The 121,896-nt window shown below is 32.2% G+C and overlaps 5 protein-coding genes across 10 annotated transcripts; 1 reads left to right on the top strand and 4 right to left on the bottom strand.

Moving 5' to 3' along the window:
* Positions 1-977: 977 nt before the first annotated feature.
* Positions 978-23,254, bottom strand: LOC124834730 (phosphatidylinositol-3-phosphatase myotubularin-1-like). 4 transcript variants are annotated; one of them, XM_047309503.2, is made up of 20 exons: positions 23,113-23,254; positions 22,908-23,006; positions 22,742-22,810; positions 17,886-17,960; positions 16,377-16,448; positions 15,581-15,650; positions 14,590-14,639; positions 12,974-13,263; positions 12,786-12,859; positions 12,580-12,643; positions 10,990-11,049; positions 7,130-7,229; positions 6,908-7,021; positions 5,929-6,098; positions 5,722-5,806; positions 5,291-5,518; positions 4,479-4,538; positions 4,315-4,379; positions 2,085-2,364; positions 978-1,873 (listed from the first exon to the last, which is right to left on the bottom strand). In XM_047309503.2, exons 2-20 carry the CDS (start codon positions 22,953-22,955, stop codon positions 1,367-1,369), a joined length of 2,481 nt encoding a protein of 826 aa, XP_047165459.1. In that variant the 5' UTR covers positions 22,956-23,006; positions 23,113-23,254; the 3' UTR covers positions 978-1,366. The 4 variants fall into 4 exon arrangements, with proteins under 4 accessions (XP_047165459.1, XP_047165458.1, XP_087952326.1 ...); XM_047309502.2 differs by having other exon boundaries at positions 22,908-23,247; XM_088096200.1 differs by lacking the exons at positions 22,742-22,810; positions 22,908-23,006; positions 23,113-23,254 and adding an exon at positions 21,353-21,464.
* Positions 23,255-25,584: 2,330 nt separating this feature from the next.
* Positions 25,585-29,276, bottom strand: LOC124834729 (uncharacterized). 3 transcript variants are annotated; one of them, XM_047309499.2, is made up of 2 exons: positions 29,119-29,276; positions 25,585-27,786 (listed from the first exon to the last, which is right to left on the bottom strand). In XM_047309499.2, the coding sequence occupies exon 2, from the start codon at positions 27,728-27,730 to the stop codon at positions 25,928-25,930; it is 1,803 nt and encodes a 600-aa protein (XP_047165455.1). In that variant the 5' UTR covers positions 27,731-27,786; positions 29,119-29,276; the 3' UTR covers positions 25,585-25,927. The 3 variants fall into 3 exon arrangements, with proteins under 3 accessions (XP_047165455.1, XP_047165456.1, XP_087952977.1); XM_047309500.2 differs by having other exon boundaries at positions 25,585-27,737; positions 29,119-29,270; XM_088096851.1 differs by having other exon boundaries at positions 25,585-27,796; positions 29,119-29,248.
* An 11,708-nt stretch (positions 29,277-40,984) lies between these two features.
* Positions 40,985-47,527, top strand: LOC124825782 (pyruvate kinase 2, cytosolic-like). Its single transcript, XM_088096814.1, has 16 exons — positions 40,985-41,279; positions 42,161-42,257; positions 42,643-42,740; positions 42,869-43,024; positions 43,571-43,648; positions 43,905-44,036; positions 44,397-44,474; positions 44,679-44,750; positions 44,870-44,959; positions 45,138-45,282; positions 45,437-45,525; positions 45,833-45,928; positions 46,064-46,131; positions 46,368-46,467; positions 46,674-46,733; positions 47,078-47,527. The coding sequence occupies exons 1-16, from the start codon at positions 41,211-41,213 to the stop codon at positions 47,228-47,230; spliced, it is 1,581 nt and encodes a 526-aa protein (XP_087952940.1). The 5' UTR covers positions 40,985-41,210; the 3' UTR covers positions 47,231-47,527.
* A 5,588-nt stretch (positions 47,528-53,115) lies between these two features.
* On the bottom strand, positions 53,116-80,681 carry LTA3 (Dihydrolipoamide acetyltransferase, long form protein). Its single transcript, XM_088096831.1, has 23 exons — positions 80,398-80,681; positions 80,252-80,299; positions 79,564-79,618; positions 79,459-79,489; positions 76,674-76,720; positions 76,536-76,580; positions 76,330-76,403; positions 75,494-75,563; positions 74,748-74,930; positions 74,597-74,641; positions 74,383-74,456; positions 73,797-73,866; positions 73,172-73,561; positions 67,595-67,655; positions 67,462-67,506; positions 67,218-67,301; positions 58,503-58,579; positions 58,366-58,428; positions 57,886-57,956; positions 57,718-57,778; positions 56,249-56,309; positions 56,086-56,166; positions 53,116-53,680 (listed from the first exon to the last, which is right to left on the bottom strand). The coding sequence occupies exons 1-23, from the start codon at positions 80,475-80,477 to the stop codon at positions 53,622-53,624; spliced, it is 1,875 nt and encodes a 624-aa protein (XP_087952957.1). The 5' UTR covers positions 80,478-80,681; the 3' UTR covers positions 53,116-53,621.
* Positions 80,682-106,381: 25,700 nt separating this feature from the next.
* LOC124844724 (geraniol 8-hydroxylase-like) lies at positions 106,382-108,713 on the bottom strand. The gene is made up of 3 exons (XM_047321719.2): positions 108,651-108,713; positions 107,365-108,257; positions 106,382-107,137 (listed from the first exon to the last, which is right to left on the bottom strand). Exons 2-3 carry the CDS (start codon positions 108,253-108,255, stop codon positions 106,562-106,564), a joined length of 1,467 nt encoding a protein of 488 aa, XP_047177675.1. The 5' UTR covers positions 108,256-108,257; positions 108,651-108,713; the 3' UTR covers positions 106,382-106,561.
* Between the last annotated feature and the right edge of the window lie 13,183 nt (positions 108,714-121,896).

Here is a 121,896-nt window from a genome sequence, read left to right as displayed (position 1 = left end):
AAAACTATTTTTTTTTGTTGAAAAAAATAGTGTAACAATTTTAAAAAAGTATATAATGGTATGAATAATAATTAGTGAAATTTTTATATATTGATAAATATGGATAATAATTGCTGAAAACTTAGACGTATAACACGTTTGTGTATCCGCATCTACGTTATAAAAAAATGTTATCTCAACAAACTAACAATTAGCACGATAAAGAATAGTTATCCAAACTAACATCTAGCATGACAATAAATAGTTATCAAAACTATAAGAGTAAAATTACGAAAAAAAGTCTACATAAAAATTAATTATGAAAATTGTTAATTACCTACTCTATTTCTTTTTAGTAAAATGAAACCAAAAGAATAATTGAAAAGAACTATATTATTTTAATATTTTCAAAAAAAAAATTCTGTAAAAAAAAACTATAGAGAAAAAAAAATGCTGTGTATATACAATGATAAATTACAAATAAAAACATAAATGATATATTAAAAATATAAACAAGCGTAATATAAACACATTTATGACAAACTTAATAAAATAGAGAATATTTTGACAAATGAATTCTTTACAGATAAAAAAAGAGTTTGTGATTGCTATGAGTGTTTTGGATTACCTTTTTCATTGCAACTTCGTTCTGGTTTATCTGTTAAAACAAAACCGGAGTCAAATCTGAAATGGCAGAGGGTTCTGTTTAAAAACATTGACAGCTAGGTGACAGTTTGGTTTTTGGTTCTGTTAAACATTCGTCGGATATTGGTTGTTGAGGATATTTGAATGAATAGATTGCGCACTGTGATTAAATTCAACTGCTTCCTTCTTCAGAAACCACTAGCGTGAGTAACTATTATAGGTGTTGGTTAGTACGTATTCTTGTCTTTTTTCACAATCTTTAGTATTCGTGTCTTGGAACTTCAACGTACATATCATGTCATAACCTATAAAACCTCTAAAACCTATTCCTGTCTTATTTTAGTGAAATATAATAAGTACCAACCAAGTCAGCGTATTCTGCATTAATGAGGCACGAATTATACTTGCTATATACATTGATCCCTCTAGATATAAAATTCAATAGCTTGATGATCATCTGTACAAAATTGATCTTATTGAAGAACAATTATGATTCAGTGACTATTCTAGATATGAATGTGGAGCACCATGATGCGCATAAACCGGATACATGTACCGAGCATTCTCAAATAGAGATGACTGCAGCTTGATGACCCATAACCTGTACAATTTCCGAGACCCTATAAAAATGACAGGGTCTTCTACTTCTCCCCTTTTTTTCGTCACGAGGAGTGGAAAAAAGAATCAACGACCATTCTCATTGTTTAAAGAAACCAAAATTGGTTACGCAACTGTTCACTGCTCACTCAGACTTGAAATAACTATCATTAATTGACAGTTGGTCAAATGCATCAAAGTTTGCCTTGAGGCCAACATACTGGCTACCTAATTGAGCACAACCACCATTTGGCCACCTGCAGCCTCCACCTCCAGAGCCAAATGGGCATAGAGTTTCACATACCCTAACAATCCCATTGTTTCCATCATCATCATCATCTGCTGTGACTAGTACTGAAACAGGTGGGTCCGTTTTGTCATCACGCACATTACTATTTGATTCTTTTCTTGAGGAACAACACAGAATGTCTGGGTTGCTTTCAATGTCAACAGTGCATTCACCACTACCAGAGACATGAACCTTGCACCCCATTGACTGAATTGCACGCTTTATAGCCATATTTTCTTTGCTCACACTCTTTGCCATGTTCATAGCTGAGCTGTTTATCTGCTTCTCACGTCGTAATTCAGCATTCAGTGACTCCATGGAATTTGTAACTTCTTTAACTTTTCTTTCTGCCATTTCTTTAGCCTGTTATTACCATCCGAACAGATCAATAGTTCCACAGAGGGCATTGTAAGGAAATAAATAATTGTTTTGACAACTGACAGGAAAAAAGTAGATGGCAGCCACCAAAACTAAGGAGCTACAACCATGTAGTAATCAATAGTGACTTTCCGAAAAGATTGAAGAAAATTAAATGGGTCATAGCCAAAATCAGAAAACAGAGGAAAATAACTACCTTCTGCGTCTCAGAGCATTTCATAACTATCTTCCTGCATTGCGCTTCAATCTCCCCAGCTTGTGCTTCTTCTGGGCATGCCCAACGAAGGTGGAATTGGGGCCATAACGTAGGCGCCAATGCTGCTGCTGGGGGTAGAAGAGGACCATTATGCTTGAGTGGATCATAGAAGGGATTGTAATGCACATGCGAACCTCCTTCTGATGTCCGTAAATCAGCTAAATAAACCCACAGACATCCACATGCCTCAAAAACATTGCATTTCTGCCTCTCCTTCTCACTAAAAGAATTTTAATCAGAACAAACACAATAACTAGAATCAGGACAACTGCAATTTGTCAGATACTTATTTCAGATTTTCAATACTTTAATCCCCAGGTACATTTATCATTGTTACCTCTATTGAGGTCATGTTAAATGACATTTACGGCCTCTAGATTTAAAATAAACATACAACTACTTAGGTTCTTAACAAAATAAACATACATCCACCTACCTTATAGTTTTAATAAATAAAATGACATTCATCACCCTTATGTTTTTTAATAAAGTGACACTTGCCTTATTTTATTTAAATATAACATTTACTAAAACATAAATAAAAAGTAGAAAAATTACAAATTAAAATTTTAAAATATAAAGATCAAAGGATTTTATAAATTTAAAATTAGAGAGGCGAGTGTTACTTTAGTAAAATATAAGATATGTAAATGTCATTATTTATTAAAAACATAAGGAATGTGAATGTCTATTTAAAAACTATAGGGGATATACGTGTCTTTTTATCAAAAACATTAACAAGATAAGTTTTAATTTTAAAATTAGAGGGGAAGCGATTGTCAATTAACACGATTTCAGGAGAGGTAGGTGTAATTTCCTCTTTATCATTTAAAAGAGACACAAAGATGGGGCTTCTTTATTCCCAATCTCAATACAAAGAAGTGAAATATTCCTTTACTATAGGAAATAATAAAGGAATAACCATTTCTAATAATGAAAAGCATTTCATGTTTTAAAAGGAAATAATCAAACCAGTATGATGTGCTACTATAGGTTATACTACTGAGTAGGGTAATGGCTTTGAATGAAAATTAAAAGGGTTGGCAGTTACAGAGCTCACAAAGAAAAGGAGGATAGCAGAAACTAAGTATCTCTGAGAATAACGACAGAAAGTGCTGACTAAGTGAAAAAACAGAATATCATATCATGTAAATATAACAAGATGCAGTCTGATATAATGGATAGAGAAAAACTATGATTTGAGATTCTCTCACAAACTTATATTTGTCAAGTAATGATGGTAGCTATAGCAAATTAGCAACAATATACCCAGAGGGATCCGAACCTGCAAGTCAACGCAGCCTATTATGGGTTTCAGACGAGACAGGATTGGAATGAAAATCTTTAGAATTGAGGAAAAAATTAGACTCAACCCACCTTCCACCTAGGTTGAACCATGGTGTCAACCTATCTAAAAAAAGAAAAAAATTAAATCACCTAAAGTCAAAGATATTGTTAAATGAAAATTTTAATTTTTTTAATTCACTATGTATTACGTAAAAACTTGGAATAGATAGATAGATAAAACGAACCTGGAAAACATGAAGTTTACGAGGACTGACTAGTGAGTTGCTATGACATTTTTAATTATGTATTATATGCAATCTTCAATTCTTAATTACGGAGTCTTCATTTTCTTGCAGTATATTTTGTTAAATATATTAAAAGTTTAAATAAAATATAACTTTTTATTTTTAAAATAAGCATTTTAAATTTTAGGTGGATTAACTTGTTTAATCCACCAACTTATGGTAGTCCGCTCTAAACTAATATTTTTGAATCACAGTGAGTTGGGCTAAGCCGACACATTTATAAGGTTGGTAAAGGTGAACCAACTCAGTACACTGGATAGCCCATTTTTACAGCTATAAATATTCTATGGGAATACTTTTGTCGCAGTAAAATAACAAAATTTGAGGGATAAGTGAAACATAACTGCTGCAAAAAATGAAGCGTAACTTTTCACAATTGTTAACTATATGTCAGCCTATGAGCAAAAAGCCCATATTGCTACGAAATTATCATTCTTAAATCCTAAACTACGTGTTGCTTGTGAAACCTACTCACACTACGTTGTTATCTATCACTGCATTCATAGTGACAAGAGTTAGAAAAAGGGTGTCAATGACCACAACCATTCCATGGAGAAGACAAGTATCAAACAAAGTACCTGTTACATAAGAAGTTTCCAAAACGACAAGAAAGCATGCAGTCTATGAAGTCCACCAGGAAAGCCTGGGTCATAGAAAAATAAAATAGAAGTTACTAAAAGAAAAGATATTAGAAAGAAAACTATGCAACGAAACAAATACATATATATTCAAGGGTGCATACCGCAGAGAATTGAAAAGCAAAAGGATACATCCGCAATAATTGTGAAACACAATCAACCCACTGAAACAATAAAAGAGAGTAAGCTCATAATAGAAAAACACTGAAGATAACTGTTAAAACATAGATTCAAATCGAAGTAAAGCACCAATTATAGAAGGCAAAAAAAAAAAACAAAATAGCCATCCAAACTCCAAATCTAAACATGCAACTTTGCACATAATTAAAGCCAAGCTGAAATTGGTAGAAAAATATATTTTATGCCAGTATAACAATAATGGCATTAAATGAATTTGAGTACAAGCTAACTCACAGTGTAATACTATAAGCAAATTAACCAACCATCATTTCAAGTGAATAATACAAAATCATCCTTAAAAATGATTTAAAAATGAAGAGCGTCCTTGTTAGATACAATTTTAAAAGCATGGAAAACCAAAATGAAGTTTAGTAAAGATTGTCCAGCACGTGTCATACAGATACAGGAATAGGTGTAGGACACATGTCCCACAATTTGATTCTTGAAGCAAGGCAAATGTATGTACTTCGTAGCTTACAACAATACGATCATATTTGTAGTGGTATGAACCTTGAAAGAATTAGCTTAAGCCATTACAAAAGAAAATGAAGCATTTACTGCAGCCTCTATTTGAATGAGATTTCAAAGAAGGAAAAATCGAGAAAACATAACCCAGTTAATTTTTATAAACTAAATAGTTGATTAAATGAAGCCCATAAACAGAACCCTTCTTCCCACTGGGTGCAGTGGGCTAATGCCTAAACCATTTAATCCATATCTAAAATAAGAAACCAACCTGCAAAAAAATAGGAGAATAGTTGTTGGAGTTATGGGAGTGAGATGAAGCTGGAGGTTGTGATGAAAATGTTCCTGTTGACTGGTGTATGGGTGATGGTGCAAAATTTCCAGTTGAAGGCTGCCTAGATAACTCAAAAGGCATGTTGCCAGTTCCAGAGACAGATGGCATTCCCACCCGATCAGAAAATGGATGACCAAAAGCAAGCCAGTCTTTTTCAACAAGTGCCTGCATAAGGAAGAAAAATCTGAAGCAAAATTAAATAGAACATGTAGTTTTGAAAAGAAAAATTCATTTTCCAAAATGTTAAAAAAATGTGATAGTTTGACTACGGAATGTCAAATAGTTAAACTTGCTAATCTTCATATGGTGACATTGAAATAGAAGTATATTCAACAGTTGAGCGATGCCAAGTGATGCCAATCCCTCACCTGAAACCCTGTGAATGTCCGATAGTATGGATCAAGCAACAAATTAGCAAGTGAAACCAACTGGCTTGTTCTATCCCATCCATCACTGCATTAAACAAAAGGGAGTTGAGGGGGTGAAAGGCTGCTAGATAACAAACAAACTTTAATATCATCAGAAGGAATAGATTGATAATTCTCAATCTAGATTCCACAGTTTCAGACTACCACCTGCAATGCACAAGAACAGAAGAGTTTTCAATTGCAACACGAGCAGCAATCCAAGCTGCTCCAGCCAACACATTCTGAACATGCAGTAACCATCCAATGTCCCCAAGGGTTGATACCGAAGCAGACATACTACTTAGATTGCCACCACCCCACGTTGACCCACCTTGTCTCTAAATAAACTCGTAAACATTGAGAATAAAATTCGGAAAAAATTAGAAACAGACTATGTTAATTGATCCCCAGCAAAATTAACCTAGCCAATCATAAACTGAGGATATCTAATATTAGATTAAATCAGTTTGGATAAGAAAAATCATCAGACCCAATCAATCATTAATTCACCATGAAAATAGTTTGGTTTAAAATTTCAACCGAATTCAATTGACTCGAATTAAAAGCATTTGGGATTGGATCAATTTTCAATTTCAGTCTTACTAAGATATGTAATTAATATAAAAAAAATTAAAAACATGAAGCATCTAATCTACAAGCATTATAGAGCTAATAGTTGTATAACTTTTCAAATCTATACTATTAAATTCACAACTTGAAAAATGATAATTATGTTTATATACTTTTATAAAATAAAAGTAAATATAAGTGATCTCATAAATTTATAAATAAAAATATCAGCATACTTATAAGATTGGTTTGGATTAGATTGATTTTTAAATCAAATCCAAACTCCAATACAAAAAATAGTTTTTTTTTTCAGTTTTTTGCACTGATTTTTATGAACAACCATACATAAAACAGTTCAGTAGAAAAGTATGAGAAATGCCACCAGTATGAATTCTTAAATTATTTAACCATACTGGATGATTTGTAGAGGATAAGAGAAATACTTTTGTGCATATATCATGATTCACGTCTAAACTTGTCTAAACTTTTCATCAACGCAACAATTTTAAAAACAGTTTACTCTAACAGCTCCAAAGCCTCCGCAACAGGTAAAATGTTCAAACATTTACAGACTAACCAAGAAAGAGGACATTCCATCTGATGACGCTCTGCCATGAGTGTCCATGTATTCTCGGAGCCGAACAAAGCTGTCTCTCATCGCATGGATGTTGTCTATCCCCAAGAAGACTACCTGGTAATATAAAACAAGAATTCAGGTACTTTGGAAGTAAAGTCAAATGTATAATTATAAGTGGACAAAGCAAAAAATCACAACTGGTCAGTTCAAGCCTATCAAAACCTCAGATTGAAAATAGTTTGACGATGATTCTGAACCACCTCCCATGGCTCCATTAGCCAATGCATTTTTTCTTGGCCGTGCATCAACAATATATAACTTTCTGAAATATAATTTGGAAAGCAGTTTCAAAAAATGCAGAAAATTGGACCAAATCACACCACAACCAGCACACTCCCTCACAAACACAAAGAAGAAACAACTACCTGAAGATATAATCACATATTCTGTCAGTAGAATAGTTAAATGTCAGTAAAATTACTTATGGAAATGCTTTACTTAAGGCCAAAATATTCAGGTGGTTTTTACCAGGAAGGATAGGGAAGGAAATTGATAGAACTCTTGACAAAGATAGAAGGAAATGTAATATTTAATTGGCTAATAGGGAATATCTCCCTATGAGAATGACACAAGCTCCAGATATTTCCAGAGGTCTAAGCAACTCTTCCCAAGTTTCTAATTCACGGATGTCCCCCTACAGTATCCCATTAAACCCCTTTTATAGCAAGTGTTAAACTGTAGGGAAGAGAAAAACACTAAGATGAAACCGTGTGTTTCTAAGTCAGGGCGGATACCTTCTTTATATGGAGAAAAATAAATCAATGCAATAAATAGAGGGATTTGATATCCTCTAATAGCAAAGATGTGATACGGGAAGAAATAAAAAATATTCCTAATAATACATGTATAATTTAGATATTCTTCATTATACAGGATCAGCTCCTTGTTTATTACCCTGATTAGATAAGATACTCCTAATTTCTATAACTACGGCACTTCCCCTCAAGCTAGATCATATAGGTTGGATGTACCTAGTTTGATGCAAATATAATCAACCATCAGTCCTCATAGAGATTAGTGAATGTGTCAATCAATTGTTCATTAAAGTTGACAACTCTAATGGTGATGTCTCCATGCTCCAATTTTTCTCTTATCAAATGACAATCCATATCAATATGTTTGATCCTCTATTGAAAGACAGGATTAGAGGTAATGAATAACACTGCCTAGTTGTCAGATAAGATGCATTTGAGAAGTTTCTCCCAATTTAAGTTCTTTGAGGAGTTTTCTGCCATATGAACTCATGAGTAACTAGTGTATTGCCCTATATTTTGCTTCTGCCACAACATTTTGTTTCTTACTTTTACATGATATTAAATTACCTCCAACAAGAATACAATACCCTAAAGTGGAGCGTCTATAGCCTACTGACCTAGGGGTGCCAAAGCATGTCCCAGCTCGTTGTTGGCCTGCAAAAAACGGCAGAGCAGGCTGGCCAGCCAGAGCAAAGTGGGTCAAAAATCTTGACCTGCCCCTCCAAAGGGAGGGCTAGTGGGCTGGCCCACCAACTTTTCTTTTTAATTTCTATTTAAAAAAAAAAATATATATATATATATTAAAATCATCTATAATCATGTAAATGTTTTTTAAGTTTTTAATTGGATAAATTAAAATAAACATTACTTTTATATGTTATCCATTATAATTAATAATTAGAATTTAATTTATAGGTGTTAATGATTTAAGTTACAAGATTACTTATTTTAATCTTTACTTATTTTAATCTTTACTTATTTTAATCTTGATACATACAATTTGTATGCTCAACTTCAATGGGGACAGTTAGAATACATATTAAATATGTATTTAATGTAGGTGGTTAGCAGTTGTAGTACCTATGAATTGTTAGCGTTAATTACCTAGATATTCCTAATGTAATTTTCTTCTAGAGATAATCAATCTCTTAAGCTCTGTTTCTCATATTTTCAGTCTTAAACTAACAATAAATAGATTTGATATCTTTTAGGCTTAATTAGTTGTTTGGCCTCTGTACTCTTTTTTAGTTCAATTTAATCCCAATATTTGTTAAATGAATTTGAGCCTTTTTAAATTGAGCTTAATGTTATTTAAAAGAGTCACATATCAAAATCAACTTCATCTTATACCTTGGAACCATTATTTTTCTTTTTTTCCTTTTTTGTTTTCCTCCGCCTTCCCACCCGCTCTGCTGTGCTATGGTGAGAACTTTGTGTTTTGGAATTGCATAAATATGGTTAACCTTTTGAAGCAATAGTGTTTTATTTGAAAATGGTGCAAAATGAATATTCAATAGGAGGTGGAAGGAGGTGATGGGAGGTAGTAGGAGGTAAAGGAAGGTGGAAGGAGAAAAATAAAACGAAGACGAAGAAATAATACACAGGTTCTAAAGTAGAAAATGAATCAAATTTTGACACACAACACTTCCAAACAAGGACTAAATTGACTCTCTATTTAAAAAATATTGAGACTCAATTTAGTTAAAAAAAAACATAGGGACAAAGTAAATCATAGTCCTAAGTATAGGGATACCAAATTACTAATTAAGTCTATCTTTTAATAATGATAGCACAAGTGTTGGGAATATAAGGTTCAAGTATAACAACAATTAAACTTCCCTTGTTGCCCACTTTACATGATCCTCAATATATTATTATAACTTTTTTAAAATCCAAATTAAAATTGCAAATTATTATTAAATATTATATACATGTATTTATAAATGATGAGTGAGAATTATTTCTATCTACATTTGTTGTCATAGTTTTTTTTTAATTGTGGTACTCAAATATCAAATCCTGAAATTGGTTTCATGGATTAAATCATAAAAAATATACATTTTATGTCTGTTTAATGTTTGGAATAATATAAAAAATAAAAATAAGGATAGTTAAATACTAAAAAGAAATTAATGACTACAAGAAAAAATTGTGTCCGTTATATATATATATATATATATATATTAGTTGAATTGTCCGAGGCCACTTTAGGAAAATCGGGTAATAAAGTCTAACCCAAAGGACAATACAAATTCATAAAACAGGATTATTGTGGTACACCAACAATAGTGTTAGCTTCGCAAAACTTTTTTGAAGCACTTCTTATCATTTTTAACTGCTAACTGACACTTTATTGATACGTATTTGAAACGTATCCAAATGTATTTGTGTCAGATATATCCTGGACATGGATACGTAAGCCTGATCCATGTATCGGTGCATTTACATAAACTGTAGGAGCTTTGTAAACTCATAGTAAACTTGTAAGAGTTTATTTCATATCATTATTAGTTTATCATATTATATATTTTAAATATCTTTTTCTAATAATATTATTCTTTTATCATTATTCTAATTGATTACATGATATATTATACTTTACATAAAAAAATATTGTTGAACTTAAATGTTGGTCCAACAGTTCAACATAGTAAGAAAGGAGGCCCAATGGTCCAGCATTGTAAGGGCGGATTAAAAATGAAAGAGATAAAACCCTAATATGTTGTGCCTCCAACCCTAAAACTGAGGTGGAGAAAAGAAATGGGAGTAGTAAGATGGCAAAGTGTGGTGGAGAATCAAAACAAAAACAGAGCGGAGCAGAAAAGACACCAAGAGAGATCTATTGGTGTAATAGGAGATTGCAACATCAACACCCAAAATAGCCAGATTATTGCAAGAGAACCAATGAACCATGAAATCATTCCCTTGGTGCATTTTGCATATATCTTGACCTGGAACAAACAAAGCTAGTGGCATTTTTGGCTAATTTCTAGTGTCCAACTCAACTCACTAAATTGCCTCTAAACTAGCAATTTCACAGTTTAACCAAGTTTGCTCGAGTTTTCATGAGCCTACTTAAAAACGATTCTAAGAACGAGTTAACAGGTATAAATGAGTGAGAAATAAAGTCAAGTTTACTAGTTGAATCGTGATTTTGATAATCATGCTTACTGTTATTCGTTATAATGAAGATTCAACAAGGTAAAATGGGGATGTACATTGCCTGCATAACACAATGCAAGAGTATAATATTAATATACATCTTACCTCCTTGAGCCATTATCTAGCTTGCTACAGAGTCCGGCCACAAGTTTTTCATCCATGTTGCTGAAGGAAAAAACATGAAAAAGCTTGTCAGTGTTCTGTTCATTTCATTTATGATAAAAGAACTTATTTAAAGAAAGCATCATCCAGAAAAAAAGAAAGAAAAGAAAAGATCTAAACAGTCGCCTCTCCCCCATAAAACAAATAAATGAAGAAATCACTACACCATATCTAAAGAAATCACATTTCACTCCATTCACAATATACCACACTAAACGAACACAATACTACATGGACTTGTAATCCATCCATCGACAGAGAACAAATACTCACTGTTTATGCAGTAAAAAAGAAGTAAATCAGATTCTAATATCTATAATTATATAAATATGATTCTTATTTTTATAATTGTAACAGTCCTCCTTAAATTGGAGCATATAAGTCATATTTTCTCAGCTTGCTGCATGTGAATGATCCTTGGTTCTCTAGAGATTTAGTGAATATGTTTGTATATCAGTTAATGACTGGAGTTGACAAATCTAGTGATGTTTGGAAGGGAAATATTGAGAGAGAGAGAGAGAGAGAGAGAGAGAGAGGAATGTGTATTATAGAAATGAACTTAGAAATAAAAGGGGTTATGTGGTTAGTTTTTTTGGGGGAAGAGACTCTCAGAAAGTCTATAAAAATACTTTCCCTTTGGAAGGTGTTAAGGATCAATCTTTTTGGCATTGAAAGTCTTTGACTTCGGTGACAGGGAATACCCTGTGTGAAAGGAAGTTCTTCCTTTGTAAACATTGGTTTTTTTAGCTAATAGTGAATAAGCAGGGTTTATCTTTGCTTCTTTTCTTGTTCTTTCATCACATTGTTCTTTCAACAATGCCTTTGTTGAAAGAGAAATAGAAAGAACAAAATTTCAAAACAATTTTATAAATAAAAAGCAAAATTATCAAAACTAAATAGTGGAAAAGAGTATGATTAGAACAGAACAAGGAAGCAGAGAGTAGAGTATGTGTTTTGTTATAAAAATAGTATGTGAATGTTGTTAACAAACAAGTGTGATTGATGGGAAGAACAGAAAGGAGAGGACGACAGAGAATAGAAAAGGAAAAAGAGGGAAATGATGGAAAGTAAAAAATAGACAGAAAAAACATAGCAAGACCCCTATTGACTGGAAACTTGCATAAATGTCTGAAAGAGGGCATGAGAGTAGGAATATGGAGCAGAGAGGGCCATGGGCTGACAGTTTAGAGGAATGTTTGTGTGAAAATGGCAGTGAGTTTAACTATTCGAAACATGGGTCATGTAGGTTGTGACATTTTCAAGTTTTTCAATAAAAACACAAAATTATGTTTGCAGCGAATTTGCAAGATAGTTCACCCTTTGAAATTTACAAGATAGTGCACCCAGCGAGTTATGTCCACCATGGACGCCACACTGTGCCCACCAAAATCTGCAACACATGCACTTATCATGGTGTTTACACAAAATTTACAACAGTATTACACCAGAGTGCCATTTGACAATGCACCTAGAACAAAACAATACATTTCTTTTGCCTTTAAGAGGGCATATTTGATAAACAGAAAGCATTACCTCCTCATGTTCATCATAATACCAACTAAGGGTTGAGAAGATCGTGCAACAACTGCTCCAGTCACTGTGATCAGTACTTCCATAGAGTTAGAAGACCATCCTCAAATTATAATAACGAATGGCAAAAGTACAGAAAAGAAAAGAATGGAAAATAAGAAACATAGAACTGTGTCAACTATTAAATGAAACCTAGATTCTGCACATACATGGATGGCACCATGAAACTACAGGCAGTCGACATCTTGCACGGAAGCTGGATGCCTGGAGCACTTCTTCATCACTAGCATTGAGACAATTCGTGGTAAACATATAGTGGTTCAGTGGTCTCAAGCTTGTCAATATAGAGAAAAATCATAACTAGTGCAAAAGTAGAAAGTTTGCCCTCAATAATTACCTAATGATCTTTGGAACAATCAAAGCAAATGGATAACTCTGGCACATTGTATAACTGGAATTCACGCTACTTATTCTCCATAGTTCATTTGACCAGATGAACGACCCATTTTCAATTATATCGATTGATGCATGATAAGAACCTAGGCAAAGAAGCCGACAATATTCATCTAGTAAACGGACCAGTGGAGTAGTGTTCTTAAACCTAGAAGGTCCTGATGCAAAAGCATAAAGATCCCATAATCTTGTTGGCTTTGTACACCTCAGTAGCGCATCAAACACCAAACGTCTCTGTAAAATTTTCATAATTAACATTAGATCCCAAACATGTTATAAGAAAATAAAAAGCATCCACTGACATCCTCACAGGCCTACAACACTCTTAAAGTGAAGTGTACCAACTACTTCAGATATTTTCTGTCATAAAATACAATAAAATTATTAATAGAGCACCAATAATTCAAACTAGCACATGACATAATTAAATTTCCGTATTTTCTTATTTTTTGTTTTTTCCTGCCAATGAAAGTTGGCTCAATTGGGACAGTCATGATTTAAGCTGAACAAATGTATAGGACTTGGATCTGATTCTTGCTGATGATCCACTATCAGTAGGTATCCCCTAATTGTTGTGCACTTTACCTAGGTTGTGAAACAACTCATGCACCGCCACAACTTTTGTATTAAAAAAAACTCAATGAGAGGTTAATAGAAACCTGAATATAGTCAGTAAGAAGATAAACTTGCTCTATATTTGTCAAAACCATGCTGCTCATTATGTATTTTAGGAAGTTTTTATTTGATAATGTCTATATTTTTTATCTTTATTACAGGTGTATCTTGCTATTAAAACTAGGATATGTATTTAAAAAACAACCCCATAATTACAAGGATTTGTTTCCTAAGAATTAGCTTACTAGGACTATGTATTTAAAAACAATCCATAATTACAAGGATTTGTTTCCTAAGAATAAAGCCCCTATATTTCCTAAAATAAATAGCAGGCTCATATATCTATAGGTCCAATGACTTCATTATTGTAATATAGAAAAAATATATTATTATTTCTAAATTCTGAGAACATTTAAACTAGGCTCTAGGGCATGTTAACCAGGCTCTCCACGTACGTAAACCAAAAACTAACCTTAAATGTTGAGGCCCCTAAAATTTATAAGGTCAAAAGCATATCAATGAAAAAATCAATTAATTCTTTAGTAGAAGCATATATCTTGAAGAGAACTTGCTAAAGAAAATTAAGCCATCTATCCTGTCCATGGATCATCTACAAAGACCTACTGAAAAGAAAACAGAGGTTTATATTTCATTCTACCCATGTTCGCTGAAATTACATGTGTCTCAGAGTCGTTTATGATGATCACATAGGATCCATGTGAAGAACTTTTCTGTGTTTGGTTGCAGTTCCTGATGAAGGAATGAAGGGAAAAAGGGAAACTAAATCGATACATTATAAGTATTCACAACAGCCATTTGAAAGAGATGTCAATGAAATTTTTACCATTTATAAAGATTAACTTCAAAAGTGTAAATAAAATCACGCTAAGAGTGAAATGTGCACCATTTTACAAGGTCACACAACTACTGTCAAGGTAGAATTACCTGTTTTGTACGTGGTCTGAAACTGAAGACTAAAATTCTCATATCTTTTCCTGCAGAAGCAAATCAAGAATATTATTATTCTTCAATAAAAAAATAAAGTTAAAATAAAAAAAGAAAAAAAAAAGCTATTTAGATTTAAAATTCTACAAATGTGGAGTATAAAGAATCCCCTCCCTAATAAAAAAAGGAAAAAAGTATAGCAAAAAATATTATTGCAGAAAGCTGCTCAATTTATATATATCATAAAGTAAATCCTTAAGCCATGCACTTTACACCCAACAGAAGCAGCACACAATGTACACTAGTATTAATTAAAAAATAAATACACAAACAGAAAGAACTAACTAGCTAGCCATTAAGGCATCAAAATTTAATGTTATACCCAGTTTTAGCCCAAACTCAAAACAACATTGTTCCAAATAAAAGTTGTCATCACAGATTACATTAGAACATTTCAAACCATAATACATGTAATGCATATACCAAAAGAGCAAGCAATTTATGGTGCTCGTAAATTTGCAACATATCAATAGTTCTCAGAAATATAAAACCGATTTTGTGTGCCTTCCCTAACAACTAAAATTTCTAGGAAAATTGGTGCTTGACATGGTATCAAAGCATATATGATTAAGTGGGGCACGATTGCAATCTTTGTCAACCTCATTCTTCTAAAATATGTTCAATTTAAGCAAAAAGTAGAACAAGCATGTATACTGTCCATGCTTTAAGGCTGAAGGAATCTTGAGTAACAGGGTATGATAGAGGTCTATAACCAAGATTATAAATGTGTTTTAGGCTACTTTAACACATTGTTTCATTTGAGCCTATTGTTGAATGTAAAGAGACAACCGTGAAGGGAACTTAGGTTTCCAATCAATTGCAAGATTAATCTTCTATTTAATAGTTAATAGTTTATGTACAAATCTTGTACAGTTATTTCATTAATTACATATTCAAAAGAAAATATTGATTTAGATGAGCTTTTGCATACCAATCACCTGGAGCAGTCTCTGAGCTGGTGTCTTGTCTACAGAACGATTATTTGACTGAACCTTTACAACCTAGATTTATAAGAGAGCGGTGTATGAGATTCCAGATAATTGCAACAAAAGAAGGTACCAGAATCAAGCCACAAAAAATACACTCATGTTCATAAGTCATAACACCAGATAAATATAATTATTTTCACAACATTAATAGAAAGTGAAAGAGTACAGATAATAATTCCTGTTGCTGAGCTCATATGAGCATATCACCTAATGACGCAAATCCATCTCATTGAAAAGTCAATCAAATAAAAAAATCCAGAATCATTCAAAAAAATTGTTTTTATAGAACTAACCATTTAAAATATCAAAGTTCTATTTCCCATTCATGAATCAGTCTAAGTATACTTTGGGTATTTGTGGTAAATACAACAATTAGTAATGAATTCAAGACTTCATATATATTCTACGACCAATTGCTAAATTATAATGTAAAATAATATGAAAGTGTGTCCACACGTGAACATTTGTGCATTGAAAGGGGAAGCAAAGAATAAAACAAAAATAAGTGAAGAAATACATGGGATTAAAATGGAGGCTGAAAAAATGCATGCAAAAGGGTTATGCAAGGTCACTCCAAATTATTATTCAAATTTCATTTCCCATAGGTCTGATTGTAGTCAACATATATGTGAAGCAAGCAAAGAGAAAGTTTGGATCAGTCTAATGCAGCATAACTAAAGTAGATAACAATATACACACAAAAGAAAATACTTTGCAGAAAATATTGCATGAACTTACTATCTTGTTAAACTTCTCAATGGTTGCTAGTGGAATCGTTCCAAGGGAAATAACTTTTCTAGTTCCTTCACTCTAGAAAATACAAGGAAATCAAAGAATAAAGTCAATACAGGTTATTTACAAATAACTAGGCAGGTAACAAAAAAGGCACACCAATCCGCAACAGAACTCAGGAGCTTAATAAGCCTGATATTGGATGAAGGTGAGGCAACTAATTGCCACCAACTGTATCCAATAAAAGAAACAGAATTTGGCACCAGAAAATAATGTTCCATAAACTAATTATATAATTCACATTCCATACTTTAGATTCTGCAAGTGCTATACATAAGTGACTTACAAAAGAAGATAAACAACTAAGCAGTCAGATTTTAAATGACTAATCAAGGGACATCAACCAGCACACAATAAAAAATAAACTCTTCCTCTTTCAGTCAGTGACTTTATTTTTTTCTCTCCTCTCTCCATTAAATGCAACACTGCAAACCAGTTTCTTTTAGGTAGAGCAGTTTTTTAGTGGCAGTTTTCAGTCTTCTTTTTCTAATCATTTTACATATTTTCATACAATTGATATTGTATTTTATAGTTCTTCTGTGGAAAAAGTATTTTTGGTCCCTGTACTTTTGGTCAAATTTAATTGGATACAAAATCATATTTGACAAAAAGTTCAGGGACTCACCATATTTTTTCCTTTTTAAATTGAGTTAGCAGGCACTGACCTTGTCAGAACATATCCAAGCCTAACACCAGTAAAAATTGAAGTTGGTGTACTTAAGATTGGAATCGACCATGGCTAGAAAGGTAATCACGAATTATGCCTAGGCTCACACACATGCATTAGCTACAGTTTCAAGCTTGATGGTCAGGCAGGTGCTATGAACAGTACCAACAGCATAGATATTTCAGGCTTGAAAGATTTGGAAAAGGAAGAATTGAACAACAAAAAACCATGGTAAGGAGAATGTTTAATGACAACAAAACAACAGGTTCAGTGACGTGGAAATTAAAATGCCACTTTTTCTAATATATCTAAAGATTTAATCATTAGCTATAGTTTCAGGCTTGATAGTCGGGTCAGGTGCTATGAACAGTACCAACAACATACATATTTGAAGGTCAAAAGATTGGGAAGAAAGAAGAAAAAATCAACAAAAAACTATGGTAAGGTGAATTTTTTATGACAGCAAAGCAATAGGTTTGGGTAACATGGAAATTAAAATGCAACTTTTTTCTGAAGAGTTAATACTGTCTCCAAAACTTCCTCTTTATCAATTGGTCAGGCCGAATAAAAATTCAACAATTCTTCAGCCAGCAGCATACCATGATCTTGTCAACCAAAATTCTTAATTATCACACAAATATATTAATATTATCTTTCCTATGAGTATTAATTGCATTTCTAGGTCGCAGTCATTCCCAAATCATAAATTCAAGACTTCTATGGCATCATACTACCTCGTAAAGAATTATCCAGGACTTATGTAGAAAGTACTACAAAACTGAACTTACCAGAAAAATAAGACGGAAATTTGTTACCATCAATGTGCCAGCATCATCTGTATTAACAAGAACAACACCATGTCCCTGAAAATAAACACCAACACCAACTTAGTTTCATTCAATATATTTAATCATGATAAGTGTGAATTTAAAATATTAAAGCCTTGTATTAAAAGTTAGCAAAAGGTCCACACCAAAGACAAATTTCTAAGAACATTTGCTTTCCAGGTATATTATCATCCTGTTTCATTGCTGAAGGTCCACATTGAAGAGAAATCAGTTGCTTTCTTCCGTATACTTTGTTCTAGTACATGCAAGTCAGGATTTCTAAAACCAATTCCAGATCATATTTTAATTATCAGTACACAAATGCTTAGATTCTCTATCCCTCTTTTTCCTTTCCAAGTCTTGCACCATTTTCTATGCATCAAATATTTTCAAAAATCCTTTGTAATTCTAGTTAATATGTCAAGCATTACTTTTGCATCTCAAGCTCAACATGATTTCAAAGAAAAAACAATTGCCTGTAAATTAAACCAAGAGAGATGAACTCAAAATAAAGGCAAGGGAAATTAACAGGAAAATGCATATACTGAACTAAATATTTAACTTTTATTATATCACTGCAAAAATCATAATTAAGACAGACATCTATCATCGCTCCGCTGCCAGACTAGAATACATGGCTAGTCAATCTTCCATCTATTGACAAAAAGGAAGTGGTTTCCATAAGCTGATTTTTCCTATTTAAGTAACAGTGAAATAACCACCATCCAATTTGTTTCAAAATATTTTCCACTTCAGCAAATCAATAGTGTTCATTTTCCTTTAAATAAGGGTATTTTGGTCAAAGTTTTCAGTGTAGTGCATTTTATTTTTACGTATAAGTGTGATCTTCAATTTATTATTACATAGAAGTGTGATTTGCATTAAATTTTGGTAATGGAGCGAGTATATAAGAAACCTAACAGTTGAGAAAAAATATTAGCTCTTTAGCAACCCAATTGCACTAAAGATATGAGCAGTATCAAATAAAGTAATGTATAAGAGGCATTGGTTAGTCAACATCTTATTTTCCCAATAACTGGAGACCATTTATCAGATGTTTATGTATATTAGTTCATTTTTACATAAAAAAATTCAACCCACTAGTCCATTGCTTAACATGTCATATCTAGGTCAAATGTCTTCAACTCTGTATGTTTGTTTTCGGAAGCAATGTCATCTACCAAATTGAGCTTGCAGTAAGATAATGTGAAGAGAGGAACAGAACGCTGACCCACACTTTGCACACAAAGTCCTATCCACCAGTCCCCACTCCCCCGAGAACTATCCTACATCCTGTTTGGCTCCATAATTACTTCAAATATTGAGAAGAAAAGGCCGAGTTGCTCGCGTTGGTGCTCAGCTGTATATTATATGTTTGTGTGTATTATATGTGCAAGTATGTGTCGAAAAAGCAGCAATGAGTAAATAGACAAAAAAGAAGGCTACAATTTGGAATAGGAGAGGAACCTTGGAATCATTTGCTCAATTAATTAGATGGGGAAATTTTGGAAGATATTGAGATGTATAAGGAGCCATTACTAAATATATGATCAAAAGCACCTAAATCAATTAGTCATGGAGCTTGGCTATTGGATTTAAGTCCAAGATATTCCTGATACTCATCTTCAGAAAGCTTATGCTCAATTTTTTGACTTGGATACACTGGTTGTTTTCACAGGAAAACCACGCAAGGATTAACATGTTTCTTGCCCCATCTTCTTACAATAAGAACACTGACTGAGGTAAACCATTTTTAACTCCACATGCAATTTTTCATTCTTTTTTAAGAGTAGACACATGGAGAAGACATAATTAAATTTCCATCGAAGGGATCTCATGACCAGACACAGAGAAGTCTGGATTCATAGCCCATAGAATAAAATTAACATTCAACTGATCGTGCTTTTACTTCATTCCTTCCAATGAATAGCTTCAAGAAACATCTTCAACTACTGCATCATATAAACGTTAAACAGTAATGGCCAAAATACTCGTGACCATCTTTTTAAAAGAACAAGGCTTTAAGTTCTAATAGAACCCACAATATTGGGTTCTATAGACTGCCACAACACAGCACATACTTGAAAATCAAGTTTCAATCACTAAATTTTATTTTCTGATAATAAAAGTTGTAGCAGAAGCTAAGGAAGCTTCACTGAAGAAAAGGTTGAGTATAACTAATGAAGACCGTGAAAAAAGTAAGGAGGTTGAAGAAAGACAAAGTATAGTTTCTTTTGGAGGAAAAGAAAGAGTTGGTAGTAGTAAGGGGGAAGTTAAAGTAACTATAAAATGAAATGATCAAAAAAGACAATAAAGAAGAAGTTGATGCTCAAGTTGCTGAAATTTTTTACACAAGTGTCATTCCATTCAATGTAATTAAAATTCCAGCTTTTGAAAAAATGAGAGATGATTGGGAAATATGGAGTTGACTATAAGACCCCATCTCTTATCATGATGTTAGAAAGAAGCTCTAGAAGCAGCCATGAACAACATGGACTTAATCCTTCAAGAATATAGGGATGACTGGAAGAGAATAGGTTGTACAATTACATCTAAACGATGGACAGATAAAAAAGGCTTTCTATTTGTAACTTCTTGGTGAATAATAGTCTTAAAGGGACTATTTTTCTTTATTCAATGAACACTTCAGACACCTCAAAAATGGCTGAAAAATATTTAAGATGCAGAATGGCGTTGTGGAATATGTTAAAGAAGAAAATGTAGTGCAAGTGGTTACTGATAATGCTGCAAATTACAAGACAGTTGGAGAATTTTAATGCACAAGAGGGAAAATTCGTATTTGACCCCATTTGTTGCCCATTGCATGAAGGTCCATCAAATTACTTTCAAGAGAAGAAATATCATCACCTACTCTGTGATAGATTAATGTTAATTACCATGTCAAAGAAGTTCAAAAAGAAAGAGAATTGATAAGGCCGGGTATGACTAAATTTTTCACAACTTATTTGACTATAGTTTGTCTTTATGAATTAAAAGCATCATTATTGGCCATGTTTAGCTCTAAAGAGTTTAAATAAGCAAGTTCGGAACTTCTATGTGGTATTAGATATTTGGAAGAATGTCTCCACATGCCTCAATCTTATGGTGGTCCTAAGATTAGTAGAGTTAGATATAAAACCTGCAACGGGTTTCATGTATAAGGAGGATGAACTGAACAAAAGAGAAGATTAAGTGTAATTTTAATAATATTAAGAAAAGGTAAAAATTCTAAACCTCTTTTTTAAAATTTAATTGTGAAATTATTTCTAATATAGCGTAATTGGTATTGAATGTAGCCATGAAGGTGTTTAAAAAATAATTAATGCAAGATTAGATAATCAGCTTCATTGCTCTTTGCATGCAGCAGCCTATTATATGGTAGCAAGTGATATCACCATTTCACGCATCATTATTAATCTCCCTCTCACCTACTACTCCATTGTCAGCCAACACACTCAGTCATCATAGGTCCACCCTGATGAGTGATGACATGAAACCCTCCTCCCACAGGCCTCCAATACACATAGTTCAATGTTCTTTGTATCCTGAAACATAAGCTGAAAATTTGGCAATTAAGCAGTGTGGCCTGACACAGGACAGATTTAGTTAAATCAGCCTTTAAATGCTAGGTACAAAATTCCCTAGAAGACAAGAGGGACACCCCAAAAGAGCTGAGGGAAAAGGGATCAGCATCACTAGAAAAAGAAGAAACCTAAGAGTGAGAGACATGCTTGAAACCCTAACCCTGTAAGGAAGTTTCGACATCCTAGTCATTTACCCCACATCCCTGTTACCCTATCATCTAGAGAGCAATGAGGGTCAAAAGGGGTAGATCCTTGCCACTTCCATGGATACCAGCGGTGTTGGTACTGGTGCTAAATTGAGTGCTCTTAATAAGGCCTGGCTCTGAGTACATGCCCACTTGGATGATTTATTGCTTCCCTTTATTTTCCTTGCAATATGTGTTACATCTGTTCTCTAATAACACGTGATCACAAATCAAAGAGTAATAAGCCAAGATCATTGTGTATTATCATTACATATTTCCAGAGCAATCTCAACCAAATATCTATGAACAAGTTTCCATGTAAACACGAAATTACAATGCACATTTTCCAATCAAAACAGAAACCAGATGTATCACACAACATAACAATCAATATCTGCACCATCATATTTGAGTTCATGACAGTAATGATTCAGAGCCAATCAGTTGCAGGAAAGAATTTTCATATAGATATTAAATTGGAAGATTGTTTGCAGGTCACAAGCATCAAACTCAGCATGCAGTGATTCCACAATGTATTGCACATTCACACGGAGGTGATAAAAACAACAAGACTACTAACCCTGATAAAATTTTCAAGAAATTCTGTAAGCTATTTCGTTGGTATTCATACAGAGGTAACCAAGACAACAGAGCCACTAAGCCCAATAAAATTTTCAAGAAATTCAAGAACCTGTCTAGTTGGGTAAGGAACGTGATGAGTTCGATACAACTTAAGTTTCTCAAACGAATCTTTGATGAGCTAGTACTAAACCCTACATGTACTTCTGGAAAATACCCAATCATCCTTACCATTCTCAGTCCTATCTTCATTCCCCACATTCCACACACTTTCGCAGACTCAACACACGATCAAAACCAGGCTAATTCGTTCCAAAACAAAACTTTTAAACAACAAAACCACAACCTCTCCACAAATAACACTAGAAACAACCAAGATTACCAATACAAAAAAGACAAACGGTGAATTCTCAAAAATCTTGGAAACAAATGAAACAACAGAGAGAGAGTTTAAGAAATTATTGCGTACTTCGGCGACAACTTGCTCCGCCTCGATCAAGAAATCGAAATTCGCATTCGAGACGAAGGGCGTAATTGGCTGCATATAAATTACGTAGAGAGGTGAATAACAGATTGAATCGAGAAATGAACAAGGTTAAATGAAAGAAAAGAAAAGAAAAAGAAAAAAAAGGAACCTCAATTTTGGTCCATTCGAGGGCGTCCCAGCTTCCGGTTACTTCCATCTTGGAGAAGTCGGAGACGTCCCGTAGAGAGGTTGTTCGAGTGGCACGGTGCTTCGGCACATCCATGCCAGAAATGGCGGAGGAGGTTAGACTCCGGCGAGTGATGTAAGAGGAAAAGAGAGAGAAAGAGAAAGGGTTGCGTCAAATCGAAGAGTACCAAACGTTCAAGCGGGTTATGGTGTTGTGTAGTATGGTGAGTTTCGTGCTCCCGCGTCACATTATTAAGTTGCGTTGTGCCAAACAAAACGTGTTGGTGTTTGTTAGTAGTGATGCTTCTACCGCCCCAGTGTTCCAAGCCAAGCTATCGTTATCTTTCTCTTTATAAACATCCTTTAATATTTCCATCTCCACTATTATTCAAACAACCCTGTTTTTCTAATTTTTTATCAAATAATTCTCTTTAATTTTTTTCTTTTCTTTTCTATGCATTTTTTACGACTTTTCAAAATAACTAAAATCTAATTATATGTTGGGTTTATTCAGAACAGTTTCTCTTCAAATCAATTACTTTTAACAAAAATATATTGTAAATAAACCTGAATCAACTTCTACTTTTAAAAAAGTAATTACTCTTTCTTTATATAAAAAATAATAATCTATTTTCATTTTAAACAAAATTATTCGTTTTCTAACTGTCCGCGATTTTTTTAAACGAATCTGTAAATTAATTTAAGATAATTATTTGTGCTAGAAACTAGTTTATGCATATTTTTAAAATAAATAAATAATTTACTTTTGATGGACTCAAATAAAAACTTTAGTGCATTAGATAATGGTACCATACTTTAGTACGTACATTACATAAATATTTTTATCCTCTTATTAGTTTCTATAGTATCTAAATTCTTAAAATTTAGATTCTCATTCCAAATTTCATTCGTTTTCTTTCCTTTTGTCGGAAAAAAAAATTCGACAATTAATAGAAATTTAACGTATGAATAAGGCAACATTGCTTTCAATGTATTGGCAATGAATGACGTGTAAGATGGTTGAATGAAAATAAGACTTAATAATGTTTTATTTCTATTTTTTTTATAAATATCTTATACATTTTCCTCGATATCAATCCATATAATCAATGTCATGACACGCATTTGATATACTCTCATTAATTGTAGAATAAAGTTTATGATGAGAGATTTAGTCTTAAATGTTGAAAAAAATAAAAATTAAGTGCTAATATAAAATGTCATCGTCATTATAATAAAATAAAATAAAACGTTACTTAAAAGTATAGAAAACGTATAATATTTTTTATTAGATCAGTGCTGAAATAATATAATCTGTTTTGTATTATGTTGTCCTTTCAAAAGGGGAATATGAAGTATTTAAACCAAGTCATGCACTATCAACGTATGATGTACGTTTAGAAATACATTACTCACGGCATAAATCTCCCTTTGGTGTTCTAAGTTTCAACAAAGTCCTTGAGTGATTAAATATATGATTTATACATTCTTATCTTAGAAATGCTACGTGGTTATCAATGTTTGGTTGTAAAGTACAGTAAGAGAAAAAATAACTTTGCCGTTGTTTCTCGCATTTATATTTATCTGCAAAATTTTGTATATGTTTCTAAGCTTGGTTCTTTTAGTGTTCCTAATATAGTGTTAACTTATTTTACACACAGAAATTAACATAATAAATGTAGTGTTATATTTTGCATTGCAAAGGAGCCTCTGAAATGTGCTGTAAAAGGCTTGGTCTTCATCACTCAACCAAGTCATTTTCTGTACTTGAGCTAAAACGGATGTTTGAGCCAGTGAAAGTTTACTTAATTAATGCTCTTAGAATATGCTCACTGCGAAAAAGTCTTGTATGCTGTTAGACCAGTTATAATTTAGTTTGAACAGGTCAAATGATATTTTTTTGTTTTTAAGGTAGTTTCTTATTTTTCTTGTCCATCAACAACTACTATCAAGGAACAAAATCTTTCATCTGTCGGTAGTATTCTGTTTAAAGATACTGATAGACTCAACAGAATAAATGGTTCGATATTTCTTAAGAAAAATTTTTACACTGAATCTTTCTCTTTAAGTTTTATTCCTGAAGGAACTGTGAAATGGATATTGAACAAGTTTCTAGCAATTCACTCCTACTGAGTTTGTTGGGAAGAACTATGAGTTTCGTAATATTAGATTTGTGGAATGATATGGCAGAAGATTATGACTTAAATAATGCATCACAAGGAGAGAAAAAATATGAAGAAGGCAAAATATAAGGTCTGGGAGTGATTGTTTTAAACCAAAGAATAGAATCAGTATGATACTTCGATCATTTTCTCCGCATAAATAATCAAATAGTAAGTTCAAAATCTATCTTTCATGTAATCGCAATATTACTAACAATTTAATGTTGATTGAACTATAGCGGGAGCAGGGGCCCTCCTTGTCCCCTGGATCTGTCACTGGTCATAAAAATATCATTTTAATTACTGTCTGTAACAGTCTAAAAGCAAGAAATGAAATGAAAACATTATAAAATTGTTTAAATACTAATAAAAATAAAATTTAGAAAATATCTTTACATATCATAAATATAATTTGAAATCTTTGTGTCTCACCATTCAAAAGATATCGACGTAGAAATTTATAGAATTCAACAGATATCAACATAGAAATATCCCGGCTGATAAAAACTATACATTTAATACATATAAAGCTCATAAATATGCACCCATAGGACAACTATTCAAAGATGAGATATGCGATCCAAGTTAAATCAGCAAGATCTCCTCAAAGAAAAATAATACTGAATATTTAAAATGAACATTTCTCACCAAGAATGCATTTCTGACACAATAAACCAGCGTATGTGGGTATTTCTCTCGAGCTCCAGGGCACCTGTTTCACATTCACTGAGATCTAAGAAGCCAGAAGATTTGTCTCCCTGAAAAGATTCATCCAAATCAATTGCAGGGACTGCACTTTTGTTGAAAAATGAATCCTGCGACGAACTTGACTTAAAAGTGCTTATAGATTCAGTTGGGAATATCCATTATCTACCCCACCATGGCCACAGTCTAGCAGAGCTTTTTTATTGAGCTCCCTAGCATATCTCCACACATAGTTCAGACCCACAAGAAGCTCAGTTATTATTGATTCCGTTTTTTCTTGATTTGCAAAGTAAAGGGTTTGTACCAGCAGCACATTTGTCCGGGAAACAAAGCAATGTTGCTCATAACTTCTCTCAGATTGCCATCTTAGCATGTTGTGAGCAAGCGGGGCTAACCATTCTAATATACCGGTCATTGCTTCGTTCCATTCTTCCGCTAGACCTGCATCATACACTGCTGAAGCCATGGCCTTGGAATATGGCTTCAGTTTGCTGCTAATAGCAACTCTTACACGTCTCGGTAACATGTTGTACAGATCATCTCTTGCATCAAGACCAATCAAGTAAGGAGATGTTGCCAGTTTCTCAATCATGATGATTACATTTGCATAGTGCAGGGCTAAAGAAGCAGCACCAAGGGATTCAGATGGAGGCTTTAACCTGCATAGGTAATGGAAAGTTGATTGAGGGCTATGACCCTCTTTTCTAGGAGTAACAAGGTTTGCCTTAGGGTCATTGGGATTTTGTGATGCTAAAAGAACATCATTTGGGCTTGAGTGGCTATCAGTGACCAAAGAACTGTCGGCCAGTATAGATCCTTTGAAAGGTTCTACTTGAGTCAGTCGACTATGTCTTGCATTAATTTCCTTCCCACTAACAGCAGTTGAGTGCCCATTTAAGTTCCAAATCTTGCTGCTTTTATTTGTTCCATTATCTGGGACAGGCTTTTTTGAATTTCTTCCAAGAGGACCTGAGAAAAATCTGACACTTCTATTCTTTACTGAACTTAGCCCTGGCTTTGTGGACGAGTCTCCAGCATCTAAAGGAAACATGGTAGCTTTATTTGTTCGACCATTTGGACGAGATGTAGCAGCAAACGCGCCAAGAGGTCCCGAAGCAAATGTGGGCCGAGCTTTGCTGGAGGGTTGGACTGAAGGTTGCAATAATTCAGAAACTGAACGACTACCATCAGCGTGATCAGAATTCAAAGCACTTCGATTCTTGATTTTACCAACATCTATTATCTCTTGAATGCCAAATACATTGTTGATCCTTCTGAATATTGTAAATAGAGATCTTGCTAAAATATTCACCGTGTAATCATATGTTCTGTTCCACAGAGAACTAGCCTTTAAGTTCTTCACCTCCAGCCTCTTCCAGGCAACCTTCTTTTGATAGTCAATTAAATTTGGTCCATCTGACTCGGTGTAAGCCTTCATTCTTCCAAGAGTTTGCTCGAGATCAGCTAGCAGTTCCATCTCTTGGTACAAAGTTGCATTAGTTGATATGAACTTTTCCATCCTTCTTACCTTTTTTTCCATTTTTCTGGAAGTGAACTCCCAACGATTTGGATCTAAACCAAAAGTGATAAATACATCAAAGGCATTCTCAAAATCTTTCAAACTTTGATCACTGCACTTTTTCCCTAGCCTAGCCACAGATTCAGCCACGTGTGCCATATTCTCAAGCATCTCCAGACTGATTAAACGTACAATGAAATTCTCATCTTCCGAAACAAGCTTTCTGATACCCACTGAATTTGTTATCTCTTCTCTCAACTTAGCAACCTGTTTATCACTCAAAGACTGCCACAAGTTAACAAGCTTGGACATTAAGCTTGCGACTTCAAATGCTAATACTCCAAGCACTGCCTTCTCAGAATGAGCATCGTCCTTCCGTTGATTCTTCCATAGAGTTCGAAACCACGATGCACCAACCATTGCTTACCTATGAATTGTAAAAAAATGCTCTTTAAGACAAGTCCTTGGTCATAGCTCTGTAGTAATCTCCAGAAATAACACAAAAATAAGATTGTCAAAATGGGCTTTAAGTATCCAGATAAATTTCAATCTGAATTAAATGCTTTATGGTGCTCAGCATAATATAACAAAATATGAACAAGGCTCTTTTTGCTACTCTGGCCCCTGGCAGGGTAAGGAAGGGGCACGGAAGATTGAGCTTGAGGTTATTAAATTTGGCCAAATGCAAAATGGTTTTTTCCTATTACTTACTGCATGCGGCATGCAGTGGACTACCTAACATCTTTCAACCATAGCAAACTATTCCAAGTGCTTAGATTTTATAGTTTATTATATCATCTTCTACAACTGTGAAAATTCTACATGTTTCAAATACAACAATTGATTATTTGTGAATTAAAAGGCATATTTTTCCCTTGGAAACCAAGCTATCTTTGCCGTTCGACTGCTTTATTAGAAGTTTACCTAACTCATGAAAGCCTATTGGATGATCCTCTTTAGCTTTATCCGGTCATATTTAGTATTTTGATGCAAATAGATGGGCCTAAGATAAATAAATTCATCATATTATAGCTTCATGGTATAATTACCAATTTTCCCATGTCTTGGAATATTTGGCAAAATCAAGCAGATGCAAATGGATATCTATATCTTGTGCAGATTAAATTGATGTATAACAATAGCAATTATACTGTGGTTTAAACAAAATGGATATAATTCTCAGCAAGTTCTTAATTTTGACTTCAAATAGTAGTAAAAAATGTTCAAGTTGACCAAGTATCAGTCGCAACAGAATCTTGTGTAGATATCAACCTTAGTGTAACCCACAGCGATAGAAAAAAACAAAGCGAGATTGCATGAATTTTCAACAAAAAAAGGAAAATAAAATAAAAAGAGGAAATAGGCCCCAACCAAAGAGAAAAAGAAGATTCTTTCCTTTTACATGATTTTGCCCAAGCGTATAATTATGAGGAGGAAATAAGCTCTAAAATCAAATCCATAGTTTCATTCTAGCACTTACAGCTCAAGAATATTTACTGTTTTTTTTTAAAAAAAAAAAGGAGAATATAAACCAAAATCTGGAGATTCTATTGCTTCTCTATCCCCATCCCTCCTTTTATGTTTACTTCCTTTTTATTAACAAACAGTACTCTGGAATCACAAGCTGAAAAGAATATACTTTGGGGTGGAAATGGTTCCACGCCAATTATCACTGCAACTACAAAGGAAAACGGCAGAAACCATGAAAAAAAGTAGATAAAACCACAATTAATAATGAGCTCGCAAGTTCTAAAGCATCTAATATACACAAAAAATTAAAAGTGTCAGTGGGAGACCCAGAGACTCACCGATCAAAAGAAAAAAAAGGAAGACTTGGGCTTGGAGAAAAATCGTTGAGCTGTGAGAGAGAGAAAGAGAGAGAAAGAAAGAGAGAGAAATGGAAGTATAGGGAAGTTGTGCAGTGAAAGGACAAGAAGACGAAATTGCAGAGAAAGCGAGTGTATGTATGTGTATGAATGAATGAATTAAAGACACATTTTCTCGGTTATTTTTCTATTCCCCCTTCACACCCTCCACAGTTATTATTTACCCAAACTCATACAGAAAGTAGTTTAAACTTTTTCTCTTGGTTGAATTCTTTTAAAAATGAAGCATAACTAAAATGCCACTTGATCTTAAAATGGATTAGGAAGATTACTTGTGAAATTTAAATAATTAAATATTTTTTTATATAATTTTTTTTTTATAGTTTTTGTATTTTATTTATAATTTTGGTTTTTAACTATTTATTATACACATTTGTTTATATTTATTTTTTGCAAAAAAATGGTAAATTGTATTTATTGGATTTATCTTCTTAAGCACTCTTTTTCTACTTGTAAATTACAATTTTATACTTTAGGATACCGAGTCCTGAGTTTTGCAATTTTGACTTTGACTAGTAAACTTTGGTCTACTATTTGTTAATTCAATTGATTGGAATCTAGTGCACAGGGTTGTTCCTGCATTTACTTTTATACTCTTATGAATCTAAAATTTTAGCGTTATTCTTATTTAAATATTACAGCAGTAACGTTTAACACACTGTATTCATACATATACTGCTTTAAGTAATTTGTTGTGTAATTCCTTTTATTTTTAAAATTACATTTTTTTAGTTGTTTATTTATTTAATGTTATAAAATATTCATTATATTGTTTTACTCAGTCTTTTTATGAATTTTTCAAATTAAAAATATGTAGAAAATGGTATTTATATAAAAAATTGTAATTTCAATAATGAATTATAATACGTTAATAATGTTTGTATTATTATTCTATTACTTTTACTGATTTTTGTAAAACTGTCTTAAATGATGTATTCGTAGAAGTTAAACGTTTTCTCTGTATAGTGTATTCAGTGAAAACTTTGAGTTATAGTAAAAAATAAAAGCATATAATTATAATTTTTAAATTAAAACCAACTATACAAAATGTCTAATTAATTTTAAACTTCGTGTTAATTATAAATAGAAATAAAAATTATAATTAAACATATGATATATGAATAATTAATTTTAGTTTAATAGTTATGTTAAATATATTAATTTCTCTTGTCGTTGCGTCTACTTTTTAATTTGCATTTGGAAATAGTTAATGTTTTTGTTTTTATAAGAAATGTTTACAGTTTTAATGTGTTATTTATAGTTTTACTACTAATAACTATTAAAGCAGATTGTTGATAAAAAAAAATAGTTAATCTTAAAGAGTGAAAAATAAAAAGACCAGAAGACGTATTGCACGAGTCAATAAATTAACTTTAGTTGATCAATAATATATCAATTATATCTCTATCTGGAGATTGGAATGGCCACATATATACAAGTTCAATTTACAAGCAAAGTATAATGTATATAAAAAAAATCACACATAAATATAAATTAACTTAATTCATATAAAAATATTTAATTGATCATATAAACAAAAGAAAAGATAGTATAAGGGTCTGAAAGGTAGACAAGTTAATTTAATTAATCAGACAAATATTTAATATTAAGATGAAGATAGACAAATTAACTTAATCAATTAATATCCCATTATCACCCAATCTAACTCAGCGAGTAAATTGAGCGTGAGTTGTTATAAATTATTTAGACTTTAGATTATTTTTTAATGAATAAAAAAGTAATTAAAATCTCATTATATCACGTCAATTTAATTCAAAATACATGTTATATTTTTTTTAAATGCAAATATTATTACACTCTTAAAAGAATAAGCTTAAATTTATTAAATAAAAGTAAAGTAACTTAAAAGGTATTTTAATAATTAATACAAATTGTAGAACTTCCTAAATTTATGTAATTATTAGGTTGAAAAATAAAAATAACTGTTTAGTGTTTTTTCTATAATACAACTTCTCATTTAAAAAGACAAATAAAAACTCAAAACAAATCAGCGCAAATATCATTTTCTTAGAGAGATAGTTTCAACTTGCTGCTAGCCAAATACGAGTGAAAGCCGACATCAATTTAGATTATTTTTTTTACCATAATTTTTTTCTTTTATGAATAAATATAAATGGATATCCAACATAATCTAAAAACCATCCACCACCTACTAAAAAAATAAATAATAATACATATTGTTAAAATGTTTTATTATATATATATATATATATATATATATATATATATATATATATATATATATATATATATATATATATATAATATGCCTAACCTGAAAAATTACTTTTATGCAATAATACACATCTTTTATGTGTAAAAAAAATAATGATTGCCTATATATTTATGCAGTCACTGGCCATTTTCATCCTGGGATGTGTTTTTTTTTATATTAGATTAATTCAATGTATTTTGTCTTTAATTATTTATTTAATTAAATAGTTTTAAATTTGAATAGTTTTAAATTTTGTAAATAAATATTGGACATGAATATAATTATTGCTAAAACGATATTTCATTGGTGAAACTAATGTTAAGATTTTTAAAAGCAGAGGTTGCAACATATAGAACTCTTTATCTTTTAGTTTACATCACTAATAAGTAATACTTTTACATTAAACTTGACATTTTATGAAATATTTTGAGAATTTTATTTTTCATATTTATAGGGAGTACGTATTAGATAAGTTAAAAAAAAAAAGTGTTATTAAAGTTGAACACGGAAGCACGTAATTTAAGGGGAGTAGAAGTGATAAAATTGAAAGGATATTTTACCAAATAGGTTAATTTATTTTGAAAATTATGTATATGAATATGTTTAAGGAAAAAAAATTACAAAATGAGTTAAGTCGTGTTGTATAATTGTGACATTTTTTCAATAAGTAATTAAAAGAACGACTTTATCATTCTATATAATTAAACATGTGATCATGTTTTTTATGTAAGTTCAAGTCAATTTCATTCTATATAATTTGATTAAAAATGTAACTAAATTAAATGGAATCAAAAGAAATTGTAGTAATTCTAGTTAAAACTTTTGCAATAGTTAAAACTTTTGCACAATAAAACTCGTGCAAGTCGTTAGGAATTTTATATTTTACTTGAAGTTATGTTCACTTCTAACAATTTTAATATAAAATATTTTGAACTGAAATGATTATAGGTTTTGGCGATTTCAAAGTTAATTAGCTTTAAACTGAATTCGAACACCTTTTGACAAGTTTAGTGCAATAATAGGTTTTGAATTAAAGTTATTGACGAGTTAAGTGTTATTTATTTATTTTTTATTAAAATTGATAAAAAATATATAATATTATTATTAATGTTATAAAATATGTCAATTTAATAGTGATTTACTATCAATGTTTTTTTAATATATGTAATTTATATATATTTTTATGAATATTATTTCACAATAAAAATTACAAGTATATTTTTGTAAATTGTTTTTTAAGAAATTTTGGAAAAGAAAATTATGCAAGTAATAGATAATTTACAAGTAATAGATGTTTTTCTAATAACATATAGTAATACGAACTAATTATTAATTTTATTTAAAATAAATTAATATGTAAAAAATAATATTAGAGATGATAAATAGTTAAAAATATTGATTAATAATTTAATTTTAAATATAAATAATAATAAAAATTTAATTATATTAAAGTTATTTGATACGACGAATTCAAATCAAAATCAAATTTCACTAAAGTGTTAAAAGAAAACATTAACTTTAATTTAAAACTAAATTACACCAAAATTACAATAATAATAATTTTAATTCAAAACTAAATTAAACTAAAACCATTAAAAGGATTATTACTACAGTTTAAATTTTATTACATTGAATTTAGTTAAAAAATTCAATCACGCAGTCACTAAAAAGTGACAACTTTGTTATCAAATATAAAACACAATTTCACTTAAAATACAAATTTCATGAAATTCATCACTAAACTAACCTGAGTTTTCTTATAAAAAATCTTAACTAAAATCAAAAAATCCTTAATACGATTTCTTTTTATTAATTATCATTTAAAATAATTATATTTTTAATCAAATTATAAAAAAGGAACCAACTTGAATTTACAGAAAAAAAAGAAGTCACAATCACTTTCTGTAACTTCAGGATAGGTTAAAACTCATACATCCCCTATATAGTCATTACACAAGATAACTTAATCCTTTCGTAATTTTTTTTTAAACAATACACATATGCTTAATTTTCAATTAATCCAGTTTCTAAAAACCACCGTAAGAGTGATGAAATCGAAAGATCACAATCAGCCATGAGTGGCAATTACGCGGAATTGTGACCTTTTACCAATGTGGCCTCCACGTACTCCTCAAGGGGCCCACATATTAAAAAATGGTCCCATAAATTATTTTTAATCAACTGTGCCTTGATTTTTCTTTTTCTGCTTACTTTGTCTTTGATTTATCCACCCCACAAAATTTTATATTATCCGTTCGATTTTTTTATCTCATTCCAAAACATCGACTTCCATTTTCTTCAACAATTTATAATCAGTCTTCTTTTCAAGTCAAGGTGTAAATGACCCGCTATAATTTTATATTTCTTAACAATTATCATAGAATTTAAATGTTATTAAATCTCTGTTTAAGTATGACTTATGTTATTGTGTTTTTCAATCAATTAAATGTGTTTGAATTCTAGTTCTAATAAATATAATGATTTATCATTTTTAATTAAAATATATATTTCAATAAACTAAAACTCCAAAATATAAATAGACTAATGAAATCTTCAACAAACCATACTCGAAAAATCTATAATGGGTTAGTTCAAACATTTAAAGTTTAGTTTAGGATTGTACCTCAGATTTTATATACACCCACGTATCTTATTTAATGACTAAAGTGTCTTTAAGGAATATTTAGAAAACAAGTTTTATTCACAGTAATCTTAAATGGTTTTAAGGATAGGTTTAAGTTTTAAAATATGAATGAGTAATTTCTATTGGGTAAAAATAAAGATGAAAGGTTATGCATAAAACAATTCAAAAATGTCTAACAAATTTGGTCATTCATTTTAAAGTAGCTTTTTTCGAAGTTAATTATTTTTTGTTGGTAGTTTTGCGAATTAGGTAATATAAAATGCATTTTCAAATTGGTTTATTTGATATAATATTCAATAACAAAAAAAAACTTTCAGAGGTATATTTTAGACTTTTCACATTTGTTAAAGGTTGAACATTATAATAGAAGACGTCGTATTAGTGTTTGTTGTTTTTTAACAAATGTCAATAAGCGTCAAATTGTAGATATTTTTTTAAAAAAAATCACCCATATTTTTCTTTATTGAAACTATGAAAAACTAAAATACAATACAATAATAAAAATTTCCATAATTTAAGAAGTAATATAGGTATTTAAAATAAAAATGTAAAGTATAAAAAAATGGATGAAAAATACTAAAAAAGAAATACCTTAAACTATGAATACTTGAAAATTTAAAAAAAAAATTGCCACTTAAAATAAGTTTTTGTTAAAGTTAAATTAGACGTTTGGTCCAAATTTTGTGACATCCCAAATATATAGCAGATATATATGCAAAGACATCACCAATTTATAATATTAGAAAGCAGTTAAGAGATGTACTTAAAGTATTATAGGATTACAGTCTTCCAGAATTTACTAAAAAATTAAAACCTCAAGCACTAGAGTATTCCAAAATATGTCCAGAATTTGAAACTTAAAACATAACAAGGTTCTTCAAAATGACATAAGAGAATTAAGAATTTCTAGTGAGACTAAGCTGCAACATCATCTTCATTTCTCTCCAATGTTGCCTCCAAAGAAACCTCATCTTCCTCTGCTCACATCCAAGTGGATGATCATTGCAAAAGAAACACATACAACAAGCACACAAACAAGTAAGGGTGAGCTAATTATATAAAAGCATGCATCATATCAAGCACATAACATACAAGAGTTAACTTAAATCAAAGCAGTTTAAGGCATACATCCTAGCATGTTATCTTCTAGACTTGACTCGTCCGGACTTTAGAATGATAGTCGAGCTATGACGGGTTATGCACTCGTGGTGGCCTCTACTGCTTTGCAAAGCCGTTGCCAATGGGTTCCACCCTACCACACTCACGAGGTTAGTCCGTTCCTCGCCCTGGAGCATACTGGAAGCCTCCAAGACTAGGACCTCCCGCTACTCCTCACCACATGGATTAATCCCTCTACTTGAGTATGATTAGCCATTGGAGTTTCAGAATGACCCCCAAGACTGAGCTCCTACTTTCATTCTAAAACACTAAGGATCTCACCAAGAGATCCTACACAGATGGAACTTGATTTACAACTTGGATCATACTTTCATCACTTTGTAATCATATACTTTCTGCCACAATCAACATATACACAATCTCAACAATATACATTACTCACCACTCACAAATTATAAAAATAACATCTCCACAATTGAATCTAAGTTAATCAATACCAAGAACCAAACAACTCCAACTAACCTATAAAAGCTCATAAAATGCATCAATTTATACATACCTACAAGTAATATAATTATTGATTAACACTCATGTTTCAATATAAGAAACAATTATCCTTACTTTATTTTATATATATATATATATATATATATATATATGATACATACAATATCCTGTAAATATACATATTTATATTATATTAGAAGCATATCAAACTCTCTTTTCAGACACCTGTTTTGCTGCAATCAAGGCTACTCTGGATTCTAAATTAATCATAACTAACTGCCCACCCTATAAATCATAAAGTGTAAAATGGATATTGGAGTTATTGTTTAGAAATACCAATGCACCATTAAACTATATATATATATATATATATATATATATATATATATATATATATATTTATTTATATATGGATTCTTACTTTAAATTCCAAACACACAGTGACTGATTTCCTAAAATTATAATTGACTAGAAATTAACACATGATAATTTTATGCATCTACAATCAACTTGTTTTATTTTATTTTCATCCTAGTAGAGATCTTTCTTTACCCCAATTGGTCACCGGAGAGGACCCAGATGTCTGAACGCATCAAACTCACCTTCGACGCCAGCACATATGACTAGTCACAACTGACTGGACCAGGCCAGGGTTGCTCTATGATCAGGGATGTGTCAACTCAGGTTTTTAAGGTTCCTCTATCCTACCAACAAAGAAAGGCTCTCAATAATTAACAATTTAAATTATCTACCATGTTCTCTTATGCTCTAAATCTGAAATGTCTAATTTTAATATTTTCACTTCTTCTCACAGCAACCTCAAACAGTACCTGTACATCTATTTAATACCCATATGCATGCTATTACAGAACCATTACTCCAGACCTTCCAACAAGATCAATTTCAGCCAACAAACTCATTCAAAACGGATTAAATTCATCACATCACAACATGCACAATTTCACAGTTTCAGTTATAACACCCAATACAATAAAAGTCATAAAACAGTTTCACAAGAGCACACTAGTTCAACATTCATATGCATATATTTTTATAAAATAAATTCATACAAAAATAATTACCTCCCCTTACTTGGAAAGCTTAACAGTACCACTCCTAGGAACGCTCTAGTAGTACCTTCTCACAGAGGCGAGTTTGACAGTACCTATAAGCCACCAAAAATTGGTGCAGAGCACATTTCTTAGAGTTGGAAGGGACAGAGAAACTAAAGGAAAAGCTACCAGTAATAGGCAACCAGCAAGTTGCATGGCTTAGGTTCAAGAACGGTTGAAGAAAAAGGAAAAAAACACTTACCGGTCGGAATGGAAAAACATTCAGTTCAAACTGAAGCCCTTGGTGCAGCAAGCGCGGAAACACCTTCAAATCAAAATGTGATCGGTTCAGTGAAGAGAAAATCTAGAGAGAAGGCAGAGAGAATTTTAGGGCAAAGATTTTAGAGAGAGAAAGAAAGCTGGCAAAATGAAGGAATTCTGATTTTTAAAAAACCCCTTCCTAAGATCATGGGTCCTTAGCTTATGGGCTGACTGCCTCAACATGAGGCCCAATAGCCTTATTATTTTCAGGCTCTTACAAATTTGGTTGAATTTGTTCAAGTATATAAAAACTATTAAATTTATTAATATAGATAAAAGATTTAGATATGTAATTATTAACTAAACAATTTAGATATATAAAATTTTATTTTAATTAATAAAAATATCTGTAAATATGATTTATAAATATGATTTTATTTATTAAATACATTTAAGTTTCATTTTAAAAAGAGTGTAAGTATTTAAAACTACCATATTATTACATTGAAATGGAATCCAATTATATGTTAAAAAATTGGTTTGAAAATAATTCTTACAATATTTAATAAAAATGTAAATTTTAATAAAAATATCAATATAATATTTATAAAAAATAAATTTAGTTATAATTTGGAGAGATAATTTTTTTTAAAATTTTTAAAAGCATGAGACTGAATTGAATAAAAAAAATATAAGGATAGACTGAATATAAAAAAATGACACTTGAAGGTGACATTAACACGCGACATCATTACATCATATTGATAGTATTACATGACACTGTCACGTCATACTTATTTATCTCATTAATAAAACTTACAATACAAGGTTAAGACGTTGTTTAATGTGTACTTTTTTGTAAGAATGCTTGCATTATTTGATCAGTGTAAAATGATCATTAAGATTTAACTTTCTTTTAGTATAATATGTAGAATATAAAATATCCATAGTTGATATCAAACAACCATTTTTTAAGAAAACTTGCACAATTAAATAGAAATATTTTAAAAGTCGTTAAAAGACTGAACATGTAAATCTTTATAACTTAAAGGAAGGGGTGTAAAACTTATATACAAAAGAGGTTGATTTCATTTTTTATGTGAAAAAAAATATGAGAATAATATTATATCAACTTGTAATAACACACTTCTATCTATAGATGTTAAAATGAATTTTAGTTTGTGAGTCAATTCAACTCTTCATGGATTTGAGTGGGGTTGGATTGAAAAAAATTTAGTTTTTGTTTTAACGTGGATTGAAGTGAGTCAGATTCCCTTAACCTAAAGGTTAAATGGTTCAAGATGGATTAAAGGTGGATTGACTCGTAATCCACCGAAAACAACATTTTATTAGTATTTTACTATTTTTTATAAGTTTTTTTATTGAATTTTTTTACTACCGATAAATATATAGGTTCACAATTTAATTTTTTTAAGTACTAGAATATTTTTCAATAATATTTAAATTAGAAATGATAAATAAATTCCGTCCTCATAATATTGTTCAAATTCATTCTTTTGACCAGAAATCATCACATTGATTAGATATGGATATAAGTATGAGTAATATTGAGCGTTTTCAATTAGATATAGAAATAATGATCAATATGTATATATCCGTCTCATCTCTGTTCTAATCCCCACTCCTCATCTCGTTCCCATTTAATTTACTAAAATATTATGTAATATATATATATATATATATATATATATATATATATATATATATATATATTATTAGTTATTAATTTTATAACTTATTAAAAATGAAAAAGAAGTGAATGATGAAAAAACTATGTCTAAACATTTATAGGTTGGATCAAATTCGGCAAATTTAATATAATTCGAATTTAACACTTCAAAATTTATATCCTATCATTTAATTTACCAAATTAGTCGGATATTGACTTTACAAATTGATTCGCATGGATTATTCAAATGTAAATTTATATTAAGTCAATTTTTTAACATTTTAAAATAAATAAATAAATAAAATAAAATAAATTTCTAATCCAAAAATGTACACTTATGATTTTAATAATAATTGTTATAATAACTATAATTTTTACTATTAAATTTTAATAAAAATATATCTTGAAATAAAAATAAAAATATAAATATAATTTATAAATATTAAAATATACATTTAAATTAAAGCAAACCTGTAAAATTCTAATTCATCCAACTATAATATTAATTTTATTTACCTAATATAATCTATTTCTATGACTCGATCCATACCTTGAAATTCTGTTGAATTGGGTCGGATGTAGTTGCTGTTTTTCTCTGGTCTGGCCTAACAAAAAGTATGCCAAAAGTTACATTAAAAAAAAAAGGAGTTTTAGCAGCCTTTTCCTGTGTAAGAAAAAAGTGGCTACTGGTTTTCAGAGACAGCCGTTGTTTAATGGAATGAGTCAACAAGTCAACGCTCACTCTCGCCACCTGTAACTGACCACTAAACTGTCTCATTTCTTTACATGTATTGTATAAACTACTACTACTAGAATATTATATTTAATATTTTTATTTATATAAATTACTTTAAGTTTATTCGTTGAGAATTTTTTTAAAGTAAAAATATTTTTAAAATAATGACATTAAATAGGATTGAGGTGATTGAAATTTATTTACATCCAATTTAAGTAAAAATAACTGTTGTATGCAGAAATTATATCCAACATGCTTCTCAGTATTCTTTTAGTAGTAAAGTTCAATTTCTGATTTAGAAGGGAGTGTGGGAGAAATTGTGAATTTAAATTCTTCCATAAAAAAAATACTATCAACTAAAAATATTATTTTATATTATATCACTAAAATAAGGTATTAATTAAATATACTTTGAAACAAGCTCATTCATTATTAAAATGTTTTAATCAGAAACTCTAACAATCATACATATACTGCTATACTTTAAATTAGAACAGTTGCTATCCATTATCATTTTTATTAATCTTTATTCAAAAGTATCTGAGAAATACAATTGGCAATGCAGCCATTGTTTTGAAATCAACTGCATACTTTATAATTTTTTAATATTTTATTAATATATTATAATAAATAAATAATAAAATTATTAAATTAATAAAATAATTTAATTTTGGTAATTTTGTGAAATGATTTTATTTTTATTGCAAAATATATATTTTTATGAAAAGTTTATAGTAACTATTTTTTATTTTTAATTTATATCTATAACATTTTTGTATGTTAAAATATTCTACAAAATTAAAAATTATAATATGAATGACATAATCAAAGATTATTTTATAAATAAATATCTATTAATAATAAGACAGACTTTTAAGTTGAATAAATAACGTTTTTAATTTTTAATTATATCTCATTTTTAATCTAAACTTACTTTAATTATTTTCTAAATATATTATTTTTTTATTTTTTTATAATGTAATCTAACTTGATTTTGGAGTCTTTTTCTATTGCTCCAGGTAACCACCGTTTTTCTTTCTATACCATTCATAAGTAACCTAAAAAAAAAGTACAATACCACTCAGATATTAATTTGATGGCTTCAACCTTCAACCCTTGATTTTTACGCAATATGATACAACTCCATTTGTAATATGTTTAACGTTTTTAATTTTTTAATCTAGAATTTCCTACACCATATGTATTGGTAATAGAAAACAATTCTATAAGAGTACAATTTTTTTTATTAAACTTTCTCTGTCCATGTTTAATGTAATAAGGGGTTTTAAACTTAAAAGTATAATTACTTTAATTTAATAAAATCATTATGCACCTTAGATTTCATGAATTGACCTCAAAATCATCAAGTCGAAACAATCTAATTACAGTAAACAATTAAACTGAAATCCACCACAAGTTTCTGCAAAACAGTTGTAAGTTGAAACAATGGTAAATCACTATTCTTAGTCTTCAACTTAGAATACCATTTAACATTTGTCTGTTTGATAATTGATAGTAGCTGTTCTGTTCTTTTACCTGTGGCTTTCTGTCCCCACGTGAAGACTTTGGTAAATGCAATTGAAGGACGCGTGTTGCATGATTGCTGCAGCTGGCGTTTTAATCGCTTTCTTTTAGATTTGAAGAACAGACATACATACTACACACACTTTCTATATTTCTTCTTTATTCTTTCTCTATTCCACAGTTGCTTTCTGCTTTGATCGATTTGATTCAGTGATCAGTGGTAAGGTGTTGTTTGCTCATCAAAAATGCATTCAAGTCCTTTGCTTCTCGAAGAACCAATTCGGATGGTATCCGTGCTTGAGCCATCCAAGCCGGTTAGCATTTCCTTTTCTCCCTCTCTCATTTTGATTTCCATTTTCAAGTGAGGTGTTCTGTTCTTTATGGTAATAACCGTGCCGTTGTTGTAACTTCCAAGAACTGTGATAGAAAGTTATACACTTTTGGTGGCCCATTTGTGGTGTTGGTATTTGGAAGGAATATGTGTGTGACTTTGGTGATGATGCTTTTGATATGTGTGGAATTGGTGATGTTGCTTTTGACTGCTAAATGCTGAGGATTTGGCGGATCAAGTTGAATAATTGACGAAATGAAGATATTTCTACTCTGGCTATGTTGCTGTTGATAAGGGCTGTGCTGGTTTTTCTGAAGTCATCCTCTTTTAACCACTGTGATTATCAGAAACTAATAAACTTTTAGATTGTTGCTAAGAAATTTAACAGATCGATATGCAAAATGACTGTCATTGATGAATTGAAAGTCATTTTGACAATTACATTGAGTTTGAACTTGCTAGCCATATTGGTTTATAGTTAAAGCGATTCTGTGGTTTGAAATATTAATTGTGCTTGTTTCTGTGGCAAGGATACGGTGTTGGTTTTTCAACCTTTGAGAAAAGGAACTTGAAAAATCATGCTAAATGGATAACTAATTTATTTATTTATGGAATGTGGGATCGTTTTAATTTTGGAGGGGTTGTGGGGTATCCTACTATCATCGTCTACCAAATTCATTCCATGAAAACAAAAGAAAAATATGCTAGTCTTTTAAGCTATGGATTTTAAGCACAAAGTTTTCAGATCTTAAAAGGGCATGAATCGTATGCAATTTCCAGAAAAAAGTTTTAGTCATATTCAATGAGGAATTTGTATTGTCAATTTGGATTTTGATTGAAGTTTTTTTTAATGGCATCATGCAGTCTTTCTTTCCAGCGATGACAAAAATTGTTGGCACCCTTGGCCCAAAGTCACGATCAGTTGATATAATTTCCCGTTGCCTTGATGCAGGAATGTCTGGTATTCTCCTATTACAGCTTTTATTACTTGTGGTCCTTGTTTTAAAATTGAATGCGTTACATTTTTGTCCATATGGATCTCATCTTTTGTCCTCTTTCAGCAGTGGATTATAAGATGTGACATATTTGATTTTTTTTTCTTGCTATATTGTCAGAAAAACAGAACAGCTCAGTCAAGAATTATCTGTGTTGGATGGCCTTGTAGTTTCCCAAAAGCGCAAGAAATACCAAAAACCTATTGCAATCTAGCTTGTAGCAGTTTTCCTTTTCGCCTTTGGGAAAATACACATTACGAATAAATGAAAAAATTATATTTTGTTCGTGTCTACAATCTTCTTGAGTTATGTGTTTTGTTATCTCATTCTTTTTTTCTTCGCATGTGCTAGTGGCGAGGTTAGACTTCTCATGGGGTGATCCAGAATACCATCAGGAGACATTGGAAAATTTGAGAGCTGCTATCAAAAGAACCAAGAAACTCTGTGCGGTATGCCTGTCATATGTTTACTGTTTATTTATTGTGCATACATGTGGCTTATAACAGATTCATATCAAATATCTTCTTGAGGGTTATTGATGTGAAAAATTTACTTGTGCATTTTGGTTCAATGCCAGGTTATGCTAGATACTATGGGTCCAGAATTACAGATTGTGAATAAGACTGAGCAGCCAATCACCCTTGAAGAAGACACATTGGTTGTCTTAACTCCAGATCAAAACAAAGAAGCTAGTTCAAAACTCTTGCCACTAAATTTTAGTGGGTTATCGAAGGTCAGTGTGACATTTCCATGTACTTTGTAGTTTTCCGGGTTTGCACTTTGCAATATTGTTGTGTTGAATAATCATGTTGGTTCTGCCATTTTTTTCGTATAATCTTCTGATATTTCTACATGCACGTAATCATCTTGCACTTCTGAGATTGTTCCTGTCAGTTGTTTTCTTGTTGCATCTTGGTGTATGAAGTCGATAGGTTCTGTGATTCTTAACAGTGGTTTGCGGAATGATTGGTTTGGTCTCTTTTCTGGGATATTTTTTCATTCATGTGTTCTATTTCAGTCCACATTTAATATCTCTCCAGAATGGATGATGATTTTTTATGCCGTATTTGATAATTCTGAATTTTCATCATGGCACTTTGAAATTGTTCAAACGCTCAAGTTCCTGCGTTTCTTGACTCGTGATGGCTTTCTTCTACATTACTTTCATAAACCACTTTGCATTGATTGACAAGGATCATGCCCATTATACTCTGTAAGGATTCGCAAATATTGTCTGGTGTCTCCTTAACTAATAACTAATATGTTCATAATTTCGCAGGCTATTAAGAAGGGTGATACTATTTTTATCGGAAAATACCTCTTCACTGGAAGTGAAACAGCTTCAGTATGGCTGGAGGTAAAGCAATCTAGGTTTGATTATTACATTCTTAATATATGTAAAAGCATTTGGCATATATTTTGAAATGATTTATCATTTCTAGCAGGCGTATATTTCTTTCCACGTTCCTCATTTCTTGCATAACCTCTTTTTTTAGTTTTTCTATCTTTATATGTTCTATTAGTCTCTAATAATGCAGTAAAATAGAAGGTTTTTTCATCATCCATTAACAACAGACTTGCCATATGTATATGCTGCTGGTTTCAAAATGCAGGTCAGTGAGGTGAATGGTGATGATATCTCCTGCCTCGTAAAAAACACTGCCACACTCTCGGGACCATTGTTTACTGTCCATGTCTCTCAGATTCATATTGATCTTCCTAGTCTCACTGATAAGGATAAGGAGGTACGTAACTAGAATCATGAGCAAAAATTACTGAGGCTGATATAATTTAGTTGAGTACCAAATATACTTTGGATTTTTGAGACTGAATGCTTCAATTTTTATCTTGTTTATGGAGAGGACTAAACTGTGTTTTGTTGTTGAAATATTAGCTTTAGTTGATCAATGGCAGAAACTACTTAATGCTGTTGCACAATGGCTTATGTTTCTGTTAGTCTGTCAATCTAGAAAATGCATAATTTATATGTACTAACAACAAAGAGTTTAACTGGTTTGATTTCCCCCTACATTCATAAAGCAAATACCTTTGTTGTTATTATCTTTGTTAATATAAATGTTCTCTTTTCATTTTACGAAATTCAGGTGATACGTACATGGGGTGTTCGAAACAATATAGACATCCTTTCATTATATACCAGGCACGCTCAAGATATTTGCCATGTAAGGAACATTCCTGATAAATTTTATCCTTTCAATTTTATCATATGTCTTTCTATTTTCTCTAACATTCTTCTTGACTCTATTTTCAGCTTCTGAATTTTCTTTGTTTTTGTAGCGTCTGTGATTGAATGATTAATTTTCGTTTAGTTTTCCTTAGTATTTTGAAAAAAAAAAGGCCAAACGCCAACATTTTTCATTTTGCAGGCGCGTGAATTTCTCTCTAATTTGGGTGACATTAAGCAGACGCATATTTTTGCGAAGATTGAAAACATAGAAGTAAGAAACTTCAAAATCTTTTGAATAGCTGACTCTCTTCTTCTGACAGAAAAATGCTATGCTGTAGAGTTCTTAATTGTGATTCTAACATGCATCTTTCTTCCGTGAAATTATAACAGGGACTGACAAATTTTGATGGGATATTGAAAGAAGCAGATGGCATCATCCTCGCCCGTGGAAATTTAGGGATAGAACTCCCACCTGAGAAGGTCAGTGTTTATTCTGGACAGAAAAATCCAATGTTATATATGAAATATTTCCATTTTTTGTGTTAGTATTTTTCAGCATGAAGGAAGATCTGTGTCTACTTGGGATTTTTACGGCATTACTTGCTCTCTCCAGAATAAAACTATGCTAATTTTCCATATTCATCTTTGGACATGACAGGTTTTCTTATTCCAAAAAGCTGCTATTTACAAGTGTAACATGGCTGGAAAGCCAGTTGTTGTTACACGTGTTGTGGACTCTATGACTGATAATCTAAGACCTACTCGTGCTGAAGCAACCGATGTTGCCAATGCAGTGTTGGATGGTAAATTCCTTTTGTCATAACCGGTGAATCCTGCTTCATTTTTCTATAAAGATTGCAACAGAAAATTATATGAACTCCCGCATTTAGTTTAAGATGTTCATCACATTATGCACAAGTATTGTCTAATTTTGTTTTCTGGTTTCTTTATGATCAGGAAGCGATGCAATTCTCCTTGGAGCTGAGACCCTTCGGGGACAATACCCTGTAGAGACCATTTCAACAGTTGGAAAAATATGTGCTGAGGTAAGTTTGCGTTTTTCGCTTAAACAAATTCCTGTAACGTTTTTACCTTAAAGGAACTATTCCTGTGAGATATTTATGGTGACGTTCTCTTCCAAAACTTTGCAATTCAAATTCTTTCCAGTGTCCACCATCTCATCCTCTTATGCTTTTGAATTGATTTCTTGTTATTCTTTGAAAGTTTCCCTGTGTATATACAATTATTTTTTCAACATGTCGGTTAAATGATATTATGATTTTCTCATTATGGTAAATTTAATCACATTCCTTATATAATTACTTCCTCGTTTTTTATATCTGCTGTGTGCAGGCAGAGAAAGTTCATAATCAAGATTTGTATTTTAAGAAGGCTGTAAAACATGTGGGAGAGCCAATGAGCCACTTGGAAGCAATTGCTTCCTCAGCGGTACGCTTCTTGGTTGAACCATCAAACTTTTTTTATTGGTTTTATGATTCTTTTTCCACCAACATTCTTCTGTTAGCTTGTAGTGTAGTAGTAATACATATTGGGAAGTAAATTTCTTTTTGCTGAAACATTCAGGTTCGAGCAGCTATCAAGGTTAGGGCATCTGTTATTATTTGCTTCACTTCATCTGGAAGAGCTGCAAGGTTTCACTTTATCTCCTTTTATAATTTCCCTTTATTAAAACGACATCTCATTTCTGAGATTGTTGACTTGTATTCACATTTGTCAAATTCTCTCTGAGTACTTTAGTTCTAAGGTGATTTTTCATTTTTATATGTTAGATTAAGTTATTAGCATTTACTACTCAGCCATGTTCTGTATTTTCCATTTGATGTCTTGCTGACATAATTAATTATTTGTTTGTTGTGTATCTATGTAGATTGATTGCTAAGTACAGACCAACCATGCCTGTAATATCTGTTGTAGTTCCCCAGTTGAGGACAAATCAACTCAAATGGACTTTCACCGGTGCTTTTGAGGTATATAACTAATAGGATAATGGTATTTTGACATTTAAAATTTTCTTACTCTCATTTGACATTACCTTCCACTATTTTTCACATATCTTCTTTTTTTTTCTTTACAAATACAAAAGTTTACTCTCTTTTTTATGACTATTTTATTAGCTTTTTGGATTGAGACTAATTACTTTTTGCTAACTGTTTCTTTTGTGATCCTATGGCAGGCTAGGCAATCACTTATTGTGAGAGGTCTATTCCCTATGCTGGCAGATCCTAGCCACCCGGTAAGAATTGTTCAAAGTTCATCAAGATAATGATGTAACTAAAGAACTATTCAAAACCACTTAATTTTTTTTTCTTATTGTACAAATTCAATATTTCAAAAAGCTCAGAAGATATAACAAAGTACTCTTATAGACAAATCATATAAATTGAAATAGGAAATACAATAATGCTAATCCAACCAGAAATAAGATATTCCAAGGCCAATTATGACCCTATGAACTCTGCATTAAAGATGCTCTACGACGCCTATTATAAAATCAAATCAATTTCTTTCTAATTTTATGTTCCATTTCTTTCTAATTTATAGTTTTAAAAGTGATTAAGGTTAGTGATTTGTGTGCAGGCTGAGACTAAAAGTGGGACAAATGAATCAATTTTGAAGGTTGCTTTAGACCATGGGAAGGCTTTTGGCATAGTAAAACCACATGACCGAGTTGTTGTTTGCCAGAAACTGGGTGACTCTTCAGTTGTGAAGATTATTGAGCTGGAAGATTGATTACAACTTATGCATAATTTGATCACACAGATGCACAATAAAACTTCTTCTGAACCTCTTCATTTTAGCATTTATTTTTAGTTAAAGAAAAATAATAGACAAATGAGATGATATTGTAGAGGTTGCTCCACTCATTTTGTTGCTGAACTGAGTCCTGTAATCCAGTTCATTGCTGAGTGATATAGAGTGGAAAGGATATTTTGTTGAGCGGTTGTTTTAATAGGCAAGCACAGTTTTGAGTTATTAATGGCGTGAACATCGAAAAACCTTACATAATTATTTTCCAAATTTCTTTCATTTATTTGCTGATAATTGGAGTGATATCTACTGCGAAGTGTGTTGATTGATATCTCGGTTAGTTGTAGGGGATTTCTTTTTGCACCCTCATATTCTCCTTCCGCTGAAAGTTATCATTTTATCTCTGAAAATGACTTTTTAATTCTATTATTTTTAGATGGTGTAATTCATAAATCATTTTTTGTTTTTGGTAAATTTGTTTTCGCAAGAACAAAGCTTTTTGTGTTATACAGCTTAAGAATTAATTTTTTATGAAAAATAATTTTCTGATGTGCAATTCGGAACATTTTCTTCATTGAATCCGCCGTGAGTGACAGTGACAGAAGGTGACAACGAACAAGGAGCAGTTTGATCTTTTAACCACCCATGGAGGTGCACATAAAGGGTATGGGGGTGTAGAAAGAACTGGTTTTAGTTGTTTTGTTTCAAATTTGGAATTTTTGCTAGCTTTTTCTTCCTGCACCCCATGATTACTAGTTGCATCCCCAGAGTAAAAGCAAAAATATTAAAGCGTTGCTCCCTCCACCACCACGGCATGCTTCCTGTACCTTCTTAAATTTTTTCATTTCCAAAACTATCCTTAGGTCAAAGGTTAAAACTTTTTTACTTTTACTACGAATTTTTAATTTATTTTCAAAATCCTTATTTTACCTCATTCATATTCCCTGAACGCAGCAGCTACACCTCCATCCCATGTCAACTCAATCTTCTTCTACCGAATTGTGATGGTGGTGGAGTAAGCAATGCTCCTTCAATAGTCGTAACATTTTAAGAGTCTTCCTACAATCATGAAAAATTGTAACACTTTGCAAGAGTCGTAACATTTTAAGAGTCTTACTAATTTACCCTTTCTTTTAGATAGTTTTGTTCATAAGTATTTACCGAGTTAGCAAGAAGACTAAAATAAAATATTCTTCCTCGCGGCAGAATCTTACACAAGGACACCATATGCAAAAATTATTTTCAGAATAGTTATTCCAAATTGTTTTTTATATTCTGAATTAATTGTTACAAAATATATTTCCAAGTTTGAAAGGTGTATGTAGAGGTGTAGAAATTTTTATTATAATTTTAATAAGGGGTAATATGGGTTACAACTTTTTGGATGTACACGAATAAAAAAAGGGGTGCAGGAAGAAAATGCCACCTGTTTGTTTGTGTGTGTGTGTGAGAAAGGAGAATATCAAAATGGAACTGCTTTCGATTCATCGCAAAGTAATAGGTGACAATGCTTTTCTTCATACCACACATGAACTTTTAAATTTTTTTGTTAAATTAAGATGATATATATGTGTTAGTGTGTGTGTGTATATATATATATATATAGTTTGGGTAGACATATATAATTCAATGTCTCAAAAAGAGCAGCAGATACTGGTCTAGTTTATGATGCCTCCTACATGGACTACCTTCTTTACACTTGTAAACTAGTAAATTTCTTGTATTTGGCTTTGACATATTGAAATAATTGCATTTCTAGTATTTGGATTTGAAATATTGAAATATTGAAATATTGAGTTGTTGTTTACCTTCACTAAAATGGTTATGCTCTTTTGATCATGTAAAGAAGGTAGTCCAAATTTATTTTTGTCACATTGTATTTTACAAGAATTGAACAAGATAGATGAATATGATTTCAACTTTCACTATCGGAATCTTCTTATTAATAGTATTATACAAGTCTCGGTCTTTTCAGTGTCTATTTATTTTTCATGAATCATTCAGGTTGCAGGGTTCTTTAATAACCACTTCAAAATCATAATCAGATGTAAGAAGTCCTATAAATATGAATACCTCAGACTCATTTTTTCTTCACATAGACATGAAACCAAACACACTTTGATAAACTTAACGACTTACCTCAATGATTGTGCCACTGGTGAGCTTAACAGGAGCAAGAAAAGACCGATCCACAGTGTTGGCGCCAACAGTGATGATCCATGATGCAGGATTTGACAAAGTTTGAGGCGAAGGGCCAGAGTTACCTACACTGCACACTTCAAAATATTTTCCTTTAAATATTTCATTTGAATATACAAAATTTATATTATAATTCATGGGATCAAACAGAAAGAAAAACAATTTATATGTTAATTCAAATGAATATTTAAAGAAAATTATACTAAATGAAATATTTATTAAATTTTGTCTAAATTTTATTTTAAAGTCTAAATTTTATTTTAAATTAAAATTTAATAAAAATTTCAATTAGAAAATTTGTGAGAGGTTAAATTTTATTATAAAATCTTATTATATAAAAATACATTTTTTATGTAATTGTTATAATATTTGTAATTTCAAAATTATAAATAATTTAATTGAATAAATTAATTAATATTGATTTACAATCTGGATAAGTATAAATATAATGTAAATAAAATACAATCAAAACAAAAACAAATTTTAAAAACCGAGTTAAGGAAATGAATTTAATTGTGAAAATCCGGTTAAAGAAAAAGTATAAATTAATTGTATATGAATGCAGCATATCAACAATAGTATTTTCTCAGCATAAATGCATCATATCAAGAATAGTATTTCCTTCTAGGAGAATGATAAAGACATCCAAAAATACTTGAACGCGTTTTCTGCTTGAATAATATTTGCTACTTCAACCTCTTAATATATTTGATGGAGAGACGCATGAATCTCTGAGATATTTGATGCAGAGGCGCATGAACTTCGTGATATTTGATGGAGAGGCGCACGAACCTCGTGATATTTGATGGAGAGGCGCACAAATCTCGTGATATTTGATGGAGAGGCGCACAAATCTCGTGATTAGAGATGTCAAAAACATTCGCAGGCACGAGTATCTGTGGGTAAAATCTGCGACGGGTAGTTACTATCGACGAATATTTACCACCCGTGGGTAACAGGTAGTGAGTATTTTAATACATGCTTCTAAACGGGTCGGGTACGGGTAGTATACTACTCGACTCGTAGTACCCGTTACTCCCAAAAAATAATAATAAAATTTAATTTATATAGTTTTTAATTAAATTTAATTAAAAATAAAATTAACTATATTTTATTAGGTTAAATTTAATTAAAATTAGATTTTAATTATATATATATATATATATATATATATTATTTATTTATTTATTTATTTTTTTTTTTTTTGCGGGTATGTGCGGATACCTGCGAGTTTTAAAATACTCGCGGGTAATTTCTAAACGGGTACCCGCACGGGTAGCGGGTACAGTTTTATTGGACGGGTCGGGTTGCGGGTAGTAAAAAAACTTCAACGTACAATAAAAAGAGAAAAAGAAGGGTGCATAAATGACACACCTTTTCAGCTTTTAATAGTCCCCTAGTTTTTCCTTGGTAGTTTCTATTGGCGGAGTCCCTACAACTTACTTTTTTCTATACTCTCACGTGCTCTCTTTATGTCTATTATTTCAGAGTATATCTCTCTATTTTGTTTCCTCCCCTCTTCTATGACAGGGTACGAATTTATCTACACACATTGTAATATTATGGTAATCTTGTCCTTAATTGTAAATTAATTGAGAACGAACAAAATAGGAAAAGAAAAATTCTTGGTTCCAGGAAAAACAAATCAAATAATATTGAAGACATTGATTATAATTATTGTCATAAAATTGACGCAACAAATTATATTTTTTTAACTATTGCTTATAATTATTGACATAATATTAATTCCAATTATTACCATATTAAACTAATATTTCAAAAATATTTTCTAGTGACGTGTCATGTATTAAAGTTTGAAAATTATACATTATTTTATTATTTTCTTCTTCTATTTTTCTTTACCCACCATTATTATTCTCTTATTTTTAATTTTATTTATTTATTTATCCAGACGAAATTGGGTGTTGAAATTGGGTGTTGAAATTGCACAAAAAACTTGTTCCGAAAAATTCATTTAAAGAAGTATCTCATGTTCCGGAAAGCTTGTTTTGAAAATTCTGGTGTAGAAAGCTCTTTACAAAATGTATTTCATATATTTCAGAAATTCTATTTCAAAAATCTTGTTCAGAAATCCTATTATGGAAATCATGTCCTTATAATTTCATAAAACTTGTTCCAAAAATCTTGTTGAATAAGTAATCTTGAAGTCCATTTATGCATGGTTGTTTTAAAAGATAGGGGTGCAGATAGAAATTATAGGAGTGCAAGAAGAAATATTTCTACCCATATTTAGAAAATAAACCTCTCTATCTTTTGATACTTTTTTTAGGTTTTTCTTACTACACCTTCCAGATTACTAACTAAACCTCCATGTTAACAAATGAAAAATTAAAAAATTAAATATATTTTTAGTCTTTCAATTTTGATACAAAATTAAATTTAGTCACTGAAACTTTGATATATTTTAGTCTCTAAACCTTAAAAATAAATAAATATAATTTTTTTAATCAAATTAAATTAAAAAATTTTAATGTATAAAACATTTTTTAACTAACATTATTGAAACGAAATAACCATATAAATATATGTTAACATTTTTAACACGTCAAATTTTTGACGTAATTAAATTGAAAGATTCGTATTTATTATTTTTTAAATTTGAAGACTAAAATATATTAAAATTTTATACAAACTCGTTTTAATTTCGTGTTGATAGATTTGAAAACATGTGTAGCCTAAAACTAAAATATATCCTTGTTTGCTGTGCCACAATAGTCATCATTGCCACCGAGTCTTATTATTCTAGGTTGTACCTGAGCCGTGACTATAGTGATGCTACTGAATCTCATGATACTGTGACATTAGGAAGCCTGGAGCCTCCGCCAGGTAGACACTAGAAACAATGGAAACCAAGAGAGGGAGGGAGGGAGTAATACATTGAGTTTGGTGGAGATCATACAACAAAACATTGTTTTTTTCCTTTCAGGTTGCTTAATCTAAAGTCTTCAAGATTGGTTAATTTGTAATGCTTGCAAATTGTTCGACCCGAAGAGGAAAATTCGATGTTTTTATTCAAGACATTGTATATTTTCTAGAAACCTTGTTATGAAAATATTGTTCCAGAAATTTTATGGAATAAATAATCAGAAAGTCATCATTAAAATATAGAATAAAGGGCAGAATAATCATTTTAAAAATCATGGGAGTTCAAGAATAAGAAAATATTTTCTTATTCAATATTAGGGATTTGAATAAATACAACGTACTTTCCTTAAAATAAGAAAAGTGCAAAGTCTAATTCATATAAATGGCGTATAAAACTCATCTATATCGTCTCCATTTTTAAAGATAAGGAATTTGAATCTAAAGTGTAAAGATTATAATTTAAAAAGTAAAGTGGAATAATAACGATTTGAAAAGTAACTTATGGTTGTAATTAGTAATTTAAATTTGAAATAATCCAATTTTTTTAGAATAACTAAAAATTTAGAGTCCGTCTATTCTATCCTTACGGCATCGGATGAGCTAAGTTCAAATCAAATCTAAGGCCACAAGATCTGCAAAGTTCAAGCAGCAGCAGCAGCAATTGATAATGAATCAAATTTCAAAGATTTCAGCTTTGCTAGTGGCTATTCAACGATAAAACTTAAGGTGTTACCTTAAATTGCATAACCACAATCATCAACATATATAATACAAATATTAAGTTAGACGGGGAGATTTAGCCGAATTTCCCATTATTGAACCAACCACTAGGCCAAATCCTGGCACAAAGATGAAAAAGGCTGAGGAGGAATCAGCAGTGTGCCATTGTGCCAAATCATGCCATCACTTAAGTCGGATGACAGATGCAGCACACGAAAAGAATATTTATTCATCCAAATGACTGTCTATACAGAGATCTTCATACAAAATTTCACATAAAAGAGCAGCAAAGTGCCTAATGAGCAAAATATCCAACGTCATGAATCTCGATTGTTGGAAACCTAATGTTAGATGATACCTTGGTGGGTCGTTTCTCAGGGTATTAATTAGACCCCAGATATTATTATACAAAAACTAATGAGGCGCAACAATCCAAAACTGTTTCAGATGAAGGAATAAATGAGAAAAGGACAAAAATGGAGATGGTATGATAGTTTGAACCAGGTTGTGGTGAATCCACATCATTGGTAGTAAGTTCAATAAGTAACATGAAAATTGGTTTGCGTCATTATAAAAGAAGTCGTCTTATATCACTGAAGTTTGATTGCAACGCAGAGAGAAATGCACCTGTGAAAGAGTTAAAACATCAACGTTAGCCAACTCGGTGGATTGATGCAAAAATGGTTCTTAGGTGCATAGGTTTCATACCTAGGATCTAAGTCAATTATTAATAATTGATGGCAAAATGACATTTCAGTTTGTGTATATTAATTAATAACATAAAAAGTAGATTTAACCGATAACTTACCTACAATTAACCATGAAGCATGTGAATGTAAGCATATTATTGGTTAGCTTCAAAGTAAAATAATTTGATACTTGGTTAGTCAGTACATGAATTGAAATGGAAACTTCTTTATCAGTAGTTAACTGTATTTTTTGAGTTAAATTATGTAAGTGTTTAAATTAATTTGATATGAATTGAAAATGAAAACATCTTATTGAGTTATATTTTCATTATCAATCCAAGACACGATTTAACCATACACGAAAATCCATAGAGGGGATTTACTATCACACACCAACAAACATGCATGATGCAATCATATATGCGAAAACTCTGTTCTTGGTATGGAATACACAAGGCAATTTGTCTTTTCATACTTTTAGCTGCTTTATACCTGTTAGATATATTATATCTTTTATCTTTTAGTTAGTTTGTTATTATTTCTCATTTGTATTTTGGGCTTAGCCCATATTTCTTTTATTATAAATAGAGAACCCTATGTGTGTATTTTACACAAGGGAGATTAATTTAAATATAGTTTTTCACTATATTCAACATGGTATCAGAGCAGGTTCTCTGATCTTCTTCTGGTGTCTCTGCTGTCTGCCGGCGGCTGGCCGCCATGGCCGCCGGCAGCCCCTAAAATTTCAGTGGACAACCCTTCTCTCTTTCTTTTTTCTCTTAAATCTGTGCCACAGTCAGCACCGTGCAGTCAGATCTCTCCACCGTCGCCGCCGCTTCTTTCCGGCCAGTCCGTCGCCACCTCCGGCCACCGCCGCCGCCGCCTCCGGCCACCGCCGCCGCCGCCGCCGGAGTTCCAGAATCGACCGGCGACCACACCATCAGAATCGTCTCGACCGGGCGACCACCGTGGTATGAAGATCGCGGCGAACGGACCTCTCACGCGCCTTCACGCGCCGCCGCAAGAGTCACCGCTGCCGTCGCTGCCGGCGCGCGTGCCGGCGCGTCGCCGGAGCTTTCCGCCGCCGATCAGCACTGCCGTGATCGCCTCTTCGCCCTCTTTCTGGATCTGTGGTCGTTACATCAATCGGAGTACTTTGAATTTTTTAGGGTTTCTCCCTCTCCATGGATGCCCAACTTGATGATCGGAGTCGGTCTCGCCAACCAGACCATCGCCGCTGTCCCCGCGCCGTTTGCTGCTGTCCACGCGCCGTTTCCCGCTGTCCGCGCCGTTTGACCACTGTCCAGCCACTATTGATCGCTGTCCAGGTGCCGTTTCCGCTGTCCGGCGCCGTTTAGTTTGCCGCTGTTCGGCCCTGTTTGCCACTTTTCGGTGCTAGAGTTAGCCCGATGTTTGGCCCTGTTTGCCGCTGTTCAGTGCTAGAGTTAGCACTGTTTGCTGCTGTTTGGTGCTAGAGTTAGCACTGTTTGCCGTTGTTCGATGCTAGAGTTTAGCCCGATCTTCTTGTGATACACGGCTGAGTATCACCACTTGGGAGTTGTCCAGCAAAGAATCTTGGACCTCCAACATATCTTGATGTCTTTGTTTCAGCATTGTAGCTTAATATTTTGTTTTGTTTTAGTGGTTCAGCAACTGTGATCTTTCACATTTCCACCTTCACACTAAGGGGGAGTACGTTTCCAAGACACTGCAAGTCACATAAATATGGGTGTAGTCCCTGCAGTTTTGTAGATTTCAGCTACTACTGTTGATCCCGTCACCCATCCATCATTGATGAGGATTTAGTGTAGTCCCTGCAGTTTTGTAGCTCTTAGCTTTCAGCTACTACTGTTGATCCCGTCACTCATCCATCATCGATTGGGAATCAGTCCTTGCAGTTTATCATTGTCCACACGGCTCTCCTTCATCCACTTTTGAAGTTGAAGTTTCACAAGCTGCTGTTAGTCCATCTATGTTTGCCTCACACTCTTGAAGACAAATCATCTAGTTCAACACTGAGTTCATCTATTTCAAGCTTAGTTCATACAATTTGTATGCTCCAGCTTGAGGGGGAGTGTTAGATATATTATATCTTTTATCTTTTAGTTAGTTTGTTATTATTTCTCATTTGTATTTTGGGCTTAGCCCATATTTCTTTTATTATAAATAGAGAACCCTATGTGTGTATTTTACACAAGGGAGATTAATTTAAATATAGTTTTTCACTATATTCAACAATACCTAATTTGCATTGCAACTAGTAAACTAGAAGGCATGAAGGTAACAGTAATCAAATCTCTTCCTAGTTTCCATCAGGTAATTAAGTGTTCCAGTAACACGTACCTCCAACCTTGCCATCAAAAACACGATGATCAGCAGACAACGTTAAGTTCAACTTAGTGGCAACCGATGGCTTCTCAACTCCTATAGAAAACAAATATCAATGTTAACAAAACTTAAAAGTTTAGCATTTCGGGCCCAGAGAAAACAATCCTAAAATTTATACCATCATCTCCAAGTACTGGTTCCACAACTTTGTTGCCTCTCCCAACAGCAAGAATGCAGGCCTGCAGCAAATGATAATATAAATACATATATAGGCAAAAAAAAACAAAATCTTTCAATGCTACAGTCCTTCCCTTAAGTCTGTCTATTCAGACTAATAAACCAGGCAATCCTAAAACTCTTTCAAAATAGAATGTTCTCATAAAATGTATGTTCTGAAATTTAGGCTTGCTCAACCTTAAATTTACTTCATTGTGATGGTTTGATTTTTCATTGCCACAGCGTAAACTATAAAGGATATAAAATATATTTTGCTTTGTCTTTTACCAAACGAGAAAAAATATGGGATTCAAAGAATAGGAATAATTCTATGAAGGGTCTGCTGCTATCAGTATGTCTGGATTGGATGTAGAGAATGAAATGAAATGGACAAGAATAAAAATGTCATTCCATTATTTGTATATTTAATAATGAAATTTTGTTTCATTGATCCAAAAAAGGATAGAATCCAAAAAAGGATAGAATGAAACAAGTTGTAACTTTTAATTCCCATATTATCCTTAAGACATTAATTTATAAATATAAAACAACCATTTTATGATCTAAAAGCTTTGTTCCATTAAGAGCGCCCTAAATTGGAGGAGAAAAAATTGAAAATAAACAATAGAATGGAACATAATCCATTCTTACATTTTCAGTTCTTATTTTGAAAAAAAAAAACAAATATTGGAACAACTTTTCCTTCCAGCCCATTCCATCCTGTACCTCCTACTCAGACATAGTCTAAAGGGACATTTAAGAATATGACTTGTATTGTTCAATATAGTGAAAAATAGGTATAGGAAAAATTTTCATGTAAAAAATTACTGTATTTATAATAAAGAGAATATGAGTTAAACTCAAATTACAAATAATGATAAAGAGAAATAACAACAAATAAACAGAAGATAAAAGATAAGATATAAGATATCTAATATATCTAACATGTATAAACCTGAAATATCCAGTTCTCATCTACTTTTCTCTTTCTTCTAAAGAAAATCAAATTAGGGAAAAATCATGTTTGGTTCACCATGTAGTTTGCTTCTTCGTTGATATAGTAATAGCATACTAGAAAAATTAGACGTTGGTCTTTTCATTCTTACAAAGAAATAACATATTAGGAGTAAGTTAAGGAACATTAGTAATTAATTGTGATCACAAGTCACATGCAAAAACAAAATAAAATTACTGATATCAAGAAAAGTTACATATCTTTATCAATCTATTTACAGGTAACTGGGATTGGATCTGCACAAGGTAGATTCATTATCCACTTGGCTACATCCAAACCCACCCCTATACTAAGTTAAATTTAAATAGATTTGGCAAGCAATTTGGCAATTACACAAGACTCGTAAATTAGATATTGTGAGTGCACGTGTGCATGTCACACACACACACAGAAAGAGAAAGAGAGAGAGAGAGAACCTGAGGGGGATTTATAATTGCACAAAATTTATCCACCGGAAACATTCCTAAGTTTGAAATGCTGCATAAGGCATTGTGCAAAGCTCAGAATTATTACATTTGGCGCAGTAAATATTGCTTAAGAAATGGGGAATCTCCAAGGTTGTATGATAATATTAGTAAAATCACCTAAACGTCCCCCCTTGGAATTCCTGTGGCTTCAACTTGCCATCACGTGCCTTTGCAGCTAGTTCCTTGACCTAAAATGTCAATAAACTATCAAAGTTGATTGAGATGGAAACAAAAACCTTACTTTCCTGACTTTCCATAATTTAAATTTACTTGGGAAAAATGTGAATGCCTAAATTTAATGCAAACATATATAAGAAGTACTTTTGAAGTTGCAGAAATTTATATATGAGAAGGAGGACGAAAACTATTGGTGAAGGTCTTGGAGGGTTGGCTACCACACCAGCAATAGTCATCTTTTCTCTTCTTATCTTTTTCTTTTTCTTTTTATTATTGTTATTGTTGTTGAGTATTTAGTTATTGGAGGAATCTTGCTCAGCCATGAGTGTTGCTCCTTACTTTGTCAGTAAAGCATTCCATATGTTCTAGTTTCTATGTAAAGTCATAACCCAAAAACCTACACATATAAGACCGAATTACCTCTGAGGAGATAGCAGAGATAGTCTTCTGATCAGCGTTTTTTATTATTGGAGTCATCAAGCCCTGCAGTCCAACAAAAGATTCGAGTACTTCATATAATTATACTATCACATCGACAATTAAAAACCGTCAATTACCTTATCCGTGGCAACTGCAATTGATATATCAACAGAATCATTTAAAACGACCTCGCCCTTCTCAACATTCCAGTATGCTGTCATAATGAATATTGGATTTCAGTACTAGAAACTCCCATGAGAATAATTCAATGTTAATATAGAGTAAGAAAATGAGAAAAAACGTAATGAGAAAGATATCACATACCAAGAATGTAACATAAAATTAGTATTGTATTTAAGCATTTCATAGTAGTTACTGATTTAGATTCATGCCACTCCAAATTGACATGGTGTGTTTGGTATAAAATCCAAGAGATGGACAAAAATTAAAGAGGAATGGCAGGAATGTTGACACTGATCAATGCACCAGGAATTTAAGGGAGTCCAAATATAGAACGATACTCCCTCCATCCTTATATATACGGTATTGATACCTGAATCAAACACTTACTAAAAAAGTTTGTTAATGTAGCATTAAGTTTGTCTGAGATTATATTTTTCCATAATTATTATTAAATAACTTATGTATGATGAGAGAATAGTAGGAGCGAAGTTTTAATTTTTAAAACTAAACTCTTCAAATCTCCAATCTTCATAAGAGAGAGAAAGATAATTCGTAGCTTTTATTATCTACAAATTAATTAAGGGTATTTTGGTCAAAATATAATTAATGCAAGGAACAATTAGGAAAGAGTCTTATAAAAGGCACAAAGAAATTTCAAAACAATGTCATATAATTACGGATGGCGGGAGTATATCATAAGCAAGGAATGTAACTTAATACTCAAAAATTAGTGTATCCATGCACTTCATATCAGGTCAATTAGCCTCTCCATGTACTACTACAAGCCACCTCTCTCCACAACCCTTTGGGCACATGATGAGATGTCCAACTGTCTATTCCTTTTCTTTTCCAAGGCAGGTCTACTCACTCATTTTGGGCAAGGTCAAGGCTCCCCGCCTCCTTTCTTCAAGTCAAGGATTGATATTTAAAAATCCAGAATAGTTTTTTATGTTTGCTAACTATAATCATAAAAAGTGTCATGGTCTAGAATCTTTTTACTATCCGTTTTTATTTTTACTTCATCTTACATGAAAATGTTGATTGCACAAAAAATTCAAAAACTCCAAAAATACTTGAAGAGATTTGATAAAAAGGGAAATATAATTGTAAAATAAAGCAAACAAATCAAAGTACAGCTTCATATGAGTAATCAAGCAAAACATAAGCTTAAACTTGACTCGTTTAAATAAAAGCGTGAAGTTTGTGCATCATATATTTTTTATAAGCCAAGCGTATGTTTCTCGTATTGGGTTTGACTCAAGTCAGACTATTTACACCCCTATATGATTTGACACTTGTTTTGTTTCTTGGGCACTCTATGTTAGTTTACATTAATTGACTTAGCTTCAAACAGCCTTTGTAAGCATGGTTTGGGAGGTTCAACATGGTTACTTCAGCAGTTGGGTTGGTCAGTTGCTTTTCCAATGCCATTATTCACATAATGAGAGCTTCTATCCAATTGTAAGTCTCTATGATATTATCATAGCAGAACTAGAAAACCGAAGAGTCGTTCTGTAACTAGAACCCTAAGTACATTCCCCTAAAGCAAATTTTAAGCTATTATTGGTAAGAATTTTCTATTATTTTCTATACTGCAAAAACAAAATAATATCATTACTTAAGAATTGATGAACAATAAACAGGGAAGGAAATTCAAAGCTATTCAATAAATATTTTGTGATTGGAATCCCCACTACCCCTAGAAAATTATACGCAATGAAAAATGGACTGAGTAATACACTTGAGATTAAAAACTGATTAAAATATATTCTTGAGGGCTTAACAGATCCCTCTCATTATATTCTATATATATTGAAAAAGCAAGAGTACATGGAACACCAAGAGTCTGCACTAGACCTCTAGGTACAGAACTAGGTACTGCTCATTACTGGTCTAGCAGACTAGCCTTAATGATGATATGTAACAGTAATTATTCTAACACTCCCCCTCAAGCTGGAGCATACAGATTGTATGTACCAAGCTTGGAACAAATAAACTCAATCCGAGGTCCCCTTAATGACTTGGTCAACACATTTGCAAGTTGGTCATTTGATCGAACAAACTCGGTACATATTTTTTTGACAATAACTTTTCCCGAACAAAATGACAATCAATTTCTATATGTTTAGTTCTCTCGTGAAACACTGGATTTGATGCAATGTGAAGAGCAGCTTGGTTATCACAATACATCTTCATACTCTAGATGTCACAGAAGCTAAGCTCTTGAACGAACTGCTTCACCCATATAAGTTCACATGTTACTGACGCCATTGCCCTATATTCAGCTTCAGCTGTTGATCGAGCCACTACCATTCGTCTTTTCTTCGCAATGGCAGCCATTCGTCATTGGCCACTTCATCAATTGGATATTGTGTTTTCCTTGGAGGAAACACTTTTGATGAATCTTCTTTTTACTTTACACATCTATCTTCTAGTTCTGTACCTCTCCCTGTTATGGTTGATATTCCTCTTATCTGTGATCCTCCTGGTGATGAGTGTCGGAGACCGTGGAGTTGACTGGAACTATTCCTGTGCTCTAGATACCATATGAGAAATAGAGAAGATTGGGAGAAAATATCCCTTGTGTGTTTAGCATACACATAGGGTAGTTTATTTATATTGTAAGATATGGGCCAATGCCCTTAATACATAATAGACTAAGCCCAAATAACAGAAACACACATCTTAACATCTAACACAAACCACACTAGACTCCCCCTGAGCAACAAACCCAGGAGGTTGCTCCATATAAACTTCTTCCTCAAGATCACCATGGAGAAAGGCATTTTTGATATCCAATTGATGAAGTGGTCAATGACGAATGGCTGCCATTGCGAAGAAAAGACGAATGGTAGTCATCTTGGCCATGGGAGAAAAGGTGTCACAATAATCAAGGCCATAAACCTGAGTGTACCCTTTGGCAACTAGCCGGGCTTTTAGCCTATCAATGTCACCATTAGGGCCGACTTTAACTGCATATACCCATCGACAACCAACAGCCTTTTTGTCCGGGGGAAGTGACACAAGCTCCCAAGTATTACTGTGGTCAAGAGCCTTCATTTTTGCAATCATGGCTTGTCGCCATCCAGGATGATCAAGTGCTTCTTTCACATTTTTGGGTATAACCACAGAAGACAATGAGGATAAAAGGGAATAAAAGGAGGGCGACAGTCTGTGATAGCTAAGAAAATTATAAATGGGATGAGGGTTTCGAGTGGAACGAGTACCTTTTCTGAGAGAAATGGGCCAACCAGAATCATTTTCACCAGGAGGTGTGGCAGGAGGCGGTGAGGGAGAAGAATCTGAAGGAGGAGATCCACCATTTTCTGGAAGAGGACTACTGATAGGATATAATATGATAGGTTGTAATGGGTAATAGGTGTGCAGGAGAGAGAAAACAGTTGAAGAATTAATTGTTCAGTTTAGGAATTAATTGTTGTTGGGTAGTTAGAAGTGGGTTGCCTTTATAAGAAGGCTAGGGGGGTCTGGTAGAAGGGAGAGTTTTTGATATCAATTGTATAGACAGGAACCTTGATCCTGTGGAGGGGGATTATGCTCCCAATTACTGGTTGTACATGACATTGGTTGATGTGAATACATATTTTCATTCTTTTCTTACCATTTGGGTGCTATTGTGTGAGTGTGTGCTGTGAGACAGTTAGGTTTCATACCCAGAAACCTAACAATTTGGTCCGACCTGCCGGATCAAGAAGCTGCCGGATCCTTTAGAGAGGAGAACATGATGGAAGGAAGAATCGATAATGTGGAAAGGTGGGCCAGCAGACAGAAAATAGTGCTAGCAGAATGGAGAAGAAATATCCAAGAAATAAAAGAAATGATGCAGAATATCAAGATTCAGATAAAGGGCACAACAAGAAGTGATGAATCTGCCATGAAAGGAAAGAAAGATGGTTCAGAGGAAGAGCTGGAGGAAGACAAGGGCAAAGGGCAGCAGAAGTGGAGGAAGCAGATAGAATTGCCTACTTTTGAGGGGATTGACCCAGAGGGATGGATATCCAGAGCAGAGAAAGTTTTTGAGATCCAAAACGTGGTAGCGGGGGAAAAATTAAGATTGGCCTATGCTAGCATGGAGGGAGGTGCAATCTATTGGTTCAGGGCCTGGGAAAATAAAACCAAGAACCATTCTTGGAAAGGGCTGAAAGAGGCATTGATAAGGGGGTTCGGAGGAAGAGTTAGAGGTTCTGTTTTTGAGAAGACAAGAGAAACGGAAGCTGCAGTTTTGAGTGTTGATGGTTTTGCAAGAATTAGAGGACAGAATAGGAGAGAAGAAAATATGTGGAGAGGAAGGCAATGATGAAAACTGTGATGGAAACATTGGTGTGACTGCTGCTGGAAAAGTTGCAAAAGCTGTTGTTTTTACTGCTATTGGGAAAGTAGCAAAAGTTGTTGGTGTTGCTGCCCAGGAAGTGGCAAAAGCTGCTGTTTCTGGGAAGGAAAGAGAAAGAGATATCAGTGCAGAAGACAAAAAATGTGATGGAGGCATTGTTTGTGTTGCTGCCCAGGAAGTGGCAGAAGCTGCTTTTTCTAGGAGAGATAGTGGGGTAGGTTGTGATGTGTATGATAAAACAGTGAAGAAGGGTGAAGACAGAGGAAAGAAAGCAGAATATGGTGGGAACAGGGTGACTATGATGGCTGGAAATAAAGTAGAAGATGCAGCTGTCTTGAGTGGGGAAAAAATATGGTTGTCACAAACATACAAAACACTAGAAGACCAATGGCAGAGATATTTCTTTGCAGGGCTGCAATTTAACATTCAGAGGAAACAGTTAGCTCAACATGATGATGATGAAGGAATTGGATGGTCAGATCAACAAGTTCTTTCCTTTTTAGCTTCTAGGATGAACAAATTTGGGCAAGGAGAGGGCTTCGCCAGTACTGTTGCTATAAAAATACAAAAAAGGTTTTGGGGGTGGAAGAAGAGAAAAGAATTCTTGATCATTCATCCGAAAAGAGTTAAAATCCAGGCCCATGTAAGTGGTCACCAGGTCAGAAGGCAATATAGAACAATCATAGGGTCCATGGGAATTCTGGAAAAAAAACAACTCTTATAGGAGTCAACAATTTTTTCATATAGACCACCACCCAAACCTCCAGACCTGAATTGGAGGCAGCAGCCAGTGGGTTCCCTTCCTATGATGATTAGCCATGGGAACAAGCACTACTGTACCAACCTTGAGGACAAGGTTGTTTTGCAGCAGGGTGTAATGATAGGATATAATATGATAGGTTGTAATGGGTAATAGGTGTGCAGGAGAGAGAAAACAATTGAAGAATTAATTGTTCAGTTTAGGAATTAATTGTTGTTGGGTAGTTAGAAGTGGGTTGCCTTTATAAGAAGGCAAGGGGGGTCTGGTAGAAGGGAGAGTTTTTGATATCAATTGTATAGACAGGAACCTTGATCCTGTGTAGGGGGATTATGCTCCCAGTTACTGGTTGTACAAGACATTGGTTGATGTGAATACATATTTTCATTCTTTTCTTACCATTTGGGTGCTATTGTGTGAGTGTGTGCTGTGAGACAGTTAGGTTTCATACCCAGAAACCTAACAACTACCCATCAGGGTACTGTGGCGGAAGATATCAATATGTGGAGAGGAAGGTTCGGGAGGACCTTGAGCATGACTTGGATTGACTGAGACATTGGAGATATTGGACTCAACCACTGGAAGAGGAAGGACCTGTTGGAGGATATGAACATCTTGAACAGATGGAGAGAAGAAAGGTGTTTGTTCAAAGAATGTAACATTGGCAGACATGTAGTACTTCTTGGTATCAGGGGAATAACACCGGTACCCCTTTTGAAGCCGAGAATAGCCTAAAAAGACACATTTGATCGCACGAGCGGAGAGCTTGTCTAGCCCCGGAGACATGTCGTGAACAAAACAGACACAACCAAAAACTCGAGGAGGGGTGTGAAAGAGAGGATCATTGGGAAAGAGAATGGAGAAAGGGACTTTATTATTGAGAGAGGAGGAGGGCATCCTATTAATAAGAAAACATGCAGTTAAGATGACATCCCCCAGTGATGAACAGGAATATGGACACCAAGCAAAAAGGTACAAGCAGTTTCAATCAAGTGTCTATTTTTTCTTTCGGCTATACCATTTTGCTGGGGTGTATGAGGACAAGTGGACAGATGCAAAATACCATGGGAGCTAAGGATTGCAGAAAAAGTGGAGGAGAAATACTCTTTAGCATTATCAATTCTTAATATTTTAATTACTTGACCAAATTGGTTTTTGATTTCATTCAAAAAGATGTGAAGATGGGTAACAATTCAGAGCGATCTTTCATTAGATAAACCCAAGTACATCTAGAATACTCATCAATAAATGTAACAAAATACCTAAAACCAAAAGAAGAGATGCGACTAGGTCCCTAGACATCAGAATGAATAATAGAAAAACTAGAATTACACATTGATTGAGACCTTTTAGGAAAGATAGATCTAACATGTTTTCCTAGTTGACAAGACTCACATTCTAAAGTCTGAAGACCACTAAGTTCAGGACACATCTTTTTTAACTTTGACAAGTGAGGATGGCCAAATCGGTCATGTAACACTTTAGGGGAAAGAGCTGCAACACAGGATACACGTGGACGAGATCCAAAATGGTAAAACCTCCAGCTTCATATCCTTCTCCAATCTGTCTCCCCGAGCCACACTCCTGTATAACAAAAGATTTTGAATCAAAAGTTATTGAACAATGTAACATTTTGGTTAACTGACTTAAGGAAAGTAAATTGAATGGATAGTTAGGGACAAAAAGAACAGATTTCAAAGTGAGAGAGGGAGACAGGGAGACTTGACCGACTCCCTTTGAACAAGTTTTAGAACCATTTGCAAGGGTAATGAAATGGGGTTTTTCTTGGAGGGAAAGGGTTGAGAACAATGAGGTATTACCAGAGATGTGATCAAAAGCACCTGAGTCAATTACCCATGAATTTTGACCTTCCATGGATTGAGAAATGCAAGCTGTGGATGTACTTGGGGATTGAGATGATTGGGCCAAGCTGTTAGACTTTAATCGCAGATACTCTTGATACTCTTCCTCAGTGAACTTGGAGTCAGAAGTGGTTGTTTCAGCCTTAGAGATATTGGCGGTTTTTTAAGGAAAACCATGCAAGGAGTAGCAATTTTCTTGAGTGTGACCCACCCTCTTACAGTAAGTGCACTGTGGACGTCCCCGACCTCCACGTCCTCCTCCTCTACTGCCACGTCCTCCTCTTCCTCGCGTGGCAACCATGACAGATGGTTCCATTGTTTCATGAGCTTCCTGAGATTGAGGCACTGGAACACGAAGAAGACGTGTGGTCAAGGCTTCCAAGGAAGGGACCTCATGACTTGTCAGAAGTTGATCTTTGATATGATTCAAATATGGATGTAAAGCACGGAGGATCATCACCATATAATACTTGTCAAGCTTCTTCTTGATGTCTTCCGAATATTCCACTTCCAAGAACATTCTCAACTCTTCCATAGCTGCTTGGGCTTCAGTCATGAAGGAGACCATATCATGGTCTGTCATTTTGAGACATGCAAGTTTGTTTGCTGTATCATAAAGACGTTGAATATCATTAGCATAAATGCTTTGAGCTTTCTTCCAAAAAGAGTGACATGTTTTGAAGGCTCTAAGAGATATCAAAAGTCAGGGTTCCACAGATTGCCACAATAGGGCACACAATTGGAAATCTGCTTGTTTCCATTGTTCAGCCTTTTCAGAAGGTACTTGGCTTCCATCCTGCTCAAGGTGGTCATAATGTCCTTGACCGAGGAACCACATTTCCACGGCAGCAGACCAAGACAGATAATTCTTTCCGTTTAGCTTTTCGGAAGTAATGGAGGGACTTCCAGAGAAAGAAAGAACACTTCTAGACGCCATTCTTGATAAAAATAGGAGAAAGAAAAAACGCGGCAGTGAGGAACCAAAAAACCAAGGGGGTTTCTTAGGGTTTTCTTCAAGGGAAGCTTCTGGACATCACTGAAGTAGGGTTTTGAGGGTCAGAACAGAGAGAGGAGGCTCAGGCGACAGCTATGGAGGTGTCGCAGTGACCTTCCGACGGGCAGAGGGCGGCGCGTGAACAGTACGCGCCTGTTCGCAGCGCACAAAGAAGCGGCGCGTGGCAGAGCGTGGAGGAGAATCGGACTCCGGCATCGGTGGGGTTGGTCGTCGCGTGAAGAGACGAACCAGATCCAGTGGTCGCTAGACGGAACAGTGACGGCAGACGGCGGACGGCGGCGGACAACGGCGGACAGATGTGAGATGGTAGAGAACCAAGTTGAAGAGCTTTAAACTGCAGTTGACAGCTGCAGGTAGTGACAAGACAACCGTGAACAACAGCAAAGGGCACCGGACAAATGCGAACGGCAATGACAATGCTGGTAGACAACCCAGGACAGAAACCAGAGCAGGATGAACCTGCTCTGATACCAACTTGAGATTAAAAACTGATAAAAATATATTCTTGAGGGCATAACAAATCCCTCTCATTATCTTCTATATATATTGAAAAAGCAAGAGTACATGGAACACCAAGAGTCTGCACTAGACCTCTAGGTACAGAACTAGGTACTACTCATTACTAGTCTAGCCTTAATGATGATATGTAACAATAATTATTATAACAAATACAATAAAAATATTTACCATTTGCTTCAGGTACATTTCTAAGAGCAGCAGCTACAACTTTGATAATAATGTCATTCACAGAAACTTTAACATCATACTGCTCTGCAATCAAGGAACAAACAAAGAATATATCACATTGAAAAAACAAACATGATCAAGTCTGTATCATTTGACACATCAATAACAACCACAACAAAAGCTTTATCTCACTTTGTGAGGATAATATCTCACATGCCCACTAAAATTTATTAGTGGTAAATACCTTTAAGATCCTTCCGAAGGGAAAGAAGAGGATCCAGTATAACATCTGACACATGGCAATCAAAATATATATTAATTAGTCAGTCCCACATAAATTAATTTGCAATAGTATGTAAGACATCGGGAATCAGAACCTGATGATAAATATAAGTGTGGTGTATTTTGTTTTGATTCCAATAACCTCTTGGCAATCACCTACAAAACAGTAAAATATATTTTAAGACAACTCATCATATATTGAGGGGACAGGTATTCACGTAGTTGAGAGATTATAATAGAAAAGATAGGGTATCCAGAAACAATGCAAAACATCAAAATTAGATCTGCATCTCTACATGAATACCAATAGCTAAGGACACAAAACAGTTGAGTCTTCAGATCCCTATTAGGTATTTCAATAATGAACTCTCAGCCTGATAGGAATAAGAAAAGGTGGTTAGTGTATGAGAGAAGGAATAAGTGCAACTGACTATAACAAACTAACTGTCTAGGACAGTTAAGGGGGGGAGCGTGTAAGATTGTATAAATACTGGCTGGTTAGAAGAGTTATGGGTTGTTGATTGTTTAGATTGTTAACGGGTACTTACCTGTTGAAGAGGGTTATGCCTCTGGGTGCTGTTTGTACAAACCTTTTACTGTGAATACAATTGATTTCTTCCAATCTTTCTGTGTTTCTTGGAGTGAAAGTGAGAATTGATATTAGGTTCCCAAGTCTGGAACCTAACATTTGGTCCGACCTGCCGGATACCCAATCGGAGTGTTATCGCACGTAGAGATGGAGGGAAGAATGGTGGTAGTCGAAGGGCACTTAGAGGCGGTCGAAGTGGCAATAGCAGAGACGAAAGCTGATACGGGGGCGTTGCGACAAGAGACGGCGGCGATACGCCAGGATGTCCAGGCAATCTTGAAGGCGCTTGGAGAACGTCACCGCAATAACCACGGGAGGCAACAGGGGGAGAGTGAGTCGTCGGTGAACGATAATGGTGGTGGTCCAAGCGGCGGAGGGGGAAGAAATGGAGACGGTAACCAAGGAGGTATGAGCCAATGGAGGAAACGAGTCGAATTACCAGCCTTTGAGGGGGGCGAACCTTGGGTATGGATTGGCAGAGCAGAGAAGTTTTTCGAAGTACAGAAGGTGGCGGAGGAGGAGAAACTGGAACTGGCCTTTATCAGTATGGATGGCTACGCCGGAAGCTGGTTCCGATTCTGGCGAGAGAAAACCAAGAACCTTTCTTGGGATGGGTTGAAGAGAGCTCTTGGTATCCGTTTTGGAGGAGGAACACGAGGAACGGTGTATGAAAGGCTGTCAACCATACGACAGTCGGGACCGGTGGAGGAGTACATACGCGATTTTGAAGTTCTGGTGGGGCAGACGACCCAGATACCCGAGGAGCAGATCATGGGGTATTTCCTGTCCGGTCTGAGGGAAGAGGTGGGCGATCATGTCCGGCCACATGATCCACCGGATTTGATGACCGCCATGCGAGTGGCGAGGGATGTGGAGAAATTATGCACGAAGACCGGAGGAGGGTGGTTATCCAAGAATCAGAATTCTTGGGGGAAGGCGTCGGGTTCGGTGACGGTGCGAGGAGGAACGGCGGAAAGTGTGGGGTCTGTTAATAAAGACGCGACACAGGGACGGAATAAGGGGCTGGCTACTAGCGGCGGAGGTGATCGGACTGTTCGCAATCTACCTTACCCGGAGTATCTTAAACGAAGGGAAGAGGGTCGTTGTTTCAGATGCGGCGGACCCTTCAGTCCCGGCCATCGCTGCCCAGAGAGGGGCCTCAAAATGCTAATTGTGGTTGAGGAAGAGGAGGAGGTAGAAGGCGAAGAAGTGTCGGAGACGAGCCTTGCGACAATGGAGTTGTCGGCACTGTCCGCCGGAGGACTGACGACACCCAAGACAATGAAGTTACGAGGACACATCGGACAAAGAGAGGTATTAATTCTAATTGATAGTGGCGCGAGCCACAATTTCATTGATCGACGGTTGGTGGAGGAACTGCGGATGACGGTGACAAAAACACAGCCGTATTTGGTGAGTCTGGGGGACGGGCAGAGGAAGAGAATCAGTGGCTGTTGCGAAAAGGTAGCGTTGGAGATAGGAGAGGCTCAAGTTGTGGAACGTTTTTACATCTTCGAGCTCGGAGGGGTGGAGGTCATCTTAGGGGTAGAGTGGCTAGCAAAGCTTGGGGAGGTGACGGTGGACTGGAGAGTTTTAACGATGAAGTACAGACAAGGAGATAAGAGGATAATTGTACAAGGGGATCCCACGTTAGAGAGGAGGGTGGTGGGCCCCGAAGCTTTAAAAAAAATAGATGAGGTGGCAACATGTTTTTTGGTCTGGGAGTTGGGCCTGTGCGAGACCCATACAGGCAGCCCAAAGTGTTCAGGCCTTACGGAAAAACAGAAGCAGCAGATGGGGGATTTACTAGAACAACATGACGTGGTGTTCACGGAGCTTGAGGGGTTGCCACCTAGCAGGGAGACGGTGCATCAGATACACCTTAAAGAGGGAATTGGTCCGATCAATGTCAGGCCGTACCGATACCCACATGTAATGAAAGATGAGATCGAGCAGCAAGTTTCGGAGATGCTCCGATCGGGGGTGATCCGTCCGAGCCATAGCCCGTACTCCAGCCCAGTAATTTTAGTCAAGAAAAAAGATGGCAGTTGGCGTTTCTGCATAGACTACAGAGCCCTGAATAGAGCGACGGTGCCGGATAAGTTTCCCATACCGGTGATAGAAGAGCTGTTGGACGAGTTAGGGGGGGCTTCCTATTTTTCTAAGGTGGACTTGAAGGCCGGGTACCACCAAATCCGCATGGCCGAGAAGGATATCGAGAAGACGGCGTTCCGCACGCACCAGGGACATTACGAGTTTGTCGTGATGCCTTTCGGGCTCACCAACGCGCCGGCAACATTCCAGAGCACTATGAACCATCTCTTCAAGCCCTATTTGCGGAAGTTTGTGCTCGTATTCTTCGACGATATACTGGTCTACAGTCGAACTTGGGAGGAGCACTTGGAGCACGTTGGGAAAGTCCTGTCAACACTGAGACGGGATCAGTGGGTGGCCAATCGGAGGAAGTGTGAGTTCGGGCAAACCCAAGTCAAATACTTGGGACACATTATCTCTCACAAAGGCGTGGAGATGGACGATGAAAAGATAAAGGCGGTGGTGGATTGGGAACGGCCAAAATCAGTGAAGAGTGTGAGGGGATTTTTGGGTTTGTCGGGGTATTATCGAAGGTTCATCAGGGACTACGGCAAAATTGCCAGGCCTCTAACGGATCTATTGAAAAAAGGAGGATTCACCTGGAATGAGAAAGCAGAGGAGGCATGGCAAGCGTTGAAGACAGCCGTCACGACAGCCCCGGTATTGTCCCTCCCAAATTTTCAGCAACCCTTTCACATTGAGTGTGATGCGTCGGGCAAAGGGGTTGGCGCTGTCTTGATGCAGGGGAAGAAGCCGATAGCCTTTTTCAGCAAGGCCTTATCTGAAGGAGCTCTCAGCAAGTCCATTTATGAAAAAGAACTGATGGCTCTGGTATTAGCGATCCAGCATTGGCGTCCTTATCTTTTGGGACAGAGATTCATAGTCCACACTGACCAGAGGAGCCTCCGGTATCTCTTGGAGCAGCGCATCATGACACAGAATCAACAAAACTGGATAGCTAAATTGCTGGGATACGATTTTGAAATCATATATAAGGTGGGGACTACCAACCGAGTGGCAGATGCGTTGTCCCGAAGAGATGAGGGGGTGAACGACGAAGATAAGGAGTTGTCGGTGATAGCCAGGCCCTATTGGCAAGATTTCGAAGAAGTAATGAAGGAGGTAGCCGAGGACGAGAAACTACGTAAGGTGATAGAAGAGATAGAGGTGGACCCAAATTCTCACCCAGCATACACGATAGAACATGGAAGACTGCACTACAAGGGGAGGTTGGTGTTGTCGGCGCAGTCTTCGTGGCTACCAAGATTGATGGCAGAGTTTCACCTAACACAGATGGGGGGTCATTCAGGAGTTTACCGGACGTATAGGAGGATAGCTCAGTCCTTATTTTGGGTGGGGATGAAAAAGGACATTACAGAGTTCGTGGCTAAATGTCTTGTGTGCCAACAACACAAGTATTTAGCGTCATCACCGCAAGGATTACTACAACCCTTGCCCATTCCGAATGCAATATGGGAAGAGCTTAGCATGGATTTCGTGGTGCGACTACCTAAGTCTCAGGGGTACGACGCTATTTTAGTGGTGGTGGACCGACTGAGCAAGTATGCCCATTTCATACCACTCAAGCATCCTTATTCGGCAAGGACGGTGGCTGAGATTTTTCTAAGAGAAGTAGTACGGTTGCATGGGATTCCAAAATCCATCGTGACCGACAGAGACCCCTTGTTCTTAAGCATGTTCTGGAATGAATTGTTCAAAGGCCAAGGGACGCAGTTAAAAATGAGCACCGCGTATCACCCGGAGACGGACGGGCAGACAGAGGTGGTGAACCGGGTGTTAGAAGGATATCTCAGGTGTTTCTGTTCAGAGCAGCCAAAAGGGTGGATGACTGTGTTATCGTGGGCGGAGTTTTGGTATAACACGTGCTATCAAGGGGCAATCCGATGCACCCCTTTTGAGGCTGTCTACGGGCGAGCACCTCCCTCCTTGCACAGATTCATTCCTGGTGAATCTCTAGTGGAGGCTGTGAATCAAGAGCTTCAAACAAGGGACGAAGCTTTGAAACAATTGAAGTTTCATCTTGAGCGCGCGCAAGATCTTATGGTGCGACAAGCTAATAAAAAGAGGAGGGTTGCGAACGTGGCAGTAGGGGACTGGGTGTATTTGAAGATACGACCCCATAGGCAATCCTCGATGCCTACCAGACTCCACCCAAAGCTATCAGCCAGATACTTTGGGCCGTTCCGGATAATTCAGATGGTAGGGGAGGCAGCCTGTAAGCTGCAGCTGCCAGAGACAGCTCGAATACATCCTGTGTTCCATGTTTCACAGGTGAAAAAGGCATTAGGAGAACATCCGGCGGAGAGGGAGTTACCACCGGACCTGCAGGCAGAGGGGCCTTCGTTTTGGCCCATGAAAATTTTGGGAAGGAGGCAGAGGACCGAAGAAGGCAGAAGTGTGCAGCAGGTGCTGGTCGAATGGCAACAAGGAGGGCCAGAAGGGGCCACTTGGGAAGATGAAATAACAATCAAGGAGCAGTACCCTGATTTCAACCTTGGGGACAAGGTTGATGATGAAGGGGGGGGTATTGATAGGAATAAGAAAAGGTGGTTAGTGTATGAGAGAAGGAATAAGTGCAACTGACTATAACAAACTAACTGTCTAGGACAGTTAAGGGGGGGAGCGTGTAAGATTGTATAAATACTGGCTGGTTAGAAGAGTTATGGGTTGTTGATTGTTTAGATTGTTAACGGGTACTTACCTGTTGAAGAGGGTTATGCCTCTGGGTGCTGTTTGTACAAACCTTTTACTGTGAATACAATTGATTTCTTCCAATCTTTCTGTGTTTCTTGGAGTGAAAGTGAGAATTGATATTAGGTTCCCAAGTCTGGAACCTAACACAGCCAGAGACACCAGACGATGGCTGCTCAGAGTCCCTTTTTGGCAAGATAGTTCTCATAACCATGTAATATGCACTAAAAGAATTAAAGAACATTATTCATAAGCATGAAATATTTGATAAACCTACCTTGCGAATTTGACTATTAGGAAAATCTTCATAAGAATCCGACTGCCCTAAGTTAGACTTTGATTCTCGAGAAGCTGCCACTTGTTGATGACTTTGAGATGACAGCACCTTTTCTTTAGGTGAAGCAGGTTTAGGAGACAATTTTCCTGACTTAATTTCAGAAAGAACATCCCCTTTCAGTAGGGTGCCGTAATGACCAGTTGCATTCAATGTTGATGCGTCCAATCCATACTCTGCAATTAGCAACTTCGCAGCTGGGCTGATTCGTGCTATTTTGGTTTTTTGAGCTTTGACCTCACTTTTAGTGTCATGTTGGGGGGCCTTCTGTTGGTTTGTTGAACTGCTGTTAACAGAATTCTTTATAGCTTCAATGTCACTTGCATCTTCAACCTTATAGAAGAGCAAGTAAGGTAAGTATTTTTCGTGTACTTCATTGCTCTTCATAAAAAACCAAGGGCCAGCAATTTGGTAAGCCAACCAAAAAATTTATATGATATTGTCAGATTTTGTTAGTTTCCATTTCAAAAGACGCAAAAATTGTTGGACCTCAATCCTCACCCAGGCTCATTTCACATTCCACTGGGAGAAAATTACAAAATTGCACAAAATGCTTTCACACACTTACTGTTATTGCAATAGGGTGCCCAACTGCCACTTCTTTCGAACCTTCTGGAGCAAGTATCTTAGCCAGGTACCTAGTACCCACCACCACCATGCAGAATTAAATTAGTTGGCTAGAAGGTGAAACTTTACCAGGAAGGAAGGAGTAGTACAAATAGAGCTCATGTGTAAAATAATCAACTAGAATGGATGCATTGTACTAAAAAATTGTCAGAAATTTGAGACAAAATTAACCAGATTATGAACAAAAGAGATTGCAATCCACCACGAATTGAGACAGTGAGACCCCATTCTCAGGTGTTACTTTTAGCAGAACTTTAATTTTTGCATGATGCAAATTAAGCAGTACAAGTCTTGTCTATAAACACTTTGGTGAGACATAGGAGATATAATGAATATACTTACTATCCATATGATATGGCCCAACCCAAGTCTTTGTCACAATAAACAAATGGTTAGGATGAAACACCATTGCCAAATAACTCTATCTTACAATAATTCAGCGTGTTGCAGTACAGACTGTAAACAACCATACCAAGCAGACAGAACATTTACAATGAACAGCTTGCAGTATAAGGAAAGACTATTACCCCTCTTCAAGAGTTTCAAATTCAAGTGTAGCTTTGTCTGTCTCTATCTCACACAATATATCACCCACTTCAATCTGTTAGATAACTTAAATGTTATTGCATACCAGACAACAAAAAAGGGCATTAACGACTCACATTTTTCATTTTTTAAAATATTAAAAAATTTATGCAAAATAGGACCTCTACTAGAACATTAGGTTGAAACATAACTAACCTTGTCTCCTTCTTGTTTTCTCCATTTAGCAATGTTACCTTGGTTCTGTACAGTAAAAAAGAAAAGAAAATGAAGAATAGTGCCTCCATGGAAGTAAAGAAACTTAATGTCTTCAAGCAATAGTTACAACAAATAGCATCAAAATTCTCACCATTGTCGGAGACAAAGCTGGCATTTCAAGAAGGGCATGAGGAGGAAGTTCTGATGCATTAATCATAGTAGAAGTTGATTCTGGTTTCTTCTCATCTGTAACATCCTGCTGTGCTGGTTTCGTCTCTTCAACCTGACCCCCCACAGAAGCAGGAACATTTTGGATGTCCTTTTCATCCTCAACCTTGCAATGTCCATAGTTAGAGCTTACATTAATCAGATACTTAAAATTCACAAATTGATTAAACCCCACAAACTATTGGTTTGAAATCAACTGATTAATGATGACTATATGACGGACAAGTTATTAGATTTATGATTTACCAGAATACGAAATTACCACATTTTTAAAATGGATGGTAGAAACTGAAAACTGAAGTTAACTTTTACGTCCTTCCAATTTGCATGTAAATTTCAATGTTCTTTAAGCCATTAATATTGTGTGTGATATTTTTTTATTAAATTGGTGCCAAAAGCTTCAAGAGAACAATGTTTTAGATAATGTGAGCACAAAATTGATAAGTTCTATGAGACCCTTAGAAACCAGAAAGCGCAAATTGAAATATGCAAGGAAAATGACTGAGACAATTTTACAAAAACTGATGAAATATATCCAATGCGAACAAAAGGTCGTGAAGGAAAAACAATTATATATATTAGTTTGTCCGTAAAAGTTACTTTCTTTAGCAAAATGAAAGTTCCATATAACCTTAATAATGCAAGAATCGGAATTTAGTAATGACTTACTGTTATAGCAATTGGTTGTCCAACAGGCACATCCTTTGAACCTTCAGGTACCAATATCTTAGCCAGAAATCTGCAGGAATCAGTCAATTACCACAACAGATATATTATATTGGTGTACTGAAATTTGCATCTCTCATGATCCACACTCGTCAGTCAAGTATATAGAACCCTCATATATATTAAATGAAAAAAAAAACACAATCAGAAAATAAAGATAATCAATTCTTACACTTCTTGGCCTAAAATGGACATTTATGCATAAGACATGCACAAAAAGACAGAAGACGACTAAGTAGAAAAACAATTGGTAACTACAACAACTCATGAGTGGTTTTCTGCATATTTTACGTTAAGGATTAAATGCGTATTGTGCTTGACAGCTACCTCTTCTTTTCTTTCTCCAATAAAATGTAATGTTTTTTGAAACTAGTTTCAGAGCACCAATAAATCTTTTAAGCTTTGATCTTTGTCATTTTCTTGTAGAGCACATGCATAGCTATCGGCAGTAAGTAGGGAATGGTTCACGCTGTTTTATACCCCCTTAGGCTTCAAATGAAAGACTATACTAAAATTATTAAAGACATTATCAGGCCCATTTAAATTCAAACAGAACAACTTACATAACTTCCTAAAGACCTTTAACATGGAGATCCTTTCCGGTAGGTCTCTCCAAAATTATTGACCAACAATGCTTCTGATTTTTTAATTACCGCTCAGAAAGAAGTGGAACAAATATACTACTTTTCTAGATGAAAAAACTCAAGTGCATACAGCGTAAGTCACAGGTCATGAAAAACATAGGAAGAAAAAATTTTAAAGGAAGAAAAAGAAATTACCCCTCTTCAAGACTTTCAAATTCTAGCGTAGCTTTGTCAGTTTCAATTTCACATAGTACATCCCCCACTTCTATCTGTTAGATTAATCAATAGTAATGTGAAAATGATTAATTAATTCAAAGAATACAATCTCCAAAATGAAAGCATCACACAACCAGAATAGTGATCTATAACCATCAAAATATAAGAACTATATACAAACTGACCTTCTCTCCTTCTTTCTTCCTCCATTTTGCAATATTACCTTGCGTCTAAAAACCAAAAGGTTAGGTCACCAACAGTCGTCCATGGAAGCACAGAACAGAACACAAATAAAACAGAGAAAAAAATGTTCCCAAGCTTACCATTGTAGGTGATAAAGCTGGCATCCCAAGGACTTCGTATGAAGATTCTATGAAGGGAGAAGTTATTAGGACATAACCATTCCATTATGACATAAATATGCAGACTACCCTCTTTAATAACTAGAGCAACAAAACTAAAGATTAAAGATTGATGACAGAAAACTATTGAGATCAACAGAATACACAGATGATGAGAATCTTTAACAAAAGTAGAGAAACGAAAAAACAGAAATGGGACAAGAAAGTCTTGCGTTGAGTACACAAGAGAGAGAGAGAGAGAAATAAGGTCAAAATATAACCAACAGTGAGTTTTTTCTATCGGTTCGCACAGCATGACCCATGAGTTCATGGGCCTAAGGCTCAAAAAGATTCGCCCATCCCACAAAATTGTAATTATCCCAACAGTCCTGCTCTGGTCCCACAAACTGGTCTGGGGTTGGACAGGACTTAAACTTCGTGTCAGTGACAATTTGTTAGGTTCCTTTACTCGAGGAACCAAACAGTAGCCTCTCTTCTCACACACACACTCAACAGTAGAAGATTAATTATATGTATATGTATTTTATTCAATCAATAATGTATAGAAAGAAGAAAATACAAGTAAATGTTCCCCAAGGAAGCCTCCCTTCCGCCACTGGCCAAGAGGTCCAATCTAAACCCAAAATAATATTCGATATCCTCTCTCCCCCATTCTGTTTATTATTTATACTCTCTCTCTTCTAACAAATTAACCACCTTTCCCGCCTCTAGTTCTCTCCCCTCTTATTCTTCCTCACGTAAACCTTTAATTGTCTAACAGTTTGACGTGGGGATGTTGGAATATATAAAAATATGATTAAGTTTGTAATGCATGTGTTACCTAGTTTTATTACAGAATTCAGCTTCTGCTGTAATGATCGCCTAAGTTTTGAATGCAAGATGGGCTTTTAAGTCTATTGTAACAGACTCGCTGCCAGCATACACTTCAAACTGCAGCGAAATTACAGATGGTCTAACTACAAGCTATTAGGTCTTTTATGAATAGCTAACTCTATATTGAAGACTCACTTTCGTAATCTCTCTTTTCCGGATAGCAAGTTTGCATCACAGAATTATAAGACTTTCCTTTCATTTCAGTCATTTTCTTGGATCACTATTTTGCAATAACATTGCATCATTCAGTGGCAAAGATAACTTCTGATAGTTTATTTCAAGCCACGACTACTCTTCAACAATGGTCTCATTATCAACTCGAAGTAAAAAATGCTTTCCTCAATGGAGATTTGCAGGAAAAAATTTATATGGAGCAATCTCCTAGATTTGTTGCTCAGAGGAGTCTTTAGGATTAGTATATCGTCTTCTCAAATCTTTATATAACCTAAAACAGTCTTTTAGGGCCTGGTTTGGAAAATTTAGTAGCTTTGTTAAACAATTTGGTATGACTCGAAGTGAGGTAGATCATTCAGTCTTTAACCGCCACTCAAATGTTAGACGTGTCAATTTGATAGTATATGTTGATGACAATGTTCTTACAAGCAGTGATCACCGTGGCAACTTCTAGATGAAACAACACCTTTGCCAATGATGGTATTGTTATCTCTCAAAGGAAGTATGCATTGGATATTTTGGGGGAAATTAGGTTAATGAATTCAAAATTTGTTGACACACCCATGGATCCGAATACCAAACTCCTACCAAATCACGGGAAGCCTATTTCAAATCCTGAGCAGTATAGAATATTGATTGGGAAATTAAATTACCTTACAGTTATTCACCCAGACATTCCTTTGCAGTTAGTGTGGTGAGCCAATTTTTCAATTTCCCAAATGAAAATCATTGGAAAGCAGTCATTTGTATATTAAAGTGCATTAAAGGATCTCTTGAAAAATGTTTGTTATATGGTTCCAATAACCATATAAAAGTTGTTTGCTATTCAGATATTGATTGGGCAGAATCTCCTTTTATTAGAATATATCTACTTTCGGGTATTGTGTTTCCATTGATGGTAACTTGATCTCTTGGAAGAGTAAGAAACAAAGTGTTGTAGTAAGATCTAGTGCAGAAGCAAAATATAGAACTATGGTCTCAACCACTTGTGAACTTGTTTAGCTTAACCAATTGCTTAGAGAGTTACAATATGGAGATGTCACTCAAATGACACTTTTATGTGACAATCTGCTCTTCATACCAGTTCTAATCTTGTCTTCTATGAGAGAACCAAATACATTGAGATTGACTACCATTTCATTAAAGAAAAGATTGTATCTAGAGATATCAAGACTGAATTTGTCAACTCAAATGATCAATTAGCTGATATTTGCACTAAATTTTTACGGAGACCGAGAATTGATTTTATTTGTAACAAGCTTGGTATATACGATTTATATGCACCAACTTGAGGGGAAGTGCTACATATATTGCGTTTTATGTTAATTAGGGAAACATAGTCCCTATGTTAATTATGTTATTTTTACATATTCATTTGTATTTGAACTTACCCCCACATTCTCATTATTATAAATACATTACCCTATGTGTATTTTCTATACAAGAGAGATTAATCTTATACCTGATTTTACTATATTCAATACAAACCTCTAAAAAAACAAATAGACATCTAACACACATATGCCATACTCTTTCAACTTAAAACGCTAACACAGCATGGCAGTAATTCACACGAGATCTCCAAAATAGGAGAGTCTATAATCAGGTGTAGAAAAAATAATCAAATAAGAGAAGCACACAAGAGGTTGAATGAAGCAAAAAGTAAAACAGTAAAGTTGGAAAATGAAACATTAAGTACCTGAAGATGAAAAGTATTTGACATCAGTCCACTGCCAAAAAAAGTTAAAAGTTGTCAGAGAATATCATAGTAATGATTGGAATTTTTATCCATTTAAATGCTAACCTTTGACTTCATAGACCTATCATTAATTCCAGTAATCCCTGAGCAAGATGTGGGTCTGATAAACATCACCATCAGTAAACGACAATGATATATTAAATTAAAATACAAGAAGACAGATTGATGTGCAATATGTATGTCATGTCTAACAAAGAGAATGCCAATCCCACCTCCCACGTGCCGGAGAGAATGTCTGGCCAACCTATGAAGTTCAATTAGGCCACTTCGTACTGATACTTACTATGCTAAGGTGAAGATTAGCCATAAGTTATACATATCACTTTGGTCACATGTGGGAAATCCTACATACACTCCTAACATCGATTACATCTCACATAAAATTTACATAACTAAACATTTGCAAGTAGTCTAATAATCTCAATAACGATCATTATGATAGGCTGTGATACTATTTGAGAATCTGTTGTTCGTAACTCTCAAAATCTAGCTCAACTCAAGAGAAGAAGGTTTCCCCACTTACATACAACATTTTTGCCATGTCACTAGTTTACTAGGGATCTCCAACATAATAAGATATTCTCTATCTTTTTGTTTAAACTAAGACTCCTCGTCATCTTAAAAGTTCAAACTAGTGCCGTAAGCAAGAATGCAAAGCAGATTAAAATGAATCTAACTTCACACAGAATGAGAATAGAAAAGAAAAACAGGGAAGCTGGCAATGGATGCAAACCTTATACTCGATTGAGCTGCCGCGGAAAAAATCGTTGAATTAGAAGTTCTGTGGAGAAAAATACAAACCGAAATTGAAAGTTAGAAGCAGCATTATTAGATGATGAATAGAAAAGCACGAAATCGGAATTACAGAAAATAGCGTACCGAGAGAGGGATCTGGTGGAAGAAGAGAGGATACGAAGGGAGCGAGAGAAGAGAGGGTGACGAAGGCGCGAGAGTGCCATATGCGCCGATCGATTCGATTCAGAAGAGAAGAAAAGAGAAGAGAGAATGGTGACGACACCAAATTGGAACTCTTCTCCGGCTACTTACTTTCTCTGAATGGAATACAATTCTGAAGACGCGAGCCATGGGTAGGTGGCTATTGGTTTATTCAATGTACACACGTGCACACTGCGCCCGTGCCAGCCACCGTTAGCGGCGTTCTCCACACACCGGTCATTTTCTTTTATAACTTTTTAATAATTTTACTAAATTATCAAATTAATAGACAACTTTTTATATTTTCCTTAAACTTTTAAGGCCAAATTCATGAATAAATTCGAATGTATAAAGGTTTTCATTGAATCAATATTTAATTTGATTATTTGTTCATATAAAACCTAAATACTTAATTAAGTTACTTATATAATCATGTTTGTATTTTAATATTTCCTCCTATTCTCAAACTCACCTTGTTTTCTTACCATTCTCAAGTTAAGACCACACACAACACGTAAAAGATATGTTTATGAAAAGAAAATATACTTATCTACTAATTTAATAATATAAGTTAATAATGTAGATTGAAATGTTAAATTAAAAATAAATTTAATTAAAATAGTATTTCCTTTGATGAATGTCAACTTATCACTGCTAAAATGATTGTTAATTTAAGAATTTACAGATCATAAATCTATTCGTTTAGTATATTATTATTTATTTCCATATCCACGTTTATCTTTGTTATCCAGAAAACATCGATGTGCTTTCCAGAAAGATGATTCCGGAAGGGTGAAAATTGAGAACTATAGCTTGATTTCATTCCTTCCTTCATAAATTGCTTTCCTTGTTGCGACATTCAACAAATTCGGAGCTTGATCTTTTGTTGAATTTGTAGAATATTTTCCGTAATTCTTGGTGTTGTGGATGTGATGTGTTTTTTGAGAAATGATATTTTGAAATACATATATCTTTTATGTTAATTTATATTTTTTTCTTTTTATTTTGAAAAAAAATATAAAAAAATATTTTTTATGATAAATTATCTTTCTAATATATATCAAATAAATATAAATATGTGTCATCTTATCTTATAATTACTTTGTGTTTTTTTGAAGAACAGCCACAGTTTTAGTGGGCAGCTGAAGAGAAAGAGGATTGGGTTAAGATTTAAAACTTCCATGAGGATACTCTTGACGTTTCCTTATTGATAGGGTGCATGTCAAATTTGAGGGTGTGCTGGAAGCAATTTGCTAAGAGGAAATTAGTATCTATGAAATAGAAAAAAAAAAAATAGTGTTTCATCTACACCTCCAACATCTTATCTACACTTCTATAAATTCCATTTTTAATCTTTTAATATCTCAACTTATATTTCTAACTTTTCTAAAAATTTTATTTTTTAATAAATATAATTTTATTTTCTTCTCTCTTATTAAAAACACTTTAATAAATATCTTTTTATTCTTTTCTCTTTCTTATTAAAATCCTTCTTACACTATCTTAATAATAATCTAATTTAATTTTAAATATTATTTAATATAATTTTATATTTTAATAATTATTAAAATATGATTTATATTATATTAATAGTTATATTAAAAAAATAAAAATTAAAAAATGAAATTATAATAATAGTAATAATAATAATACAAAATTTGATTTGATATATTAAAATATATTAAAATATTAAAATAAATTAAACAATTATTAAATTTTAAATAGAAGCAAAAATTTTAAATATGGTAACAGTTTTGTTTTTTATTTAAAATTTAATAAATATTTCATTTAATTGAAAATTATAATATTATTTATTATATTTTTATATTTTAATAATTATTAAAATATAATTTAGATTTTTATAATAGTTTTATTAAAATTAATAAAAATAATATTAATAAAAATAATAATAATAATAATAATCAAAATAAAAATAATATTTAAAATCACATTTAATATATTTAAATATGTTAAATGATATTAAATTATTAAATTAAAAAAAGTAATTATTAAAATTAAATAAAAAACAAAATTTTAAAAAAAAGTTAATCGGATATTCCGCTCTTATATATTATCGGATTTCTATGTCCGATTAACAAATTTTAAAGTTGTTTTTTATTTAAATTTTAATAATTATTTAATTTAATTTAATATTTCAATATAATATAATATATTTAAATATCTTTAACGTCATCTTAAATACTATTTTTATTTTTATTATTATTACTTTTATTTTAGTTATTTTATTTTACATTTTTAATAAAATTATTATAAAATATAAATCATATTTTAATAATTATTAAATTATAAAAATATAATAAATAATAATATTATTTTAAATTAATTAAATATTTATTAAATTTTAAATAAAAAACTATTAGCATATTTTACGCTATCCAATAAACAAGCCTTTTAAAAATTTTGTTTTTATTTAAAATTTAATAACTACTTAATTTATTGTAATATTTTAATATAATCAAATTTTATATTATTTTTATTATTATTTTATTTTTTATTTTTTATTTTTATCATTATTATTTTTATTTTATTTATTTTTTTAATATAACTATTATTATAATATAAATCATATTTTAATAATTATTAAAATATAAAATTATATTAAATAATATTTAAATTTTAAATTAAATTAAATTATTATTAAAGTGGTGCAAATAATTTTAATAAGAAAGAGAATAAAATAAAAATATATTTATTAAAAAGTAAATTTTTTAGAAAAGTAGAAGATACAAGTTGAGATGTTAAAAAGTTAAAAATGTCATTTTTAGAGAAACATATTAGATATTTGGAATGTAGGAAGAAAGACTAAAAAAAATTGAAGGGTTTTGGTTTAGGAAGAAACACTAAAAAAAATTGAAGGGTTACAGGATTTGTGTTTCTAACCTGAAAATTCAAAATTTAAAAATAAAAAATCTATACGTATTTATTGTGCTGAAATTCATACGCTCAAATCAATGTAACGTAATATGCGGTAATAAATATGAGAGTTAATAAATTGTGTGCATCTAATAAAGTGTATTCTATTTATTGTAGTTTAATATACTTTTACTTTAATGAACTTATACTAATATGATCCTAAGTGTTTTAATTGTTACTTAACCTTCATTTTTCTCTATTAACATGATATTTAGGTAAGTATTTAAACGATGTCCGTTTTGTGCGAACAACGTCATCTAAGCTCTATCCTATATATTACACATATCATTTACAAATGAGTAATTTCATCATAAGGAAATAATAAGTTGTCTCTCCCAATGATGGTATTTTATGCCTTATATCATGTATTGTTGTTACAAATTTAAGAAAGATTTTGTTTTTTATACTAAACTAGTATTAGAACCGTACCTACCGTTTTTTTTTAATTGAGTAGTATGATTATTATTATATTTTAATAATATTATTTAAAGAATAATTCATTTATATAATTATAATTAAATTTTATAATTATATATAATTATAAATATAATATTTAAGTAAAAAGTTTGATAATATGAAAAAAATAATTAATTAATTATGAATATGATTCTTTAATTAAATAATATTATTATTATTTTAATATTGATTTTTTGATGTCAAAATAATGGATTATACAAAGTAAAACTAATAATACCAATAATAATAATAATTGTAATATACTGTACTAATAATAATATTATTAACAATAATATTAATACTAATAATAGTAATGAAAATAATTATAATCATAGGATTAAAAAATTATATTTAAATAATTATAATAACACGATTACAATAGGAACAAAAAAATGATTTGTGACGGTTTTCCAAATCTCACTATCAAAAGATTACATGAAAATTTGCATTTTCAGTTTCCAAAACACATAGTTTTCTCCACTAAACAATATTTATTGAGGCACCGTCAGCAAAGGTTTGATGTTGCCCATACATTTTTGAAAAAATAAATTTGAATAACTATCAAAGCAAGCTCTCAATTGTCAGACCGACACATCGGAATGGTTAACACGTTCAATAAACCAAGAGGGGATGAATTGGTTTCTTATCCTAAATCGTTCTTTTAATAATTTTCTCAAATAAATATAAAAATTCCTTTAAACAAATTTAAAAAGTAAGGAAGAGAAAAAATTGCACATATAATTTTTATCCTGGTTCGAATCACATAGATCCTACATCCAGGTGTTAATCTCAACTGAGAATTAACACTTCACTGGCACAAACTAACAAATTGTTACAATCACAGAGAAAATAAACAAGTTGAAGGTTAAAACACATCTCTTGTTACCTTAAGAGATGAAAGTCAGTTCCCCTATCACCCATAAGGGATGAACACCTCATCTGAATCTTCACAAAGGATGATCACCTCCTCCGAATGTTTCACGAAAGATGATGGGCTTTTAACTCAACAACAACAACACTCAATCACACTCATTGTGAAAGTTTTCGCTCTATGCTAACAACAACAACACTCAATCATACTTCCTGTGAAAGTTATCGTTCTATGCCAACACACAAAGTTCTCAAAGGCACAACACAAAGCTTCAACAAACCTTAAAACACTTATCACCGCACATTGCGAATAAGATTTTCTGAAATACACTTATTTTGTATTTTCGTATTTTAGAATGAGAGTCTCAACCTAATTTATAGAGATCTCACTTTTAATGAATGCACGACGGTAAAAAAAATTGCTTAAAAATTCTCATAATTGCTCGTGATAATCAATTATGGCTGATAATGGATTCTTTATAATTTGATAATTAATTATCATTTTAACGCAACGCTTAAGGTAAACAAAACATAGAATCAAAGATAAACCACATCCTATACATAAATATACTAAATTACAAAAACGTTAATATAAAAATAAGTCTTCATGAAAAACTTCATATAATAAGAACACTACATAAATCTACTAAATTACAAAAACATTAATATAAAAATAAGTCTTCATAAAAAACTTAATGTAACAAGAGCACTTAATACTTTACTTTGAAACATCCAAATTTCTTACCTTTATGCTCACAAATAATTTATTAATAGTGCATACACACATTTTTCAGAAAAGTATATATCATATATAATATAATATATAATAAACTATTATATTAGTATGACAGAAATGAAATTATTAGACACAATGTAATATAGTCATGGAAAGTACAATTGACTTCGATATCTAATACAATACTATTAGTGAAATTACTCATATTACTCATCCATCCTCACTTATATTTTTTACGGTTGTCAATTTCTTTAATTATTCTGTGATTTCACATACAGTTCTCGTAGAGAAATAAACTAGTTATTGGTATTTTACTTGGTTGTAAGTTCATTTATTGTTAAAGATTGAATTTTTTTATGTTTATGTGCAGTTTTTCATTTATATACTAAGCTTTATCAAACGAATTCATTGAGATAGTATTACGAACGGAAGAGGTGCAGAAATATTTGGGAGTGTGTAGATAGAAAACATCCTTATATGAAACCGGTGCGTACAGAACTTTTTTTTTAATTTACTATTATTATATTTAATAAATGTTTTATATATATATATATATATATATATATATATTATCATCTAATAAATATGTTAGAAAGTGCGATGCAATAAGATTCTTTTAATTTTTTCATTACGTTATTCAACTTTCATTTATTTAGGTTATATATGCATATTATAATTAAATATTACTTATTTAATATTTTAGTTATTGTTTATTATTATATTATTATTTACTGTGTGTAAATATTATTCTAATATGAGTCTAGGTTCACTTTATGGTAATCCTATAAATAATTTCTTAAAAAATACTCACTTCATAATGTTTATTCTAATTTATAAATTTAAACTCTCTAATCCTATAAATAACTTTTTAAAAAATACTTACTTCATAACGTTATTTCTCACTTATAAATTATTTAAACTCTCTTATTAACTTGAATGTTTTTTTATTTTTTCTCTCTCAACAAATAATAAGAGATATTTCGCATATATAAAGATTAATCAAGTGACCTATCCAAATATCTACGTTCAATATCCAAATAAAAACGTACGAGATTAAATGATTTGGTGTTACCCTCTTCAACTTGTAATAAAATATATTTCAAGGATAATAAATAATTTGTTTTCACAAGTATTATTTTAATTTAACTTTTTCTTTTAATTTTAATAGATCATTTTTGTATTTGTAACGTCCCAAATTATATATAAATATATAATATAGCGGTCCACATTTTTAATATAAGAGAACAGTTAGAATAAGACTATAAATAAGGTATTAAGGTTACAGTCATCCCAAACTTAGTCATAATTTAAAACTAAACACCTTAGAGTATTTCAAAATGATAGAACTTAATTTAGAAACTCCTAAACAAACTAAGCTACAACATCATCACCATCCAGAGCCTGCTCCGGGGGTACCTCATCCACTTCTCCTCACATCCAAGTGGATGATCATTACAAAAGGAAAGCACACACAAGCAAAACACAAACACAGAAGCAAAGGTGAGCTAGATATACAAAAATCATGTTATAACAATCACATACAACATGCAAGTTTAATTCAAAGTCAATGAACCATACAACACCACTTGTTACACTTTACACTTCACTCGTCCAGACTTAGAATGATTGTCGAGTTATGGTGGGTCATGCACTCGTGGTGGCCTTTACTGCTTTGCAAAACCACTGCCAATGGGTTTCAGCCTACCACACTCATGAGGTTAGTCTGTTCTCACTCACCTTGGGCCATACTAGAAGCACCCAAGACTAGGACCTCCTGTTACTACTCACGACATGATTCAATTCTCTCTACTTGAGAATGATTTACCATTATAGTTTCAAGATAACCCCCAAGACTAAGCTACCATGCAAATCATTCTAAAACATACCAAGGGCATCACCATGAATCCTCTCCTTGAGAAGCATGAAATTACGTCTAATAACCACACTTTGTTACATTCAACCACAAAACATGTCTCATACATTCACATACTTTCAATATAATAACATTACCACCAGCATACTATGCATTCCAATCATTCCACACACTTAATTCAACTAAAGCAAGAGCAAATGAGAAATCTGGACTCAAAGGATTCGCAGAGTGCATCCTACTCGCAAGGCGAGGCAAGAGGATCTTGCACAACGCACCCCTTAATTCGCTATGCGAATTAACTCGTTGAGGCTACAAGCCTCAGGTCTTCTCGCATAGCGTACCCAGGTCGCTATGCGAGAACTTAAACAGAGAGCACACCCCCAAACCTCTTCGCTTTGCACCCCTCTCGCCTTTCGAATTAAAATGGCAGTGACTCCAGGCCACCACCAGTTGCACAACAACTAGATTCGCTATGTGAATCACCAGACAGAGAGCAACATTCTTCAGTCATTCACATAGTGCACCAGCTCGCACAACGAATGACCCAGACAATAAGCACTCTCTACAATGACTCGCTATGCAAGACAGCTCGCATAGCGACTTTGCATCATCTGCAGAACGCAAATTCTGCAGAACCATGCACTCACACCTTTACCATTTCTATGCCTTTCCTCCAACTTCTAACACCTCTAATTCATGTTTTATACTTGATTAGACATGTCTAGATGATTATAAACGTTTCTACTACCATTCTAAAGTGGTTTAGACTCAATTTCTAATCTAGAACACCATGATCAACAACTTAAGGACCCAAATCCAATTCTACTACTTTGCACATACTAGGACCACTTTGGTGACTCAAACAAGTCACAATACACTTGCTAACACTGCCCCAATAACCCAAATGCACTCTGGACATCCAAAGCTCAAAATCACTATCTCATTTCCCCTCAACAGTTCCACAACACCAGTATTTCACTATGCTTCTGCCAAATCCAGGTTATAACAACCTTATACTCAAAATACTACTAACATGAACAATTTCCACAGTCCAAAGCATCCAATATAGTTTATTAACATCACCTCACAGGTTCACAGATTCAACACTTCAGCATACGCAAATTAAGCTACCAAAATTAAATAACATCTCAAACAACATGTGAGTTCAGATTTCAACACACATACACATCATACACTAAAAAAATTAGAAGAATGTCTAGCTCCCCTTACCTCAGAGTTAAACTGCCCAGCTCACAAGAACGCTTCTCTACAATACCTTGAGTTGTGAGAACTAAACAAAACCCTACAGAACACCACATTGGTGATAGGAACAACTTTTAGATCTAAAATGGAGTGGAGAAATGAAAAGATGAAAGCACAAGACACATGCAACCAGCAAAGATTTCATGTGCTAGGTTTTAGAACGAAGAAGAGGCTGCATGCAGGGACTTACCAGCCTAGGACCCGAAATGAATCGGTTCGTTGTAAAGCTCTCTACGTTGCGGACGTTTGGACGCCACCTGATCGAAAATCCACTGGCTCAGTGAAGAGAAATGGAAGAGAGAAGACAGAGATGTGGTAGAGAGAAGGCAGAGAAAAGAGAAAGAGCTGAGTTTTTAGAAAGAAATAGTGGAAATAGACTAATGAACTAGGCTGTTCAGAAATCCATATTTATAATAAAATAATAACTTGGTTCTATTAGTCTAATACCCTAATCCACTCTTTTAATCCAAATTTTAGGTTCTCACAATATTAATTAAACATTGTATTTAATATTTTAAACTCAACATGAATATATATATATATATATATGATGTACTTCACTCTCATGTTTCTTTTTAATGAGTATTCACTCTCAAATAATATAGTTTTAAATTATTAAAATATTTTTAATTTATTAGGTTTTTTATATTTGATATCAAATACAAAAAGTTAATTTTAATATTTAGCAATATAATATAATATAATTTGATTTTAAAAAATTATTTAATTAATATATAACAATAAAAATGTGAATACAAGATAGAGGAATGAGATAAATCATAAATTGGTCCTTCAAAAATAAAATAAAATAGTTAAGTCCATACCTTTTGTCATCCTAATTTGTGTTCAGGTGTGTTAGAAGAGTTGAAATGCACAACACAAAAAAATCTAAAATCATATAACTCGATTATTGCAATAAGACTGGCTAAAACTTCCTTTTTTTTTTAACAAAGATTTGAACAATCTTAAATTTAATTTATTTTTGTATGTAAATTGGTGAATTCGTTGTTTTCAATAGGTTTAGTCATTAAAGCGGTGTTCGCATGCGACATTTACTGTTTACGAAGATTGATAAGGGCAGATTTGCGAGATGATTCACGTTCACTTGAATGGATAAGCGAAGACGGATTGAAGATGATTTGCGGGATTTTTATTTTTTTTTATTAACTCGCACAATTGCGGAGATTTGAAACGATTTGAGGTAAAATATCAGTTTTGTCCTCAACATTTTCGTGGCAGTGAAGAGTTCTGCAGTGAACATTTTAATTTAGCCCAACTTACTCGAGTGACAATGAAATGACTATAAATGAAGAATAAACTATGAATATTTTTGGACCCTTTACTGTGTTATGTTGTCAGCAAAAGGCATGGTGATTCTAGAGTAAAGTGATGAACGAGAGCCCTTTGTCATGTTAAATTTTAAAAATATTATATTTTAAAAATAATAATTTAACTTTACTTATTTTTTTTATTTTAAAAATTAATTTATATATTTTTCTTTTTATATAAATTTTTACAATTATATACCATTAACAATTATTATTTTATATTATTTTAATAATTAGAGGTATTTTGATAATTTTTAATTTTTATCAATTAAACTAATCTTTTAAATTTATCACATTAATCAAATCCTACATTAATTCACACAAATTTTACTTCTAAATTTGCTCTCAATTATCCACAAATTCACTAAAAAATAAAAAAAAAATTACCTTCAAATTCATTGAAATAATTTACTCCAAATAATTATAATCTGTTTTGTCTGAAGTGAAATTTTTTCTTAACATATTCACGTGTGACCATGATGTTTTCAACAAAATAAATTGCATTTATATTCTGTGGTTTGAAAGTGAACATCGTCACGTTTTTCTTACCCTACACTCACAAATCCTGAATGGTTTTCAGGTTTACACATCTCGAACTACTACAAATTCATGCAGGACAAGCCATTTTGTTATTTTCCCAGATGAAATACTTAAAAGGTTCAATCAACAATAATGAATGTCTTCAATAATGAACTATGATGACTGTTCGAAGTACCTTCAATAATTTTGATAAATTTATTGTTTTAAATGTCGTATTGTCATTTTCAATATCAATATAATTAAATTTTCTAACATCCTTTGAATAAAAATAAAATTAATTAATAAATTTTAAAACAAAAGTTTCGAAACATACTTTTATATGTCGTACGTAACTGGGATAGTTCTATGATTGCGAAATGTTACTCTTTCAAGAAGATAATATTTTACTTTTATTTCAAGATAAGAAATTTTAACATTTTTTTATATAAGAAAATTAAAATGTTTTTCTATCTTATTTAAAAATAAAAGTAAATTATTTTAATTATAACATATAAAAGTATGCATACAATCAAACTCTTATATAATTTAATTTATCTAAATAAATGTCTTTGAATATATTGACTTTAATAAAGACCCATATAAGATATTAAAGTATGTATATAAAATAAAGAAGTCTCACGTACAATAGAAAATAGAAATAGACAAAAAATAATGATTTGACTTTCTCAATTAATTAATTACATGTCAATAATTAAGTTAGGAGTGATTCACTCTGCATCTCTTAATTTTCGTCTTATGTCTCTAAAATTCTAACATTACTTCTTTATAAATTTCGAAAGCAGTTAAAACTTTAACTGGCTTTTAGAATAAGTAAATTTTTTTGACCAACTTTCAAAAGTTGGTTAAGGTTTTTATCCTTTTTAATTCTTTTTAATTTATCTTTTTATTTAATATTAGTAATGATAATAATAAAACATATTACAAAGTTACAAAATAAAATTTAATATTTTAAATTAAAAAAATATTAAATTAAAAATTTATTTGTTTAACTTTAATAATATAAATATTATTATTTATATTTAATTTGATATTGTTATATAATTTAGTATAGATTAGTATTTTAATTTATAAAATATTTTTTATTAAACAAAAATAAATAAAATATATTAAAACATTAAAAAAATTAAAAGAATATGTTAACCGAATATTTTTTTAAAATTTTATTATTTTTAGTTTTTTAATATGTTATATTTATTTATTTTGAAGAATAATATTTTATAAATTAAAATATTAATGTATACAAAATTATATAAAAATATTAAATTATTTAAAAATTTATTAAATTAAGAAAAAAAACAATTTTTGATTATTATATTAAAACTAATAATTTTTTTGATTTAATATATTTTTATATTTAGTTTTTCAATTAAAAATATTAAGTTTTGTTTTTAATTATTTTAATATTATTTATTATTATTATTAAATAAAAATAAAATAAGTAAACTAAAATATAATTTAAAAAAATTCTTAATCATTGAAAATCGATTCAGGAATTTACTTAAATGGGACCGGTTAAAAATTTATCTACGGCAAAGGTTTTAACTATTTTTTAAGTTTATTTTTGTTTATTTTAACAATAATAAATGTAACATCCCAGATTATATATAAATATATAATATAGCAATCTACATTTTTTATATAAGAAAACCATTAGAAGAAGACTTGTAGATAAAATTTTAAGGTTACAGTCATCCCAAGATGGTTGTAATTTAAAACTTTAACACAATAGAGTATTTCAAAATAAATAGAAGCCTATGGATCCTAACTAGGCTAAGAAGCGGTGTCATCTTCCTCCAATGCCTGCTCTAGAAGCATCTCATCTACCTCTGCTCACATCCAAATGGATGATCATTACAATAGAAAACACACGAAAACAAAAGAGAAACACAAACAGAAGAGTGAGCTAAATATACAAAAATCATGTTATAGCAATCACATCCAACATGCAAGTTTAATTCATATATACTGGGCCACTTAACACAATTTGTTACACTTTACACTTGACTCGTCCGGACTTAGAATGATTGTCGAGCTATGGCGGGTTATGCACTTGTGGTGGCCTCTACTGCTTTGCAAAGCCATTGCCAATGGGTTTCACCCTACCACGCTCACGAGGTTAGTCTGTTATCACTCACCTTGGGCCATACTAGAAGCACCCAAGACTAGGACCTCCAGCTACTACTCACGACATGGTTTAATCCTCTCTACTTGAGAATGCTTGACCATTGTAGTTTCAGGATAACCCCGAAGACTGAGCTTCCATGCAAATTATCCTTAAACACACTAAGGACACCACCATGGATCTTCTCCTTGAAGATCATGGAATTACGTCCAATAACATAGGGCACCACCATGTAACCTCCCTTTGAGATCCATGGAATTACATCCATCAACCATACTTTTAAAGCCACATACTTTGAATCACCAATCATACCTTTGAATCACATACACTTTCGCTTTAACAATATACAACATGTTTGAATCTCATCATACAATACAATCTGCTCCAACACATACTTCACAAACCATACAACATTCAACTCTATGTGAAACAATAAAAAAGAGAAGATAGAGAATAAAACCCTGAACGTCTCGCACAACGCACCCCTTCGCACAATAACATTGAGAGCGTTTCGCACAGCGCACACTATTCGCATGGCGAATTAACTCACAGAGGTAAAACAACAGAATTAATACATAACTCAGTATATACACATACATGCAACTAATTATAAAGAAGTATTATAGCTCCCCTTACCTTGGAGTTGAACATGTTTTTTTAAAGAGAAAGTGTGGTAGAGAGAAGACATAGAAAATTTGAAAACTGAGTTTTTTTAGAGAGACACAGAATGCTCAAGCTAATGAACCAGGATTTTTGAAAAATCTATTTAAAGTCTGATTTCATTAACTTAATGCACATTTTTGCTCTTTTAACTCTATTTTTCATGTGCTCACATATAATATTATCATTCTTATTAAATTTATTACTAATATCATTATTATTATTATTTTTAAATAAAAAACAGAAAAATAAACTAAAAAATATTTAAAAAATCAGTTATAGGTTTTCGATTAAGAAATTTAAATAATCGATTTTTAAAAATCGATTCAGACTTCACTTCCTTTTGAACACTAGTTAAAATTTTAACGGTTTTTAAAATTTGTAAAATCGTTAATTATTAATTAAAATAATAATATTAAAATTTTGGAAGTATATAACGAAAATTGGGAGGTGCATGTTGAACCTCCCATCACTCTCCCGTGACTTATCTGTTACATTGTAAGAAAAAAAAAAAGTGTTGTCATGATAACTAATGCAATTATTACAAATTATTTCATCTGACGTTGAGGTAAGTACCATTCCGTCATTGGAGTAATATATTACGACAGCATACCAACGTAGCTCAAAGAAACATTTTATCACGTGATTTTAACTTCTAGAAAATGGATCCATACGTTAACCATTTTTTATAATAAATTATATGTCATTACTTTATTATTATTGGATATATATTATTATATATTATATATATTGTTGTTAAAAAATTATTAAAAAATATATTTTTCCTGCAAAATTCTATTTTCAAGTTCGGTGTTGTATGGTTGATATTACCTGCACAAACCAAAACAACCCTATCAATCCATAATTTCCATGTATACTTTACGCAATATTAAGTTTCATATAACCAATACATTCAAAATAAAACATCACATTTTGTAAAAACCAATGTAAACTTTACATTACTTATGTAAATCTAAATAATTAAAAAGAAAAAGGAAAAAACACACCGAAATGTAAAAAAAAATGAGATTTGGATGTATTTTAAATCTTCAATCATTATGTTATTTCAAAAATATGTATATTTGTAATTTTTTTAAATTACATACTCAAACAATATATCATTTTCACAAAACATTTTAAAATATTGATGGAGATGTATGCTATTTTCATAAATTTTATAATTTTTTATTTCTTAAACTAATCTATTCAAATAATATATATTTTTAGCAGAAAGAAACATTTTAAAGTGTCAATTGAATACGTTAATAATGATTAATTAGCAATAAGTGAGTGAAATTATTGTGAACAATTATTAGCAGATATGTGGGGTAGTTTAGGAAAATTTAGTTTTGGTCATTAACGGAAATTGTTTTAATATTTAAAATTTAAGATATCAATTTAATTTTTAAATATTAAATTTGAGGAATCCTTTTGAAAAAGATTTCCAAATTGAATAATTTCTTTTCTAATTTGAGGAACTGGAGTTAATTTTTAAAAAATTAACAAAATCGTATTTATCTTAAATTCTAAAACTGAATATAATTAAATCACAAATATATACACATCAAAGTTTATTAAAAAGTATTTATTTATCTAAAATATTTAAAATATTATTATAATCTGACTAGATTGAATCCCTATCCATGCACAATATTCAATTACGTTACCCCACTCACTTGGAAAATCAATTTACGTCAGTTCAAAATTATTAGAGTGCGCTTAATCCTCTAGCTTTTATATAATAATGATAATAATAATTTGTAAAAAAGAAAATAATGGTATAATGTTATTTTTGATATAAAATGTTGGTTTAAGATGATTTTATATGAAAAGTGATCAGAGATATGCTAAGATCGTCTGTGTACATTTGTGGTAATTTGATAGCGAATGAGAGTGCTTATTAATAATAATAGTAATATATTAATTTTTACTATGAAGATAAAATATTAATAATATATTTTGATTTATTAATTTTGTTTATTTATCATATTAATCAAATCACTTATAAATTTTGACAAATTTCATTCAAAATTTTACTTACTTTTATTAATGTATAGTATAAAATATTAACCGAGTGGTTACAAACAACCAATCGAATATTCAGGTAATCTGTTTATATCTTATTCTGTTTATATTTTATTGGGCTTATATCAGCTCAGGATCCATGAGGTAAATTATAAATACAAAGCCAGGGCCAAAAGCCAGGTACGTTCCACTTACGCATTATTTACTCTACGTTACTCTCAAATACTCAATAGTGATAATCATTCACTAAATATTCAACCAAGAGCCGAGGCTCTTCAAATCACACGCCTAACTTGGGCGTCGGAGTACCTTTTGCAGGTACATCCTCCCTCGTCAAGAAGGAGACCGATCGGTTTGTGCCAACACCGATCGCCCAATAGCAGGAGTTTGGAAGCGAGCGAGCGGCCCAGACGCGTCAGCAGGTTAGTCTCTCGGTCCCCAAAAGTATCCACCGAAACATTTTGGCGCCCACCGTGGGGCCGAGCGTCAAACCCAATGATGACCACGAGGAGCATGGAGGAACAACAAAGCACCAGAAAGATTATTAGAAACCACAAGAAACCAAGACGAGCGTTCGGTCTCGACATCACTATTTCGGATCAACACGAGAAACTTTCGACAAAGTAAAAACTACACGTGAGACGTCGTCAACAAGATAAGTATTTTTTGAAATATGAATATTTCATAAAATATCTAATTGATAATAGATATTATAACAACTATTTTTATGTTAAATATATAGTATAATCCATAATATATTATATGATATATGATATATAATATAGTACATAACTATAAATATAGTTATCTAATTATTATAACCGAAATATTTTCTGGCATGATTCAAATAGTCAAATAAATTATTGTGTTAGAGATAACTATCAACAACAATATTATAAAATCTCGAAACGGTTTTGATACCTTGTTTATTATCTATGTTATTTATTCGGTGCAATTCATAATATCTGGTAACCGAATCATTTATTATACGGTTATATACCATAATATATATCATCATGAGAATTTCAGCAATGAACATCTTGAACAAATATATATCGAAATCCACGTCATCAACTATGCAAGTGCAGACTAAGATCTAGTCATAAACGAACTTCATGCTTAAAGTATCATGGAATTCAATTAACGAAGGGGAAGTCTCCTATTGCAAACACTGATTGCCAATTTTGTCAGCAAAGTTCATAATTAACGATCAAGTCCAAGACCGAGCGGTAAATCCCTCTCGGGAGAGAGGTAAAACCCTCTCAAAGCCGAACGGTAAAGCCCGTTCCCTAGGAAGCACTCCTAGGTCGAAGACCGAGCGGTAAATCCCCCTCGGGAGAGAGGTAAAGCCCTCTCAAAGACGAACGGTAAATCCCGTTCACTAGGAAACAATCCTAGCTCAAAAGAGAGGTAAAACCCTCTCAAAGCCGAACGGTAAAGCCCGTTCCCTAGGAAGCACTCCTAGGTCGAAGACCGAGCGGTAAATCCCCCTCGGGATAGAGGTAAAGCCCTCTCAAAGATGAACGGTAAATCCCGTTCACTAGGAAACAATCCTAGCTCAAAACAGAGGTAAAACCCTCTCAAAGCCGAACGGTAAAGCCCGTTCCCTAGGAAGCACTCCTAGGTCGAAGACCGAGCGGTAAATCCCCCTCGGGAGAGAGGTAAAGCCCTCTCAAAGACGAACGGTAAATCCCGTTCACTAGGAAACAATCCTAGCTCAAAACAGAGGTAAAACCCTCTCAAAGCCGAACGGTAAAGCCCGTTCCCTAGGAAGCACTCCTAGGTCGAAGACCGAGCGGTAAATCCCCCTCGGGAGAAAGGTAAAGCCCTCTCAAAGACGAATGGTAAATCCCGTTCACTAGGAAACACTCCTAGCTCAAAGCAGAGGTAAAACCCTCTCAAAGCCAAACGGTAAAGCCTGTTCCCTAGGAAGCACTCCTAGGTCGAAGACCGAGCGGTAAATCCCTCTCGGGAGCGAGGTAAAGCCCTCTCAAAGACGAGCGGTAAATCCCGCTCGGTTAATGTTGAAGGCCGAGAGGTAAATTCCTCTCGGTTCCTGTTGAAGGACGAGCGGTAAATCCCGCTCGGTTAATGTCGAAGGTCGAGAGGTAAAATCCTCTCGATTAAGGTTGAAGACCGAGAGGTAAATTCCTCTCGGTTCGTGTTGAAGGACGAGCGGTAAATCCCGCTCAGTTAATGTCGAAGGTCGAGAGGTAAATTCCTCTCGATTAAGGTTGAAGACCGAGAGGTAAATTCCTCTCGGTTCCTGTTGAAGGACGAGCGGTAAATCCCGCTCGGTTAATGTCGAAGGTCGAGAGGTAAATTCCTCTCGATTAAGGTTGAAGACCGAGAGGTAAATTCCTCTCAGTTCCTGTTGAAGAACGAGCGGTAAATCCCGCTCGGTTAATGTCGAAGGTCGAGAGGTAAAATCCTATCGATTAAGGTTGAAGACTGAGAGATAAATTCCTCTCGGTTCCTGTTGAAGGACAAGCGGTAAATCCCGCTCGGTTAATGTCAAAGGTCGAGAGGTAAAGCGCTCTGGGTTAATGTAGAAGACCGAGCGGTAAATTCCTCTCGGTTCCTGTTGAAGGACGAGCGGTAAATCCCTCTCGGTTACTATTGAAGGTCGAGCGGTAAAACGCTTTCAGTTCCGCCAACGCAGCCTCCCTCAAACTCATCAGTCCTATAGTTAACCACGGCTAAAGCCAACCGCTTAACTCGGACTTGGGGGGCATAATGTATAGTATAAAATATTAACCGAGTGGTTACAAACAACCAACCAGATATTCAGGTAATCCGTTTATATCTTATTCTGTTTATATTTTATTGGGCTTATATCAGCTCAGGATCCATGAGGTAAATTATAAATACAAAGCCAGGGCCAAAAGCCAGGTACGTTCCACTTACGCATTATTCTACTCTCAAATACTCAATAGTGATAATCATTCACTAAATATTCAACCAAGAGCCGAGGCTCTTCAAATCACACGCCTAACTTGGGCGTCGGAGTACCTTTTGCAGGTACATCCTCCCTCGTCAAGAAGGAGACCGATCGGTTTGTGCCAACACCGATCGCCCAATAGCAAGAGTTTGGAAGCGAGCGAGCGGCCCAGACACGTCAGCAGGTTAGTCTCTCGGTCCCAAAAATATCCACCGAAACACTACTCATATTGCATATAATATATTAAAACCATATGTCGCAAGAAAAATCTCGATCTGAAAAAGAAATAATGATTATTGAAGCTCCAACACTTCTTACACAATGAATATAATGCACCAATAATGTTAGACATGACATACACGTTCGTCTCAATTGAAGTACCGAATGCTTTATTTGAGGTGTTATGTACAAAAGTCTGAACCAAACCATAATTATTGTTTCAACCAATTAAGAAGACAAAAACCTAAAGACCATTTTCAACTTCCACTGCAGTTTATTTTATTAGTAATATTATTATCATTATTTGTGAGAAATTCAAGTAAGAAATGTAAAATCTCATCTAATTAGAAAGGAATAGAAGAACAATACAAGAGAAAAATATTTGTAAATTCAGAGTTTATCGTCTTAATGATTTTTTTTATTCATATTGCAAAGTATTTTTATCATTTGTGAAGAGTTTTGAGAATAAAAATCCAACATTGTAAATAAATGAATAAGATAAACAATGTAAAAAAAATATAAATGACATTATTAAACTTGTTTGTTATATTATTAATATTGTTGAAGGCTTTTATTATATATATATATATATATATATATATATATATATATATATATATATATATATATATATATAAATTTAAGGTAAATTGAAAATATATTTAAAACAATTTCAAATGACTTAAAAATTTGTTCAAAGCATTAAAATATCACTAGAAGTCTCCATACAAAATTTATGATCAAAATTCAAAATCTAAGTATATGTGAAATATTTTTGAAAAGTTTGAGAAAAACAAAAAACTAGACGAAAAATAGAAAATGATCTTTTTTCAAATCTAGAAGGAACGAATTTTTTTTGGATAATTTTTTCTACTGCAAATCGATATATAATACTGTCAAATCGGCTAATCAAAACAAATATTATGATCATTTAAAAATTAATCGCAATTGATTCTCCAAATAAATTTTAAACTTCTCATAGACTCAAAGTAAGGACTCTTGAGAATTTTCCCCCAAATAGAAATTGTAAAAAGTGTTAAAAAAATTCAACAAAAAAACAATAATCATAGCTATCAAAATAAAAAATCTGATAAATTAATAGTCAATATAAATTACCATTCAGAGTAACACAATTCACTTATAATAGATTTTATTTATATTTCATACTACATATTTCAGTTATGGATTTATAGAATCTAAAAACTAGGTTTTTCGGATCTTGTAAAGTTGAAAAAATAAATCAATGCTTATTAAAAAGACAAAAGAGTTGATTGAGAAGTCAAAAATTGTCATGGACATCAATTAACGTCATAAATTGACTAATTTTTGATCGCTGTTACTCTTTTTCAACTTAAATTTGATTTTGAATACCCTTTATCTTTCTTATTATAGAAACATTTTGAAGATGTAAACTCTAAGGATAAAGGAAGAAAGATAAGGAAATGTTATCAGTGATGACAAAATTCTGATGGCATTTTAATCGCACATTTATCACTTAAACGAATTTCTGCCAAAGAATACGTTGCACGAGGTTTTGTCAAAAATATGGCATTCATGAAGTGGTAGACATGCAAGAAACTTGTGGCCATTCATTATCGATTAGGATGAGAGGTACATGTTTTAATCATTTTATTTGTTTTATACATTGAAATGCTAAAATATCTTATTTGCTTATTCACAAAGGAAAATAACTAAAATATAACAAAAACAATAATTAATAATATAGGATCTATATTTAAGTTTTTATTTATTTTTTATCTTATATTATTTTATTTAATTAAATCTCTATTTTTAAAAAAATATTCAATTAAGTTATTATTTTTGTAAAAAAAATCAATGTGACTTTTTGTAACATCCCAAAATATAGTAATACCATAATTCAGAATTAATTACAATTAACAGTGAACAGTAAACAGTCTTAATATTAACAGGAAACCAAGTTTCAAAGCCTAACGGCTGGTGTACAAATAACGTGCGTATTCAAGTGCAGAGAATTTAAAACAGAACAACTTAAGGTTTCAGAGTTACAAATTTCAGCTCAGAAATAACGAGCACTACTAACGAACGGTTTTACAAAAATGATAACCGAACGTTCCAAAATGATCTAATATCTATACAGTACTAAACTAACAAGCACTCTAAGGCTCGGCTTTAACTTCGACTTCCACCAGATTTGCATCCTCCAAATTTTCTTCTTCCAGCATGACTTCAAGGGATGCATCACCATCTGCTCACATCCACAACGGATGATCATTGCATTTTGACAAGACGGAGATACATGGACAGTAGACAACACAAATGAAATGCAAGGGTAAGCTTATACTGTTTAATTAATACAATACACATACAGTTCGTAATTCGATTCACACACACATCAAGTAAATTGTTCATGTAAATTAACACAGAAAGATATATAAGACAGACCGTCCGGACTGTATGAACCGTGTAGCTACAGGCGTCCTTGCACCCGAGTGATGTAGTAACTGGGATACCCTCAACAGCTGCCACTCGAGGTTAATCCTTCGCCCCTGCTAAGTGAGGGATACGAAAGACCTCCTGCCATTCCCACACATGACTACTCCCTTCTACGTGAAGATGAGCATCACGGAATATCAGGATGGACCAAGCCAGCATTAGCTAACCATAGTCATACTTTACCAATTCAATCTTTCAATATATATATATATATGAGACGTTCCTCCCTGGAACGCTCGTCCAAAATCCAACATCATAATTTCAGTTCTCATAGTGTTCACACTTTAACTTATCATATTCCATCATTAGGTTCAGGAGTCAAAAATGACGAACGCTCAATTCATTGAAGAAGTATGACGAACGTCCAAATAAAGTTACTGGATACTCGGGGAAATATACAACAAACGTAATTTTCTATTTGGCCAGTTAGATGAACTGACTCGACTTGAAGTGTACTGGTACTTAGAAAATAATCATGATAGGAAATTGAACCAGATTTAATGTTCAAAGGAGGATCAAGAACACTTAGAATTATTTTTCAAGAGATTTACATATGAATCCAATTCCAGGAATGGAACGAACGCAAAGAAAATGAACATTTAAATACTTTGAACGAACGCTATTTTATCAATCGAATATTCACTTAGTACGAACGCGAGGTAAGAGACCTAGCGAGATTCAGAACGGACGCTCGTGATAAGACCGAAAGCTACGAATAACGAACGCTCGACATAAGGCCGAACGATTATGAAAAACGAACACTCGACATAAGGACGAGCGCTATCAAAGACGAACGTTCAACATAAGGTCGAACGCTAATTAGGACGAACGCTTCGGTATAAGACCGAGCGTTACTTATTCATAAAGTTTTAAATATTTAAATATTGCTGAGCTAGACGAACGCTCAGACATTCAATTTGGGACGCTCGTTCATGAGCAGAATTCTTTCCAAATGAAAGAATCCCGATCTAAGTTACTTTACTGAAATGCCGAACGGTTTAAGACCGTACAGGGACGAACGTCATTTATCAGTGGGAAAGAATGAAATTTCAGATTTCTCAGACTTAGAAAAATTGTCCAGGTTTACCATTTATAACTTTATAACTTTCATTCCAGATTTAATTCACCTTAAACATCATCATCATACAGATTTCAACATTTGAATCATTCCAACCATACAATCACCATAATTCCATTTATACATGATCAGATCAACATGCATTTAATCAACATCAAAAAACAACATACATAATACATACAAGCAGTATTTGTCCATGACAGATTAAACCAACACCAGAAATCATATCAGATATCAAAAATCGTTCATAACAGTTCCAACATCAGACTTTACATACATGCAACTCAGATCACAAAATCAAGCAGTATGAATTAAACTTATAAGCTTCCCTTACCTGATCTAGCAGTGTACTTCCAATTGCTTAAGATTTTCTCTCGGTCAATAGCAGCTTTCTACCCAATGAATCACTCCACGATTTTCACTAAATCTAAGATACCAAAAATGACATAAGATTCAAACCTATAACCCATGCATGCAACCAGGATTTGGTTCGCATGACCTAAAACAGACAAGTGCAGGGACGAGAACTTACCAAATCCAGATTTTTGGTTTTTGTTCGGTTCAAAACAATGCTCACAGTGCAGGGAAGGCTTCTACGGTGTCTGAAATGATATTGGAAGAGATGATGGTGAGTTATTTCGAAGAGGAGATGAAAGAGTGCAGAGAAAATGCAGAGAAAATGGAAGATCAGAATTCGAGAGGAAGATGATGATTGCATGGAAGGAAGAGAAGTGTTTTCAGAGAAATTGTTTTTCTCTTCCTCGTCAAACGGTTGAGCAGTTACACACTGCCACATGGTTTCCACTACAGCTTTTAGAAGCTTCCAAGATGACATATGGCATTCAGTGCATGCTGAGAGAAAGTGAGTGGATTTTGACGTGGCAAGGTGTAGTAAAAATGTGATCAGAGAATGGATTAGTGTGCATTAATTTATCAGGTTCTCACACTTTTCCGGTTAGATTAACATTAATATACTATTTAAAAGTATTACGTGAAAATGACACACATATTAAAATTACATAAAATATTATTTAAATTTTAATATAACAGATATAAATTTTGATACTGAAACTTTTAAATAATATTAACGTGGACCATATTAATTTTTTTTTCAAAAAGAAAAACTTAATTAAATAAAAAACAAATATAAAAAATAAAACAAATAAAAAATCTATAAAAACTAAATTATTAATTTTCACACATTTTTTATGTGGTTATGGATCACTTACTAAAAAAACCATCTTCAGTGCACATGGAAAATATTTATGGACACTTTCTATTTTTAGTTCCTTTAATTTTAACAACTCTTTTCTTGCATTTTGTTTCTTTCATTTTCTTATAACATATCATTGTGAAAAGATTGTAATTGATTTAGACATGCTTTGTGTATAGTATGAACTGAGTGTTTATCAACCACAATGACCGAACGATCCTACGCCAAACCAAACGGTTATCAACCATAGTAACCGAACGATTGTTACGTCAAACTGAGCGGTTATCAACCACAGTGACCGAACGATCGCTACGCCAAACAAAGTGGTTATCAACGACAATGACCGAACGATCGCTACCCCAATTATAGCGACAACTCGCGAACGATCGACTATACCAAATGCTCGTCAATTATCTTGCAATTGACAGGGCTCGTCAAACCTTCGTAAGCAAAACAAGGTGCTCGACAAAGGTCAAGCGATATTACAACACAAACTCAATCCGATCAAGCCAGAATCAGTGGACGCCCAATTACATTTAGCGAGGTTGGGCCAATTAACCCAACACTTGTGGATCAATAGTCCAAGTAGTTCAGTTAAAGAAGAAATAGTAAAAAATATCTAATCGTAATAACGCAAGTTACGAGGCCAACTAACCAAATATCAAGACTACGTAGATCACAGGCAAGAAACTGGATTTACCAACTGACCGAATTGTAAGGTAATCAGTTTATTTTACTTTTAAGTTAAATACAGAATAACCTAAGGAGAAAAGGTACGTTTTTCACTCTAAGAAAGGGAGATTACATTACGAGAGATTCATTGAGAGAAGAACAAAAGTTCTGTCACTCATATCTGACTTTAGCATCGAAGTATCTTCGCAGGTACTCCCACTCCCATTAAAGTGGGCATACTACACAGTGCGAGAAGTGCGAGCAAGAATACTAGAAATACAAGAGAGATTACACATCATCAACAAGGTTCGTACCTCGGTCCCAACAATTATACTGAAACACTTTGCAAATAGAAATGAGAACGAAATCAAAATAAAAAGGAAAAATAAGATAACAATTGAAATTGCTTTATTTTACAATTTTTTTTTTCGAAAATAAACTGATAAAATATATATCATAATTTACACATAAAATAAATTTAATTTACAAATAAAGTAATTTTAATGTTTTATTTTATTTCTAACAACATTATATAGAATAACTCATTGCAACAAGTGGATGTGTAATAACATATTGCCATTAATGTCACTTTAGCTCGCTAGCCTGGTTTGAGTGTGAAGTTTTGGCTCGCTAGCCATTATTAGAAAATTTGGCAGCTTCTTCCTAACTTGTTCGTCGTTTCTTTTTTTTCCATCTCGTTTTTTTCTTTTTTGTCTTTCTACTTTTTTTCTTTAATACATATCCAACCATCTTCTCCATCTTTTTTTTTCCCTGTTTGATATACGTAAGTTTGTAGATTTCAACCATTTTCCAGCTAACACACTCATTTATTGACCAATTAATAAGATTTAAAGATATCTAAAAATCAACAAGACTAAAAAATAAAATTTAAACCTTACTCAATTGAAAAACTGCTTTTAAGGTGAAATTTTGTAAGATGAAATTTATGATCATTTTTATATATTTTAAATTGGTTTTATTTTATGCAAGATTTCTAACAGGCAGCTTTAGATCAAGATATATACATTTTAATCGTGAGACTAAACATTAATGAATACGTCCAGATCAATATATATGCATTTTAATGGCGAGACTAAATATTAATAAATGATCTATAAACGAGTGTAACAATAAATTTAACAAATGATTTATATGATAAGACTTACTTTTAGTCATGATAACACACTTTATCATAAAAACTATATACAAATTAAGGTAAGATTAGATATTAATGAAATAAAAAATAAATATTTTAATAACATTCTAAAATAATACGTATGTCAGTTTTTTCAGCAATTCATTATATTTTTGTTAATATATTGACGTAGTGTAAAAAGCGAATAAAAGTTCAAGAGGTGCAACTTTCAAAATGTTGTAAAAGAATATTTATGTAAAGATGTCATTGTACTTAAAATAAAGTCAAATCCCGTGACTTTGACACCACGTTGAAAAATGAATTTAAGTATAACTCCATGTAATAAAACAGAATTTAAGATTATGTTTGCTTTTAATTTTAATAAGGTGTGTCAAATAAATTTGAATATGTACTATTTAGTATATTCTAACTTAGCCTTTTGTTTAGACCATAGATAAGAATCCAACAAATGCAAGAGACAAGTTATCTAATATTATTTTAGTCTTAATATTACTTTTGGTTCTTATTTTCGTTAATTTTATTTATTCGATGTAAGACTCATTTTTTTTAAAATTCAATATAGTCTTTTATATCGTAATTTATGTTCAATTTAGTCATTTTGACCGACGACGTTTAAATTGTTAACGATACAATATCCATATCAGCCATCAACGAATGAGTTGTTAAATTTTTTTATATATGTGGTAAATTAAAAGAAAATCTGATATTTGAAAGTGGTATAACTTTATTGTCGCTGCGTCACCCTTCCTCCGCCCACCTCCTTCCTTTCATCGCGCATGGAGATATTCTTCTCCTTCCTTTCTCTGTTGTGGGTTCGACTTATAAGAAAACCCTTCTTCCTTTTTTCCCTTTGAAGCAACCCACGAAAGTGGATGCGATTTGAGTGCGAACAATGCTGCAGTGGCTGGTGAAGGTAGCGATGATGCGTTGCAAGGGGTATCGACGACGTACGACAGTAGGGGAATTGTGGTCCTAATCTTGCAATTTAGGGTTTACGATCTTTTTTTTTTTATTTTGGAAAATTAGAGTTTCTTTATGTTTTTTCGTTTCACATTAGGGTTCGAATTTGAATTTGAAATTAGGTGTTATTTCGAGAAGTCCTTGTGTTCTTGATATTTTGGTTTGAGAATTTCATATGTTCTTGATGCTCATTTGCATATTGTTAATGCGATTTGGGTGTTAGCATTTTGAATTTGATATTTCTTTTTTGAGTTATATTTTTAGCAATTTGGGGGTTAGGATTCAAACAAAATCACTTTCAAATAATATATTTTTTTTAATTTGTTATAAAAGCTAACAAATCAGTGATGGCTGAGATAAATATTATATCGTAACGATTTAAAAGTTGTGAAAAAAAAAGACTAAATTGAACATGAATAAATTAGAGATTACATTTAACATTAAAAAAATGTCTTACATTAGACAAGGTTAACGAAAATATACACGACTGAAATTTAAGGACAGTAAAATAGTTCAGAAAAAGAAGCAAGAAAAAAGATAAAAGCAGGGAAGCGTACAGAAATAATGAAAGGCAGAATCTGGTATTTTAGATAGGAACAGGAATTGCCCTAAGCGATTCATCCATGTCCATATCCTTAGGTTCCATGTTGTTTTCGAGTTTCCAATCGAAGCAGTTGACAAGAGAGCCCAGCATGAGGTGCAACATTCTCACGGCCAGTGGAGAGCCAGGGCAGATGCGTCTTCCACTGCCGAAGGGTGTCAGCTTAAAGTGTCGACCTTTCACGTCGATGTCAGAGTCCAAGAATCTCTCCGGCGAGAACACATGCGCATCCTCCCACACCTCCGGGCTCCTCCCTATGGCCCACTCGTTTATCAGCACCTGAGCACCCTTTGGCACCGTCCACCCGCACACTTCCACGTCTATTTTCGCCCTTCGTGGAAGCAGAAGCGGCGCTGGTGGGTGCATGCGAAGACTCTCTTTTATCACCGCTTGCATATACGGAAGCCTTGCCACGTCCGATTCATCCACCGCCTTCCCCACTCCGATCACTTCCGCCAACTCCTTCTTCACCTTCCGCATCGCCTCCGGGTTGTGCATTAGCTCCGTCATTGTCCGTTCTAAGCCGTACGCCGTCGTATCGGTCCCCGCAACCAGTAGATCCTGTCACCAATTCACAAATTACTTTCATACTCCAGGCATTCATAGATAATTCCAGGTGGTGTTTTTATATCTAAGATAATAATTAAATAAATAAATGGATTTTTTTATATATTAATTATATTTTAAAATTTGAATGATTTATGTGAAAATTAATAGCAGAAAGCACAGATCTAATGAAACACACCAAAAAGTATAAGAATGAGATTAAAAGAGGAATGTATACGTACAAGGAATAAATGTTTGATCTGCTTTCTGTGTATATTCTCGCTGCTCTTTTGAGAAATATCAAGCAAGATATCAAGCATGTCATGGCTGGTGACATAATTCTCCTCTTGCCTCATCTTCAACCGTTCATCGATTATGGGGTCCAACACATCGAACAACTTGTCTATGTAATTCGTGGTGTGTCTTCTTATGCCTTGTGGATCGAACACCCTCAAGAAGGGGAAGTAATCCACCAAGTTCGGTGTTCCCGTTGCTTTCAAGAGAGTCGCCACGACGTGCTTGTACTCACCATTACCTACAGAGGGAACAAAATCTTTTGACACAAAAGTGTACGACAAAAAGTTAATGCAGGCCATGAATGCTGCTCTTCCGACGTCCACCACTTCGCCGTCGAGGCTATTTTGGCGGATATCACTCAGCAGTTCCTGCAGTTTCCTGCGTCTAAGGTCTTGACTTGCGTCAAGGGTTTTGACGGAAAACAAGTTTCCGTGGCAAATTTTTCTCAGTTCTTGCCAGAGGGGCGAGACAGGGAGAAAGACCAAGCTGTAATGGTTGTGGTTGTACGATGTTGTGACGTCGGGGTTTGTTCTGTCCGAGAATAGGGTGTCATGGGTTTGGAGAATTTCTTGGGCTGCGACTGTGGAAGAGATTACTATGGTGGTTGATTGGCCGATGGTGAAACGCATTATGGGGCCATAGAATTTGGCAAGCTTGGCCATTGTCTGCTGTGGCTTTTTGTACAGTTGACGAGAGTTTCTGATGATGGTGAGAAGGGACGGTCCCGGTGGAATCTTGTAGTTCGAATTTCTTCTCCTTGAATGCAGTGAACGAAGAGCATGCATGATGGCACATGCCAACATGAAGATCAGTGTAGTAGTGGCTACAGTGTCCATATCTGTGGTCACATAGAAGATAAAAAAAAGTGTAAGAAATTTGGAAAACTGTGTTAGCTAAATAGACAAAAACATGTGGAAGTAATTGCAATAAAAGGATAATCAATGTGTCCGGTTGAATATAATGGGTACAACTTCACTATGTTCAAGATTTTAAAACATATTAAAAATGATTTTCTTATTGTGGTTAGACATGAATGGCAGCTTGGGCATGTGAGGATTTGCATGATGGTGTTTTTAGCCTGTAAGGCCATGGTTTTATATATTTACAGAAATCTAAAGAATGTATGTTCGAGAACTACTACACAGAAATATAATGATCTGATGAGAAAGGCGAAGGAAACAGGAAAGAGACTGAAATAAGTGAGAGAGATATCTGAAGAGAAAAGACTCACTTTCTCAAATAAGCACTAAGATAGATACCTAACTCCCCAATTACTCTCCTCCTTATATAGAACCGATGCTCTACTCTACGGGTGGACGAGATAATAGGAGAATTATCACCACTAAAATCACGTGTGTTTTACTTTGAATTATTAATAAAACATTAATCAAATGAGTAATGTACATTGACACCTCAGGTAGCAATAACATTCAATCATAGGGTACTTTTCAAAATTTTCTATCAAAGTTATCTTTTCATCTTTAATAAATAGGAAAATGATTTTTCAAAACAAGTAAATTTTTAACACTTATTTGACATAATGTTTTTCTATATTTTACTCTATTTTTTTAAAAAAACAAAAATTTATACTATTTTAATCTTGTATTATGTGTGAAAGAACTGTGTCATGATGTCATTGTTTTAATAAATATTTAAAAAAGTGGGACCCAGTATGTCAAAGGATTACTTTTGTAATCAAATGAAAGGTAGCACTAACGCGGTTAGACACTTGTTGCATGTTCGTTACTCTGCACATCTTGGACCATGACTCTGGGAAACACATATTTTATCTGTTTCTCTCTCTTCCTAACTAAACTTATTTCATTATATTTAACTTTTCTGGTTGTTGGTAATTTATTTCATTATATTTATCTTTCTGGTTGTTGAAAATTAGGGTGAGTGTTAACTATTACGTTGACTAAAAATTAAAATAAAAAGTCACGATATTAAAATACACTTTTACGTTCATTTCACAGTTGTATAAAAATAAAATGATTATAAAAATATAAACTTTTATATTTAAAAAAAGGTTAAAAAATAAAAAATATAACATCAAATAAATGTAAAAAGTTTATATATATATATATATATATATATATATATATATATATATTAAAAGTATATTTTTCAAATTAAAATGCTTACGGAAGATCAAATGGGTCAGTACGACACCCCGTCAAAAATAAGTCGGATACTTTTTCTATTTTCTTAAAAAAAATTTAATTTTAATTTTAAAAATAGTTTATATATACGTAAAAAGAAGCATTCAAAACCTATTTAACCATATCTTAACCTTTTCATTAAATAACTAATATTTTTAATTAAATAAATTAAAATAAATATTACATTTACATGTTAAATTAATATATTATTACTAAAAATTAGAATTTAATTTATAAATTCTAATGATTTAAATGACAATATTATTGCTTGTTTATATTTTAAAAAAATAATATACAAAAAATTAATTTTTAAAATTAATTTTAAATTTAAAAAATGAACTGATGAATAAGTTAAAATGAATTTACAGGTTAAAAATTTCCCGCTACTTCTTTCTGGCGAGTCGAGAGACCCACCCATCAAGTTTGTAAAATATGAGAATTGAATTTTTAATACAAATAAAAAATAGTCACAGTTTGTAAAATATTTCCTTTCAAGATAATACAGCAATACGCAACAAGTCACACTTGAAAAAGTATCATTCGTCATTCTCATCTGTGCATGAAAAAAAGGTGTTATTTATGAAGTCATTTATAAGTCATTTTTACAGCATACGTTTCAGTTATTGTGTAATGAAAAACACTTTTTGTTTCATAAGTGTGAAGATATGATTGTCCTTTGTAGTGTGATTTCTCTTTTCCCTTTATTTTGGATCCACTTGTCACGAGAAAAATGAACAGGATAGTCCAAAATTTCCAATACAACATAAAGACGAATGATATATACAGACACTTTATAATTTTATCTATATTTATTATATATATACTTATTTTTCTTTTTTATCTTGTTTAAATTTCTAAACGATTTTATAATATAAATGTAAGTATAATATTAAAATCATGAATTTAAATCTATTACAACGAGATTTGTTGATGGTTAAATTTATTGTATCATTCATTAATATTTAGTGTTCAATATTTATATATTTAACAAAGAAATATATATTAAGAATCCCACATTAACTAAAAATAATACAATTTCGTAATATATAAATTTATGCAAAATTCACTTTATAAATCAATTCTATAAAATTAAGTTAAACTTAAAATACATTCTTAACATATATTTTCTTATTATATCATATAACTTATAAATTTATCATTTTCTTAAAATTTATATTAAGTGTTAATTTAACATTATAGTATTTATAAATTATTTTTATTTGAGGTTAAGACTGAGATCCGTTGTCTAAAACATTCAAAATTATCAAAGAATAAAAATAAGGTGAGAGCGACCTAACACCAATTGGTCATTTACATAAATATCCTTTTTAGTTATATTCTGCTGATATAAAGATGACAAATAAGTATCTTTCATTCAGCTTGTCCCGTAGTTAGGGGTATATATGCTTATAGTATCAGTAATATTCAATCAACTTGTCCCGTTTTTATGGGCATGCATATTACTGTCAATGATATTAATCTTTAAAATTGAATATGAAAATGAAAAATTTAATTATCGTTTATTAGATAATTTAAAAATTTATTTATTATTACTTTCTTTTTATTTTGTTGCATTTTTTTTATTTTCTCTTATTTGAAATCTATTAAATTTACTTGAAGTCTTAAATTCCTACTTTTTTTTTTATTACAGCTTTAAACAATCAATTTCCAGTTTGTATAAATCGTTAGTTTATCAAGTCATCTATAAGATTTATATTATCTTTTGATATATAAAACAATAATAAATATAAACTTTTATTCCAAAAATAAAAATGAATACAGTAACACCCTCTCTGTATTTTGTGTTTTTTTCCTACCTTAACAGAGACAGAGACAGCGACAAGTTTTTGTAATATTTTCTATATATTCTGTTATGCTGATATAGAGCAACAACACCTTTTATGAGTTACCTTACAAAGACAATGGCAATTGAATTATTTGATCATGTACTATTATTCGTGTACTGAACTTTACCAACCCTTTTCCTACCAACCTCAGTAAATACAGTGAAATTTTTTTACAAGGAGATATTCATAATTCTTTATATTACTTAAACCGTTACACATATCTTTTATATCTCTTACATGTTTACAAAACTACTATTTTTATACTGATTTTTTATTTTAATTTAAAAATTACATCAACTTTAATTTATACTCAAAAAGAATAATTTTACAACTTGTATAATATTTATAGATTGAAATTACATCAAATCGATGAAATCGCGATCAAATTAGTTAACCATATCATTAAGCTAAAATAAGATAATAATTAAATTTAATAAAATTGGATAATGATTAAACTAACCCTAATCAATTATAGAAAAAATTTTAAATATAAGTTAAATGTGTAGTTGTTAAGATTTGTGTAACATGTTTATTATTGCATTAATTAATTAAAGTTATGTAAGTATATTTAACATGTACGCTCGATGGGTTGAACAACACTAACAATTAGGGAAAAAAATGAGAAATGAAAAAATTATAAAAATAAACACTAAACCCATATACTCAAAAAATAATATTATTAATGAATATAAAATAATTAATTTACAACATTTTATGAATTAGTGTCTGACTTATATTGAACAAGAGTACTTAACTCAATGCGAGTAATATATGTATTTAAATATTTTTTTTATTTACTTGCGTTTTATTTTTATGACAATAACAGTTCGATATTTCTTTGAATACATGAAATCATAAATTTGTATACTTTATCATTTTTATACTATTATTCACAAATTTTCTACTCATTTTGAACGGTTAAGTGTATTTTTATAATATAATTTAATTTTCAAACTTTAAAAATAAACATAAAATTTTATATTTAATTGTGTGAAAAAAATTTAATATATTAAGCGACTAATATTTAAACTGTTTATATTATTTTACACGTTACTTTAATACATTATTTACCATATAAGATAAAAAGAACGTTTACTTATTTATTTTTAAATAAATATTAAAATATATAAAAATTTATCACAAAATTAAATTTTAATTTTACATTCAAATTTAAAACCTAAAATAATTATTTCATTATTATTTTCTTTAATTTGAATAATTCCACCTTTCACCCTATTTTCTTCGGTGATCTAAACAAAAATGAATTAAAATAATGTTTTTGGCTCTGTAACTTTTCTCATTTTAGTACAAAGGGAAAGTTTCACGTGATCTGGGTCCCAGTTTAATGATAATGTTGTGTTGTACTATGTCATGTCAGATGATGGCCCTACACTTATGTCCTTTTGAGCCCACTACAATGACTCTTTAATCTTATTCACTTTTTTGAGGCTGTGATCTGTGGTGAAGGAAGAGACACTATCCGAATATAAAAGAAAAATCTAACAGCCACAAATAAATGCTCAAAAATATAAAATAATTAATTATACCATTCAAATAGTATATGTTTTTATTTATTTTTAGTTCTTAAATAAAATTAATTCATTTGTTCTACTATTTTTTTCATTCTTAGTTTTTTTTTTCATTTATAATTTATAATTACGTGGTCATTTGTAAATTATTAGAAAAGAAGTTCTATACTCTTTTTTCTTTTTTTATTTTATCCCTTTATTTTGTACTACTTTTTTATTCTTCATTTTATGATTTTATAACTTCTAATTTATTGTTCATTTAATGAATTATTAAAATATAGCATATATATATATATATATATATATATATATATATATATATATATATATAACACTTTGTAAAATGTTTTAAACCGTATGTTTTGAGGACGCGAAATTAGAATTAGTTATTGTTGATAATTTTGATTCTTTTTGGTTTCTAACTTAAAAATGAATGAATATAGTTCTTTTAATTTAAATATGTTTATTTTTTTTACATGTTAATTTGTCTTCTAAATTAACATTTGAGTTTGAATATGGTTCCTGATGTAAAAAATTGAAACACAAATCTGAAACACCACTTGATGCATAAAAAATAATGCAATTGGGTTATAATGACTATATTTATTTATTTTAATAATTTAAGAATTAAATTATATCAAAGTTTCATATAAGAACAAATTTCAATTTTGCCTTAAGGTTGAGGGACTAACATTTTATGACTTTAACAATATATAGATCAATTTGCACATACATTAATTAAACTATTATAACAAAAACATCTAGCAATAATGAGTTTGACCATGCATTAATTAGACGAGATAACAAAAGTTTTAGATGAGGTATTTCATACATTGATTAGACAACTTTAAACATACATTAATTATACCAGTATAGAAAAAAACGAGTTTATGATGAGTTGATTAGACAATTTTAACATTATACATTAGATCAATTTGTTCATATAATTACTAAGTAAGTTATGCAAAAGGTATTAGATGAATTATTCTACAAATTGATTATACGAGTTTGGAAATACTCATGTTCATACACTAATTAAACAAATCTAACAACAAACACTAAATGAGTTTGTCCATACACTGATAAGATAAGTGTGACAATATATACATTGTACAAGTTTGTTCGTTCGCAGATTAAACACGTTTTGCAATATAATTAAACGAGTATGCATATACATCGATTGGACCACTATGTTCATACACTAATTAAACAATCATAGCAACAAACACTAAATGAGTATGTCCACACACCAATTAGATAGTCTAGCAAGATACATTAGACAAATTTGTCTATACACAAACTAGACGAATTTATTAATATACATTAATTGAGTTTGTCAACTCACAAAATGAATCTTGCAATACACATCATATAAGTCTGAATATACTTTTATTAAACTAAGTTTGATAATATTATATGAATGTCTCTATATACAAATTAAACAAGTCTAACAATACATATTAGATTAACTTATTAATGTATTGATTAGGCGGATTTAATAATACGAATGAGATGAGTTTTTTCATATATTAATTAAAAAACATAGTAAAAAATATATACAAGATTGTCCATGCAAATTATAAGAATATAACAAAAAATTTTAGACAAATCATTTGATAAGTTGATTAAAACAATTATAACAAAAATTATTAAAAATGTTGGGAATACATTTATTAGTTTTGTAAATTTTATTAGTCTTATTATTAGTGAATGTAATACTTCTAACGCAACAAAATACACAAAATTTAATCTATAAGATTTGTACTCTGATTTATTTACAAAATTGTATTAGACAACGAGCATTCGCCCTTCTGTTCTTTAACTAATGTTTTAAAACGTGTGGACTCAGAAAAACACGCATGTTAAAGAACACGACAAAATTCCAAGATGATAAGGATAACAGAAAATTCGTTGGTTTGAAGATAGCCTGGTTCACAAACTGTACAAAATGTATTTTGTTCGCACGGAATCAAATAAGGAATCTAGGTATTATTTAAGTATATTAATATTTGAAATTTCTTTATTGTCAAAACTCAAGACTATAAAAAAGTGTACAAATAAATAAATTCGTAAGACTTATTTAAATAAAAAAATTAAAAGTTTCAATTTAAATGTTTATTTCACCCAAACAAAGAAGAAAAATGCACTCTCAACAACTTTTTGTACGTCTCTCTGTTATTTTAAAGTTGAAGTATGCATCATCACCTATGACATCTTAAAATAAACAGGAATGATACTTTGAAAACTCATATATTATATATTATAGTTGTCGATTAATTAATCAGTTGTCGATTAATTATAAATTAGGACAAATCATTTATATATTGATTATACGATTTTAGCAATATTTATTAAAAAAATTTCATACACAGATTAAATAAGTTTGTTAATACGCATTAAATGGGTAGGTTTATTTACTAATTAGATGAATCTTACAATATATATTATAAGAATTTGTTTATGCACTCATTAGTCAAAGTTTAGCAATACACATTAGATGAGTATATTCATGTACTTATTAGACAAATATTTTATGCATAAAACATAAAATAAGTCATTTTATGCATTAAGTAGATGAGTCTAAGAATACTCCTTAGGTGAGTCTATCAATCCACTGATTAAATAAGTCTTGCAACACACATTAAATGTGGTAGTTTATACATTGATTAAATAAGTTTAGCAATATACATATGACAAGTTTGTTTATACACATATTATACGAGTCCATTAATACACATTATACAACTTTATTCATTTTTTGATTAGATGTGTCTTGCAATACACATTAGACGAATAAGTTCATACATATTAGATGGGTATAACTTACACATTAAATGAGTATGTCCATATACTGAATAAACGAGTCTAGTACTAGACATTAAACAAATTTATCGATGCACTGATTATACAAGTCTAGCAATATATATTAGACAAATATATATATACTAATTTATATTTATAACAAATATATTGAACATAATTTTATATAACCTATTAATTATATTTTTACGGAATTTAATCTTTATACTGTACATATATATTAACTTTCTAAATTTATAAATAATTTTTTACATTAATTTTATTCAAAATTTGATTATAAGCTTAAAAATAATATTATTTTTTTTCAATTTCTATATATTTTTAATAAAATATATATTTAAATATATTTTAATGTAATATATATTTACTTATATAAAACACACACCCAAAGTGCAAATGTTTAAAACTAAAAGTCGACAGATTGTTTCGAAATTCATAAAACTTGGTCTGAACACGATTCAATGACTTTTACAGACTCGCCATTATTTTACAACTAGTTTGAACTAATTGATTGTAGGGTTGTTTAATGAAATTTTTAAACTAGTTTATGCATGTGAACCAAGATATTGTAAGATTTTCCTGCTTTCATTTTGTTTGTTTATAAGAGTTGTTTTTGTTGCATTAAAATTCCAATTGATTTGACATTTTTTTATCATGATATGACTTTTTATTTTATTTTTTTTAAGTGTTTGGAATTTAAGTGTAGTCCATTTACGAACAAGAAAAATTTTAAAAATAAATTAAGAAATTAAACATTGTTGTTTAGCTTTTGCAAGTTACATACATAGAAGCATTGTAGTTTCCAGGTTTTCAGACATAGTTTTCTTCAGATTTGACATTGATTACTTTAACGATGCGATCATTTCGTATAGTAGAATATTATAATCGAAATACTATTTTTTTCTGTTATTAAAATGACTCTATTTTGACACCTATGTATTGGATAAGATTTTAAAAAGTTATATATTTCGTAAGGTATCATGGAGCTTCATTAAAAAGTCATCTTCAATAATGATATTTTTTCCTTTTATATTAAAATATCCCATGATTATTTCTACTTTCTTTTCATCTTGAAGGGCTTAAGTGGATTTGAGGAGATTTGAGAAGATTTAAAGAAAAAAAAAATTATCGTTTATTTGAGTGAATTTGGAGATAAATGAGAGTGGATTTAGAAGTAAAATTTGTGAGAATTATTATAAGATTTTATTGACGTGACAAATTAAAAAAATTTACTCCAAAATCCACTCTCATTTACCTTCAAATTGACTGAAATAAACGACAAAAAAAATTTATCTTCAAATCTTTTCAAATCCCCTCAAATTCACTCAAGATAACAATGTCCGAAGTGATCGTTACAATTATCTTTTTCATTAGAGCAGTTTCACACTCTAAAATATGAAATTAATTTCATTTGACACGGTCAAATAATAATATTTTAATTGTTATTGTATTATATTTTAATTTAAAATTATAATATATATTATTATATTATTAAAAGTAGTGTCAAATAATATTCTTTTCTAATCAGTGTGAAACTAACTTTTTTCTTTTCTTAGGGGTCATTATTTCAATATCCTTTTTTCTTTTTATATTCTTTGAATAATTAAGTAGTTTGCAAATCCATAAAATAAAATTATATGTGTTATTAATGAAAATTTTATGATTTATTGATTATTATTTATTTTATTATAACAAATTTTGCTCTTATAGTTTAAAAGAATAACTCAAATTGATAAACATTTTAAATTTTTGTTTTTGTAAAATTTTATTATTAAACTTAATGTATAAAAAGTTATTATATAGGTTAAAGTTATTTATATCATTAATTAGAGTGATAGAATTAATTTAATAAAAATTTATTAATTAATTTTATATTTAAAATTAATTAACTATCTAAATATTATTATAAAATAACACTGTTATAATTAAAATAAATACATTGTAGAATTTTAATTAATAGCATTAACAACTTCAGTGTAAATAAACTTTCAATTAAGTTAATACTTCTTCAAAGTAAACTGGTCAATTCAATTACAACTTAACTAAATCTATAACTTTTTAAAGCGTTACACAAATACGTGCCACGGTGATAACATTGTACTTTTAAAATCCCAGTTTATACAATCACGTTAATTAGTTCTAATCCTCTCATTTTTTATTTAGAAATTTATTTGTTTTTCACGTTAGTTTAATAAAATAATAATAAATTATTTTATTAATAAAAAAAATTGTAAATAAATTTTTATTTATCGAATTCATTTTGTAAAGTCTTACAGTTTTTTTTTCATAGTCAAATTTGTGAATAAAATAAGTTTTTTTTTCATAGTCAAATTTGTTCTCCTCTTTGTATGGGTACAATTAGTTGTCTCTGACTTCATTATTCTCATAACGACTTTTTGTATGTTTGTAATCTTGTGTATAAATATAATTATTTGTGAGGATAGTGGTTGAATGTGATAAAAAAAAGTGTATTATTTGGATGCACAAAAATAAAAAATAATTCGTTTTTTCTTCATAAAAAAATGACAAGACGTAGATTAATTATGTAAAATAATATTCTTATAATAATTAAAAAAAATCCTTTTAATATAATATTTGTCAAAATGAAATGATTTATTTTTTTTAAGTATCAACTTATTAAACTGAAAAAAAAATTAACAAAAAAAAAGAAACAATTTGTTGCTCATTTAGTGTCTCAATTATTTTAAAAATAATTACTATATAATAAGTGAAATAAAGACTAAAAAACAACTTTTATCTTCAATACATTTTTCTCTAAAAATAAGTATGTTAAAAATTCAATTAAACAATGAATATGAATTTTAATATAGTTGAAAGTTGGAAACGTGGTAGGGTTTAGTAAATACAGCATCATCAGAAATGAAATTTCAAAAATGTTTGTCCAATTAGATTCTCATGTTCGCTACCAGCCAGCATGATCATAAACTATCCTTACTCTGTCCCTAGCATAATAAGGGTATATTGACAATGAATATTATTTATATAATCACTTCATAAATATATTTTATTATTTGTAAAATTATTATTGAATTGTATATATATAAAAAGATTGTTAAATGACTTTTTTTCTTTAAATTTCGGCTATTTAATGAAGTGAAAATGATACTTTAATAATATCAGAGAAGTACTCATTCTAATAAAGATGTAATATTTTAAATTAAAATATTAAGATATTATATTTTTTCTTTTTATTATTAGGGGTAAAAAATATTAAAGAGTAAAGAGAAAAGTAACGTTGTGTTCGTATAATTAAATTCGTGTTCGCACCCATTATTTTGAAAGCAAGTAATTGTGGATGCTGATTTTTCGCATCCATTCTAATATATCGTGATTTGAAACGATTTGAAGAAAATGGAAAGAAAATCATTCTTTTGTCCTGACAGGATTGCTATATTAGTCTCAAAGTGATGCTTCGGACTATTTCAATTTTCTTCAATTCCTCGTTTCCTTATTTTTTAACATAGTGTTGTAATGTGTCTAATTATATAACCTCAACTGTATAGTGAACATATGCATGTAATTTCACACTAATCCATGGCTTGATAAAACACAACACCTCAAAAATGTTGTCACGTAAATTCACGAAGGTGAAACTTTCATTTTATTATAATTAGATGATTGTATTACATAAGTTTAATTATATTATATCAATTTTAATTATATTTTATTATATAAAACTTGTTATTTACTTCTAACCAATTTTTTAAACATAATTATTTCACTTTACATAAATAATATTTATTTTATTTTAAAAGATAATTTTTATTTTTTTCACCTTTATAAACTTTTTTACAATTAAATATAACATTAACAAATATAATTTTATATTACATTAATAACTATGAACATTTTGGTAATCTTTAATTTCTATCAATTAAATACATTTTATTTATCTGTCATATCAATCAAATCCTACACTAATTCTCGTAAACTTTACTTCCAAATTCACTCTCATTTACCTCCAAATCCACTCAAATAAACAACAATTAGTTCACCCTCAAATCTCCTTAAATCCATCCACTTACTCTCCCCTAATTCCTCTCCTCCAAGTGAACAAAGCATAAATGATTTTAAAGAAGTTAAAATCCATATTTCACCGGTTGAATTGAACACGAATAATATTGAATAAATAAAATTTAACAAATAATAAGTTTATATTTAAATATTTATAAATTTATAAATATTTAAAAATATAAAATCTTATTGTCAGGACCCTTAAAACCCCATGTTAGTGGAAGACAGGTGTAGGTGCAAGGGTTTCTGAAATTCAGAAAGTGGAAGACAGATGTGGACTACAGAGTGGACGATCGGTTTTGACGGTAGTAAATAAGTCAAGTTTTCAAATTTTCGTGCCACTTTTCTGCATGCACCCTTCATCTTCAACCTTCTGAGTTTTTCATTTTCTCCTCCTTCTCTCTATAATCTTCTTATTCTCTTTATAAAATCTTACCCTTTTCTTCTTCCGATCATCATAAGGGTTTCCATTTGCATCGACCAAGTTGTTGGTTTGAACTGGTAAGTTCATTCTTCTCTTAGCACGGTGGTTTCTATCACATGCAAACCAAGATTCTGGTTGCATGAGATTATCATCTTCTTCTATGAAATTCTGATAACAATTTTGGTCTTTTATTTGGTTTAGTTTCGTAACCGGGAAACTCTAAGTGTATAAGATTAGTAGTGGTGAACCAGATATTGCAACCGTGAGCGTTCGGCTGAGTTTAGAGGTAAGGGAAGCTTGTAATTTATTATGATTCTCTGATGATGAATGATTGCATGTTTGAACGATGATCTGTATAGTTATTTGATTGATATGAACTATCTATGTTAATGTATGTTCGTTGGTATGCAGTGATGTTTTATAAATGGTGTGAAATAGGTAGGAATAGGGTTTGATCTTAAAATCTGCAGTATTCTATGCAATACTGTAATTGTCGCCGAGAATCATTCTTGATCGTTCAGTTTTTCCTTTGGGAATTCGGTTTGGACTGGATTCTTCTTCTGTAGAGAATTTCAGTTAATGACCGATCGATTTTTCTATTAGCATACCTGTAAATAAGCGTTCGGTCTAAGTATAGCTTCCTATTTATACTTCGTAATCAACTTAGTTAAGGTATTCAATAATACTTAAAGTCGTAGATATTATATTTATCCTTTATTGAAAATAAGTGTTATGTAATTGTATTAGATATATATTCCTTTATTTTGGTATAAGACCAGTAGTGCTCGGTCTTGAACCAAGCGCTCGGTCTCGTCATAATACTCAATTATGTACTATTTTTGAAACTAAGAGTGTTTAGCCCAACTCAATAGTGTTTGGTTAAAGCTTGTAGTGTTCGGTAAGTTTTAGGTTTCGGTTAAAAGCTTTTATGATTTTCGGTTAGGTCTAATTATATGTATTCTTTAGTATTCCGTACATTCTTGGAGTTCTGTCTAGTAAAGATCGTTATGTTATAACTGTTGAGTATCGAGTAAACGTTCTGTATTACCATAAGTGTTCGGCTTCTGATGAGTCTTACCTAGTATGGACCGTTCGGTCCTGTTTTGTGGATAAGTGAAAGACCGCTCGGTCTTATACTAAGTGTTCGGTGATGTTAGTCTAAAAAGTATTCTCTTGTTCGGTCTTGCTTCTAAGATGGAGGTTATTTCTTTCAGTTATGTTCTAGGATGAGATATTGTTTTTTGGGTTCGGTTTGAATGTATCGATGATGAAGTATGATGGTATTTAAAATGTGATATGAATGAAATAGTATAGATATGAAGGAGTATTCCAGGGAGGAATATCTCAGGATTGGTTATTGAATGGTAAAGTATGAATGTGGTTATGCTTAGTTGGCGTTTATCCTAATATTATGTGGTTATGCTTAGTTGGCGTTTATCCTGATATTATGTGGTTATGCTTAGTTGGCGTTTATCCTGATATTATGTGATTACTCATTCTCAAGTAGAGAGGAGTAAATCATGTGTGAGAATGGAAGGAGGTCCTATTCCATAAGGTGAACTTGGGCGAGGTATAACAGACTAACCTTGGGTGGCAGCTGTTGAGGGCATCCCAGCTACTACATCACCCGAGTGCATGAACGTCGTACCTACACAGAATT

Source organism: Vigna umbellata, chromosome 8, assembly GCF_029865625.1.
Source record: "Vigna umbellata cultivar VRB3 chromosome 8, Vumbellata_1.0, whole genome shotgun sequence".
Lineage (NCBI taxonomy): Eukaryota > Viridiplantae > Streptophyta > Magnoliopsida > Fabales > Fabaceae > Vigna > Vigna umbellata.
The sequence above is the reverse complement of the archived record's forward strand: the minus strand, read 5'-3'. Positions and strand labels throughout refer to the sequence as shown.

Bases quoted from the DNA above. Each gene is read 5' to 3' on its own strand.
- LOC124834730 (XM_047309502.2), bottom strand. From the start codon at position 23,021: ATGGATGTGCCGAAGCACCGTGCCACTCGAACAACCTCTCTACGGGAC. The intron at 17,961-22,741 runs GTACGCAATAAT...GTTTATTTTCAG, and splicing joins CGGAGCAAGTTGTCGCCGAA to GGACATGGTGTTGTTCTTGT. The intron at 4,539-5,290 runs GTTGGTTTCTTA...TTATTGTTTCAG, and splicing joins ATTCTCCTATTTTTTTGCAG to TGGGTTGATTGTGTTTCACA.
- LOC124834729 (XM_047309499.2), bottom strand. From the start codon at position 27,730: ATGGTTGGTGCATCGTGGTTTCGAACTCTATGGAAGAATCAACGGAAG.
- LOC124825782 (XM_088096814.1), top strand. From the start codon at position 41,211: ATGCATTCAAGTCCTTTGCTTCTCGAAGAACCAATTCGGATGGTATCC. The intron at 44,037-44,396 runs GTACGTAACTAG...TACGAAATTCAG, and splicing joins TCACTGATAAGGATAAGGAG to GTGATACGTACATGGGGTGT. The intron at 46,132-46,367 runs GTTTCACTTTAT...GTATCTATGTAG, and splicing joins TCATCTGGAAGAGCTGCAAG to ATTGATTGCTAAGTACAGAC.
- LTA3 (XM_088096831.1), bottom strand. From the start codon at position 80,477: ATGGCACTCTCGCGCCTTCGTCACCCTCTCTTCTCTCGCTCCCTTCGT. The intron at 79,490-79,563 runs GTTAGCATTTAA...TTTTTTTGGCAG, and splicing joins ATAGGTCTATGAAGTCAAAG to TGGACTGATGTCAAATACTT. The intron at 76,404-76,535 runs GTCAGTTTGTAT...TTAATCTAACAG, and splicing joins GGAAGAAAGAAGGAGAGAAG to ATAGAAGTGGGGGATGTACT.
- LOC124844724 (XM_047321719.2), bottom strand. From the start codon at position 108,255: ATGGACACTGTAGCCACTACTACACTGATCTTCATGTTGGCATGTGCC. The intron at 107,138-107,364 runs GTACGTATACAT...AATTGGTGACAG, and splicing joins AGATCAAACATTTATTCCTT to GATCTACTGGTTGCGGGGAC.